The 113410-nt window shown below is 36.2% G+C and overlaps 14 protein-coding genes across 21 annotated transcripts; 8 read left to right on the top strand and 6 right to left on the bottom strand.

Annotated features, from left to right (window-relative positions):
• The first annotated feature begins 12046 nt into the window (after positions 1-12046).
• Positions 12047-12943, top strand: LOC132783397 (dynactin subunit 5). Its single transcript, XM_060788535.1, has 3 exons — positions 12047-12181; positions 12290-12589; positions 12647-12943. The coding sequence occupies exons 1-3, from the start codon at positions 12134-12136 to the stop codon at positions 12875-12877; spliced, it is 579 nt and encodes a 192-aa protein (XP_060644518.1). The 5' UTR covers positions 12047-12133; the 3' UTR covers positions 12878-12943.
• A 136-nt stretch (positions 12944-13079) lies between these two features.
• Positions 13080-13869, bottom strand: LOC132783396 (ankyrin repeat domain-containing protein 49). Its single transcript, XM_060788534.1, has 2 exons — positions 13655-13869; positions 13080-13591 (listed from the first exon to the last, which is right to left on the bottom strand). Exons 1-2 carry the CDS (start codon positions 13788-13790, stop codon positions 13080-13082), a joined length of 648 nt encoding a protein of 215 aa, XP_060644517.1. The 5' UTR covers positions 13791-13869.
• A 171-nt stretch (positions 13870-14040) lies between these two features.
• On the bottom strand, positions 14041-15844 carry LOC132799051 (probable tRNA(His) guanylyltransferase). The gene is made up of 2 exons (XM_060811187.1): positions 15465-15844; positions 14041-15405 (listed from the first exon to the last, which is right to left on the bottom strand). Exons 1-2 carry the CDS (start codon positions 15691-15693, stop codon positions 14696-14698), a joined length of 939 nt encoding a protein of 312 aa, XP_060667170.1. The 5' UTR covers positions 15694-15844; the 3' UTR covers positions 14041-14695.
• Positions 14042-14692, top strand: LOC132783398 (protein Dr1). Its single transcript, XM_060788537.1, is given in 2 exon segments — positions 14042-14248; positions 14251-14692. Coding segments are annotated over 2 exon segments (564 nt in total). The 3' UTR covers positions 14608-14692.
• A 46-nt stretch (positions 15845-15890) lies between the features above and the next one.
• On the top strand, positions 15891-17473 carry LOC132799050 (mRNA cap guanine-N7 methyltransferase). Its single transcript, XM_060811186.1, has 2 exons — positions 15891-17090; positions 17149-17473. The coding sequence occupies exons 1-2, from the start codon at positions 15962-15964 to the stop codon at positions 17229-17231; spliced, it is 1212 nt and encodes a 403-aa protein (XP_060667169.1). The 5' UTR covers positions 15891-15961; the 3' UTR covers positions 17232-17473.
• Positions 17474-23113: 5640 nt separating this feature from the next.
• LOC132783399 (gamma-aminobutyric acid type B receptor subunit 1) lies at positions 23114-37836 on the top strand. Its single transcript, XM_060788538.1, has 17 exons — positions 23114-23940; positions 25673-25927; positions 29398-29532; positions 29623-29793; positions 29851-30066; positions 30138-30304; positions 30380-30623; positions 30682-30831; positions 32410-32552; positions 32617-32740; positions 32804-32920; positions 32987-33194; positions 33265-33521; positions 33599-33736; positions 33799-34000; positions 35295-37482; positions 37748-37836. The coding sequence occupies exons 2-16, from the start codon at positions 25676-25678 to the stop codon at positions 35315-35317; spliced, it is 2547 nt and encodes an 848-aa protein (XP_060644521.1). The 5' UTR covers positions 23114-23940; positions 25673-25675; the 3' UTR covers positions 35318-37482; positions 37748-37836.
• A 50-nt stretch (positions 37837-37886) lies between these two features.
• LOC132799052 (protein yellow) lies at positions 37887-39912 on the top strand. The gene is made up of 3 exons (XM_060811188.1): positions 37887-38147; positions 38673-39078; positions 39153-39912. Exons 1-3 carry the CDS (start codon positions 37924-37926, stop codon positions 39825-39827), a joined length of 1305 nt encoding a protein of 434 aa, XP_060667171.1. The 5' UTR covers positions 37887-37923; the 3' UTR covers positions 39828-39912.
• Positions 39844-40891, bottom strand: LOC132783395 (anamorsin homolog). The gene is made up of 3 exons (XM_060788533.1): positions 40679-40891; positions 40114-40610; positions 39844-40051 (listed from the first exon to the last, which is right to left on the bottom strand). Exons 1-3 carry the CDS (start codon positions 40812-40814, stop codon positions 39938-39940), a joined length of 747 nt encoding a protein of 248 aa, XP_060644516.1. The 5' UTR covers positions 40815-40891; the 3' UTR covers positions 39844-39937.
• A 336-nt stretch (positions 40892-41227) lies between these two features.
• Positions 41228-44853, top strand: LOC132799049 (suppressor of hairless protein). The gene is made up of 4 exons (XM_060811185.1): positions 41228-42010; positions 42706-43586; positions 43655-43862; positions 43923-44853. The coding sequence occupies exons 1-4, from the start codon at positions 41624-41626 to the stop codon at positions 44241-44243; spliced, it is 1797 nt and encodes a 598-aa protein (XP_060667168.1). The 5' UTR covers positions 41228-41623; the 3' UTR covers positions 44244-44853.
• A 5048-nt stretch (positions 44854-49901) lies between these two features.
• Positions 49902-61509, bottom strand: LOC132786415 (myosin-VIIa). Its single transcript, XM_060792937.1, has 11 exons — positions 61417-61509; positions 57615-57690; positions 57084-57344; positions 56669-57018; positions 56404-56604; positions 53950-56344; positions 52437-53887; positions 51025-52377; positions 50812-50958; positions 50624-50744; positions 49902-50542 (listed from the first exon to the last, which is right to left on the bottom strand). Exons 2-11 carry the CDS (start codon positions 57630-57632, stop codon positions 50336-50338), a joined length of 6504 nt encoding a protein of 2167 aa, XP_060648920.1. The 5' UTR covers positions 57633-57690; positions 61417-61509; the 3' UTR covers positions 49902-50335.
• A 316-nt stretch (positions 61510-61825) lies between these two features.
• Positions 61826-63228, bottom strand: LOC132798483 (transcription elongation factor S-II). The gene is made up of 3 exons (XM_060810352.1): positions 63141-63228; positions 62942-63036; positions 61826-62887 (listed from the first exon to the last, which is right to left on the bottom strand). The coding sequence occupies exons 2-3, from the start codon at positions 63011-63013 to the stop codon at positions 62006-62008; spliced, it is 954 nt and encodes a 317-aa protein (XP_060666335.1). The 5' UTR covers positions 63014-63036; positions 63141-63228; the 3' UTR covers positions 61826-62005.
• Positions 63229-65996: 2768 nt separating this feature from the next.
• Positions 65997-77781, top strand: LOC132796602 (ATP-dependent RNA helicase vasa). The gene is made up of 8 exons (XM_060807874.1): positions 65997-66129; positions 72577-72615; positions 72670-72904; positions 75852-76039; positions 76093-76836; positions 76892-77105; positions 77171-77439; positions 77495-77781. The coding sequence occupies exons 2-8, from the start codon at positions 72595-72597 to the stop codon at positions 77540-77542; spliced, it is 1719 nt and encodes a 572-aa protein (XP_060663857.1). The 5' UTR covers positions 65997-66129; positions 72577-72594; the 3' UTR covers positions 77543-77781.
• Positions 67172-71044, bottom strand: LOC132796695 (SERPINE1 mRNA-binding protein 1). 2 transcript variants are annotated; one of them, XM_060808065.1, is made up of 4 exons: positions 70974-71044; positions 70072-70809; positions 69170-69439; positions 67172-69068 (listed from the first exon to the last, which is right to left on the bottom strand). In XM_060808065.1, exons 2-4 carry the CDS (start codon positions 70700-70702, stop codon positions 68587-68589), a joined length of 1383 nt encoding a protein of 460 aa, XP_060664048.1. In that variant the 5' UTR covers positions 70703-70809; positions 70974-71044; the 3' UTR covers positions 67172-68586. The 2 variants fall into 2 exon arrangements, with proteins under 2 accessions (XP_060664048.1, XP_060663970.1); XM_060807987.1 differs by having other exon boundaries at positions 70072-71041.
• Positions 77782-81143: 3362 nt separating the features above from the next.
• Positions 81144-95470, top strand: LOC132783740 (anoctamin-8). Of its 7 annotated transcripts, none has more exons than XM_060789091.1 (17): positions 81144-81472; positions 81932-82343; positions 84970-85222; positions 85907-86570; positions 86623-86778; positions 87629-87694; positions 88638-88773; positions 88837-88967; positions 89071-89370; positions 89429-89758; positions 89821-90168; positions 90221-90312; positions 91169-91424; positions 92100-92198; positions 93037-93442; positions 93499-93644; positions 93702-95470. In XM_060789091.1, the coding sequence occupies exons 2-17, from the start codon at positions 82091-82093 to the stop codon at positions 93885-93887; spliced, it is 3822 nt and encodes a 1273-aa protein (XP_060645074.1). In that variant the 5' UTR covers positions 81144-81472; positions 81932-82090; the 3' UTR covers positions 93888-95470. The 7 variants fall into 7 exon arrangements, with proteins under 7 accessions (XP_060645074.1, XP_060645075.1, XP_060645076.1 ...); XM_060789096.1 differs by lacking the exon at positions 81144-81472 and adding an exon at positions 84257-84347 and having other exon boundaries at positions 82253-82343; XM_060789092.1 differs by having other exon boundaries at positions 81144-82343.
• Positions 95471-113410: the final 17940 nt, after the last annotated feature.

The following is a 113410-nucleotide window of genomic DNA, read 5'->3' as shown; positions in this document are numbered from 1 at the left end:
GCTCTTAGGTCTAAGAATTTTGGTCTAATGAGTGATTTAAGAACAAGAGAAAAACACTTGATTTCAAAAACGTTTGATAAAGACCAAGTTCATATTAAAAAGAAGTAATAATCGTATAGTTTTAAGACCAAAAATATTTTTATAAGATTATTCAGAAGTACATATTTGGTGATCATTCCACTTATCGCCGTTCTTCAAATTTAGAATATCTTCTTAAAAATAAATGTACACTTTCAATTTTATTACCTTAATATTATATATAAAAAAGAAAATATTGGACCCTGGCGATAAGTCAGAGATATTATTATTCATTATTATTATTATCCAATTCATTAACTTTGTGTTGCTTTCCTTGCTCTTTGTGTAGAATTGCCTATCATTTGATTTACCAAATGTATAATTAAGTAAACAGTTACAATTTGAAAAGAAAAATACAAAAACAAAATATCACAGAGTATTAAATATACCGGATTGCCAACCGAACAAGATAATACCCCCCACTAGAAGCCGTTATGGTCATATAAATAAAAAATTGTGATTGAAATCAAAGTTTCAGGAATCACTATAGTTAACATATTATTATATGTTGCGTCAAAAGTACGCTCGCAGTCGGCCGTTGACGCTGAAAAAGGAATACAATTAAAATACCCTTCTACCCTACGGGTAGCGGGCATAAGAATGTCGTAGATGCCTGTTGAGGAGACACGAAACGAGATAGAGTTTCTAACCGATACTGAAGGATGGGATTAAAAACTTCATCTCAAAAAAATATCGTTTCGGGAACTAACATAATCCAAAAATGCAACACTGGTTTGCGTTAAAACAGTCTCCTGTGAAATATTTTCTTGCTATTTTATATTAATAATTATTTTTGGTAGTTTTTCTATTTACATGATTTGCAAATAAAAAAAAAATGTATTATTGATGCTGAATTAAATGCATTTTCCGCAAGTTATTAGATAAATAAAACAAGTAAGAAAGCTACAGTCGAGTGTACTCGACTGTGAGATACCCGCTACCCATTTTGAATAAATTGAATATATTTTGCGGTATTACTCTCAAAATATACCGAATATACTACAAAAATACTAAAAATATACCAAATGGTATATGTGGTGTATCGATATAGTACCGCATTCAAAATATACCATAGACGGCTCAATATACCAGATTGTCAGTCAAAGCAACTCAGACCCCTAGTAAGTAGGCGTTTTTGCCATACAAAAGTATCTCTTCAATAACTTCGACAATTTCTATCTGATCAACCAAATTTTCAGGAATATTAACTATTGTATATGCCAAAAGCTCTAACTTTAAAATACGCTTGTTATTCGATTTTTTGAGTTGCGGGCGGAAGTGGGCGTGGCAAAAATTTGAAGAAAAAAAACTTGATCTGCGTGCAAACATAACAAATGCTGTCGAAAAAAGATTATAGCTCTATCTCTTATAGTCTCTGAGATCTAGGTGTTCATACGGACAGACGGACAGACACACAGACGAACATGGCTATATCGTCTCGGCTGTTGACGCTGATCAAGAATATATATACTTTATAGGGTCGGAGATGCCTCCTTCTACCTGTTACATACATTTCCTGTCGGCACAAAGTTATAATACCCTTCTACCCTATGGGTAGCGGGTATAAAAAGCCGAATGGAGGAATAGCTTCCCAGTTTGTTGCATAAGTCTTTTGTTCTGACATTATTTAAATGCTTAATTATTACATTGAAGAGCATAAAACTTATTGGGCTCTTATACTAGTAGTGATGACGTCTAATATCAATAAATTTAGCTGGAAGAAATTGCGGTCTAGTTACCAAATGTTTTTTTAAACTGTACGCCAAAATAAGATAAATAAGCAAGAAATGTTTGAAGCTTTTGTGCTACATAACAATACATTAGTGCACTAATACATTAGTGCACTTCGCAATAAATTGCTTAAGACAAAACACAAAACTAAATAAAGTATAAAAATAAATACTAATACGGATGTGTCGCCACTGCTTTGTGAGTAGGAATGCGCACAAGAGATTTCGAGGACGGTCATTGGTCCGTGTGAACCCCATGAAACACCCCTCCCCCCCCTTTTAAATGACAACCAGCGAACAAAGAATATAAATAAAAAGTATAAACGTAATTAGTCAGTATATATGTATGTATGTCTGTATATGCATATCGAGATACTAAGTGAATATATAAGTGAATGCAAAACACGTTCTCAGCTTGTCGACACTCGACTTATTCTAGTTACTTAGATTTCTTTTATCCAGAAATCACGTTTACTGAAAACATTCAAGTAGGAAGGCTACTCCAAAATGCCTGCTATTATTTTCCAAAGTAAACTTTTCGTTCAAATAAATGGGATTGAAATTGCGATAAATCATTAAATGGGTTTTATTTTTACATGCTTCATATATAACATACATATATGTATTATTATAAGTTCCTAACTTAAAATAGAAATATTTCATTTTCAAGACCGCTAAATTGGCGACTCCATAAAATAACATTAGGAAACTCCAGCTCCTTTTGTGACTAATTACGGCTATTACATAAAAGAGACTCAAAATAGCTTCCTCAATAGCTTCAAATTTAGTGAAACCTGCACACGAACCCGGTTCACTCGGAATTAAGAACTATTAAATAACTGCTGTTGAAAAAGCTGTGACTAAGATTCTCATCATCATACAATGACAATACATTGCGGATAGTTGATATAAATTTGTGATGACACAAAGTTTATGTGGTACTTTTATAATTGTACAATACATACAATTTTTATGACAAATTTATACTTTATACTTTAAGCTCTATAATTTTTTAAACTTTCCCCTGAATGAATACATGAATGAAATCTATTTTTAAATTTATAATTTGTTTGCAAGGATTTTAAGAACTACAAAAGCATGTGACTCGTGAGCTCTGCTAAATCGAAACATTGAAATAAATTTGTGATGTCACGAGACCATCACCAACATCAACTGCCTGCTCACTGAAGCGAATCCGACTGCTTTTGGCGGTTACGAGTTAGTATTTTTCTTTGGTTTGGTTATTGTTAATATGCACGCTTAGCGTCGCATAACGACAAATTAATAATAAACAAAAAAAAAACTTGTATAAATAATTAACGCACATAGCAATTGTGTGAATTTTAAAGGAGTAAAAGGTACATCAATAGGACAGTTATTATAATTATACAAATTATTACAATGACAATAACAACGACGTAATAAATACTCTTATCATATTTAGAAAGGGCGTGGCCATTTAACACAAATGTGTACACGTGTACAGACATTGTAGAACTGACTCCAACTTGACCTCAGCTCTGTTCACACTGCTAATTAAAACATTATTACTGCTAACTATGCCTCGAGGCTAGGCCAAATTGCGAATCGATAGAAGCCAAAATCGACAGCCAAGTGCCGCAAAACTTTATAAAACGGTAGGTAACAACTGTCAGCTGTCATAAAAATAGGAAAAAATTTAAATAAATAAATCACTGGTGGAATACGTACAATGAAATACATTGAATAAGTGCAACAAAAACAATAAGCTACTCAATTGACTATGATTATATTATTTGTTATTTGTTTAACGTGCCGCAGATTGTTCCAATTTTGATCGCTTTATCGCCTTTGCATGCAGACGCTAATAGTTTTGAACATGAAATCGCTTTTTTTTATTTTTCTCTTCTCCCTTCGGTAGTTTTGGCATTGCAGGCCAGGGGCAAGGCTGCAAAGCCTCGAGACGGAGGCGATGACTGAACATGACTGAACATGGAGATGGAGATAAAGATTGAGCTACCGCCTTCTGAGTACGGTCACTTTATTGTATTGGCAGGTGTCAATTATACAATTTCCCTAATTAATGATTAAGTAGGTTAAAAATATTGACTACTTTGACTAGGCCATTTCAACGGTTTTGATTTTCAACCGATTGTTTTGTCATTTTTGATAGTAGATGTCACTAAGAAATGAAGTATCACATGAACTATTCATTTTAGTAGTTTTCAGTAATATAAGGTGCGATGTCTTGAGGCACTTTGATTGTTGATTTTTACTGGCGTCTCTCGTCTTTGGCTTGCCAAATATAACATAACCACAATCGTTATTGATCCCTCGATCGATTGAAAAATAGTTTATTCCAGGTTTGAGTGCAGCAGAGTGTTAGCAAATCATTTTATGCGTTAGAGTGCCTGATCCATTCCCAAACACATTTAATGTCAGTTTTTAATTATTATCGTACGTCTATAGGATCACTAACTAAGCTTGTTTTGAAACAAAAGTGTAAACAGAAGTTTTGTCATTTTCTTAGAAAATCTGTAATTTATAGATATAGTCTGTTAAATGAGTCGAGCATCCAGTTTGCCTTCGCATTTATATATTATTCTATATATAAAACCATATAAATAACACGCGTTGTGAAATGCCTTTTCCTTTTACGAGCGAACGTTTATTTTGACAAAATTATATATTCGGATGTACAGAGTCGAAACAGTGATGAGAGAATAATAAAAGAGAGCATAATTAACAACACAAGAGAGTTGTTAACATAGAAAATCCGAGAGAGCGTAAAGTGAATATGTGTCTGTGTAAGCACTCGTACTACTACAACAATGAATACAATTACATATTTTAGTTTTCAGCTTTGTTCGCAAGGAATTCGCTTGTGTTTTCTCTTCTTATTACATTTTTGAACTCGAATTCATTACATAAAAACGTTGTTCCCGATAACGAAAAACTCGTTTAATAAATAAATGCATTTATGTATAATATGAGAGACCAATTAAACTTCTTGAGTTAAATTGCCAAGTTGAGTGAACTTTAAAGGTTACTTTGCCACTCTCAGTGTCATTGTCAAAAGACAGCGATTGTCTGTCTCATTGACTGGGTCTGGGACCCAGACTCTGGGTGGCCGCCTCGCTAGCTAGATTGACAATGATTGACAATTAAGATCAAAAAATGTCAGGTGTGCTTGGCCGCATGCGCTTCAGCCGACGATTTAGCAGTTGTCTTATAAAATACGAGTAGCTACCATTTATGTAGTTCATTGGCAGAGCTTATTATGGCTAACAATCCGAAGGTTGAAATATAGTATGCACCGCATTTCGCAATGCGATAGGAAGTTGTTAGTCGACGGTTGGGGGTGCTTAATTGGAAAACAATTTAGCGATCGGGCGCGATATTTGATATTCGAATAAGCAATGAGTTGAACGATCATTAACATGTACGAAAGCTGCAATAGATTACTCATTTTTAAGTTTATTGTGATATGGGCATTTCCAAACTGGCGCCAAGTTAATTTTGTACTACAAAATATTATTGATACAAATGAAAAACTGACGCTCTAAGGTTTACCCAGAAAATCGGAAAACTCTGAGAAACGAGCTACAGTTTTAGAATTAAACTTTTCTTTAGCAATAATCCAACAATATTTACTACATTTTTTTTTTTTTTTGATTTAAAAAACAAGTAAGAAAGCTACAGTTGAGTGTACTCGACTGTAATATACCCGCTACCCATTTTAAATAAAAGCAATATATTTTGCGGTATTATTCTCAAAATATTCCAAATATACTGCAAAAATACTAAAAAAATATACCAAATGGTATATTTAGTATATCGGTATAGTACCGCAATCAAAATATACCATAGACGGCACAATATACCAAATTGTCGGCCAAAGCAACTCAGACCACTAGTAAGTAGGCGTTTTTGCCCATTTTCAGAAATCATAACTACTATAGTAGTTATTATAGTAGTTATTATATATCGGAACTCTAGCTTTAAAATTACGCTTGTTATTCGATTTTTTTGATTTGCGGCGGCGGAAGTGGGCGTGGCAAAAATTTGAAACAAACTTGATCTGCGTGCAAACATAACAAATGCTGTCAAAAAAAATTATAGCTCTATCTCTTATAGTCTCTGAGATCCAGTGTTTCATACGGACAGACGGACAGACACACAGACGGACAGACGGACATGGCTATATCGTCTCGGCTGTTGACACTGATCAAAAATATATATACTTTATAGGGTCGGAGATGCCTCCTTCTACCTGTTACATACATTACCTGCCGGCACAAAGTTATAATACCCTTCTACCCTATGGGTAGCGGGTATAAAAATAATTATAGAAAATCAGTGGATTATTTTTCTGAAAATACCAATATTTAGCTTATATAGTTGTTTTCTAAATTGTGTTTATTAACCAATCAGTTCTAAGCTTACCCGCACAAATTAGATTGTCAACAACAAACAGTTTAATAGTACTCTCTAAATTAATTTATTTTTGTAGAGACGGCTTAAATTCTTAAACCTACATAATCTATTTGTTATCTAAGTACTGGCAAAATTGTGAGTCTCTTAAACCGTAACCGCCAAAAAAGTACTTATAATACATATTATAATAATACTCTTTCAAATATTTAAAAACAATTACTTTTAACAATTTTTTGGTTAATTGAAGAATTTAGTAAAGTAATTATAACAAAATCTCCGTTTCAGAACTATTTATGTTTAGCATAACCACAAACAAAGAAAAAGAAACCAAAAGAAATAACTTACTTATTATGTGTGTACAATGTCGAATAATGATCAAGGTCGTGGGCTCCTGACACCTCTCAAGTCCCATCTCAGCAATAGCTGAAGCCAACCAATTAGCTGAGAACCGCCCAAGTTGCGTGCCGCTTGTCAGATCGTCAAAAAACAACACACCGTAAACAGTGGAGCCAGTGACTTGCGCGGCGAAAATATTAAAAATTAATTAAACAAAAAGTTGCTACTAATGTAAGAAACAATATAAAACACATTTAGCGTCGTGTACTTGACCTTCGTGTTTCGTTGAGGGGACTGACCAAAATAAGCGAAAAGCAAACCAAACCAAAACAATGAACACTAGAAGTCGCACCGAATGGATTATGCTCTTTCGCCTATTTAATGTGTATGTCACATAGATAATATTGCATATCCGTTAAAGTGTACCAAGACACAAACAAAAGGTCTTTGCGGAGATTTCCGTCTCACCGAAATGAGAGGGGGGCCTGTCCTCGTCGCATGCATGCCACGTAATTCGTTGGCTACACTTGAATTTGATTTGGATTTCGATTTCGATTGTGATGTTGACTCGATTTCAAGCTTCAATTACTTCACGAATTGTTAGTATTTTGTAGATCCATTACTTTTCAAATAAGTAGGGTCTATTAAGTTAATCCAAATCGCATTGGCATATTTTTGAAGAAACTTTTTTTTGGCACGATGGTAAAATATTAAAATTGAAAGTGTCTATTATTTCAGCTGTCTTATTTATTGTTTATACCCATAAGGTACTCTACGGTATATTCTAAACGTATTAGTATATCAGAATACCAATTAAAGTATATAATACCGCAATATTTTGCTTTTATTGAAAATCAGAAGCGGGTATCTTAAAGTCGTGCAGAATCGACTGAAGCTTTCCGACTTGTTTTTTTTTTTCATAAGTTGATACCAAGGCATTTTCTGACTTACATAATGTCTATATGTATGCGTAGTCTCTTTTATTAATGACGTTGTGCGTTACGTGTAATTGACATTCACTCTGATTACTTCCTTATTTGGCGGCTCCGTGAGATGGTGACGAATAGGTAAGCCAGTTATTCCAATTAAAAATTATTGCCGTATAAGACAACTTTAGATCACTAGCTGACTAAAACATAAGTAAGCAATATTTTGGTAATCTACCTTGTAATAATTCTACGCTCAATCTCATTCACTCTTTTCTACATTTCATTCATTATATTCATTATAAATAAAATGTTCGTTTCTGGATTTGTGACAAATAATTGAACCCCTACTGTAACATTCATTAAAATATTTTCAAGTCAAGTGCGTTCTCTTTGCATTTTCATGTGCGTTCAGCGTCAATGAAATCTATTGAAACCTACTGCAAACCTGTAACAAAGTGACCTTGACCATGCCGATGTACATATATAATGAATGTTGGCAATCCTAAGGTAGCATGCTTGAAAATGTTTACAAAGCTACATACCTCATTGATGGCCTTGAGGATATCATTATTTAATGTGGTTGTTGTTGCTGTTCGTATCGACATTATTTGTGTTGTTGTGAAAATTTAAAAAAAATTAAAATTATTTAATGACCAAGCTAATCGAGATCAAAAAGTGAAATACACGTTCTGAATATTCCCTTCAACAGACAGTAAACAAAAGACAACGGATAAATAAGAATCAGAGAAATTAAGAATCATACAATTTTTCCAAACTCACGATCTATTTACCATTTAAATTGATTGTTATTACTATCGATATTGTGCTGTAGCCGCAATGAGCTTGTGTTTAGCTTCAGTTTTTAAGTTGTTATTGTTTCAGTTTTTGATATTTTGAGCATTTTAATCGTTTTCGAGTTGCTTTTAAAATGCTGCAAGGCAAAAAGTGAAGTGCTCCCAGAGGCAAAATAAAAAATACAAAAATAACAACAAGCAATAACTTCATATATAAGTAATTAATATAGACTTAAATTACAAACAATACAAAAAAAGTGTTTGGAGAAACGAGTAAATAAATTAACTCGCAATTGCCATCAAAATTAAGAATACTGTTTCATTGAATTTTATTGCGCACAAGGTGAGAAGAGACAACTGCAGGCAATTGGCAACATGCAACAAAGGCAGACAACAATTGCTAAATAATTTCACCTTTTTGCATGCATAGAAACAAGTTTTTTGCTCAACTCTTTCGATTTAGGCTAAGACTATAATCAATAAATAGCAATTGCCATTGATAGAAACGTTCGTAAAACTTTATGCATGTAAATTTTAGTAAAAATATGAATTACACATAAATATGGATTGCCTTTTCCTTATCGACTTGACAATATTTACAAAGCAAAGATAGAGTTTTGAAAATTAAGACATATTTAAAATTTGGGAAATATTCTTTCGTTTTCGAATTCTAATAATCCGTAAAGACCCTCATGATGAAGTGCAGTAAACACACATTATGTTCCACACTGACACACTTCTTTAGACTATTTGTTTACTTTTTTTGCTTGATTGCTTGGTAACAAATGCTCATTAGTTTTTTGCATTTGCCAACTCGTATTTCAATTAATAACTGATCATGAGGAGCTCCTAACCTTTAACAACCTTTAAATTCAAGTTGAAGTTTATTAACCTTATAACAGAGGTGGAAACCTCAAAGCCTTCACATGGCGCTCTATTCACAGCCCAGCCAAAGATTCATTTTCAATTTAAGTTTACCAAGTGAGCTGACAATTGCTTTTTTGGAAATTAATTGGCCTAAAGTTCAAACAGTCAACTGACCGCTCTGTAAATGAATTATTGGTGAGGTCGTGTTAACGAATAAAGGTAACTACACAATATAAAGTTGAAAACAAAAATACTCATAGCTTAACAAAATCATTTATATGTATGTATGCCGACAGAACATACAACGAAATTACCAAGCAATAATAATAGAGTTGCTTGGCATGTTATAATGAATTGCCACTAGCATTACTTTGAATTCATGGATTCTTTGGAGTGCAGAACTTAGTTTCAAAAGCTGATTACTTATTAGCGAATGTGGTCAAGAGAGCCAACCTCCTGCTGAGGGCATTGGGCAGTCGAGCATACAGTCCAATTTGAAGGCCATTGGGGCCGGGCAGCTCCCAATTATAAAAGAGTATTTAACTGGAATATCACTGAAGCGCATTTGCTGCTCTCTTAAATCTCCATGGATACTTCCAACTACGCCCCATGCTACAATGTTATTAATGACTTGTTTTAATTCAAGCATTATATTCACACATTCTCGACAGAGAGTAAAATCACTACAACGATGCCCATCTGCCTCTTCCATTTTACCTTAATTAATCTCTTAAGTTTTAAAATTTTATTTTATGTATACATAACATATGTACGGCATATAAAATCATTTATGTATTTTAATAAATAAATTAAATGAAGTGCATATGTACTTAATAGCTTCGTATACATATGTATATATTATATATAATATTATAAATGCTAATTAGTAAACAAAAAAAGTGTACAGTGGATCATAGTTTATATCAACGTGAAATTGAATTTATTTAAACGCATAATTTTAGTTTTATGTTTTAGCATTAAACATATTACTTCATTTATATAATATATATATAAATATTTTATATACATATATAAAATAATTGAAAACCAAGAATAAAACAAAAACATACCACAGCGTAAACTTTAATTACTGTTGTTCAATAACTAGATTTTACCAATGTTTTTCCGATATCCGGACTAATTTTTTCCCATTCTTTCACTAAAACCTTTTTAAGATCAGATTTGTTATTTCGAATGTTTTGGTCCAAAATGGCTCACAAATTCTTAATAACATTCATGTCAGGGGACTGAGCTGGTGGTTGCAGGGTATGAAGACAACCAAGACTGCACAATTTCTGCTTTTTTCTGGGTTATTGTCTTGAAAGATGCGAAATTCATCCCTAATGCCTAATTTATCCGCACTATGGAGCAAATTGGTCTTCAGATATATGTATACCTCCAGATATTGAGACGTGCCCGATTCAGTCGCCATACAGTCCCAAACCATGACACTGTCACCGCCATGCATGACAGTAGGTTTTAAATTAATTTTTTAGAGGTCGATATTGAATGTGGACTCGGCTGAGTTCCAAAAGTGTTCATCCCTCCTCACATGCTCCTGGCGAATTTCAAACGGTCCTTTTGATTCTCGCGCAATTCTGCCATAAAAGTTGCCTTCCCGCATGATACAATTATACATTATTATATGTATAATTGTATCATGCCTTCCCGCAGTACTCGTCGAATTGTTTCTGGGTGTCATGCCTTACACAATTCCGCCTCTACCTCACTAGCCATTTTTGGTGCCGAAAGTTTAGAATTTTTCCAACTTTGTCCTTGTCATTCACTCTATTTTCGAGAAGAAACCAAACCATGAAATAAATCACTCAGATACACTATTTCTGCTATTTTTCGACAGAAATTCCCATTCTTAAAATGTGCTTCGAAAAAATTCAAAAATTCAACTTCTAAACATTGCGAATATTATACACAATATATCAATGAAGAGCCGTTATTTTCATAGGAACTGATCGTCGCACAGCTGCTGTGGTATTTTTTTATTTATATATGTATATGCATGTATATCTACATACATATTTATATACATAATATGTAAATGTGTGCACATATATATCGTGCATTGAGCACGATTCCCACCAAATGCAATTTAATTTGTCAACATCTACATTTCAGTGAGCCCGTTTTTAATAACCATTATATTGCTAAATATGACGAGACAGATATACCATATACCATATATACCAAAATAAGAAAACATACTTTCTCATAGCTACCTGCGCGTTGAGAAGAAAAGTAAATATTCTATTAAGAGGCTGTCTGAATTTAAAAGTGTTTTCTTTAATGCAAAAAATATAAATTAATCTATGAAAATGTAACCAATATACATATATACCAAACAATGCAGTTCTATGTATATAAAGAACGGAATATTTTTAAAAATACTTTGTCGTTCATATATGTATCTTATTTGAAAAAAAAAATAATTAACAGTAATTTAATATTTATCCCTAAAATAGCGACTATTGACATATGTTTGATGTTTTCTTTTTAATTTTTAATAAATATACTCTACACATAAAATATAAAAAGAACTAGACAGGATAGACAGGACCTCGCAAAGAATACATTCTCTAAATAATTTGTAGTTTTATTTTCTTTGACTGCTGATTATTAAGAAATACAATAAAATTTGTCGATGAAATAATTGAAATAAAAATGTGGCGCCAAACGCATACATGAAAAAAGGACAATACTTTGTTGAGTTACCTCTCGATGTTATACATATTTTTTGCACTTTACTGTGTCGTTTCTTAAATCACTGTAATAAGATTTTATGCTAATTTTTGCTGCTTGGATCCGCTTAAAAATTTGAAGCGACAAACGCAAAAATATATGTTAGTTTAAAATTATCGATATATTAATATACTATCAACAATCCAAGTTTTGCATTTCAGTTTACGGTCACACTGTTACAGTCTGTTAATTTACTAAAGTATTTATTTAATTTAGAAATAGTTTAATTATGGAAATCGCAGACTCTTATTATAGTAAAGATGAATACGTTGAAACGGTGTGTAACGTTAAGAATAATTCATTTGAGATGAAGAGATTCCTACTTCTACTTTCTCTTAATGGATGATCTCATCAACCGTTCCGTTGTACAAATTGTTATTAACAGGCCTCTGGAAATAAAGTTAGTCGTCATACAGTGCTCTGCGGCTCCCAGAACATTGTGCTCAACGGCAAAGTGATTGTTCAAAGCGGTGCCATCATACGAGGTGACTTGGCAAACGTTCGTACTGGGCGATACTGTGTAATAAGCAAAAACTCTGTGATACGACCACCATACAAGCAGTTTAGCAAGGGCATCGCATTCTTTCCAATGCACATTGGAGATCATGTTTTCATTGGCGAAGGTGCCGTGGTGTCTGCGGCAATTATTGGCTCCTTTGTGTATATTGGTAAAAATGCCATTATTGTGAGTACCACAAACTATAAACACTTAGCAATGCATTGCAGCATTTCTATCTTATAGGGACGCCGTTGTACGTTGAAGGACTGCTGTGTGATTGAAGATGGTGCAGTTTTGCCACCGGAGACGACAGTATCCAGTTACATGCGATATACATCCAAAGGTACCATTGAGGGAGGCCAGGGCAATCCATATTTTGTGCCCGCAGCCATGCAGGATGAAATGGCCAACTATACAAAGTCATTTTATGAGCACTTTGTGCGTACTCCGTTGCCTGCGAGTATAAAGACTTAAAAAGTGAACTATAATAATAAAGCTAACTCTAGGTACGACGTCATGGTAGTATTATTTGCGTTTATTTATAAAGAATACTGCAAGTCTTTGTATTATCCGTTATTTCTGAATATTTTATATACTAGCTCACAGTGATTGTAATTTCTTTAAGACGTTTAATTTTTAATCGTAGAACTATATATATTATTTATAAAACTATTATCTAGTCGAGTAGTCCCGTGTTGCAGTCGTAGGCTTCATGACCACTCTCAAAGATGACATAGCTCATGCCATTCCTGCGTGCTATGACAGCGGCCGTCTCCTCGCTGTTGTTTTCCTTGCGAGCCTCGATATTGCGATCAAGCAATAGCACGGTTGCTGTATTGCGACAGTTGGACACAGTTGAAGTGATGTGTAATGGCGTCTGCTGGCCATCCGACTCGGCGTTAACATCGGCACCAAATTGTAGCAGCAGTTGTGCACAATCAGCATTGTTCCATTTGCATGCCGAATGCAATGGCGTCCAGCCCAGCTCTGTGCGGGCGTTGGGATTTGCCTGATATTGCAACAGCAATTTGGCAATATCAACAAAGTTGTTGTAGCAAGCCCGATGCAACGGCGTGTAGCCGTCATCGTCCCGGGCATTAACGGTGTCACCATCTAGTTCCAGGATTTCGCGCACCTCACTTATGCGATTTTCATTGACAGCCCAAAGTATCATGCGATCAATGCTTGCTATGTCCATAAACTAAGATGTGATAATTTATTTTAAGGATGCGTTTGCTTACTTATGTTTACCTTGAGGATTTTTGTCTTCCTGGATCAGCTCGTCGGAGTCATCATCCCAACCGCTAACAAACATTCCTTTCGGTACCTTGACATTGCGCAGCTTTTCAATTTGTGATTTTTCATCATCTGAATCGTAATCACCCATAATTGAAAATAAACTTGCTTTTTTAATGCGGCTTTTCGATATGAAACAAACAAATCTTCTATGGTTGAGTGACCGTAAATTCCACATACAAATATACCATTAAAATATGTCTTGCTTTTGGTTAGACATACTAATGTTATCGATACAGTCTTTTATCCCGTTTTGCAACACTTTAAGCGATAACAGCAATAAGCATTAGCATCTTTGTTGTTTTTTCATTTGGAAGTTTTGTTTACGTTTTCATTCGCGCTATGTCAAATCCCCAGGAGGAGCTTCTGCCGCCCAGTGCTGAGGACGATGAGTTGACACTACCACGTGCCAGCATCAACAAAATAATAAAGGAGCTGGTGCCCACAGTGCGAGTAGCCAACGAAAGTCGCGAATTGATTTTAAATTGTTGTTCCGAGTTCATCCACCTGATCAGTTCGGAGGCGAACGAAGTTTGCAATCAGCGCAGCAAAAAAAAACCATTAATGCGGAACACGTGCTAGAAGCACTAGATCGTCTGGGCTTCCGCGATTACAAGCAGGAGGCCGAGGCTGTGCTCCACGATTGCAAGGAAGTAGCTGCAAAGCGACGTCGCCAGAGCACGCGACTCGAGAATCTTGGCATTCCCGAAGAGGAGCTACTGCGTCAACAGCAGGAGTTGTTTGCCAAAGCGCGCGAGGAGCAGGCACGCGAAGAGCAACAACAATGGATTAGCATGCAGGCAGCCGCTGTTCAGCAGAGCAACAATGCTTTAATACAGCGACAACAGCAGTCGGACGTCCGAAAACCCAGTGAAGATGACGATGATGACGACGACGATGACTACTAAACTGATTCGATTAGTTCAACGAGTTTATTTGCTTTTCGCCCTAATGTAATTGTAAACTGTAATTAAACTATTGCCATAAGTCAAACCCTCAGCTCATAGTCGCCTTGACCAATTGAGACTCCTCGGACAACTGCATCTTAAGCAGTCTGGGCACGACTGAGGGACTCACATACTTGCCTGGTACGTATTTGCTCAGGATTTCTGTATGCTCTCGCCAGAACTGTTCACGTATTAAATCATCGTGCATAGGCACAATAGCCTGACTACCTTTCTCCTGATCGTCACCCTCAGATTGCACAACTCGCTTGCGCAACAGAATTGTGCCCTTACGAAACATGGGCGGTAAACTGTTGTAGTTAATGCCGAACTCTTGGAACAACAGCTCATTCTTATCTGCTGAGAATGTGCCACGCAGGCGCTCCTCAGCCTGCTGATTAGTTAGACCCGATTGTAGCACAAGTTTCCAAAACGCTGTGTTATATAGATTGTTGACATGCACGTCCGCCTGACGCCAGCTTAGATAATCGCGTAGATTTTCATCTGTCGGATACAAAACGATGCGACCGTCAAAACAGGGGGCATACGATAATTGGCGATCCATCCATTGTGGCCAGCTCATGACGTAGCTGCTGGAAAAAAGACTGGTAACATAGGTAAGCAGCTTTGAGGCACGCCGTTTATAGGCTGTCGTATCCTTGCGGAATACAAAGGAGTATTCATCACTTTGGCCATAGGCGAGGACAATGTCACGAAATTCCTTCATCACAGCAATTCCCGCTGCATTCATCAAATTTAGCGCTATGTATATGGAGAACATTGATCAGAATAGTAAAATGATGCTCAAAATGCAGGCTTACCGTTGATATCATTAGGTTTTTCAAATTTATGCGCGTTCGAAAACTTGTGAAACTTCTTGCCATCGATACGTATCACGATCCACACGTTGGGCAATATTCTGTCGTCCAGCTCGTAGGATTTAACGTACTCATATCTGCTACACGCCATGTTGCGTTTACAAATTGGCGCTAGGTTAATTCTGCTGCACAACACCTTGAGAACTGTGCTTTTAAGAGCATAAAATTGCATTTAGTTGGGCTTAATGCAGTCAAACAAATGTTTTCTTCTGCATGCACATGAAATGTACACGGTTGGTTGTACACAAAAATCTACATATACGCAGCACTTTCACGTTAGAGTAGCTGTGTAGCTCAATGTGCTGGACACCCTTGATCTTTTTATTATTTGTCTAGTACGTTCCAGGGTTGCTTACTGTTATCGATAACCAGGTATTGTTTCGAAAACAGCTGTTCGGCTTTCACAGTAGCTGTGTTTAATTAATTTGTGTGTGTGCAAGATGAGTGTGAATTATGGACAAAATGCAGCGGATAACGAATTTTTGGAAGCACATCAAGCTGTACAGCTTTCCGACGACGGCGCAAGTGATGATGACAATGAGGCAACAGACACAAATCTGCCAGCGAGTACCTCTATCAACGACGAAGAGGAGGCAAGTGGTGCCGCCAACACACATGTGGTAGCCCATCACTACAACGAGCTGAAGGAGGCGGGACGCAAGGAAAGGCACAAATCGAAGATCTATTTCATGCGCAACTTCAACAACTGGATCAAAAGTCAGTTGATCAATGAGTACATGGCGCTAATCAAACAACAGAAGCGCATTGGTGACGCATTGCGGGTCCTGGACATGTGTTGTGGAAAGGGAGGCGATCTGCTTAAGTGGGATAAAGCGGCGATTTCACATTTAATTTGCACAGACATTGCCGAAGTATCTGTGGAGCAGTGCAAGCGTCGTTATCAGGATATAGCGCAACGTGCCGATAAATCCAAGTTTGGCAACAAATTCACAGCAGAGTTTTTCGCCTGTGACTCAACGATGGTCAGGCTGCGTGAGCGTTATAAGGATGCTTCTCTGCAGTTGAATTTGGTGTCGTGTCAGTTTGCTTTCCACTACTGCTTTGAGTCTCTGGTGCAGGCTGATTGCATGATGCGCAACGCTGCCGAATGTCTGCAACCTGGAGGTTACTTTATAGCAACCATGCCGGATGCTTATGAGATTATTAGAAGATTGAAGGCAGCAGGTCCTGATGCCCGAAGCTTTGGGAACGATGTCTATAGCATAGAATTTGAGGGTAATGCGAATGAGCTGCCCTTGTTTGGGGCCAAGTACCAATTCCATTTGGAGGGCGTTGTTGACTGTCCTGAATTTCTTGTACACTTTCCCACGTTGGTAAAGCTCGGCCGTAAGTACGGACTTCAACTTATCAGACGCAGCACGTTTGCTGAATACTATAAGGAGACATTACCTCAAGGGCGCCACCTTCTCCAGCGAATGTCCGGACTGGAGTCTGTGCAACCGCAACGTTGTGGCAACGATGAGCAATTCGCTCATGTGCGGAAAACTGTTGGCACACAACGTGGACGAGCTGTTGGCACATTGTCCAAATCCGAATGGGAAGCAACAAGTAAGTCAAGTGACCAAATGCGACTCTTAAACTCGCTTTAATTCCTCTTATGTTGTAGCTCTGTATTTGGTGTGTGCCTTCAAGAAATGCAAGAACAGCTGGGATGCCAATGGAAAGCCTTTATTTGAGTTTGACGACTGACGTACTCCTTAAATTAAGCGTATGCATTAGTATACTTATTAAAAATAACTCTTCGATGTTTTTATGACAATAACTTTACTCAATTTTATTAGTTTAAAGTTTCTTAAGTTTTTTTGATGAGGTATTTAATTGCAGACAAAGTTTAAGAATATATTTTAGTTCGGTATTTCAATGCTTTTAAACATAATTCATAATTTGTACTATTACAATAAAACTAAGTTTGCTGAATATAAACAAAGAAATATACCCAGCTGAGCCTGCGTTGATTTTGTACATATGTACATATTATGAACTGGAATTTAGCGGCATTTACCTTTATTTATTACTCCATTAATAATACATATGTATAAACAATTAAGATCAGTAACTAATTTTATTATGAACGTAATGCTCAGATAAGAATAATTTTATATTTATGCCAATTCGATTTTACTGGCATTGACAAATTATCACCTATTTGCAGTCTTCAAATAAAAAAACAAGTCAAAAAGCTACAGTCGAGGGTGCTTGACAGTGAGATACCCGCTACCCATTTTGAATAATTATACCAAAAATACTAAAAATATACCAAATATACTATTTGTACCGCGATATAGTACCACATTTAAAATATACCATAGTCAACCAAAGCAACTAGACCCCTAGTAAGTAGGCGTTTTTGCCCATACAAAAGTATTTCTTTAATAACTTCAATAATCTGATCGCAACCAAATTTTTGGGAATCATAACTTTTTTTATTTTATTATTGTATATACCAAAATTTGCAGCTCTAGCTTTAAAATTACGCTTGTTATTCGATTTTTGTTGATTTTCGAGGGCGGAAGTGGGTGTGGCAACATTTTAAAACAAACTTGATCTGCGTGCAAACATAACAAATGCTGTCGAAAAATTATAGCTCAATCTCTTATAGTCTCTGAGATCCAGTGTTTTATATGGACAGACAGACAAACGGACATGGCTAGATCGTCTCGGCTGTTGATGCTGATCAACAATATATATACTTTATAGGGTCGGAGATGCCTCATTCTGCCTATTACATATTTACATTTCCTCCATAAAGTAGAATTTGCTTTGGCTGACAAGCATGTTTTGTATTCTATGATATACGAAAAACAACTTATGATATATTTTAGTTTTATTGGTATATTTTGCTGATAAAACGGCTTTCATTGAAATATTCTTGTCTTTAACTGTATTTATACTAACAACAAGTACTTGAAAGATGTGACTGCGATCTCTGATCGCATCAGGAATCATAAATACTGTAAGTATTATTGTATGCGTCAAAAATCGATTTTATCTTCAAAATTTCTCTGGCTATTGGATTTTCTTTCTTTGCATGCAACAATTTGAAAAAAAAAAAATTGATCTGCGTGCAAAAATAACAATTGCTTATGCTTAATTGTTATACTATAATATTCTTTTGCCCTATGGGTAGCGGGTATAAAAAGTTTTAAATTACTATTTTAAACGTAAAGTATGTAGTGAAGTTTCCCTATTATACTATTAATGTTATCGTAAGCAAGTTTTAAGGGCTGAATGAATTTGATCTGCGTTCAAAAAAAGTACTCAGTGCTATCGGAGAAAAACTATTGATCTATCTCTTAGAGTTCCTGAGGTCCGATGTTATATACGAACTTACAAATGGTCATATATGGCTGTATCACCACGGCTATTGACGCTGATCAAGAATCTATAAACTTAATGGGGTCGGAAACAGTTCCTTCTACCTGTTACATACACTACCTGTAGGCACAAAGTTAGAGCAACCCTTCTTCGTAACACAGATCAAATGTTCTTTTTACTTAGTTTTTATGATAAATTACCGTTCTAAACTTTTTGTAAGTTTGAACTTTGTTCTGTTCGATTATTCGATGAGCGCAAATAAGTTATGGTTTTATTAACTTGTCGGTTAGATGAAACCATGAGGTATTATTTGATGACAAAAATGGAAAATATTGTTCATTTTTGTTTTGATGTAGGGCACGTTAGCTTTGCAAAAGTTGTGTTCATTGAAACGTTAATTAGATGCACTTGAACTTGTAGGTCTAACTATGATAAACGGTTTCTCCCAGCATTTGCCGTTTTTACTGGTCGTTAATATTTAATCAGTGAATACATATACATATGTACTATATATGCTTTTTCTTTAATTTCTATAGAACTACTGATGATTATTTATTAAACTCTTTATTCTGTTCAGTATCAGTCTACTGCCTTGCTCTCTCTCATTCCTTTACTTCTAGTTGAAAGGGACCCAAATTTTATTTAAAAGAATTATTGTAAATCAACCCTCGCCATACAAACAGTGACAATCTCTAATACGAAAGCTTTGATAACGAAGCTTTCTACCAACGAACTCGAAAATTGGAAGTTCACACCGCTTTCGAGAAGCTCATTGGAAGGACGTCGACATGGACACGGACCAAGACACGAGCATGAGCATACAAGGAGAGCGCGCACAGCTGTTGCTTTCACAGCGACGGCGCCTTTGAAGGACATCGGGCAAAGGTTAGTCCTGACGTTTACGTTGCCGGGTCGTGCCCGAGACCGAGACCGTTTACCAAGTGCGGGCCTGTGCCTGGCATTCAATGCATCAATGAATTATTATAGCTCAAGTGTAAATAAATATTTGATATCACAGCGAAGGTACGAAGGAGAGTGGGGAAAAAGGCATAAATTACTCCATTGATTGGATGGCGAACACGGCATGACAGCAAAACGGATAATCGTTTGGTTTTTTTTCTTGTGTCTGACTCACACGCATGCAGCTCTCTCGCTTTCCCTCACTTTTCCTCTCTGTCTCTCCCAGTCACTTTCGCTCTCTCTCTCTCTCTCTCTGTCTCTCTCTCTCTCTCTCTCTGTATTCTGGACTCTTTGCCTTTCTCTCTCCGTGTATATTGCTTTTTTGTAATGCTTTTCTCATCTGCAAGTTCTTGTCAGATAATTTCATTATTTAAAGTTTTGCTCATAAAAATAAACTTTGGGCGTAAAGTTTAAATTTGTTTTGCACACACGCACCCACACACGCTCACACACAAGTTCAGAGAAGAGGAGAGAAATTGTTTACAACAGTCCAGTCCATGTGTGTGTGTTTGTACACGTTGTGTGCATGTGTATAGTACGCTTTGTTTAAAGTAGAACGTGCGTATTTAGAAGGCAAACAACAAAACTGTTTACACACACACACGACTCGTACTGCCTCGTGAACCAGCTTTGTCCCTTGTCGCTTACGCTGAGCCCTGACGCCTCATCTCACTCTCTCCTCTCTCTGCCCGTCCTGTTTGGCAGTGCACGCTTTGCACTGATTGGCCCTAATGAATCTTTTTGTTACCTCATGCAGCCGCCTGCGCATTGTTCTGTGCGGTCTATGCAAATTAGTTCACTTTTAACCCATATGCAGCACACAGTATTTTCAGGCCCTAAATGTGCGAGCGCTATAGCTTTTAAGGACAGAAGGTTGCCTTCAATTGCATTACTAAATTTAATGATATAAACTTTGTTTATAACTGTTGGATGCATATAGTACTTTATTGTTGTTTACATTTCTAGGCTACTTATTCGTTGCACGTAATAAAAAAACGCCATAACAAATAAACTAAACTAAATTCAAAAAAGTTACATATATGTAACATATGAATATTTTACTTCCTTACTTTTTATTTGCTTTTATCAATAGAATAATAGCTTATAATTCAGAAACTTCATTACGTACTTTACTTAGATTTCGCTTACAAAAAGTATTTAACTACAATAGTCACTAGATACGGACTTATCTTGGTTACAAGTTTCACGTTTTTGGTCAATCCTGAAGTACGAAGAGGGTTAAATCATTTTTGCACAATGGCTTGTCGGGCAGCTGAGTTTCCAGCATACACAATCACATATTATGCAGTGAGTCTGAGCGTATGTGTATGTGTCAACGTGGGCCACTGACAGTCGGGAAAGGTAGGAAGATGAGTGGCCTTACGTTACGTATACGCAATGGGTACAAACAAAATACACACCGCAATGTTTATTCTGTAAGCCTGTCGAGGCAAGCGAGCGAATAAGTGTCTATGCGCCAGTCAGTATATGTGTCAGTGTGTTGTGTGCGTCTATGTGTGTGCACCTCGTGAAATGCATAACTGGATGTGAATGTGTATGGAGAGTGGTGTATGAGTGTGTTTTGTAACGACTTGTGTTTATTCAACCGCATAGAACAATGTGAAAAACGCATGCCAGGCATTTGCCTTTGTTGTGCTCCTCTTACGCTATTTGCCTCCCCCCTGTGGCTTTGGCGCCAGCTCCTTGTTCTCCTTGTGTATGCTAAACTTTTTATAAGGATTGGCCCCAGGGCGAGCTCAAGGGGTGATGGGCAAGCACGAAGCGTGCAACAATTTAAAAAGATCTGTGTGTGTGTGTGTGTGCATGTCAGCACGTCCCTCTGCAGAGGGATGTGTGTCAGGACTTGCAGGATGTGTCGAGCAGAGAGCAGAGCCCTGCTTGGAGTATGTTAATCTTTTTTTGGTTCTGTCCAATAGAAAAACTTGAACTTTGTCTTTAATGTTTGAGTGATTCATTTTATTCATGATTAATATGAATATCAACAAAGGTTTAAAACTTGAATAAAGTTTTAACTGTGGATCATCAGAACTGAAAACACAGTCGGGTCTTGGCCCTATTGTATCCTTTAACTCTGTCAGCAATGTAACCCGAACTCAAAAGTGAGTCAACTATAATTTGACTATCATTGATTTTGCATTCAAATGCGTGTACTTACTCTTTGGCTACATAATACGCAAATTGAATCCTTGCCGTTGAGTACACGTACTTTATTTTGCAGTTGTAATCCTGATTTATTCATTACAAATAGCAAACTAATTGGCTAAGCCGGAAATATATCGATTTAAAATTCAATAAGCTTGAGCCTTGATAAGCTCATCAAACATGCACGAGCCAGGACAGCATTAGGGTTACGGCTAGGACTATTATATGCTTCGGTATGTGTGCGTATGGGTGTGTGTGTGTGCTACAAGGGACATTAGCTTAAGGCGTGGCATTTGGGAAATGACTGGCTACCATGCAGTTGTTTTCTTGGTCTGTTGTTGTGTTTTGTGTTGTTATTTGGCTGCCTTGTTGTGAAGTGCACACACACGACAAAAGGTCAACTCGGCAAGTAAGTTAAATGACAAGGACCTCACCTTGCTCATGTCCGTGCTCCTGCTCGTGCCTGTGTTCGTGTTCGGGTTCGTGTCCGTGTCCGTGCCCATGGATATTACCGCGGGTCTTGCTGCCTAACTGTGCGTGTTTGCATGTTTGGATGTCTTACGACCTCAAAACTTTGGCATGCAATGCCACGCCAGGCTTGGATGGGGCCAGCTAAGCTAAGCTAGGCCAATAATAATGGCTTTCACTTTCAAAACAAACGCCAAGCACGGCGCTGACATTGGCCATAAGTTAAAGCCAATCGTCGTCCTTCGCTGCTGTTTGACAATTCAAAAACGAAAAGCCGGTCACATGCTCTTCTTTCCACAACTCCACAGCAAGCCCATATTTGTTTTTTTTTATTTTGTTTTTTGGAGCACGAAACACAAGCAAAGTCCTGACACCCTGAAGTCTGGTCTGGTGAGCGCCTGGCCAAGTGGCCTCTGGTCATAATTATGGTGCTCACAATTGACTGTTATCAACTTCGCGCCCACTAAAATCAAACTTTACCAACACTTAGACACATTTGCCTAACTGGAAGCTACGGAGCGACGTTGACTTCCAGTCGCTCAGCAATAAAGGCACGCCGAACGAAAAGCTTACTCAAAGCTTTAAGCGCTACCTTTCAGCCTGCTGCCAGCGATGCCTACGCGAAGTCTCTTTTCGCTTGCCAAGCTAAAGTTGGCGGTGTGAATGTCAGTCATGGAGTTCCAGTCGTCGGATACATGTGGAACGCAGCGAACACAAAACAGCGCGCCTCGCCCCGAAATACAATGCGAAGAAAATTTTTACAAAAGTTGTGTATAAAAGAAGTGAAGTAACTGCAACCTCTGTATATATATACATTTATTTGTGTATATATGAGTGTGAATTAATATATAAATTAATATGTTTGCCAAATATGTTACAAATTCTAAACTCGACAAGTGACGCAAAAAGTTTAATTTAAAATTTAATGAAATAATAAAAGTGTGAAAAATTGAACATAAATGTCGTACATTACAGCATTTGATTATCGTTAAAAAATCTAGATTGGGAAAAAATAGAAAGCAAGAGAAAAACCGTAGCTGATAAAAAATTTAAAATTCAATTTAAAGCTTTTGTAAAGCTCCACGCCCCGTCGGCTATTGTTGTTGTTGTTGTTGTTGTCGTGGGTGCCGTGTGTTGCAGAAGTAGCAACAAATGCAGCTGCAACTGCAGCGGGAAGCAAACTAATAATCATCATTTAAGGATGATCTGCTCGGCTTACGGCATTTCATTAAAATGGATTTGCGCCAATACCAACGCGCTAAGCTGCATTTGTGCAACGGATTATCGATTGTAGTGCGCAGTCATCAAACAATCCAACAGCAACATAGTGCAAAGAATAATACCAACAACAACCACTGAGCTTGAGTTTTAGTTTTTGGGCCTTCACAAAAAGTTTTGTATCTTATGAAACAATTGACGTGCCGGCCAAGGCAGCAGCAGCAGCAGCAGCAACCAACAAAATCGCAACACATTTTTAAACGGCATACGCAAAGTAAGTGAAATGAAATGAAGTTAAGTGTAACGTGAAGTGAATTGAAGTGAAATGAAGTGAGATGAGCTGCACTGAGCAAACCAGAGCAGTGTCAAAGCGTTAAGGCATGCCAAATTGAGGATTGAGGTAGTGAAGCGTGGTAAAGTGCCATTCGCACTTCTCGCGTAATTATTGAACCCGCGTAATACCTGAAACTAGGTCAGCGGAAGTTGGCCATCAACCAGCAGCCGCCACAAGGAGTAAATTGCAACGAAACCTGCGACAATATCAAAAACAAAACTAAGCACAGCCCTTAGGCCAGGTGACAACGTACCAAGTAGTACTTAGAAATCGTGGAACATCTGATTACCGATTACAGAGTCGATGTCGTTGTCGTCTGTCGAAAGGTGTCGATAATCGAGCGAGCGCGCGTATCAAAACAATTCCGAACAAGTAATGTTGCCTACCAATAGGGGCCAAAACATTATATATTTTTGCCTACCTTCGAGAGCACTGTCATTCAATAACCACAACGGTCATATTCTGTGCACGCGTGCGGCGTGTTTAGAGTGGCTGTGTGTATCTACTGTGTCTCACAGTCCAACACACACACACATAAATACATACACGGACTCACACTGTTAGAGACAAGCGCGCAATGAGAGTAGCGGGGAGAAAACAGCCGCGAAACAGATTTCGATAGCAGCAGCAGAAGCAGCAGCCTGCTCCACGATGGAGAAGGGCGAATATATGTATTTTGTTGTTTTTTTTTCTGCTTCTTTTTCTTCTTCGTCTTCGTCTTCGCCTTCGTTTTGGTCTTCACATATAAAACAGCAATTGCTTGCCGAAGTATAGAAGAAGACGTTTTGCGGTTCGACAAAAGCGTGTAGAGTGCGCGAGATGGAGAGAGGGGTTAAAAAACAAGAGAAAGACGAAGCGTGTATGGTTAGTCGTAAGGCTATAAAACGAATTGCCAAAGCACCCAAAAAATCAACAAAAAGTGACCTTGCAGCACTAAAAACAAAAAGAAAGAAACAACAAAATCAGCAGAAAATAGAATCTAATTATTTATTTATTGGTTTCCACAAATATCAGCCTAAAAGCCTTAAAAACCACATTAGCCAAAAAAGAAACACTACGAATATAGTCGACTTGCAACAACTGCTTTTAGTTCATGTTGACCTTTCACCGAATTAGACGTGTAAAAATATATACGAAATGCAATCGTGTAACATAATACTATAAATATGTTATATTTGGGAATTATATTACATTAAAAAAGTACCCTCAGGGTTATGAAATATAGGATACATAATGTACATATTGATAGGTAAGGATAAGATTTGATTTTCGTTAAGCACATATATATCAATTTTACTGAAGTAGTTTATCAAATTATAGCCACAGAGTCAACATTTCGTATACTATAAAGTATTTTTACATTCTGTACCAAAATCGCAAATGGATTTTTCAAAATATGGAAGAAATGGAATGTTAAAGGTCACGACAAGTAGGCTTTATAACAAATTGGATATCGCGTAAAAATTGGGTTGGTTCGATGTAAGCAAGACCAAAGCAAAGAGTCACACAAAGAGTCTTCGGTTTCTCATTTCACATTTGTGATTTCTCATTTCTGGTTGACCGTTGACCGTTCCCCGTTTTCCGTTTCCCGTTTCTTGATTGCCCTTATCCAATGTCGTTTTGTTTGATTTTGGTATTCGGATGCGGTAATCACATTTGAGCATTTCAACAGGATATGACAAGTGATGGTGCTGTTACGTTTTGGATATTTTTGCTTTGTTTGATCGGCTCGCCGCATTTGGAGGGCAGCGAGGCGGGTAGGCCGGATGAGCTGCATATCGGCGGCATCTTTCCCATTGCGGGCAAAGGAGGATGGCAGGGTGGGCAGGCATGCATGCCCGCCGCAAGACTGGCATTGGATGATGTCAACAAGGAGCCAAATCTGCTGCCAGGTTTCAAGCTCATCCTGCACAGCAACGACAGCGAGGTGAGTCTGCATGTAACATTACTTACTATATATTGAACCATCCCACTATGTACTACATAACACAACACTCTTGAAATAAGCTGCCACAGATCACCATTTATACTCACAATATTTACATCCGTAGATATGAGTATCTGAAAGTATATACATATGTATGTATGTGCGATTAGTTGGGATCCCTTGGGTGCGACCTAAGTATGTTGCTTAGTTTTTGTGTTTTGTTTTTGTGACCATTTCCGTTTTGTCACTTCCCGAATGGTTCCGCCGAGGAAGCACCGAGGGTGCGTAGTCAGAGGAGGGGCAACTTGGCATTCATTAGCATATTTCTCTAGGGGAAGACACAGCAGCGAGCGTTTTATTATGCTTTTGTTATATTGCGCATAAAGGGTATTCGACGAGGGTTTTCTCAAAATCAAATTCTCCTAATTTTGATCAAAGTCTTAATTGGACTGTGTAAAATGTATGTTCATATTTGTTATGTATAATAATTGTTTTATTAATATAAATTTTACATGAACACAAAGCATAATAGTAAAATAAAGTAAAGCGTCTTCGTTGTAATCTCAGTATTATTTGGAGCACAAACTTGCGATTCATTCATTCAACATTAGTCACACAGATTGTGGAAACTTTAGAGGACCTACTATGATTAATATGAGAGTTAGAGAAAGCTTAGGAGTAGAATTAAGTTTATTATAGTAAAAATGAGTTTTTTATAAAAGCTTGTTAAAGTGTAGGTTAAACCGATAAGCGAGCACATGTAAAATTGTGAGAATAGAGCTACCATAATAGTTATACACTTCACTTTATATTGAAAGTAGATGAAGTTTATTTTAGATTTTAACATCCTTCATTCTACAAATCGAAAAATATAATATAATTACCACAGAAATATTTATTTGGTTAACAAATTCATAACTCAATGATTCCAGAAATATTAGTTGCAATGGAATAAATAGCTACCAAGTTATTTGAGAAGCAGTTTAGTATCACAAAAGAACCGTATGCATCTGAAGGGTTTAAGTTACTATTTTAATCATTATGATTTCCATTTTTATATAACGAAGATATATACATATGTACATTATTATCAGGAGCGTACCTTCTTATTAGCAATATACTGTAATAAGGTTCCCTCTGCATGTTTTTCCGTTGATTTGGATTTTTCAAAGCATTCAAAATTTGAGCGGTTTTATGTAGTAGTTGATTTTAGGAACGCAACTCACTTATGTGGTCTTTTCAATGTGAAAGTTCTCCTTCTGTATATGCTTGCCTGTGTAAGTGTATTTACTGGTATAAATGTCATATGTCATAATTAATGGATAGTTTGTTAGTCGCAAGCTTGCACGATATTTTGTCGGTGCTCCGCTTTGTGGCCAGCACTCGTAAGCTCTTACGAATAGAGCGAAAGTAAATTTGGAACTGCTTTACAGTTATAGTTACAGTTACAGCTATCATACATTTACATTTACAGTTACAAGAACAGAGCCTTATGTATCTTTATTTATAGGCGGACCTCATTAGTTTTAAGTGAACGAAATCTGAACAACTTGTTTTGAGTTTTATATGAGGTCACTTCGTTGCGTTGAGCCCATCATTTGAGCTATTTTTATTCAAGGTTGTCAGTCAAACCTGACCAAACACACATAATCATATACATATACATAGCATGTATTATATACCGACACTGTTACTCACTCACAAACACATACAAAGTGTATGTACATAGTAAGTTGAGTTCAGTTCGGTTCACTTCGCTGCGCTTCACGCTCAACAGAGACTTTTCTGACTGTCGACTCAGGACTTACGACTGTCGACTGCCGACTGTCGACTGACTACTCTGCTAATATATAGCTTAGCAAACAGCTTCCGTTAAATGCTGCATAATTAGTTGGCATCTCCGAGCTGTGCCCTCTACGTGTCACAGCACCATCATCATTGCCAAACCCATCACATGCCATCATAATGCGACAAGCGGCAAAGGCCGCACGCTTTGACAGCGGCTTTAGCTTTAGCTTTGGCTGTGGCTTTTACTTTTACTTTTGCGTTCGCAGTCGCTATTTCCCTTTGCTTGACCTACTTTAATGTGTGAAATGTCCCAACGCAGAAAAACACACGTCTGTACTAAAATTATTAAACAAGAGCTCATAATGCGGCAAGCCTAGGATTTATTCATGTCCTGGAATATGTACACATTCTTCTCTATCCCCCTATCCCCCACTCTCCCTTCTCCTTCTCGATGTCGCCCTCATTCAGAACAACATGAAATGCGTACATAAAAAGTTGAGCCACTAAGCAGACACGAGTCCCAACAATTACAATGTTTTTTTACACGCAATCCGAAACTTAATATACTGAAAACAAAGCGAAAATGAGTATTTCATTTTTGTCGCAATTGAGTGAATAATACTTCCGCTATTGCGAATGCAAATGAGTGCATTTTCCATATCTAATTAATGGCAGACAACATCAAAAATCAATTAAGAATTGTGTAAACGAATCAGACAAAGATTTGTCATTCTGTATAGAGCAAGCTGATTGAATGAAAAGGAGGAAGGAAAAATAAGTTTACTCTGCGCTGCACAGAAAGAAAATAAAATTCTATAATAATTCAAGAAAATCCATTAATTAAACAAAATATATTAGCTTAAAAAGATACATTTTTGAATGGAATGTATTATTAGCAAAGCTTACAAATTATCCGCGATATTGAAGTTAGATTGTTTTTTTTTAAAGTATTCCTTATATTTTATATACATGTTTTAAAAACAAAAATGATAAATCTGAATCACGCATTTGCAAATTTTAGGTTAAAGTAGTGGATAATTATAACATTAAAATTCTTTATTTATGACAATAACTTTGTACTAAATGGAAATGTATGAGGCGGAATGCATCTTCGACCCCATAAATTACTTATGCACATACATATTGTATTAATCATCGCCAACAGACGATTCGATATAGCCATATCCCATTCGTATGAATTAAAGATATTAATTGATAGAGCTACATTTTGTACACCACTTCTTAGATTTTGTTTTAACACCCAACACCGCCCAAGTAATCGAAAACAAGAGAATAGCAGGCGTGTTTTAAAGCTAGGTACACAGAATGACAACTATAGCCTTTTGATTCCAGATTATTGAATTGCGGTGAAATGAAAACTTAGAAGTAAATCGAGTATCGTAATGACCGACATACATATGTATATAATATTCTATATGAAGTTAGCATAGGAAGTTTTGTTAGTCTACTAAGGGGTATCTCACAGTCGATAACATGAGACTGTAGCTTTATTTTATATAGATCAACGTTGAATCGTTCATTTTTACTTATTTATTATTAAACTTAATACATGAATAACTATTTCTATGGCTAGTAGAGTAAGCTAAGTACTTAGATCAATATAAAAATCATATTTTGACAATATAACGGAGCTTTAAATTCTAATTAAACTTTACCTCTAGTGTGAACCTGGTTTGGGTGCCAGTGTGATGTATAATCTACTTTACAACAAGCCGCAAAAGCTGATGTTGCTGGCAGGATGCAGCACCGTGTGCACCACTGTGGCAGAGGCAGCCAAAATGTGGAATCTAATTGTTGTGAGTACATTACCAACAATACGGTGTTCAAATCATTTAATACCTACATATGTACGTCAAATTACACATTTTATCGCGGTATTATTGCAGCTTTGTTATGGAGCCTCAAGTCCTGCCCTATCCGATCGCAAGCGTTTTCCAACACTGTTCCGAACGCATCCCTCGGCAACGGTACACAATCCTACGCGCATCAAGCTAATGAAAAAGTTCGGCTGGTCCCGTGTGGCCATCTTACAACAGGCCGAAGAAGTATTCATATCGGTAGGGAAGCTAACTATCCAATTTTGAATTTATTGACTTCTCTTCCTTCGTTGATAGACTGTAGAGGATCTCGAGAATCGTTGCATGGAAGCTGGCGTCGAAATCGTAACTAGACAATCATTTCTATCCGATCCAACAGACGCCGTGCGTAATCTTAGACGTCAAGATGCCCGCATCATTGTGGGTCTTTTTTATGTGGTGGCAGCGAGACGAGTTCTCTGCGAGATGTATAAACAACAGCTTTACGGACGTGCACACGTTTGGTTTTTTTATTGGTGAGACGCACAAGATTTTTGAAGGAACAAATTGCATATGATTGTATTTACTTTAAATCACCACTTTCAGGTTGGTACGAGGACAACTGGTACGAGGCAAACTTGGAGAACGAGGGCATTACCTGCACTGTGGAGCAAATGAGAATCGCAGCAGAGGGACATCTTACAACTGAGGCGCTCATGTGGAATCAGAACAATCAGACAACAATTTCCGGCATGACTGCCGAGGAATTTCGGTAGATTATTATCAACATTTTATGCAGATGATTATTATTGTGCAATTATGTTATATATATTTTTTTTTTTTGCAGACATCGACTGAATCAAGCCCTTATTGATGAGGGCTATGACATTAACCATGACCGCTATCCAGAAGGCTACCAGGAGGCGCCGCTGGCTTACGACGCTGTCTGGAGTGTGGCATTAGCTTTCAACAAAACAATGGAACGGTTAACTTCGAGAAAGAAATCGCTAAGAGATTTCACGTACACGGACAAGGAAATCGCCGATGACATCTATGCGGCCATGAACTCAACCCAGTTTTTAGGCGTATCGGTAAATGTTCTGAAATCCAACTGAATTTCTAAACATAAACATACGACCATAATTCCAGGGAGTGGTTGCATTCAGCTCACAGGGCGATCGTATAGCCCTCACTCAAATCGAACAGATGGTAAATGGGAAATATGAGAAGCTAGGATATTACGACACCCAGCTGGATAATCTTACTTGGCTAAATATGGAACAATGGATTGGTGGCAAGGTGAGCTTTAACTATATATTATATACAACTTTGCAAAAATTAATAATAAATAATAATGCAAAACTAACAAATCATCTTGTGAAGTTAAATACAAACACGAATACAAAAACTATTGGGAAACTGTAAACTCAGAAATACTCTTCAGATATGATTATGATAACGATTTGTAATTAAAACAGGACTCTTCTGCTTCCTCTGCAATTATTTTAAGCAAAGTTAAAATTGCAGTGCGTCGGTTCTAACGCAAGACACCTACTCCGAATGTAAATCAGCTTTTGCCACTAAACTATAAAAAGCGAGCAACAAAATTATAAAAAAAAATTGAAGCAATTATTGTATAAAAATCAGTAAAGCAATTTGCATTGCTGGGGCGTATGTAAAATCATAAACATCATTTTGTAGTAAACTTTATACCGTGGTGAGCTCCGTTTAGTAATAATTGATGCGGAAGAATGTTGTCCGATATTTTCACATTTCTCAAGTAACATATCTTGCGTTTTTTCTTATGCCCCGTTTCGACAGTCACTCCGTTTATTAAAATTACAGTTCTTCTTCCACAGCCACGAATGGAAACAAGTAAGAAAGCTACAGTCGAGTGTGCTGTGAGATATCGCTACCCATTTTGAATAGAAGCAAAATATTGCGGGATTATTCTCAAAATATACCAAAAATACTACAAGAATACTAAAATTATACCAAATGGTATATTTGGTATATCGATACAACAATCGAAACAACTAAGACCCCTTTTAAGTAGGTGCTTTTGCCCATACAGGGATCGCAATTACTATAGTCATTATTGTATATACCAACAAATCTCCCTCTATCTCTTATAGTCTCTGAGATTCAGTGCTTCATACGGACAGACAGACGGACATGGCTAGACCGGCTTTTTTTAATGTTTTTACATGGCAATGTAACATTAGAAATGAATGGAAACTTGACGAGAAAAACCAAGTTGCTGTGCTGAGAAAACGGGGCATTATGAGATTTATCTTGGAGAAAATGTAAAATACCATGCACTACTCATACCTATTCCATTTGCAAATGCTTCAATTCATTCGAATAGTTGCTTAAGGTTCTAAAAAAAAGCATATCAAAAGGAAAAAATATCGAAATATAAAGTTATTTGTTCTTGCTGGTGGCTTATGACTAGTTTTGATTTTGATTTGAAGAGATAATTTTTAAAAACATTTTAACAGCGAGGACCTAATAGTACATTTAAAGAGAATGCCCCGATCCAGAATAGATAGTTTTCTTACATGTTTTATTTTTTTCTGATCGCAACCAAATTTGCAGTACTCATAAGTACTAATAGCTTAGGATTCTAACTCATTATTTGCTCCAGCTGACTTGAGTGAGCGGAAGTGGATAAAATGTAAGACAAACGTATTCTGGAATTTTGTTGTTCAAGAATATATACTTTTAAGTGGATTGGACATGCCATCTTCTGTCTGTTTTACACATTTCCCGTATGCACAAAGGTTTTCTAGATAGTAGCTATACCCAAAATACTCTTCTTATTCCTTAAAGAATGGCAAATTATTACCTATTATTATTTTTTCTAATATTCTATAGGTTCCTCAAGATCGCACAATTGTTACCCATGTGCTGCGAACGGTTTCTTTGCCATTATTCGTCTGCATGGGGACAATCTCTAGTTGTGGCATCTTTGTAGCTTTTGCTCTGATCATCTTCAACATATGGAATAAGCATCGCAGGTAATTAATTCTAAGTGATATGTTTATTCATTAAATGTACTTCTTATACATATTCTGCATTCAGAGTTATACAATCTTCACATCCGGTCTGCAATACCATAATGCTCTTTGGCGTTATCATTTGTCTAATATCAGTCATATTACTGGGCATAGATGGCCGTTTTGTCAGCCCTCACGAATATCCAAAGGTGAACAAACATTCAAAGATATTAATAACATACACACACACTAAAATGCAAAATATTTCCCAGATTTGTCAAGCTCGAGCTTGGCTATTATCCACCGGTTTTACACTTGCGTATGGCGCAATGTTCAGCAAAGTATGGCGAGTGCATCGATTTACAACAAAAGCAAAAACTGACCCGAAGGTAACAAACGTCTTCAACTTTATAAATACAAATTGACTATTAATAAATATTTTCTCTTATGCACAGAAAAAAGTGGAACCTTGGAAGCTATACACCATGGTTTCGGGGCTCTTATCAATAGATTTAGTGATATTACTGTCTTGGCAGATCTTTGATCCGCTGCAGCGAATACTTGAAACATTCCCACTCGAAGATCCAGTATCTACAACTGATGATATTAAAATACGTCCAGAGCTGGAGCATTGTGAAAGTGAACGTAATTCCATGTGGTTAGGTATGATAAAAATATCGCGATTTATAAATCACTTGATTATACTAATTGTATGCGTCATTCCATCGATCAGGACTAGTCTATGGCTTTAAGGGTCTAATACTCGTATTTGGCTTATTCTTGGCCTACGAGACGCGATCCATTAAAGTGAAGCAGATCAACGACTCGCGCTATGTGGGTATGAGCATTTACAATGTGGTCGTGTTGTGCCTGATAACAGCTCCCGTGGGCATGGTCATTGCATCGCAACAGGACGCCTCATTCGCCTTTGTTGCACTAGCTGTGATATTCTGTTGTTTCCTAAGCATGCTGCTGATATTTGTGCCAAAAGTAAGTAAGACCTTGACTTTCTTCAAAAAAAAAAGATCACAACGCAAACCATATTTGAAAAAAAAAACCTTCGACAGGTTATTGAGGTCGTACGACATCCGAAAGATAAGGCAGAATCAAAGTACAATCCAGACTCGGCCATATCGAAAGAAGACGAGGAACGCTATCAAAAATTAGTAACCGAAAACGAGGAATTGCAACGATTAATAACCCAGGTGAAAGTCGATAGCAACGCTATTAAGTGCGGATCTTTTACAAATTGTTGTCCGTTTTGCAGAAAGAGGAAAAGATACGAGTATTACGGCAACGGCTAGTCGAACGTGACGTCAATACGAAGAGCACAGAACTGAATCCCACATCGGGTACCTGTGGTGGCACGGCAACAACATCGCTTGCAATGCAGCCTCAATCAGCTTCAATCATCAACACAACTGCATCCGCACATGCAACGCCCTCAGCTACGCTCGCGATCACACAAGGTAAGTGGCGTCTTTCAATACAAGACTTTAATTCAGCATTCAGAATGCATCGTGCAAGAATGCATCGTTCCACACTATATTCGAAGGTTTTTAAAAGATAATGATCGCTGCTGGACTATCCTCTTTGCAGTAAAAGCAAAACCGTGCGATATTGTTATTAAAATATATCACAAAATATACCAAATTGTCAGCCATGGCTTCTAAATAACTTCTAGCATCTTTATCTGCTCGAACCCAAATCATAAACACTATAATACTAATAGACTTAGTCTTAGTCTTCAACTAAGCACATCTCGAGAGTATATATTTCTATAGGGTCGGAAATGGCACATTCTACGTGTTACATACATTTGCTGGAAGCTGGAAGTTATAATACCCTTCTACCCTATGGGTAGCGGGTATAACTGTTTAGAGCAATAGACCACCTACCCATTTTTGATAAAAACAAGAAGAAAGTGGGATCATCATTTAAAAATGGTAACTTAGAGTACCTACAGTATACCTAAAGTGATATTTCGACATTCAAAATATTGAAGATTCTACTGAAAATTAGTTCTTTCATTTAGCAAGCTCATGTTATCTAAACTTTCATAAACCATTAAAGGTACTTAAAGTTTAAGGACAATTTTTAAAATTGTTTGATGCGAGAACGTATAATAATTATCTTATATTTAAAGGGAATATCCCTAATCAATAATAAAATAATATAAGAAATTGTATACATATATATGCCAATTATACATTTAATTCAATTTAAATTAGTATAATTTTCAGTTTTTGTTATTGTCTTTGATTTATTTTATTTATTATTATATTTATTTATTTTGCAATTTAAAACGCCTAAGCAGTAATTAATATCAGTAAAGATACATAGATGCGTGCAATACATAATATAAGCTACAACGATATACATACATATGTATGTATATATGTATCACTAATAGTCTCTGAGATCTAGGTAATAGGGACAGACATGGCTCTTTCGTCTCGGCTATTGATACTTATCAAGAAGATGCCTGTTACATAAATACCCCTGTGTAGCAGATATCAAACAAATACAAATGTATATTAGAATTTAATAATTGGAAATATATTTCTTTATTTTAAACAAAAAAAGAACTAGTTGTCATACAAATAATTCCTATTACTTATGGTTGAATAATAATAATATAATTGTTTGTTTAAATGCATTGTTAGCTCGCCTTCGAGTTTTGTTTTCCAAGCAAACTTACTTTAAATATGATATTTAAGTTTGATCAAATTTTTATACACAATCTTTACATGTTTCTTGCAGATACTCACGAGCACCGTACATGAAAAAACTTGTCAATTTCCTTTGCGTGATAGGTGAATTATACAAAGAAGCTTCTAAAGTACATTTAATAAATATGTATGTATGCATGTACACGTATGAACTTGAAAAACTTTGTATCAACTTTAAGCTGAGCTAAATAAGAAAATTGGTAGCAGCAATTTTTAGAAATAACTGAAATATTTATTGTACCTTAAATGTGTTTAGAAACTACTTATAAAAAAAATCTTATAAACTTACGGAACCTAATATTAACGATACGGAAAATTTACTAAAATCGTTAGTCTGTAAAGTTAAATCCTTCACAAAGACTAAGTCAAGTCATACCAAACTATTAATAAATTCAATCATGTTGAACTTTAGTCATTTTTAAATTGCGATAGCAAGCAAATTGTTGTGTTAGATACATACATATGGTCTTGCTTAGTGAGCATTTTCCCATAAACCTCTTTTGCTCAGTGCTATCTCCTAGAGCTATACACACATTCCCACACAACGTTTCCCAAGGCGGCCTTTTCCATTTCGTATTTAAATACAAACATATTTATGTTCAGCCGCACCAATACGAGCTCTTAGACTCTAGAACCAGACTTCTAGAAAGTTTGGTGTATTTACTTAGCTTAGGTTAGTGTTAGATTTTGTATAGATCATGTGTCCGAATATGTGTGTGTAAATTTAGGGCGTGTCCAAAAACTCTCGTACTTACATACTATATGTACTCGTTATGCACTCAAATACAATGTTTTAGTAGCTTACATTTTTGGGAGTCAAAGGTAGCACTACCAGGGAAGGAACACATAGCAAACCTTAGATAATGAAATACATAATGGCATAGTTTAGTGTAATCATAATGTAATAAATGCATATATTATATTTGGGGGAGGGGGTGTTATGTGCTAGTACAACATTATGATTTTTATCTACTGTTATATATATAGAAAATGGACGAAAGGAATTTGAAAGCAAAGGAAATTTTTGAACACACTGTAAGTTCTAAAATTGCATTTATAAAATTACGTATGTGAATTAAATGCAACATTATATATTATAATAGGAATTGACATTATTTTAAAAGGTAAAAAAACAAAAGCAAAACCTAAAACCTACTGAAAAGAATTCTCAAAAATGTAATAAATCCAATTGGATCCCTTTTTATTCAATCACTCTAATTCACCACGAAAAGAGCTGTAATAAAATAAACAAATTATCATGAAACACACATTAATAGACAACATCAAATTCCTACGAAATGAAAGACTTTAAACTATAAGCCGTTAAATAAAATACAATAGAACTATACACACCAAATAATGGATAATTATAGACACACACATTCTACGAGTACTTAAGCTAATAAAAATATACACATATACATTTATATGAAAATTAAAGAGCAAAAGGAAATTTATACAATGCAAAAACGACATTTCTAGTTGATATTGTTAAGAATCGTTGGAATTTGTAGATTAATTTGACCGTAATTCATATAGGGAACGCTGTTAGGGTAGCTGTATTTTTAAACATGTTCATGTATATTGTATATAGCATGTTAAGCTAATTTACAATCTCTTCCGACGAAATTGGAAGCGATCATAGCTACAATTGTAATTTTTACTCAAAGTTAAACACGAAACACATAAGTCAAACAATTTTTAATATTTTTGGTTATTTTTTCTTACGTCAAGCTCAGTCACAAAAAACTACCAGAAGTCAGAATTACAACTGCAACACAAAATCCGAATGTTTAAATGTAAACTAAGTAACACTTTAGCAAAGCTAACTGTCGTATATATGAGTAAAGAAAAGTGGATTAATATTTATTTATTTATTTAGTGACAACAAACAAAATAATGGCAGCAAACAATTGTAGCAATATGAAGCAAGAAAACTCGGTATGTTCTTATGAAAGTAACATTAACGAATTAATTTAAAGATTATAAATATATGAAAATTTTACTGAATAAACACAAAGCAAAACCAATAAAAAGTAAAACCAGATTGCAGATAATTGTCTTATATTAAAAGGAACGAAATAAAATGTCAAATGTTGCATGTTTTCGCCGACTACGACCTTAATAAGAAAAATGTTTTTGGCAGAAAGTCAGTTCTTTGACAAATTGATCAAACTTCATCTCAACGATATAAAATTATTGTTCTCAAGGGGTAACAGGTATCCATATATTTTTATGTAAATATCGCAAATTTTAAAATTAACATTAATCTTTATTGAATTAGAATACAGATCTAGTTTTTAATTTGATTTACAATTATTCTAACTGCTTGTAATATCAAAGTGCTAAAGTTAAATCATTACAAATACTCGAGTTTGAGAACAAATTATATTTACAGATTTACATTCGATTGTATTTATTTTTACTTTTTCTTTCCGGCTATGCTAATTTTACCGGCTCTCCCTGCATTTGTCGTTACACAAGCTACTGAGCACGGGATTTGCCATCGCTTACTTTACAAGAGCTTTGGGCAAAAGCTTTAAGCTTTCGATAGCATATTAAGCTGCGAACAGACCTCAAGTGATGCAGTAAGTGCTCTCGACTTGAACGTGATAGACTTTGATATCGGCTCCAGCGACGACGACGAGAAACGAAAAGCAATGTTTTCACCAAAACTGCTAACATTGTGCCTTATCAGCATTGGCTGTTCTTGGGCCGTCAATGCTAAGTTGGAGGAACGCTTCTCATGGAAACAATTGACCTTCGATTGGCCAAGCCCAGAAGCCGAGGCAGAGGCCAAACGAACTGGCCATTACATTGAGGAGAACAATTTGCCACTTGGCTTAGAGCGTTGGGAAAACAAAATCTTTGTCACCGTGCCAAGGTAAGAGAGGCAACAGCAAGCAATAAACATGCATTGCCAATTGCAACTTCTTGTTTTTGGCTTTAATCGTTATTGTAATTGGTCGCCTCAATCGGGGCTTTTGCGAAAGGTACTTGGTTTGGAAAACCGGTTACCATGTCGATGGTTACTCACTGGTTGAGCCCACAAATACAAACAACAGCATACTATGCATACATATATGTATGTGAAGATACATTCATATGTGTGTAGATCTGCAAATAAACAACACACTACTATACACTGAATTTTAAATTAATTATGTATATGGTTATGAAAATATGAAAACATATAAATAAATTACTATACACAATGGTTACATGGATAAATAACAGGTAACATGTGCATCATTTTCTACACTAACCATTAAGTTTCTTCTTATGACGTCAACGGGGATTTACCTACTTAATATTAACACGACTTTTGATCAAAATTCGAGTATATTTATTTCATCTGCTGATTCACCCTGTCTCAAAATATAGTACTATTTATCATTTTGTTTTTCAGATGGAAAGCCGGAGTTGCAGCCACATTAAACTACATTGATCTATCGACGAACGAAAAGTCGCCCAAACTGCGACCATATCCAAGCTGGGAAGCCAATAAGCTGCCAATTGAAGTGGCGCCCCAGATACAGAATACACCGTCTGGAGGTCGACTGGATGCCGACAAGGCGCAGAATGCTGAGATACAATTAGAGAACAATTCTACTATTATTTCCACCTTTCGCATTCAGGTGGACGTCTGTGATCGTTTGTGGATATTGGACACTGGTCTCGCTGACATCTTGGGTAATCCTAAGCAAATTACGCCCAACACAATTTTGGTGTTTGATCTGAAGACAGATAAATTGCTGCGTCGCTTTGCCTTACCATCCGACCAGACGAAGGAAGACACCTTCTTTGCCAATATTGTACGTATACATAAGTCAGATTTCTTAAAACTTTATAGTTAATTTTGTTCCTCTCTTCCTCGCATCTATCTTAGATTGTTGATGCTGAGCGCGATCAGTGCGAAGATGCGTTTGCTTATGTTCCGGACTTGGGCGCCTATGGCGTCATTGTATATTCCCTGCGCGACAACAAATCATACCGTGTTAAGCACAACTACTTCCATTTCGATCCACTGCACGGCGACTTTAATGTGGGAGGCGTGAACTTCCAGTGGACCGATGGTGTGTTCGGCATGGCAGTCGGTCCGTTGAAGGCTGACCATACCAAAGACGTATATTTCCATGCGCTTGCCAGCACGAAAGAGTTTAAGGTCTCGAATCGCGTCCTTCAAAACGAATCTCATGTCAATGGTGGTGACTCCTACTATGATTTCCAATTTGTCGGCGATCGCGGAATGAATGGACAATCCACATCGGAGGTTTATGACAAAAATACGGGCGTCATTTTTTACACACAAGTGAACAAGGATGCCATCGCTTGCTGGAATATTAATCGTCCTTATACATCCGATAACCAGGGTCTCATAGATTCCGATTCGCATACCTTAGTGTTTCCCAATGATCTTAAGGTCGACCAGGATGGTTCATTATGGGTGCTCTCAGACAGAATGCCCACTTATTTATACAAGGAACTGGATCATTCAGCAGTCAACTATCGCATACTCACTGGTAAGAATAAGGATCTAATTAAAGGCACTCCATGCGAATAAGCGAATGGTTAGGCACTCCATTTAAAACATTTTTTTTTATTTACAAGCAATTTATTTCGTTTTTCTTAATAAAACTAAAAATCCACATGCTGCATTCTGTTTTGTGTTATCTAAATATCCGATTTCAGTAAGTTGCCGGCCAGTTGCACTTTCTCTCCAGGCTTGAATGCCGGCATGCCCAGATAGGGGCAAGTGGAGCATCTGAATGCATCGCCCAAATAGCACTATATAGTCAAAGCAAAAGATTGTTAATGATTCTATGGATTGCAAATGGTTCTTTACTCACGTTGCCACAACTGGACTTAACATTCTCAGTTGCTGCTTTCGCGGACTTTTCGCTTTCCAACTCCTCGGCCAGTCCGCACGAACAATTCTTACATGCTTTGCGCTTGCCCGTGGTGCTGCACACTCGGAGACCAGCAGGATCTGGCTTCTGTTTATCCTCCTCATCTAGTAGACCTTCCTCATCGATTAATTCCTCGTCGTCGCCACTAATTTTCCAGACATTCACGCCGCTGCTCTTTTTGGCAAATGATAGTCGAGCAGAAGAGCCAGTCTCATATCCAGGCTTTTCAGCGGTCAGCGTATTGGCCTCGGAATCCTCGCTGCAATTGATAAATCCGGACAACTTAATTTCCTGCAACAAACTCGCTGCAGTGCCAATGTATGCAATCAAGTGAAGTTTTCCACTCGGCTTGAGCATATGCAGTAGCTTTACGTAATTGTCAGTCAGCTGTGCGCATTCTATAACAATTAAGTCGAAGCTTGAGTTGGCGTAAGAGGCTAAAAGAAGTAAGCGATTTACTAACTATTGGCAAGAAACAAGCTGAGTCACTGCAGTTAACACTTACAAAAAGAAAGACGATGCACATTTTCCAAAGCTACTTCGCCACCAGTTGAATTCTTCAAGATTTGCACACGCAGATCCAAATCAGCGCTGTCTGTCCATATATATAGTGATTTTTTAAGCCCTTTGAATATATCCATTGTTACTGTTTATTATAGAATTGTACAAATTCTTTACTGCACAAACTGGGATGCCAACTTGTTTTATTGCGATATCTCTTTTCATTGAACTAATGCTTAACTAATTATCGAAAATAATTAATTTAAAGCGCCAACTCAATTTTTGAATTTCTATGTATAGACAGTTTTTGGGTACGTTAAAAATAAATTAGTTAACATTCTGATTTGCTCATATGCAATTTCTATTAAATATTATTTATAATAATTAAATTTTAAGTTTCTTACACCATTTTTTAGCTAAAAGTTTTTATATTTTTATCATAACGATGATTTTATTCGGTGGACCGATAACGATAACTAGTGTAAGATTTTTCGGTATTAAAGCACCAGAATCTGAGAGTTTTTGGTATATTTTAAATTTTATGTTGCGGTCACGCTGACAACAACCCTAGTTTGTTTAGTAGTTGCTGCTGGTTGTTAGGTCGGTTCTTTTTATTTATTACAAATCAGTTTCCACTGTTTAGTTACAAGTTTAAACAGCAGGCAGCCACAACGCGCTTGAGTCGCAACTATAGTCGCCCTCTTTAATCTAAACATATTAATTGTGGCCATAGGCCAAGCAAACAGCATTCTATAAAGCATCAACATCGAAAGTGAAACCGTGAGAAACGACAGCTGCTGCTGCGTGTGTTGTGTTCTGTTCTGTTGTATGAAAGCAAATAAGGATACGAGTACACGAACAAAATACAACTAGAATAAGTGCCAAAGTGTAAAAGAAGTTGCCAAAAAAGAAAAGACGACATATACGCATTTAAACAGCATGTGCATAAATGAAGAGCTACAACCAATTTAATTTAAACGACGTTGTCGCCGCACCGCCCGCCATTGCCTACGAGCACGCAGCCGCAACCAGCAGCGATACAAATTCCTTGCAACAGAGTCAGCTGCACAGTCACAACCACCACAGTCAAGATATGCCGCACTTTGGATTGGGTAGTGCGCCGCCGCCACAACAGCAGCAACAGCAACTACAAGTGCATCATCAACAACAACAACAGCAGCAACAACAACAACAGCAAATGCAGCTTTCTATGCTGCCGGTGGCTGTTCCAGGTCCATATAGATCTCACATTGAGGAGAAGAAGCTGACACGCGACGCCATGGAGAAATACATGCGAGAACGGAATGACATGGTAATAGTCATACTTCACGCTAAGGTACGTTCAGGATTAACTTTGTTTGGTTTAAGAGAGAAAAATCAAATATTTTACGATATGTTTTAAAGGTCGGTCCCACAATTATAGTAGAGATAATATAAATAATTAATGATAGTAAATTGTAAAATAGGGTTTCTTTAAATGAAAGTGCTACAAAAGAAGCAGCTTATGTTGTCAAAGTTTATCCTTGAGTTTAAGTATCATCTGCTCTGTTGACGTTAGCCAAGAAAAAATTGGTAACTATAACGTGTTACATAGATTTTTAACTGAGATAAACTATTAAAAAAAAAAATAAGAAAGTTACAGCTAAATAGTATTTTCACCCTACGAAGTTAAAAATCCATACCTTACATGCTGAAAATAGCGACAAAGTGTGTGGGGGTTTGCGGTGTGAATTCTACTTCCAATTACTACTACAGTGGGCCATTTTTGCGGTTGTCGCGGCTATCTTCAAGCGCAGCGGCCGCCGTCCAGGCCTCGCATCCTTCACACTTGACTGCACGCAAATTTTTCAAACGGCGGCCACAATAAAATAATTGAAATTAATTATACGTAAATTTAACAACTGCATTGCTGTGGTTACAATTTCTGATTTGTTACGATTAGTCTCTGTTGATAATCGAAGTGCTGATTAAAATTTTGTTTTGTTGCCTCCATTAAGTTGTTCGACTAATTGATGGTTGTTACCTTTGCAGGTGGCTCAAAAATCCTATGGCAATGAGAAGCGATTCTTTTGCCCACCGCCTTGCATTTATTTATTTGGCAGTGGGTGGCGTCGACGATATGAAGAAATGCTCCAACAGGGCGAAGGAGAGCAGGGTGCACAACTTTGCGCGTTTATCGGCATTGGTAGCAGTGATCAAGATATGCAACAGTTGGATCTCAATGGCAAGCAGTACTGTGCCGCCAAGACACTATTTATATCGGACTCAGACAAGCGAAAGCATTTCATGCTTTCCGTTAAAATGTTCTATGGCAACGGCCACGACATTGGAGTCTTCAACTCGAAACGTATTAAGGTCATTTCAAAACCGTCCAAGAAGAAGCAATCACTGAAGAACGCCGACCTATGCATAGCAAGTGGCACAAATGTAGCCCTCTTCAATCGCCTTCGTTCGCAGACAGTATCAACCCGCTATCTCCATGTTGAGAATGGGCACTTTCATGCATCATCAACACAATGGGGCGCATTTACGATACATCTTCTGGATGACAATGAGTCAGAATCGGAGGAGTTTCAGGTGCGTGATGGCTACATTCACTACGGAGCTACTGTAAAGCTAGTGTGTTCTGTAACTGGCATGGCCCTGCCTCGCTTGATTATTCGCAAAGTGGACAAGCAAATGGCGCTGCTTGAGGCTGATGATCCCGTCTCGCAGCTGCATAAGTGCGCATTCTACATGAAGGATACGGATCGGATGTATTTGTGCCTTTCGCAAGAGAAGATCATTCAGTTTCAGGCAACGCCGTGTCCAAAGGAGCCCAACAAAGAAATGATCAACGACGGTGCCTGCTGGACAATTATATCTACCGATAAGGCGGAATATCAGTTCTACGAGGGCATGGGCCCCGTTGCGTGAGTATCAAAAATTTATTCATATTTACGAGAAAATATTAAATGCTTTTATTTTTATCAATAATCAGATCTCCAGTTACACCTGTCCCAATTGTTAACTCGCTGAATCTCAATGGAGGTGGCGATGTCGCCATGTTAGAACTAAGTGGGGACAATTTTACGCCACATTTGCAGGTTTGGTTTGGCGATGTCGAGGCAGAAACAATGTATCGATGTACGGAAACATTGCTTTGCGTAGTTCCAGAAATCTCACAGTTTCGTGGCGAATGGCTCTGGGTGAGTTTTATAGGAATCTAACAATGAAGAATTTGTTACAAAATCACACGTATATTACAGGTGCGACAGCCAACACAGGTGCCTATTTCGTTGGTTCGCAATGATGGCATAATATATGCCACTGGCCTCACATTCACCTATACCCCGGAGCCGGGTCCACGATCACACTGTAATCAGGCTGAGGATGTAATGCGAACGCGTCACAATAACAACAACATCACAGGTATCAGCAACAATAATAACAACACTAGCAGCTCACCAGCAAGCAGTTCTAGTCTGCAACAGGGAATGCAACATCAACAACAGCAGCAGCAGTCACATCAAACTTTACCCTCTATCTCGGAAGTGCAATGGAATAGTCATGGGAGTGGCTTGTCTTGAGTCCTGCATTATTGCTATCACCTTCAATTCAACATACATTTATTTATGTCTACTTATTTAATCATCTTGTAGCAGATATTTATTTTGTATAAGCTTTCCTAGTATAGTATAATGCGCATCGTTTCAATATTCTCCTTTAAATTTGACGAATTTTATTTACTATGGCCTGTTGGTACCAATAGATGTGTAAATGCGAAACATAATTGTAAATAATATGTAGTTCTAAAGACCTTACAAACATGCAAAATGAACTGTAACGTTAATTAAATTTTCATTTATATACTATAGTGAGGACATTCGATAATATAGTATATGATTAAGTTGGGTTTATTTTGCGCATTAATTAAGTACACTTTTAGTTTATTAAAACTAAACTGTAGCCGAAAATAATAAACAATTTAATATAAAATGACTCTTATATCACATTCCACACATTAAAGAAGATTTTCAATAATTAACTTCAGTTGAGAGCAATGTAAATCCGGCTTTATATATATATTTGCAAACGGCAAAGAATCTAATTTTGTAAAAAAAAAACTGAAAACAATAGCTTTAAGATCTGAAAGAAAGTCGTAAACTTAATAAATATATTAAACAAAAAATAGAAAAACTTCAAAGACTTTATGTTTTGCTGTAATGTTCGTTTTATCTTTTTTGTTAAATTGACCTAACTCCTGTGCCCCACACTGTCCCCACCGTGAACTGTCCTCCCACAGCAGCCCTCAAAGTCGTTGATTTAAATCGGCATGGGAAAATTTGCCTTGCCGTGTGAACATTTTAAGACAAACGAAACAAGTGCAGCACTTCCCACGGTGGGCTACCTCTTCAACTTTAATTACACCTGGTTGGTCGATTTGAATTTTTAACTGCTATTAAAAAAAACGCAATGTCAAGAAATAGTATACATATAACGCCGCATTGTTTCCGTTTGTAATACAAAAGGGAACAGAATTTTCTCACAGCCCCAAAAAGCAGCAACAACCACAACAGACCTGAGAATCTTTTCTACAATTTTTTCTCCATAATATTTATGCATTATTCGTTAGACTAGCTTGTTGCTACTACTGCTTTACACATTTACAAATTAACATTAGCAGTTTTGCATTAATTATCTTTCTTCCGTTCTTATTGCCAAACAAAATCATTGCTTTGAACTTGACAGTTTTTCTATTAGCTTAAATAGGAAGTAACTGTAAGATATTCTCCCTCTTGCTGCCTAACTGACTGTTACTACAATCGTCTTATCAGAAGCAGCATTTCTACGAGTACATAGTGGAACTTACCCCCGTAGTGTGTGAATTTCTTAATAATAAACGAAAGACTCAAACGACAAACTGCAAATACATCCACGGTGTGTTGTTGAGTGTGAGATAAAAATAATAAGCAGAGAGAGAGAGAGAGAGAGAGTGAACGAGAAAGAGTAGAGGGGGAGCATATAAGAAAATCCACCACCAACTTAGTAATACGAAATGCAACGTCTTAAGGTTTTTGTCGACTGGACTCTTATAAGAAGAGCTGAATATGAAATTAGTTGAACTTTTTAATGAACATTCACATTTCTAGTGCATAATTTTGCGCCCTGCGTTGAGGCGGTCGACAGCACTTATTCTGGTTGGAAATGTGAACGTTGAGCAACTTAATTTGTTAGCTTGTGGTCTATAAAATGTAGGGAAAACATTCTCTAAAAGTTCTCAGGAGCTTCCACTGCACTAATTATCTTGAAAATCTGAGTCTTGACTTTAAAACCGGCTGCCGTTTTTCACACGCTGTGAAAATTCAAGTCACACAATGCGTGGGAATTGGCAGCCGGTTGTGTGGGAGCTAAAAGGGGTTGCATGCAACCGAAGTATAATATACATATACATATATGTATAAAATACCTCTAACATACATATGCATATGTATGAAATTATTTAGTTAATCTTTTAATATTTTTATTCATAATTCAAGCGATTAGGAACACAAATGCGTAATAATTTAAATTAACTACTTAAATTTAAATTGACACTTCTAAAAAAATGGAGGAGTTAAAACAATTATTCCGACCTATAAAAATGCTAAAATATTGAAAGATTTATTACATTCAAAATAAACCATAGAGTTAAAAATATACCAAATTCTCAACTAAAACCCGACCAATTATTTCTTAAATAACTTTTAAACATTGCAATTAAAACAGCAATCAGAAAGACTTGTTATTATTATATGTACCAAAAATCATATTTTCAAATTACGATTGAAATTCATTCTTTGATTTTGGTTTACGAGGCGGAAGTGAGCGCAGACAAAAAAAAAAAATAATAATAAAATGATTTTGATATGCATGCAACAATAAGAAATGGTGTCAAAAATCATTTAGACAACAAAATAGTAGATCTATCTCTTATTGATACTGAGATCTAGATGTTCATGTCGGACGTCGGAGTGACAGCAAAAAAATTAAGTTAAAGTTCTGTTGGAAAATTAATAGCTTAATTTTTTAAAGGAGCAGACATGGCTATTTTGTGTGAAACTGGAAACAATATTAATATTAGTTTTAAAAGGATATTTACAATTGGATTGGAATTGTATAAATAACATGTAAGAAAGCTACAGTCGAGTGTGCTCAACTGTGAGCTGCACGCTACCCATTTTGAATAAATGCTAAATATTGTGGTAATATTCTCAAAGTATTAAGCAAAAACAAGTAAGAAAGCTATAGTCGAGTGTACTCGACTGTGAGATACCCGACACCCATTTTGAATAAAAGAAATATATTTTTCGGTATTTTTTCAAAATATACCGATAATACTGCAAAAATACTAAAAACATATCAAATGATATATTTGGTATATCGATAAAGTACCGCATTGAAAATATACCATAGACGGCACAATATACCAGATTGTCAGTCAAAGCAACTAAGACCCCTTTAATAACTTCGACAATTTTTATCTGATCGGAATCATAAATACTATAGTAATTATTGTATATGGGCATTTCCTGAGAATGGTAAACCACGACCGAAAAAAAAATCTTCACATTCATCATATTTTTTTGTATAATGTCATAAAGAAATATCCAAATTTTCATAGTACAATGTATCCGTAGCATATCTCCGCTGTTTTTATAACAAAATTTGCCTGCAAACTGAAAAAATGTATTTTTTCACTTTTAGCTACTTTTATATGCATTTTTTTGTTTAATTATTTCACAAGGAAAACATAAGATATGGTTGCTTTTTTTTCTACCAAATCTCTTAATAGCAATCCAATAATAAGATAAAAAATGCAAAGTGAGCGAAAAAATGTTCAATTAACTGTTAATTTCTTATGTATGTTCAAATCGTACGTTCGCGACCGAAAACATAACTTTATTGTAATTGCTTCGCATTAGGTGCAAGCAGGAGGATGAAACTTCGCGTGTTAAGTTATTTTGGTATATACATTTTGTATATTGTATATTTTGAATATAAAAAATTGTTGGGGTTACTCTAACCAATCTTTTTTTATTGATAACCTTACTTATAAGCATATGTCGATTTTTACTAGCGTCGCATGGATTTAAAAAATAAAAAACTTTTTTTTGTTTTTGAAAAAATTATGTCGTTTGCAGTTACTTATTACTTGTTAGTTATTAATTATTACTTATTACATATTTTTCTGGCTTTTAATAAATTTCAGTACATATTTCATAATTAATAAAAATTTATTTTTTTGCTTTAAATGTTATTAGACACATTAAATTGAGTTAAATCCGTTTGTTTTTATGAAATATGAAGTTATTAATAAAAAATTTGTGGTAAAAAAAAAAAAATTTAATAAATAATACAACATGGAAAAATCGAACGTTCGCGACCGGAACTTAATTAAATTAAAAATAAATAAATGGAGATATTTTCTTGAGAATAGACTTGATATATGAATCTATTTTCAAAGTAATGTTATTGCTTTAGAATATTCCGTCCAAATTCGCAGAGTTTTGCATTTTACTATATTAAGCCAAAGTTGACTTGCATTTTGCGTACGTTCGCGACCGCATGTTTTTTGACAATATTATGAATATTATATTGACAATATATTAAAAATCGATAAGCCCCATAATTTACACTATCCAAAGAGCTAAACAAATGCTATCGAAAAGTAAAAAAAAGTTTCAGGAAACGATTGTTTTCGATTTTAGTTTTTAATTTAACTCATACGAACGTACGTTCGCGACTCCAGGAAATGCCCATATACTAAAATTCGCAACTCTAGTTATTAAAGTACGCTTGTTATTCGATTTTTTTGATTTGCGGGGGCAGAAGTGGGAGTGGCAAAAATATGAAACAAACTTGATCTGCGTGTAAACATAACAAATTCTGTCGAAAAAAATTAAAGCTCTATCTCTTATAGTCTCTGAGATCCAGTGTTTCATATGGACGGACGGACAGACGGACATGGCTAGATCGTCTCGGCTGTTGACGCTGATCAAGAATATATATACTTTATAGGGTCGGAGATGCCTCATCCTACATGTTACATATATTTCCTGCCGGCACAAAGTTATAATACCCTTCTACTCTATGGGTAGCGGGTATAAAAATATGTCAGTCTAAAAATTACACTCCAAAAAAATTATATATACATACATATGTATTTTATTATATTTTGATTGTTTCAAATTGAAATTAAAATGCTAATTAATTAATGAATAAACAATTTAATAAATGCTATGAACGGCTAAACACTTATGATTTTTCGATGCTTTCCTAATCCTAGCATTCGACTGAAGTTTTACCTATAAGGTAGAGGGATATTATAACTTTGTGCTGGCAGGAAATGTACATATGAATGTAATAGGCAGAAGGAGCCTTCCCTAAGCCCATAAAATAAGTAAACAAAACAGTCGAGAATATATAGCCATGACTGTCCGAATATGAAATAGAGCCATTCATTTCTTTAATCCCAATTAATTTTCAACCTCTTTTGAGTGCATAGAATTTATTTGACTTCTCCTGGACAGCGGCGGCTGTGCCTTCTAGCCATAGACAGTAATATATATATTTTCTAATGGGCTTTCTAATAACTTTTTCGTTTAATGCATTTTTTTTTAATAGTGATGTGCTTGACTCCAAATACAAATACTCATTATATTAACTTTATTGTGTTATTCAAAATAATTGGAAGGTGAGAAACACTAGGTAACGGAACGTGATAAAATTTCGTAAACTATGTTGTGATCAAATTTCAATGTCCTAGTTTTTTTTTTTAAAAACCTTAAGTTATTGGCCTATTAAATGTTGTGGAATAATTTCAGCACCCTAGCTCTTATTAGGCAAATCCGACCATCAACTTTATATTTATAAATACTGATTTCGAAATCAGAGACTAAGTATTGTGTTTATAATTTTGTTATGCCTTATGCCCCCTTTAAATTTCGGCTCCATAAAATAAATATTACTCATGTTATAGTAAGAATACTATTTAAAATAAAACTTTAGTCTCTAGTCTCACATTCAGAAATTACATTGGTCACATCACTATTAATTAAATGCCTTCTTTCATTCTATGTTTGCACGCGATTATAAATTTTTGCAAATGTGGTGATTGAAGTTTTTACAAATTAAACAATAAATTAACAATAAATGGCATTCACACATACATATTTTTCCAAAAATAAGTATAGACATTGATAAATACAATTAGTTGCGTATAATTTATTAAATAGTTTCTGATTATTGCTATGTATTTGATACAAAATGTCATCATAAAGAGACATAAGTTAAAATATACAGATGGTTTTACAGAATGCAAAAATACATAGATACAAATCCTTATCGGATATTACTCGTACTTTTAAGAGAATAGTTATTTTTAAGCAATAATTTAAGGTAACGGAATAAGTAATAAAATACTACACAAACAGTTTGCGAATTTATACAACATAATTGATAATATAAGTACCAAACAGAATAAATGTATTTTATATATAGCTAACTAAAAGAGGTGAAATAAGTTTAGGGAGGATTCATGATAGCTTAGATCTTATAAGTTCTACTCGTGTAAATTATTGCATTTATAATTTGTAATTATTATAAATATGGTAATGGTTAGGTTAAAGTAATCAGTTTCCTAATTGGCTCGTATTGTTCGGTTTTTGTTCATGTTGGTCAGCATCAATGATATATATGAAGTCAGGAGATCGTCCATTTTATAACCAAGCGAAGTCTCGCAAAGCAACTTAGAACCCCGTACCAAATTACCAATAGTCATATGGAAATATGTATTGCCTGACGACCAGTTTGAGATGCGTGTGAACGGATGTGTAACGAGTATATCCTGCAATGATTCATTATCAATTAATTATAAAACAAAATATATATAAAATGTATACATATATATACAAAATATTTATCATACCTTTGTTACTGGATGTATAAGGCTTACACCGTGTTTATTGATGGCAATTAGCAACATTTCAGGATAGTTGGGCTCCGTTGTCTGCTTTACCTCGAAGAAAGCAGAGCCAAAAGTTGGCCATCTAAAATGAACGTAGAATGTGGAAGGTCAGATGGACTCATCGTCTTTAATTAAAAGATTTCACATACCTATAGACAATTTTTAGGAAGGCAACCTTGGCATCTTCAGAACTCATGCCGCCATCTTGATTGTAAGATGCAACAATGGATCGCTTCCATTCGCTCGTACTTTGCATTTTCATAATATCGGAAGGTATTAATTCCCTCAGCATTTGTCTGCAAGTACATAAATTATAAAAGTGAGGATTACTTAGATTCAAAGTTAATGATATTATGACGTACGGTATGGCCTGCAGCTCTTGTTTATTTTCCCCGAATCGTACACGGAACACAAGGGCAGCTAACTTGGCAGCTTCCTCCCGAGAGCATTTATGGTAGCCACGCAAGAGTTTGGGCAACTCCTGGTGGTAATGGAAGATAAGATCGGCATTACGATCCTTGCCTGGCACAGTGTTCGTCCACAGTTTTTTCATAAAGAAGACTTGGTATGTAAACTGTGGATTGGCTCCATCACGTATTGGTCGTGCTTTTTTTATCCAATCGGTCAGATGGCGCACAAAATCAAAGAAGAAATCGCCCTCCGGAACAGATATGACCTTGTCTGCGATTTTAACAAACAGTGAGAAACCCTCGCTAGTGCGCAATGATAGCCGCTGTGAGATGTTGTTGCAAAAGTCCTTGGCGCGTGTTGAGGAGTCCACTTCGAATGCCTCATCCGTGTCATCAGGAAAGTAGACCTTGTGGAAGATTTGTGTTGTTTTGTGCTGTATGGCCTCGACCTCCACCTGATGAGGAGGATATTTACGCTGACCATGGCGTATGGTCTTCTGAAGGCGATGCATTGAATCCTGCGAGATGGGATGTCGTCGTGAACGCAGAAATAGTAACAACTCCTTGAGCAGACCCTGCGAGCAGGCAAACAAACCCGTTGCCAGCCACATCAGCTCCCAACCTCGTTCTTCAGACATACGATTCCGATTGTCCGTAAGCTGTTTCATTAACTGGCAATATATCTCATCGCGCAATATCTCATGCTTTAGAGGACCATCGAAGATGTGATCGGTAATCTCGTTGCCCATACGTGGCCGTTTTGATGGGAGATCACCCATGTATTTAAGTATAGCAGCAAACGCAAAACATGCCTCCTCTACTAGTTCCTCCTTGCTCTGCAGCTTACGTAATAATGGCGCTTTGATGGGATCCCGGGCATACCGCCAAAGCTCTTCGCTGCGCTTTGAGCTCAACGTCAATGTCTTGGACATAGTGCGCTTTGGAGGCAAACGAAAATGATCTAATGCATATTCCATCAGTGTATGCGGTCGGTCGCGAGGCTCGACCACTCCACCATTGGAGACCATACTTAGACGTCGACCATGATGTGCCTCTTCAATGTTAAACAGTGCTAAAATATCCTGGGGAGGCTTGCTTAAAGTGGGTAACACATATACCGTCTCAGCAGGGAAATCTCCGCGTTCTTGCGTCCGATCACATCGACCTATGCACCATCCATTATTTAAAACCGACTCACCACACGACTCATCTTCTAGGATAATTAAATCGCCCTTGAAAAATGACAGAAAACTAGTTCCGTCGGAGGGAGCACGATAATCTTGTAAAGCAATTACATATTTTGAGCTGCAAGCAAATATAATTAAAAAATCGAAATGTTATAGTTACAGAATCTAAACTCTTACCGCTTTTTTAGACCATCCAAAAAATACACGACTAGATCGCGTATATCCTCGGCATTGGGAGATTGGAATGTGAACTCTTCGCCACGAACCGTGGACAGACTGAAGGTTTGCGTAAATACCTTATTTGTTTTCTGGCTGGAGACGGCCGTGATTTCTGGAAAGCTGAGCTCTAATAGTACTTGCTCCTGATCATCCACGACATAAACACCAGTCCAGTTGACCGCTATGATGACATCATTTTTAGGCAAATTGGGTCCGGAGTTTCGATACGCCTCGTAAAAACGTGAAAAGAGTAGCGGCCATTTGTATTTGGCATAGCTAACGATGTCTTCTTTGATCTTCAGTGGTGCAATCTTGTCCTTGACATAGTAAGACTTTTTATATGCCTGCAACACTAAGGCAGCCCAGCGTTCAATTGCCTTATCGACACCGCTTAGACAAAAATCAGGTATAAAGTTTGGCAGCAACGTGAACAAACGCTCCATAGACATATCAGTACCGTATTCGATGAAATATTGTTGGGCAGCTATCATGGCCAAGTCCTCCTCTTTATCGCAACGGTACTCACCGAATTTAACGCCTCGGACGACCTGTTGATAAATCAGATTCGTAGCTACCTGATCATGAGTTGGTTCATGCCATGGCGCAAATATCTCCTTGCGGAAAAAGAGACGCCACGGCGCGTTACGCTCCTGGGCACCCTGCTCCTTGGCATACTGTTCGCACTGTGATATAGCGTCCATTACATGATCGCCTCCGCTACCTAATGAGCTGACCTTGTCAAATAGTGCAATATATAAGGAGAATCCGAATTGATCCTTTAACGTTATTTTGTCAGACAATTGATTGCACAGCTCACGAGCCGTTGTAGCCGAATCTGCCAGAAGTGTCTTTGTGTTGCCATCCATAAAAGTTATGGGCAGCATGATAGGTTTCTTTGACTTGGTAGCCTGAAGTTCCAACCACGAAGGCGGCTGATTCCGAGTGCCATTGTTGAATGTGCGTTTCAGACGCTCTTCGCAGTATGGAGCATACCCGGGCGGACCCTCTCTTATGAATGCCCTTAAATAATTAACAAATTTCTCTGATGGCGCAAAACATCCCACACAAAGCGAAAGCAATATCCAGCCGCGGGCATGGGATGATTTGAGTGGGTTGTTGGTTAGCTGCTTGCAAATTTGGCAATAAATTTCATCACGAAGCTCGGCACGCAATATACCATGGCCAATGATGAAATGCAGCTTCTCCAGGTTTGATGTGGGACGTGATTGAAGCCAAGACTGATAGCTATCTGCAGTGTACTCGTCATCCTGCAGGCGACGGCGTACATCTTCTCCCAATTTGTTTTTTCTCTTGAGCGTCAAGGAGACGAGCTTGTGCCGTATTGAGCGAGGTTTTTGTTTAAGGAAGGCCTCAGGATCCAGGCCCATTAGTTGTGCCTCTTGGAATTCCTGCAATCATGACGTTTCTTTAATATTTCCATACCTATTTTGTTTCTCATTTTAAGACTTACCTTGCTTCTGATAAAATTGCGACCTAGAGTAGCTGTTACTTTGGACATAACCGATGTGGTATCCATGCGATCCATGGTATGATATTTGGGCTCTTGCATATCGCCCGTGAAACGAAGTATGGTAACCCACAGAGCTTGAGCCGCAAGTTGATCACCTTGAGTATGGAGTGGCAGGAGAGGATGCTTCAACGCCTTCTTTGCGTATTGATGATTCACATTGCCCTGAAAATACGTAGCCGCAAATTTCTGGAACTTATACTCAGACAAGTCCTCCTCATCCTCCGAAATATGAATTGGTGCAATTATATCCTCCTGATTAACCGTCTGCGCATGAGGCAAATCATTGAAGACCGAAGTCTCGCGACCTCCATGTGGTGTTGGAGCATCGCTACTTGAGTCGGGCAAAAAGTCAAACATGGCCTCCACTAGTTTGCTATCGTCAACGGGCTCCTCCTGTTTTCGGGCAGCATCATTGATAATATTCATTTTAACTTCAACACGTCGACGATCCTCCAACTGCTCTTGCAGCTCCCGTCTTTCCAGTTCGTGCAGTCGATCCCGATAATGCTGCTCAGCAATTTCACGGGCATGTTTATTACCGCGATGCAGCAACTCCTGTTCCTCCAACTTGCGCAACTGCAGCACTTCAGCGAACTGTTTATGCTCAAAGCGCATTTTTCGATATCTTCGAACAGCAATCATACGACGCACATGCGACTGAATTTTAATCACCGCCCACATTTTGTGACCATACTCGCGACGCACCAAGTAGCCCCTAGCGTGGGCTTGTAGTCCCACAATATGTCCACGCAAATGCCTGAAGCGATGAGACAGAACACGCGAACGAATCAAGGCCTGCAGTCGCATGTATCCCACTCGCATGTTCCTGTAACGTTTGCGCTGAGCGTAACCCTTCCAGAGGCGTTGCACACTAATAGCGGCAGCTCGTAATCTCAGGTAGCGTCGCCTGTAGACCCATCCCCGAATACTGCGTTGCAATATGAGAATTTTTCGGGTGAGGACACGGTCACGCTCTTGCTCGAGGAACAGATCGTGGGCGTCTTTTAAAAAGACCTTTGTGTGGCCCAGTTGATAGTCGGACTTGCCCAGAACCATGGAGCAAATGCGCGACGTAGCTGCCTGACAGTCTGTTCGGTGCGCTGGCGGCACGCCCGGTATGAGAAAACGATAGCGTTCCACAAATTCCCTGAATCCATGTCTTATAGGATAACCAGCTCTACGTATTCGAATCGTCTCCATCATGCCGGAGTATCGAAGTTGACGGCAGCAGAGACCTCGATCAAACATCATGGGTTTCTTCAGCTCGTTGGGCTTAATACAGCGAATAAAGAACGGCTGGCAGCTGCTAAGTGTCTTCATGAGGGCGTCAAGACTCTTCCGGAATTGTGTGGAAAGTGTTGGCGTGCGTTTTCGAGTTTCCGCACCCATTTCGATATCCTGCGCAAAGATTTGACGTAAGAACTTGTTTCCGCTCTGGCTAACTAAATGCAAGAGATCAGGACTGAAAGTGTCTCGATTCTTGTCCAGAAAACCGCGTGTGTCATAAAACACAACACCAGCAAAGTGATTGAGACCAAAGCTTGTATTGATATCCGACTTCGGTTTCAGATAGTTCTTATGGGCTCCATGCGTCTTGTGTAACTTTGCGAGCATCGTTTGATCAGTGCCTTTGGGGAACCTAGCCTCCTCATCGATCAGAGCCATAATGTTTAACTGTTTTATAGCAATTAAATCTAATGCGTCCTGATTGTCCACGAACTCAATATGTTGCCAGTTAATAGCTTCATGATTATATTCCTCTTGTTCTAACTTGAAAATATGCTGCACAAAGAACTGCTGTAAATTTTCGTTCGCATAATTGATGCAAAACTGTTCGAAACTGTTTTGATCGAAGTTTTCGAATCCAAATATGTCCAACACACCGATAGCATTGCGCGATGTGGCTCTCGGTTTAAATATGGCCGTATTGATCTTGCGCACAATATGCACAAATAGGCGCCCATAGATGCCTTTTACAAAGGCATCGCGCACATCAACCGACTGATCACGGGACAGAGTCGAGATGACAGTTTCGCCATGAGCGAACAAAGTGCGTCGAGTTAAAGCATCGATCAACGGTTGTATTGGAAGTCCAAGTAGTCCGGCAACACGTTCAACATTTATGTGTTCAGGTATTTCTGTTGCATCTAGATTATCGACAACTGTTGCCTTATATTTGATGTTTCCACAATGCAGTAACGCGGCCAGCAGCTTAATTATCTCCCAGATCTCCTGATCCGAAAAAAGTAGTACTTTCATTGCAGATCTTATATCTGAGAACTCAGCAGTATCATCACGTCCCTCACAGGTAATGCTGTTACCTCCAGTTAAATATCTGCAACAATAGAATACTTTAATCACGTAAATTACAATATGCGAATTATTTGAGCTCACTTATAGTCGGACGCCACGCCCAGATCCAAACGGCTCTTCTCATCACTGGACAGACCCGCCAATATACAGTAGAACACATGATAATTACGTTCGCTGTGATTCTGCGATACAATGCGCGATTTTTCCAACAAATATTGTTCAATCTTAGCCCCTTCAATCACTCCGTTTGCGCTAAAATGGATGTCAATATATTTTCCGAACCTAAATTGATGTAATAAATAAGGATCAGTTAAAAGAGCATTGATATGACCAACAAACCACTAACCTTGAAGAATTATCGTTGCGTATTGTTTTAGCATTTCCAAAAGCTTCAAGTATAGGATTTGCCTCTAGTATCTGCTGTTCAATCCACGAGTGCTTTCCGCTTATTGCAGCCAGGTATTGTAATATCAGTTTTGTGCTCTCTGTTTTGCCAGCACCGGATTCACCAGAGATTACTATACACTGGTCCTGGCGATAGCGTTTCATATGTGCATAGGCATTGTCTCCAATTGCGAAAATGTGAGGCGGCAATTCGCCAATTTTGCGTTCCTTATACAGCTTAATCTGATCCCCCGTGTAGATGGGTAGTATCTGATACGGATTGACAGCGACCAAAATGGAGCCGGTGTAAGTCTAAAAAAAGAAAATTAATTGATTAGTACTAATTTTATGTCAATTAATAGATACTATCGTCTTACGTATATTAGATTCTCTTTGTAACGTATAAGCAGATTTCGCAGTATTCCAGCTTCATGCAGATCGCCCAAGGATATCATATCCTCGACACCCTGTACAGATGAGGCGTGCATTGCTTTGATTCGACGCTCTGGCGCAAGCCAAACTTCGTCGCCATCATCGTCTCGCACTTGTATGCGACGGCCCTCTGCGGATATGACACGTGCTCCAATGGCCACATCGAATTCTCGCCCAGATGCGGGTTCTATCCAGATGTAGTCACCCTGTACAAATTATTGAAGTGCTTTAAATTTAACATTACACTTTACGAGCCATGGAGTTACCATGGACGTTTAACGATGGCCATCAACAAAATGTGAAGAATCACTTGAGCGTGACACAAAAACTTAAACACAACCAAAGCCCGGCAAGGCAATGTCTTTCTACACTATGTACGTGTATGTGCGTATTTCCGGTTCAGATGTGTTGTTTATTGATCTAGCATCGCTAACAAATAACACTGATTTCTTGAGGTATTTATTCTCTTAACTTACACGTGTTACTATGACCATATTCGTCGTCCTTCATTTACTGTTCCTGGTCCTGGCATCCAATACCACAGCCCGTTTTCTGTGAGAAAGAAGAGAAAAACATGTTACTCTTGGTAATTGGCAAACGCAAATAGAACAACAATATCGACATTGAATAACAACAAAGTCAAAGAATCACAGTGATTCTTTTTGTGGCTACAGGCGTTTAAAACCTGCTATAAGCAAGTAAGAAAGCGACATCTAAAAATAAATAATTGACTAAGAAATATCAGGTGTATATTATGAAAAATATATTAAATTTAACTATATTTCACTGATTTAGTATAAGATTCTATTAAGATGAAGTTAACCGTAAATTTAAAGAATTTATAAGTTTTTTTTATAAGTTTTCATTCTTCCTAATTTGTGTCTGTCGTCGCCAATATTTATTTAATTTTGTCAAGGTGTTAAAATTTACCTTTCTTCATCTATTTAACATTCGACTCAAAGCGTTTTCGTTAATTAAAACAACAATAAATTGTTTTAAAGTGCTTCAGTGTTTTGACGACAATCCAAATACAACTCAAAACCCGAATCAAAGAAAACCATACTTTTCGACATACAAAAAAGGCCAGGCCATCGCCCATTTTCACTTTTCATAATACCTTAGCCAAAACTTTGCATTGTGACATCGTTTCGTTCGATTTCAGAAGTAGCCATTTAATAAACGACGACAAGACAACAACTGTATTGCGTTTGTTATTCAAATTTTTTTTTTGTTGAGATTCAATTTAATGTCATATTAAAAATTTACTTTCATTACATTTTCGGTGAAAATAACGCTGAGTTTAGAGATAGAAACTTTCGGCCAAAAATGGTACTAGGTCTGTGCACCAATCCGATAATTTAAAAGTGACATGTGGCACTTTATGTATTGTAAATCAAACAAATTAGAAATTTGCAATATATATGTACATACATGAACTGATTATGCTACAAATGACACAATTAAGAGGAACTTTAAGAAATGTTTATTTATATTTAAATTCAACTAACTTGCAGGGTTGCCAATTTAGCTATTTATGTAAAATCTAACTATTTTTATTCTGTTCGAGAAAAGTAGGCGTTAGGGAAATTTCGCGTTGCGCTAAGAGGGCGCGTCTGGTGTATACACCAGACTCAATGCAAGAAGCATTCTACAAGACAAGTCATCTAACGATCTACAGAAAATTCTTGCAGTCTCGGTCTTGGCATGACACGAAACACAATTGGGTTACTGAGAATATTGAAATTTAAATTTACAATTTTAGAAGATTATTGTTTTTCTGGATTTTTTTAAACCCATCAATAATCAGCTAATTTGAAATATATATATATATATAGTTTTACGTGGGTGCGACAGCTCAGAATTATCAAGATGCAGCCTAATGTATAACATTATTTTTATCATATGTACATACATACATATGTAAATATACAGTTAACTTAGTGATTCAAAATATTCATTGTAGTAAAAACGCATCAATTGTTTTTGCTAGTCATTAGCAATATAGCTAGTTTTTAGCCATTTCTAACTGTCATTTGGCTACTAATAGAAGTTGGCAGCACTGATTGTATGGAATAGCAGACATACGAAAATCCAAAGCATTTTAGCAGCACACAAATGTTGGGCGGCTTTAAATGATTGTACTTAGTATGTACATATATATACAGAAACATATACATTTGTATGTTGTATATACCTGGTTCGGTTACGCTCTGGCGATCAAAATACACACAATTCATCTATCCTCACACACTCAGGGAGTGAGAGTGGGAGAGAGAAAGAGAATTTTACGCACACACACAAGTATGCACATACATATGTATGTATGTATGCATGTGACTCAGTAGCAGAATGTACAAATAGTTGTTGTTGCCTGTGCTATATTCAAAATGATTGTTGCTTAATAACGTTATCACTTAGCGTTGGTAATGATATCAGTTCTGTAGTTTTGGTGTAGGGGTCTCAGCTGATCATGACCAAAAATTAACAAATAGTAAATTACCAATATCAATGAGTGGAATGCTTTAAAATTCTCAACTTTAGACACGTCCCATTTTACTAATTTACATTTAAAACAAAAAGAGAACTGCATCATCAAGAATCTAAAAAGTTTAAAGCTAAAGACTGATGTCAAAGGTATTACAATCCCCTGACGCATTTTAGCACGTATGGAAAACGCACGTGCAGTGGTATGTGTACGTCGTCTGCATGTGTTCTGTGTGTGTGTGAGGGTTCACAAACAGTCATTAGTGAAAGTTCGTTCGAGGTTGCCACGTCCAATACGTTTTATGTAAATATACACATATTATGTATATAATGTGCACCTGTATGTGCATCTTCATACACATACTCATAGATAAAGAGCGACTGTTTGTCACTTTGACATTTTTGGCATTTCTTATGCAAGTTTAGAAATAGATAAGAGAAAGATCAGTTACAATAAACTCTTTTGAAATCTGAAGCAAACGCGTCAATTCCGCGTTATAAGTTTTAACTTTTAGTTTATTGTGCGAATGCCGACCTTAAAAAAAAGTTTCACCAAACAAACAGAAAGTCGCAGTCTTCGCTTGCTGCGCGCACAGCTCATAGTATAAAGTCGCGAAAGCTGCACAACAAAAATAATAAGCACATTTTGTGAAGATGTTTTCAAGTCAGACAGAAACATCAAAACTATACAGATCCGAGCTTTTAAGCACGTTAATCGAAAAAAGGTTCTTTATTCTCCCCCAGGCTGCGCAGCAACCTACAAAGTATCCCGTTGTGCAACAAACCGACCAAACAAGTGTTATTATTGTCACTGCTATGCATAGAAATTCTAACCCCGGTGTAAGCTCAAGCAGAGCATGAGAGCGAGATGCCTGCTTTTCTGTGAATTGAAATTAAGTGACTGCGCATATAGAAGAAAAGAGAAAGAGCGAAGCAGAGGGGCACCCATTGACCGTTCGTAGCTGCAAAGTGAGCTGACTCTTTGAAATCGGCTCTCTCTTTTAGGGGCTCTTTTACAGGTACGCACGGCTACATGCATGTGTGTAAATGTGAATGTACTCTTTCGTTCACTATCTGTGTATAGCTAGGTACGTATGTGAGTATGAGCAAGTTAGTACCGTTCTAGACAAACAAAACCTGAAGCGTAGCATAATTTGGTCAGAGGCTTAGGCGTAGTGCAGCCACGTCTCAGCCACACATACATATACTCACATTTGCAGTACATCTTTAGAAAAATCAAGTGCAGAAGCTTTCAACAAACAAACATAACTACGGCTTTTCTTAAATATGGTATTATTTTTTTGTGAATTCTTCGACGCACTTTTCTAGTTATACACACAGAAACACAGGGTGAATGCACTCTTTTCTTCTTCATTCTTGAGCTAGAGAGGTAAAGGAAGAGCTTTTACCTTTTAAACATCGCTCAATAATAAATAATTCTCAAAATGAAATGTCAGCAACAATAAACTAGTAAAACAATTAACACTTTGTCCACTTCTACTCATCATTACCAGTCCCAAGTCCCACTCTAAAGTCCAGTCCAACTTGTTGCTTGGGATGGGAGCTTAGTTAAAGTTAAAGCGGTATATTCTTTAAAACAGGTTACATAAATAGGTCACGCACCATCGAGTGCAACGCTCAACAGGTTAACAAGAAAACATTAAATTTACAATTAACTTTAATCACTTTCAGCCAGTTAAAAGTTAAATGTATATACGTTTAATACATATGTTTTTTACTTAGCTAATAGATAAATAGCTTAAGTAGTTTTTTCTTTTTTAAATCTGAAGTTACCTTTATAACAAAATAACCGAACGCAAACCGAACACAACAGATCGTTGCAAGCAAAAACTCTGCACTGCTGCCAGTGTGACCAAAACAGGCAGGTGTGATAAAGCCATATAAAATATTTTTAGTGTGGCCGTGGGTACAGAAACATAAGCACCTAAAACAACACCATACGGGACTTCATCTTGAATAACCTCATAAAACTATAGATTCTAATTCTATAGCAAATGCAACTTTTGTATAAATGGTTTTAGTCAAAACTTCTATCAGATTTCTCGTGATTTGCTGCTAATAAATGTATTTAATTTAATAATAATGTTTTCCAACTACTCGTTAGTTACATATTACAGTTAGATATGAGATTAAATGTGTTGGCAACACCGGACTTTCAACATATTAAAAACGTTACCAGAAATAAAGTGCAAAATCGCTTTCAATAATTTTTTATTGACATTTTTATTTTAGGTGGTCATTGAATGCGCCTCAATACAAAAGGTATTGGATCTGTATGTCTGTGTCAGTATATGGGTTTGCGTATATGTATGTAATAATTTGAATTAAGTTTAAAGGTTATTTTGGTTGGATTAAAGGACGTTTAGCAAAATTTCCATCGGTTGCCGCACTCGTTGCACATGACGAACGTGGTCATAGGTTCATCGGCGGAGCGCGTTTGCAGCTGGTTATAGGTGCAGTTGCGCTTTTTGCACTTGCCACACTTCAGCAAATCCGTCTTAGTGCCTTGGACAGTCGCGAGTTGGGCATCGTTGATGGCCTCTTTGACAAACTTCTCACGCAGCTTCTTCATTTCATCGCTGGCCATCTCTTCAGGTGTCATTTTGGCTAACTGTTTTGCCGATACAGCGCCGCACATAAAATTGCCACGAAGTCCCGGATTCTTCACATCTTTCAGATTTGCAACGCGCGATCGAATGCGGTTCTTGTACTTCATATCAGTGTTTTTGAACTCCATATAAATGGCGTCCTCCAACTCGGCGGCCATTTCCTCCGGCTCAGCGCAACCTTCAGGCACTTCGCCAATCCTTAGTGCATTCGTTAACATCTCGCGACACTTCAAGCGGACGGCATCAGTCATCCCGCCGCTCGATGGAAATGATGATGTTTGCGCTGATGATGACGATGGTTTCTTTTCTTCGCGTTTTTCCTTCGCAGAGTTGCTGGTGCTGCCAGATTTCTCCTTGCCTGACGATAAATTCGACTTGGAGGCACTCGATGATTTCGGTGCACTGCTCGAATTATCCTTGTTCGCAGAGCTCTCCTTGGGGGTGCCTGGCGCCGGACTTGCGAGGAACCGTTTCCAGTTCTTGATGAGTGTCTTGGCCAGTGCAATCACCTCGTCGTCCTTGCTGCTTTTGCGCAATTCATTCACAGTCATTCCAATGCGTGTCTTTGTCAATATTTCCAGATTAATATTTAAGGTTTGCAGCGCCTTTAATAGATCGAGTGCTTGTTCTTGTCCCTGCAATAAAAAACATTTCACACAATTTTCATGGTATAATCTTTTTGCTCTTACCGCGCCATCGCTTGCTGTCGATATTTTGCCAATTTTTTTTTGGATTCGGAACACTTCATCCTCGACGCTCATTTTAAAAGCCGCTGGCGTACAATCTGTATTAAAAGAAATGATTGAAGGTTATAGATCTGTTACAGTCAAACAGTTCACAAATATCGAATGTCTGACGATTTAAAACGTGATAAATACGACTTATTACATTATTTCCCTCCAATAAATGTTGTTTACTAAATTTTCTTTGATGTATTCTGAAGACAAGTGTGACCGCTATTTTAATTTCAATACATACCATCATGTGCTGAGTTTGTGCACTAAAATATACCATTTCCGCCTTGAAGTATCTTCAAAAGATATTCAACTAGTTCAATCTGTGAATCGTTCATTCCAAAATATTAATGCTTCTAATTTTACTAAACGTTATATTGCTTTTTAAAACTCATTAAAAAACACATACTAGTGTATTTACTTCAAATACTTCTGATTATATGATGAGCATTATGATGTAAAGCCTTACACCAAAGCGCATCAATGCGCGCCATTCGAATGTCGAGAATGCATCATCACATAATTTGTATTATTTCAATAACGCGAGTTTGACAGCTATAATAATTCAAATGACTTAAGAGATTGTCGTTTTTTAGATAACTCAAATTATATGATGAGTGCCTCAAGGAAGTCTTCTATTATGAAATTGCCTGTTTTTCAGCAAGTATTTAAACTTTAAATGTTCCGCCAAAACACAAAGTGCATTATTTAACACTAGTGGGCTCTGATTTGTGATGGTTCTGGTCTAACTGGTTCCGAACTAGTTCCAGCTACTCGATGCACCTACGAAATTAACTTGTTTTGTTTAATTTCGATGAAAATTGCCACAAAATCGCTTTAAACTTAAATAAAATTAGAAACATATGTTGCGAAGCGATGTAAATAACATTTAATTTCGATTAGTAGTTTTTAGTGTTTTGTGATCGAATAGTTCAATGAATGAAAAGTGGTATTTTAGTGACTATTGCAATGGTCAACCGTATAGTATTTAAGCAGAATTGAAAAGTGCGCGATCTTGTATAGAATTAGAGGAAGTCACTCCAGTAAGAAGTAAGTCATAGATTTAACATGTATTATAATTAATTATCACACAGAATAAAATTCTCACAAATTATGGATTTAATTCTGTTGGCGACACACATATATTTAAATTCGTATATTTAAGATTGCATTCTATTTATGAAGGCAAACAAAAAAATGCTTTCACATCCGATATTCTTGTATCAATAATTGACACTGAATTTGCGAAGCTATTTTGATACATCTTTTCTATAGCTATGAGTAGCAAATGTTCTATGTATAAATGTTCAAAACGTTACGATCTTGGAACTAGTGGCAATTAAAGCACTAATAATTACAGCAGCGGGAGCGATACGAACGAAATACAATAGGCAATTGATCGAAATTACAATGTTCAAACTGCAGCAAACTAGAGTGGCCAACGAAAGCAGCATGTCAAATTAAGCGATCGGTGCGCTTTACCATCTCTTTACATTTACGTTTCTAAAAGTTGTTTTTAGACTACTGCTGAACTAAATAATTTTATTCGCAAATAATTTAGTAATTTACAGTATTTTACTCCGATTTTTTTAAGTTTTACTACTTTTCTAATCCTTAAAAAGCTCATAAGCTCCACAAAGCTTTCGACTAAAGATTTTAATGCAAGTTTTATGTAAGCTAATATATAATTTTTTTTTGTTAACCTCTAAAGAAAATCGCCAATACGATCAATTCTACCACTTTTTATAGAAATATGATCGTTGCAGAACGAGTTGCTTATTTTAAAGTAAAACAGAAATAAAAATAAAAATTAAATTTATGTAAAAATATGATTTTTGTGAATTCTATTGTATTTGATAGTTTCTTCTTCCTGTCTGAGTTTGTTTACCATTTCACTCTTAAATGCGTGATGCAACTTTGGTGCGAACACTAGTATTAAGAACCGCATTTGACACAGATGCACTAATACAGAGTATTGCCCTGGATATTCAGTTTTGTATTTCCTTAGTCTAATATTTTTGCATCGCCAAATGACTGTTTCAATGATGCGCTTTTTGAGTAAACACATAGATTCGCATTATTCAAGAAGATGCTATTGGCTAACACCAAGATGCGATAACGGCCCATTTTTCAAAGTTCTGACATATACAAATATTTTCGTTTCTTTAATGGCTCAAAAGCATTATGTGAGATATAAGAGCTATAGGCGTCTTGTTGTGACATATAAACACTGTGTGTGACATTTACGCGCATAAATAAATGTGAAGACTTATGGTATTTCATAAAAAAAGACGAGTTCTTTTTAAAGGCGAGTGTATCTCAATGTTTGTTTAAGAACTGCATGATAACGAAATGATAAAAGATTTCGTATTTCTACGAATACACATTATTTCCAAAGAAGTAATACAAATATTGAAAGCCATTTAGGAACTGAGTCATATTATTTTTTCATTATCGAATTTTATTGCGATTTTATACCCGTGACAAATTTACAGATTCCCCTACTTATGCGTAGTATCGGTATGGAACCTTAAGGATGCTGCTCCCAGATATATAATCCATTATTATTATCCATTATTGTCATTAATTAGCAGTACACATTTTGTATGGGGCTGGAGCTGAGGTTATTGAACTTTCCCCCAAATATCTTGAAAACGACTCTAGAGAAATTGATGATTTTTCGGGGATTTTTTCTTAAAACTTTCTATAACTTCTCATAAGCCGATTATTCCGACAACTCCTCTGAAACGAGATATTGGCAATAATGTTGCTACCTTTTTTATATATCATTATTTCTAATGAAATATTATTTAATTTTCCATTGAATTTCATTAAATTTTTTTGACATATGGCGAAAAATGCAAAAATAGAAATGTTATCACATCCGATTTTTTTGTATGGATATGTGACCCCAAAGTTGCGAAGCTATGTTGCCCTAAAAAATTGCGACACTATCTTGAGCATATATCGATGTTTGCCAAAATAATATATCGATTCATCACCACATATATGTCACTTTTAAACTTTGGCGTACTTGGAAGGAAGTCGTAAAAGCATTAAGAATAAGCGGTAAAATTGTGTACCATTGAACAAATTTTCACGTGCTCCCTTAACAATAAAGTTTTAATATCAAAAATTCATTGGTGAGTAAGAAATAATGAAAATAAGAAATAAAAAAAAATAGAAATGTGTATAAATAAATTTAAAAAAGCATGTTACTCAACCATTACAGTAATTTTTGGAAATTTTTCTGAGTATAAAAGAAACTTTCAGAAAAAAAAAACTTAAAACTAAAAATTATTTAATTTAATTGAATGTTTAATACATAGAATTTGCTTTATTTATTAGGTATTCATTAAGTTGCTTATATTTTCGACCAATTTTATGGCTATATAATAACACATGTACGTACATACATATGTACTATTAAGGAATTTCACATCTTATTTACGAAGAAAATTCTTTTCGGTTGTCTTCGGAGCCTCTTGCTTTTTTGTTCACCGTTATGTTCACGTTAGTGTTGCCAGCATGCAATAGTTTTGCCGTTACTCATTGAAAAGTTATCCCATAGTGGCAACTCTAAATGCAAAGCAAGCGAAGAAAAAAGTTTATAGCTTCTGATCTGTATTTGTTTTTAGTTTTCTTTCGTTTTGTTTCGTTCAATTGTACCGTGCGGTGCTGTGGTTTCAACAGTAACTATTTTCGCTTGCTTGATAATTTACGTTCAAAATATGAATTCTCATATTGGCATACGTAGATACAAAGGTAAAATACGTTTTCCGAACAAAGCGCGAATTCTGGCGGGAGAAACTAAAGATTGTCTCATATATAAAAACTGAAATATCGCTCTTGAAAGTGGCCACAACAAGTTCATGTTATATATTGTGACCGATTACCATGCATCATTTTATCTCCAATTTTGCTAAGACATGAATCCTAGTGTTCACATTCCCTAGCAATAAATAATAGATCTTTGGTTGGCAAATAATTCAAAGTATGAAAACAATATAAATAAAAACATGTTCAATTAAGAAGAATATCAAAATTACTCTTCCATTCAACACGCAGTAGTCACTATTACTCAAGGATTGGTATTAACTGATCCAATTTTCATATATGAATTTCAGAAAAAAAAACAATTGAACATTTTTCTGTTTTTCTTTATTTTTATCAAATATGTTTTTTTTTTTATATATGTATATATTAAACGACTTCTCAACACTCAGTTGAAATTGATTTTCTTTGGGGTCAAAATACAATACAATATTAATCAAAAAATGAATTTATCGTTTTAATTTGATGTTTCCATCTCTACGTGGTTTACTTTTAAAATTTGGTTGCCATTTTGTGTATTTTTTGTTCGTTTCCAACATGTGCATGTATGTGTACTTATACACATGGACATACATAAACATTTATATAATTTATACAATTTCTATTTGTAAAAGCATACAATTGTACAGGGTATTTGATCTGGTTTTTTTTTCTTTACTTAGCTGAGTTTTCCGTTTTTATGTTGCTTCCAAACGATTTTTAATTGATTTATATCGTTAGTCGCGCGCGAGTGCTAAAGTGTAACTACTTATAAAGGGATTTTCTATGTTTGTTCCAATAGTTTGTTTTTATTGTTTAATCATGCTTAAATTCATATATATTTTTCAGCGTGTTGTGTTTACTTTCATTAAATGTAGTTTATATGATGCACATACTTTTATAGTTAATATTATAGTTGAGTGTAATATATATTTGTATTTGTATCGTTTTAAGAAACACTATTATAAGAGTTCAACACTTAATAATCTTTTTTTCCTCTTATTTTTTTTCCGCGTACTGAGTTTTTAGGTAAATATTTTTAAATTGTTTTTTTTCAGTTGTTCATTTATTCATTTTTAAAATATAATTGTAACACAGTAAAAATTAAAAAATGCATTTTTATATGAGGGCATATAAAAATGTTTAACAAAAATATATGTGTATGAATTGTATGTAAATGATGTATGTGATGTTTTTTTTTTTTTTTTTTTTGTTTTCTAAAATTTCTTGTATGTCTAATAGTTTGATTGGATAGCAGACTGTATTCTATAGATGTATGAATGTGAATATATGAAAGGTTTTTTTGTGGTATATTTTGATTGACGTGACAAAATCGTGGGAGGCAAAATCAAATTAATTTACAATAAGTATTAGAAATTTAATCTTTTTGCTCTTCAGTTTTCTCTAAATTGCTTTTTGCTTAAGTTGTACAGTTTAGGGTTTGTTTAAATTATTTATTATAAGTATAGATTTTGCGAATATCTCTTATTACTTGCATTTAGTGTGTTCATTGTTTTCAAATATTTTTTGTTTTTGTTACTTTTGGCTTTGACTGCGCTGCGGCCGCAATTAATTTTTTTTTTTAGCAATTTTAATGTGTTTGTGTGTTGTGGGTGTGGATGTGTGATTTTGTATTGGTGTGATATACTGACGTTCTGTCTTTCTTCAAACTAATACAAAGACACTCAAATATGAATGCACACCCGGCGCAAGTAACATCAGCAGCGGCAAGCGCCTCCCAATTTCCATCAATTCTTCCAATTCCAAATCGCAGTTTATTTAATCCCTTAGGCCAGGGTGGGGAACTGACGTTCATCGTTGACCTTGGGTGCGGCATTCTGTTGCCGCTCGTTGCCAAAGCGTTTGCCAGCATGGCCACCTCCAATACCACCGCCAAGACCACGACGCTCAATTGGTGGTCGATTGCCACCCTCTGGACGGGATTGCGCTGCGCCAATAGTGTTGCCGCCGCCCTCGGTATTGCTATGAGCACCTCCTGCGGCACCTTGCGGACCATTTTGAGGACCACGATTGCCCTCATTGCGCGGTCCACCGGGGCGTGGGCCACCACGTCCGCGACCACCGAAACCGCCACCTCCGCCGCGTCGTCCGTCATTGAAATTAAATTGAATATCAAGGACGCGTTGCTGTCGTCCAACTCGTTGCGGATACATGGCAGGATCATATTCGAGTTCTTCTTCGCTTTCGTTCTCCTTCTTTTTGTTATTAGTGAGCACAATCATCTTTTTCCATTGCGAGGTGTCCTCTCCTGCAAATCGAGCGAGAACAACAAAAATAATATTTGAATCAATTACACTTGCAGGAATTTGCATTTCATATAAAATCTTTTTCATAATGTTTCGCACCAACCTTCGCCTGCCTTGCGTATGTTGAACTTGGGCTTAATACGCTGTTGCTGCTGAGCCTTCCATTCATCCAAGGTCAGCTCTTTGGTTTCCTCTTCAGCTGGTAGCTGCTGCTCGTTCTGCTGTTCATTGCCAGATTCATCGGTCTTTCCTTCTGCATTGTTTGTCGCACTCGTTTCGCCTTCATTGTTTTTGTTAACATCATCGATGGCTTCCTTTACTGATCCCCAGTTGTGTGCGCCAGCTCCATCACGTTTATCAATTGCCTTTACCCCTAGTATTGAGAGAAATTTATGATTTAGATATTAATTATATTACTGGTAAACATAATAATAGTAATAAACTATCAATTCCTATAGTGGAATGACCATTTGTCCAAAAAAATATATTGCAATTATGATTGTGATTAATATATGTATGTATCGGGCAAGTTAGCAAATTGTCAAATAACTATTGTAGATAAGAGGATAGCTAGTCGTTAGCCAAAGTTCTCTTGCCGCTCGGGGCAATATACCTCCCCCCCATTAATTTGTATTAAAAAAATACTTATGACGCTGCCTGTCCTCATAATCTTCCATGGTGTGGAAAACTGTGTGGGTCTCTCCTACACTCACACTGTAATATGTGATCGATATGATGATGGGGGAATTTAGGGGGAAAAACGGACAGAAGAAGAACCAAACTATTTTTAAACACATTTTTTCATATACACAACAAAATGAAATCGAAATGTGCGTCGAGAGTCGTCCCCATATTCAATTTTGGTTAGTTTTTGGTTTTTTTTTTTTTAGTTAATCTTATTTTTGAACTCTCAGTTTGTTTATTAATGAAAATAATTCAGAAATATTTTAATATACTAAATCCCTTGAAATCCCTTAGATAACATATTTAATATTTAAAACTAACCTGTTTTGTCAGAGCCTGATTGGCGATCAAATTCGCGCTTACGATTGCCACCCTCAAAGTTGCGAGGGGGGCGATTTTGACGATCACCGCCGTTACCAAAGCCGCCTCCGGTGCCGCGATAAGGACGAGGATTGCCTTCAGCACTGCCGCCAGAGTTGCCACTGGGTGCACCATTTTCACGCACGTTTCTGCGATTATTGCGTTGCTCTCGAGTCACTTCACCACCGTTCTGACGAAAATTGACATTTCGCTGTTGTTGCTGCTGCCCTTGACCAGTTTCACGTGTTTTGGCCGCAGCAGCGCCACCAGCGCCAGCGTTACGAGCAGCGACAGCCCCACCTTGCTTGCCGTTGTTGCTGGTTTTGTCATTGTTGTTGCCAATCGTAGTTTTTTTGCCATCATTCTTATTAAGCGCACCTGGTTTGTTTTCCTTTTCGGCTTGATTTGGCTTCTTGGTTGCTGACGTTTTGGGTGCCTTAACAGATGGCGCCGTTTTCGCAGTCGGTGCTACTGCTGCAACCGTTGATGACTGCTGCTGCTTCTTCTTGGCCGCGACAAGATTATCTAATGGATCGCTAACATCGTCGTCCATGAACAAAAGTTCATAACGATTTTTCCCGGCGTTATCCATGATTGTTTTGTGGGCTGACTGCTGCTGCTGCTCTGCGACGATTTTTATCTCAACTGATTTTCCACTCACTACAGATTTTATTCAAAAATCACACGAGATTTCAGTTTCTGTCAGAAAAAAATGTTCGTATGTGTTTGGTTTAGTTGCTGTTTCTATATGTGTGTGTGTGTATATATGTATGTTTAAATAGATGAAATTCGTTTTTTGTAGTCTTTGCTTTTTGCTATTTTTTCGTTTCGTCGTGTGGTTGGTTGCCTGGCTGCGCTCTAACCTTAATTTTCTGCGTTTCTACTTTGGTTGATACTCGAACATACACATGTATATATTAGTCAAGCGCACATGTGTTCTAATATAGGAGGCAAAGGGAAAAAAGCATGCTGTGTATACATACACAGAACAGAGCAACTCACATTTTTCACATTAACAGAGTTGCGCCTCATTCTAACATTAATGCTCGCATTTTTCTGTCGTACGGTGAATGGCAAAATTGTGTCTTTTTTGTTGAGTTAACAGCTGTTGCGTTCGCTCTCTGTACGTTATGTTTCAAATGTGTTAAGTTATTAAACTAATAGATCTATATAACCAAAAATTAAATTAAATTATTGTGATATATCTAAATCGCACATTGAATAGGTTTTATTTCCAAAAAAAAAATTGTATTCATTTAAGATGTTAGTTTGCTATAGTCACTGAAAATTAAATCTAGTAAGTACTGTGGATTTTAATGCATTTGGAAGAAGGTTGCATACAATTTTTATTGTGGAACACGTATTAGATTTTGCGTATTTTCTTCTTAAAATCTCAAAACTTGACATATTTTCAGAGTAAAAGATTTTCTGTTTTGATCAAAGATTTTTCCCAGAAATCGATGTATATTTTAAAATAATGTTTTTTTAACTTAGCGAAAGTGAGTACAAACTACAGTAAAAAATGTTGTATTGGGCAAGTAATTCATTTTCTAGATTTTAACGGTGTTGTAATTCTTCTGTATCTCTTGAGAGACGAGTAATAAATATTTTTGTTTTTTTCTTTAATTTAAAAAGTATTTATTGAATGTAAATGAGTAAAACAAATAAATTAAATTTGTTGGTGGTTCCGTTTGCAGGCTTTTTATTCAATTTTCATCTCTTATATTTTCTTAAATTCAAATATTTTATTTTTTCACTGAAAAATTTGTTTATATTAACCTAAAACGAATTTTTTTTGACGAAATGCTAACGTCACCCCAAAAACAAAATAAGTTGGGACGAGAAATTGTTTTTGATTTTAATAAATGGGACACTAACTAAGATCGGATTATCTTTTTAGCGTAGCGCCAACAAAGTCGCACCAAAAACCACTAATATCAATACTATTTAGCGTCCCAGAAATAGAAAACACGGAATTGATTACGGTCGGACAAAAATAATATAAAAAACAGCATGTTTAAACTTAAACCGCGAACAATCAATTTTATAATACAATTAACTAATATAATAATAGAAGACAAGAAAATATAAATAGAAGACAAGAAAAATTAAATTTCCTAGTGGTCCAGACAGGTACACTAGAACTAATTTATGCCAGTGGCTCCAAAGAATCGATTTCACCATTAATGAGATTTGGTAAAAAGGTACCGTCTACATGCTACTACGGTCAGAAGCGAAGAAAGGTTTAGTATTAGCATTCTACGCTAAGGTGCTAATCTAATATTAGGATCCCAATTTAAATTAGAAAATACACCTCTGAATAACTTTGAAATGATTTGATCGTCTTAATTTGTGGTAGGAGCAGAACGCCATTTTAAAATATCTAAAATGCATATCTCTGATGTCGTTACTTTAGTTTTTTAATCTGTGTAATTAACAACATAAAATATATTTTCTTTTCATTAGGTATAAATCTAAAAAATCATGTCTGACTGGGAAGATGAGGTATATCGAATTTTATTTTTTAATTTGAAATTGATATAAACATTTGTAATTTAGCCTTCAAATGCCGTTGCATCTCAAGTGGATAAATTTAATGGTGCGCCACCAAAGTCCAATGATGTTGCCGAATGGAGCGATTGTGAAGAGAATAATGACAACGGCGGCGATGATAAAGGTGACAACAAAACCGGCTACCGTGCTCGACGTGATGATGGCGGAAACGGCTTTCGTGAACGTCGTAATAACGGAGAGGCAGGCTTCCGAGGACATCGTCATAAGGACAACGAAGGCGGTAAGAAATATTATCTAAACATTTTTATTGTCCTATGCACAAAACCATATTTGAAAAATACTTCTATATCGCTGTATTTCCAATATTTGTTTTAAAAACAGTGCCAGAATTGTTCTCCAGATTCAGCACAGGCTTGCAAGTGCCGTTAACATATGACAAAGAATCAGTCGAGGCGTTTATTAAGCTGCCTAATATAAACGATCTTAATATGGCATTGGCAAAATTGCGAAAGCAGCGCGACTTTTACAGGCTGCCTTTAAAAAGCTGGTTGACAACGAGTGGGAGATACGGGAGACCTCGCAACGAGCGAAACGAAAGCAGAAGGCAATTGATTTACGTGATGCAGCTTTAAAGTCTGATCGTATCATATCGGAAATAAACCAATTGATATTCGAAAGGGATGATGAGCAACAGCCAAATGTAAATTGGTTGATTTCTAGTTACTTTACTGATTCGTTTGTGGTACCAGGTACGCCTAATGGGCAACTGGCGCAAGAAGAATCGAACCCAACCGCAACGGCAGCAAGAGTAACAAGAACGCCAGCACAACCGCAAAGAGTTGCATCAATAAGAAATGCGCCTTCAGAACAGGATATAGATTTACAGTTCTTAAATTCACTTCAGGATCGATTGCATCGATTGAGACGTCGTTTAAGGAAAGTCGGACTAAATTACGAAGAAACGTATGATTCTTTTGAAGTAACCGAAATTATACACGAACTCGAGGAGTTAGAAGTGTCTTTAAATCAACAAGTTCCATTCGTATTTCACCGCTGCATTTCCGAAGAAGTTTTAGGTTTGCACTCAATGCGTAAAATGAGCTGTTTGCCACATCAAAAATTAAGGGAGATCAAGGTCTGGCCCATTTTTAAAGACAACTCAATTTGGTTATCTTCTTATGTGGTGTGTAAACCGCACTTGTTGATTAAATTAGTTGACGGTGTGAAACATTTGCAAATGGACCAGGTTGATGTCGGAACCAGCGGGCAAATTAATTTTCCGCGTCAGGAGCTGTCTGAAAATCTTGTTACGCCGGACTATGTCGGATTGGCCATGGACAACCAGCATTCTACCGAGCAGGAGAATGAGACAACTCCATGTGGTGCCACTGCGACCACTCCTAATCACAGTGTACCATCACAACAATTAATTACTTTAGCTTGTCAGGGAAATTTATCGCAAGAGGATGCTTATTTAATGCCCCCGCCGCATCTCCCACAGGACATGCCATTAGAAACAGACAGTGCCGTACATCCCTCATCGAATGAGCTAAGTTTGGATGACAATATCTCGGCGTCGACGATAGTTCGATCACGTATTGCGAAACCTCCCACGCCACTACAATCATATCGTCATCAACTGCCAGCAATAAATGAAGAACTTCAGATGCGTTCTTCTGCTGGCCGTGTTCTGGAAATGTCTGAACCACCTCTGTTACAAACACCGAACACGACCTTGCCAGATTTTGCTGTTCCGTACATTACTCCATCCCAACGCGATTGGTCCTCAGTATTTCGTCCACGAACTTTTGCTCCAAATTATCTGGAAGATAATGTCCCTGTGCCCAAAGTAAAACGCAGACGCCGCATATATGAAAGAAATACTCTTAACGTCAATGAGCCGGTAGAATCAAGAAGTAATCAAGAGATTACAACTGCTTTTGTAAGTGAATTGCTGCAGGCAGCAGTTAGGGATGGAGAAGATATGTCAACTGCAAATGTTACCCAGCAACATATTACAGATGAAACTCCATTTATAATACCACAAGTCATGGATAATACTCCACCAGAACTCATACAAATGAATCTTCCTACTTTCTGTTCAGACAATTTGCCAGATAGACCGATAGTGACATCAATTGAAATAATTCGACCACCAGAAAGTGTGAGCCTGTGTGGCGGACTAGGAAATCATACAATTGAAAGCAGCACTCCCAACGTAACGCAAGCAATGATCACCCCATCAACGCGACTCATAGATGATTCGATGTCGAATGCCAATGATACTCCGCAACAGCCACAGCAGAAACAGGAGTGCATCCAAGAACGTTTATATGGCAACAACCTAGAAGACTTAAAGTTTATTATCAAGCACGATAATTTACTTCGGTTGATGGTAGACAATTATAGACAAGTGGGTGCTGAACAAGTACAGGCCAATCTAATAATTGATGGCAATCCGAGAAATGGAACTGAACTTACGAAACCCAAAGAGGGAGGCAGACCACATTATATCTCAATACCTGCCTTGTACACATACGATCCGATTATTGTTAAAGATATGCCAGCATTGAAGAGGAGCGTTGCACACAGTTTGATCTGTGCGCTCGTCATGCAACCAAGGGTCGACATGCGTTCGGTGGCATTCATCAAAACGAGGATGGAGGCAGCTATTGCTTTTCGAATCTTATTGGAGCTTAAAGCTGCGAACCTCATTAATATCAGCAAAGACGGATACATTTCATCCTTATGTTAAATTCCTTATGCTTTTTTTTAAATAATAATTAAAGTGTAATTTCAATAACTTAATTATTCTTTGCACTTATTCATTTACATATTTTTATTTGAATATAATTAAGGTTCTCTAAACAAAAATAGTTTTTATTTTTTAAAATTTTTGAAAATGGTCTCTAAGGAATCTAAATGTATAATTTTGACTTCTTTTTTAGAATACAATTTATATGTATGAAAAATTCAATATTGCGCAATGAAACTTCCATTAAAACCATAAAAAATATCGGTTGCACAAATATTCTTTAAAACCAACAACTTGATTGAAAACATTTTTCATCAGCATCAACACGTCATTGGCCTATTTAAATTTGATACTTGAAAGGCTTAAACATATTCGTATTTTTTTGTTTTAAATATAGAATGTGCATAGGATCCAAGGTATAAATTTCTGCAAGCCTGTTTTTTAAAATCGTTTTGAAAATTTAACCCAATAGGTGAGCGTCGTCGTCGCGAAGGAGCTGGTGACATGAATAACAATCATGCTGATAATGGCGAGGAAGGTGAAAAGAAGGCTAGAGAATTTTATATCCCTCCTGAACCGACTAACGATGAAACGGAGATGTTTAGCACTGGAATAATGTCTGGGATTAACTTCTCTAAATATGACAATATTCCCGTTAAGGTGATCTAATAAGATATAAATTATTTTCTAAACTAAATCTAATGTTGTTAAAGGTGACTGGTGAGAATGTGCCAACATCGATTAAACGGTTTGACCAAGCCGGACTTCGCGAAATTTTGGTGGAAAATGTGACTAAAGCTGGTTACAAAGTTCCCACTCCCATACAAAAGGTTTCAATACCAGTGATTGCTGGAAAACGCGATCTGATGGCTTGCGCCCAGACTGGATCTGGAAAGACAGCTGCATTCTTGCTACCCATACTGACAAACATTCTTGATGAGCCTTCTGATCTAGAAATTGGCAAACCGCTTGCGGTAGTTGTGTCACCAACTCGAGAGCTCGCGATCCAAATTTTCAATGAAGCAAGAAAGTTTGCGTATACAACTTATCTCAAGATTAGTTTGGTTTATGGAGGGACATCGGTTAAGCATCAAAATGAGGCGATTAACAAGGGTTGTCATTTGCTGATTGCCACTCCAGGTCGTTTGCTTGATTTTGTTGAACGCACATTTATAATGTTTGACAACATTCGATACATCGTTCTTGACGAGGCTGATCGTATGTTGGACATGGGCTTTTCGGAGAGTATGCGCAAAATCATGCATCATCAAACTATGCACCCAGAACATCAGACTTTGATGTTCTCTGCTACATTTCCAGAGCAAATTCAGCGTTTGGCTGGCGAGTTTCTTAAGGATTATATTTTTGTTACTATTGGCGTAGTGGGAGGTGCCTGCTCAGATGTAAAACAAGACATTTTTGAGGTTAACAAGTTTAGCAAGCGCTCCAAATTGATGGTAAGTCAAATCATATTTCTGTTTGTTTTAAAATTAAACACAATTTTGTTTATAGGAAATCTTGCGTGAGGGTGCTGAAGGTACCATTGTTTTCGTAGAGACAAAACGTGGAGCAGACTTTCTAGCCTCATTTTTCTCTGAAACTGAGTTTCCAACTACATCTATTCATGGCGATCGCTTACAGAGTCAACGCGAACAGGCTTTGCGCGATTTCAAAAATGGCACCATGAAAGTTCTTATTGCTACCTCTGTTGCCTCCCGTGGGCTTGGTAAGTAGTCAGTGATAGCTACCAATTTATTCCTGATTGACCATATAATTATGGTATTTTTTCAGATATTAAAAATGTGAAGCATGTAATTAACTATGATATGCCTACAAACATTGATGATTACGTGCATCGTATTGGACGCACGGGTCGTGTGGGCAACAGTGGACGTGCCACTTCATTTTTTGATCCTGATCAGGATCGTCTTATCGCTGGCGATTTGATTAAAATTCTGAAGGGTTCCGATCAAGATGTTCCGGATTTTCTAAATGAAATCGGTGGCGGTAGCAGTTCCCATCGCTCAAACTTCAACACAGTTGATGTTCGTGGAGGAGGGGTAAGTTTAATGAAATTTGCTTTCGTTCAATGGATAAAACAAGTTAATGTTACAGGCTTTCAATACACCTGCTGACAATTTGGAGGATGAAGAAAATTGGTAATACCAAATTAAAAATTCAGACCTAGTTTTATGTTTGTTGACAGTAGTCTATGTATATGATAGCTTAGTTTATATACTATGTAACGACAACGAACCATTATTTTTACCATATTAATATCACAAGCCCTTATATATCACTAATGCAAATGAAAAATGTATTATTCGTCCATTTCGTTCAATAATATTATGAATTTTATTTCAAATCGTTAAAAAATAAATACAAGAATTATTTCCATAAAATCAGTTGCTTTTGCCTTAAAACATATCTGCCCATTCTTTCCAAATACTTAACTTTTTTAGCTGAGATATTGTATCTTCGAGTGGCCTTTCTCTATGGTCTCTTTAAGATTGATTGTATCACTGATTGATTCTATCACTTTTTCAATTAAATACTATTTGTTACTTAATCTTACTAATCTACATGTGCCCTCCATATGCATAAAATCTATATCCGTTCCTTTATTTTATTTGATTCTGTTCGTTCGCGTTCTCGTTTGTGTTATTTTGCTATTTTATTTGCAACTAAAATTCTTAAGTGGTGAATCTGTAATTGCAATTATTCAATTTTAACTCATAAATTTCTCTTGTAACTTATTTATAATAAAACACTCGTGTGCGTTCTCTCGCTCTAATGATATTTGCTTCGCCATTGCATAAATTAAAACAAGTAAGAAAGCTACAGCCGAATGTGCTCGACTGTGAGATACCCGCTACACATTTTGAGTAAAATCTAAATATTGTGTTAATATTCTTAAAATTTACCAAAACAATATGTCACAAAATATTAAAAAATAGTAAAAACATTCCCGACCGGGACTTGAACTCGCAGACCCATCGCAGTGTTTATGCAGTCGGTATTTATTTCTAAACATCTACGACACGAGCAATTGTTGTCGTGTTCATCCTTGTTGCCAATATAGGCGAACATGTAGATACAAAAGTATTTTTTTAATAACTTCTAGAATTTTTATCGCAACCAAATTAATTCAGGTATCACAATTACTATTGTTATTATTGTATACACAAATTCGCAGCTCTAGCTTTAAAATTAAGCTATGGATAGCTTTAAAATTGCGCTATGGGTCACGAGTTCATTTATATCCTAAGTTGTTGCAACTATTCGAAAGTTGATCCTGAGTTGCTCTATCTAAAAAAAGGACAAAAGTAATTTATTTATTAAAACCAATTAAACAATTTGGTTAATTCTAAATCTCACAATTGGGCAGCATTGATTTTTAGATTGATAGCTACATAGTAATAAGGGTTTTAAAATTGTTTCTTAATTATCTGAAGCTAGGTTCAGCTGTGAACTTTGAAATAGCAGTGCTAGTGACCAGTGCGTTTAAAATTGGAAAAAACTGTTATAAACACAACTTCCAGATAAAATTTAGTTATAACAGCATAAAGTATTTAAGTTTTAATAATTAAACACTTTTTTCCATTTGGCTAATTCAATATTTTAGCGAATATGGATAATAACAAATGAAATTGGGTCCTTTATGAATAACATTGAACTAGCAGTGCCAAAAGAAAAATTTAATAAATTTAAAAAAATCATATAAATAACTTAATCCTTCTAAATTTCGAGTTGAATACGACCTTATAATTTGTTGTGTAGCCTTTATTGGCTATTAGAGCCTCACAGCTACGTGGCATGGAGTCCACCACGTCCTCGCAACGCTTGCAGGGATTCTGGCCCTATACCTCCTGTACAACTTGTCAAAGGTGTGGCTTAGATGTCGGGGATTTCTTGGCAACATAATGCTTGAAGTCCTCCATCAGTTCCCAATCGGATTTAAATCCGGGAACTGTGCTGACCATGGCATTACATTAGTTTTTTCATGACCAAACCACTCCGTGACCAGTTGGCCGGTGTGTTTAGGTTTCGTTGCTCTGCTGAAAAGTCCATATTGAAGGGGCATTTCATCCTGAGAATACTTCAGCATGATGTTTCTTAATATATTTTCAAAAACTTCTTGGTCTATGATCTCATCGATCATATTTATAGGTCACACACCACTGTATGAGAAACATGCCCAGATCATGATTTGAAGACCACCATGGTTAGCGGTCTTAAGGGTATGGTTTAGGTCATTTTCGGTGATTGGTGGTCAACGGACATATTGTTTTGAACTTTTCTAACAATTAACACCAGTTTAGACTCATTTGTCCAAAGGATATTACGTCATTTGGAAAGTGGCCAGTTCAAGTGGCGCGTGGCAAACTCCCACCTCGCTTTGAGATGTCTGTTACCAAGTAATGGCACCTTTTCTGAATTTCGGGTATTCAAATTTGTATCCACCAGTCATCGGCCAATAGCCACTTCACTGATTCCCCAACTCAGTCCTGCTTTAATATCCCTAGAGGATGCAAAAGGATTAGTTTAGCTAAAGAGCACTATGCATCGGCCCTCTAAAATTGTGGTTTTTTGTATCCATTGTATCCATTTTACAAAAATAATGTGCCGGAGATCAACTAACAAAAAGGAATATGCTAAAAATCCGTTATTTTGTTTTTTTTTGTGTCGCACTGCTATTTCAAAGTTCACAGCTGTACAAACGATGCGAAAAAATTGGCAGAAACTTGACTGCTGCAATCAAATTTACACGCATAAACACTAGTGAAACCATTTTGCTGCTAAAAATGAACTTGCAAGTTGCAAAACTAAAAAAAATGCAAATTATTTTCAACTTGCTGAAAATTGTTTGTTTGTTTGAGGCTTAATAGACTCAATACTTTTTTTTTTAAGACAAAAAAAGTAACCATTTTTAAATTCATTATTATTGTAAATTATGAAGGCGGGCTTGAAAGTCTTTTTTTTTATTTTATAAGAATATCGCGAATGACTTTTATTACCTAAATCTGAGCACTCGGCCTCTTTTGACATTATTAAAAGTTCTAAGCTTAAAATTCTTGGTCCTGTATGTGCGGTGCTGCTTTTGCTTAAAAGTAAAATAAGAAGTATAGACAGCTTTGATTTCGTCTAAGTATTATTAAAATGAGTTAACAATGGAATAAGGACTACAGCAGGTGTAAACTTCAAACATTTGGAGTTACATTTATTTAGCGCTGAAAAAATTGCCATTCACAATATTCTCATCGGGTCAAAATTAGAAAGCCTAAAGTTTTTTGTTCTCACCGAATTTGGTCACACTACCCTACCCCAATGAATTTATAAATATTTTTTGCACGAGTGTTAACCGACATAACGAAGCTAAACAATAGAACGCGTCCTTTTTCATCTGTCAGCTTCAATTTTTCACCGCCAACCAAAAATGTTGTGTGCTCACACCTCTAAAATCGATTTAAAAAATATTTGTCTAAAATTATATTATAATTTAATTTCATAATTTTTGAAATTGTTGAATTATAATGTTGCGCGAATCCTTAAGATAAATGTAATTTTGTCTTTAAAAATTGTACTTTAATGATATATTAACATACTAATTGATTTTGAATTAACCTAAAGATAATAACATAGATTTAATATGTTCAAATGAGTTGATATTGCGAAATGAGTCATGAAGTCGGTATTCTTGTCTGGCTTCTTTCTAGTTTCTGCTAGCTTTCTGCAAGCGTCCTCTTTAGCTCTCGACAAAAGTTGTGTATGAAAACAAAAAAGGCAATGCGAATATGTGTTTCTCTGTTTTTATTTTATCTCGCACGCATGTAGCGACCTCACGAGAACTCACAGAACAAAATCGATAAGTTAGAAACTCACCACGAGCGCGCTCTTTCCTATGATGAGCTGGGCGCAGCAACTTTGCTACATTTCAGTCTGTAGTGGCATTTTCCAAAGTGAAAACGTGTACAATTTGTGTCCGTCAGATAATTGTTATAGAATTGTTGGTAATTTAATAATTAAATTCTACTGCAATTTGCACAAGCAGGCAGCGGTGCTCAAGCTTAATTTTTAATGACGCCCTTAGAGGTATGCAATACTTTTTTTAAAGTAAATGCCACCCTAAGTGGTTCGTTTTTATCTGAGTGAAACGGATTAACCTAAATGGGTCGTTGCGATTATGAAATAAGTAGACAATTTCTAGTGCTTCCGTTTTTGTTGTCGCTTTTTCTTTGAAATACTTTTAAAAAAACTAGTTAAGTGACTCCCACGCACATTGAACCCTTGACTATCGTTGAACAGTAACTGGACTCAATATTTCTGAGCAAAATTCACAAAAAGCCACCCTTTTTCTAGCCGGTAGAAGGAATACAAACCTAATAAACTCTCTTAATAAAATTTTCTGTTGCGTGTTTTTAGCTTTTTTCTTATTACACCATTTCTTTACATATAGTATTTTATGATTGCGTTCTCTTCCTATAAATTGTAATCGACATTTTATATTTGTACTACTGAAAAAAATAATAAATAATGAACAATATTCCGCAGGATTTAATATTTTTGTTGGTAATCACGTGATATCGTCCAATATAAAAATTATAACATTTTAAGCAATGAAACTAAAATTATAAGAAAAAATCACAGATACGGAAATCAAAGAAAAATTAAATAACAAAAGAAAGATTTGTTATTTTTATTTGGCCCAAAATGAGCCAACATTTTGAGAGTACGATGCGTGGCGGTGGTGGAGGCAAAGGTAATGTCTTTCATAGCTATGCAGTCCGTCAGTTCTCAGAGGAAGTGTCGGAGTCAACAACAACAGCTGGTGAGGATGGCACCTCTGGAGCTAGTGAGGTTATAACGCGAGATGATGATTTTACCGAAGACAACAATTTTGAATCGAATTTGAGACGTCGCAAAGGCAAATTAATATCCTGTGCCAAAGAGACAATTGAAAACGGTAAGAAAATCGAAAACTTTACATCTATGTATGTATCATACATATATAGGAATTAAGACAATGCCTTAATTATTTATATGGGCATTTCCAGTCATTTCTAAGATACCACAATGTTCTATTAGTAGCTTTAACAGGTTGGCTGATAAGTCCCCGGTCTGACACATAGATGGCGTCGTTAGTATTGAATTCATATTATTTTTATATAGTACTAACTTTCAAATGATTCGTGTCAAAATTTGACGTCTGTCAGTCAATTAGTTTGTGAGATAGAGCGTCTTTTGTGAAGCAACTTTTGTTATTGTGAAAAAAATGGAAAAAAAGGAATTTCGTGTTTTGATAAAATACTGTTTTCTGAAGGGAAAAAATACAGTGGAAGCGAAAACTTGGCTTGATAATAAGTTTCCGTAGTCTCCCTTAGGGAAATCAACAATAATTGATTGGTATGCAAAATTCAAGCGTGGTGAAATGAGCACGGAGGACGGTGAACGCAGTGGACGCGCGAAAGAGGTGGTTACCGTCGAAAACATCAAAAAAATCCACAAAATGATTTTGAATGACCGTAAAATAAAGTTGATCGAGATAGCAGAGACCTTAAAGATATCAAAGGAACGTGTTGGTCATATCATTCATCAACATTTGGATATGCGGAAGCTCTGTGCAAAATGGGTGCCGCGCGAGCTCACATTTGACCAAAAACCACCGTGCCACAAGTCATTGAGAACGATGGCAAAAATTCATGAATTGGACTTCGAATTGCTTCCCCACCCACCGTATTCTCCAGATCTGGCCCCCAGCGACTTTTTCTTGTTCTCAGACCTCAAAAGGATGCTCGCAGGGAAAAAATTTGGCTGCAATGAAGAGGTGATCGCCGAAACTGAGGCCTATTTTGAGGCAATTCGAAGGAGTACTACCAAAATGGTATCAAAAAATTAGAAGGTCGTTATAATCGTTGTATCGCTCTTGAAGGGAACTATGTTGAATAATAAAAACGAATTTTGACAAAAAAATGTGTTTTTCTTTGTTAGACCGGGGACTTATCAGCCGACCTGTTATTTTGTAGTATTGCTATCGCTTAATTAATTTTACAATTTTGTTAATTACATATAGTGTTACAGCGAATGTGAGCAAATTTCTACAAGTTTGAGAAATTTTTTTTTGCTGATTCTATTTTGTTCCTATTTTGTTTCTAGATTGCTATTGGTGCAAGCATCTTGATTGAAATTGATGAATAAAATCCGGGGAAAACAGCACTTTAGGGTGGGAAATCTGAAAAAGAATATATTTGTGACTTCCTTTTCAAAAATGTAGCAACAAAAAATAAAATGAATAACATTATTTACATACATAAATTTATTTACGTTTAATTTTATGGAAATGCTCATATGCATATTCTGTAAACTTTAGTTTAGCTGCAGTGTGTAGTCATATATTGGGTGTACAAAAAAAGTTCATGACATTTAAGAAAAGATTAAAGATTAAGAACGCTTTTGTATGATAAAACCGTCTACTACTACAATAGTAGAATAGTTGCTGATATATGCGCAACCAAATTGACAAGAATCATAAAGACTGGAGATGTGATTTTATGTACTAAATCGTGACTACGCATGCTATTCTATTAAACAAACTTGATCTGCGCGTATAAGTGAAAAGTGCTGTCGGAAAAAATATAGGTCTATCTCTTTTAGTGTCTGTGATACCCTAGGGGTGGCGGTAACAGCTTTTTTTTATATGTTTCTCAAGCCCTTCTTTTGGAAAATACATATATCATCATTAGCTAAATCAATTAGATTACTTTGGGTTGCGAACTCGACAGTTCGTTAAACTAGGTACTTCTGCTTGTATTTTTTACTAATACAAATAAAATGAGCGTGTGATACTTAAAACCTAAACTGTTCTCCCCGTCTTCCCAGTATACTATTTTAAAATGCCATCGTCTCTTGGACGCACGTAATTACACGTTCTTAAGTTTGTTGGGGAAAACAACTGATTCAATTTAATTAGGTATGTGGGCGGTTTACTAGTTTATAAAACACTTACAAATTACTTTGCTCGATAATCGCCAGCTACTTGAAGACCACAATATATGATGATAGCCAACTGAGGTTTTATTTTGTATAAGTAATTAAAAAATCCCTCCACTTCGTTAAGATGTCTCTTATCATTTACATTTTCTTTGTAGCCGGTATTCATTTAATAGTTTAAAGTATTAGCCAAAATATAAAGACGGCCAAAATCTTGAATCTGTTGGCGATAAACAAATAGAATATATTTTTTATTTATTTAATTTAATTAAATAGTAGATATGTTAGTGTTCTGTGTTTAGTGGCAGTCATTTGTGTGTTCCACTGAGTTTTCATTTGCATATACATATGTACATACATATACATATGTTACATATTCTTTGTGTCTATATTATCTTTATATTTATTGAAGTTTGGATAGTGTTATCATTCTTTGTATATTTTTAATAAACAATATATTGCTGATTTTCGCATTAATATGTCGTCTTTCATTAAATTAATAGAAGGAATTGTTCTGAATTAGAGGTGCTTGTCTGCTTTGTTTTTCTTTGCCAGTTTCCCTGAAACAATTAATTTGCGTTTCTCAATTCGCTTCGTCATAGCTTCCCGCCAATTACGCCGCAAAGTACCTTATGCAGGACACCTTATGACGCCACGTCGGCTTTGGCTTAACAAAATACCCACCCAGTGCGATGTTGTCATTGAATTTCCCGAGGATGCCCCAGACGAGGCCTTGCGTTGGTTACTCGCCCGCATACGTTCTCAGCCGCCTGCTGGATTAGGTCTTTTAGTCCAGGTTAAGGCCCACGAGAGCTCCAGCCGCAATGCCTTTTACGTGAGCGCTCCAGTTAATATGTAAGTGCATTTAGGTGATGTATAAATATATATAAATATATTTTTTTTTATTTGAAATAATAACGAAATGGTAACAAAGATAGGTGCTACCTAACTGAGCAATTTAAACAAATCAGAAATTCTAAGCAGAAAATAAATTATGTCAGCAGCACATAATAAATATAAACTATATACAAATTATATACTATAAATTGAACTTAAGGATATACGAGAAATTTATGTATAGTATTGCTGGTAAACATTAGGTCAAGACCCGAGCCAGCAGGTCTTGAGGATGATAGAGTTTTAGTCTTCTCCTGACAGTAGTGCGATGACTCGGCTGTTAGGGTGACCTCCAAGCCTTTCCGTTGATTTTTGGATGTATAAATATAACTTTAATTCTTAAGTAGACCCATAGACTATAGAATGAAATTTCGTTCAATCCACATAAAATCCACATTTAAAGATAAATAGGAACATTAACTTATTTCGTCAGCCCAGCCCAGGCCGAAACTTCTCGTCGTGTAAATGAGTGCATGAGCTCAAACCAACTGAAGTTATTTTATTGTGTATGTATTTTATAGTCTTTGGTATGAATTATAAGTGGCCAAGTTAGAAAACAAAAAAAAGAAACAATTTGAATTGACTATAAAGAATAATCGAATAACCGAGACAGAATCACTGTATTGTTTGTTCTCTACGTAGACTTTTCAGAGCAGCGGAGGAAGCTCGCCTGCCAAAGCGGTTGCGTCCAGATCTAGGAGGGGCATTGCGTGAATTTACAACCCGCGAAAGTCACTGCTTCCAACAATTGCGGGGCGATGTGGGCAGCACAGCTTTGTTTACATCTCAAGAGCGCCAGTGGTTAGTGTTACAGGTTCTACAAGGACTGCGCGCTGGATGCAGTGACATTGACGCTCTACAGGGTCGCGCTGCTGTTGCTGAAGGTCAAAGTATTGTTGCCGCTTGGCAGGAGTCTGGACTGATAACACAGGTCTTTCCCTTGCACGAGAGCGGTTCTCTGGCGCAGTTACAAACACATTGGGTCAAGCAGATCTGTGCCCCCCAACCATTAGACGATATTGCAGCATATTTTGGTGTAAAGGTTGCACTCTACTTTGCATGGTTGGGCCACTACACATGCGCATTGGGTGTGCCGGCCGTATTTGGCACTATACTCTACGGCATATTGTGGGGCAAGGGCCAAATAGCTCAGGATATGGGTCATGTGCTATTCTCGCTCTTCAATGTAGCCTGGGCATCACTCTATCTAGAGGCTTGGAAACGCTACTCCGTGGAATTGGCCTTTCGCTGGGGAACTTTATCAACTCCACCCGAACTTCTTGAACCGCCCAGGCCTCTCTACAAGGTGAGATGATTGAAATTTAATAATTTACTGGTTCTAAGGCGCAATTTAATAGGGTCCTTTGGAAGAAAACAATGTGACAGGAAGATTGGAACCTAAAGAAGCTCCTGCATGGCAGCGGCGAGCCTTTCGCTATTTGGTCAGCTTTCCTGTAATTGGTCTGTGCCTCTGCTTAGTGTTTGTTGTGATGTTTTTAATGTTGAGATTTCAGGTGAGTTTTTCCATTTTATACGTTTGCTAGAGTTTAGTTCGGTGCACCTACGAGTTATTTCCCATTAATTACCCCATGTATTGAAATACTCGTACCAGGTTCATTAATATTTCGTGTTGCAAAAGTAGGGTATAGGGTATAGGTCTGTGTGTGTGTGTTGCGGATTGACTATTAGTTAGGTGATCCAGCGGATGTGTTGTTTTAAACGCCTATGTTTGTGCTTGTAAGCATTCATGAGATTGTGAATATGGGGTACTTTTATTAATTCGTTGAATTTTATTTGTTTATTTAATTTGATTGATGCTCTCACGGGTACACGCAAAGGCTGAACACTCGCACTTGACATTCACAAACAATTCACAAGTTAAATTAATGGCAGTAAACAAGAATATCAATTTAACATACTCACAACAACAATCAACATTTATGTAGGGATGGGTTTCTATGTCGATTACATACACAGACTATCCCATCGAAAATAATTTTCAAATTTTAAATTTAATTTGTTTAGTACTTTGACTGCAGTTACCGCTGCAAGATTATAAAGCATTTATGTAGGGTCGTGTCGACAAATGCAGGGTAATAGCAGAAGTAGTGAAGCAGTTATGTATTTATCAATTATCACGTATCATTGAACAAAATATTAAGCATCTAGTCGACTTAGTATGTATCACGCATCATCGAAAAAATTATAAAGCATATTTATTAGACTTTGTGTGTAGAATCATGCCAATATCTGTATGCCACTTATAAAGGGTAATAACAGAAGTATTTATGTATTTATCATTTATCATGCATCATTGAACTATTATCTTCCGTTCTTTCGTTTGTTTGTTGTTCTTTTTCACAGGATTGGCTGGATCACCATAATATACCCGATAAAGGAATTCCGCAATGCATGTATAATTTGCACAAGGTTTTTATATTTATTTAACTTTGTTATTATTACTCATAATTCTATACATTTCATATTATTTTTACGAATCGCCAACGTTATTCGATGCAATCATAATAAATACACCCCTTTTAATTTTAAAAATTAAAAATTTGTTTATTTTTCATAATCCATAAATCAATTATATTTATTAGATTTGTCACTGATGTGTCGTACTAACATTGTTCGAAATACATTATGTAGAATTATTTGCTTAAACAACGGGGGGCTCAAGGTTTCTTTATTGCACACATAGAACACAGCAGTACAGTGCGGAATTATTATAATATACTAAATTAATATATTCAAAAATAGTAAAATATACCAAAAGCTGAATTTGGTATATCCATACTATTACATTTAAAATATACCATAGGGTACAAGATAGACCAGATTATGAACTAAAGCAATTAAGACCCGACTGGAGAAGCCGTTGTTGGTCATTTCGAATTATTTCTTAAATAACTTAAACAATTTTTACCGATTAAAACCAATGTTTTAGGAATCATAAAAATTACGCTTGCTTTTCGGTTTCCGGATTTTACAAAAATCTAAAACAAACTTGGTCTGCGTCTGCACAAGTTACTAGTGCTTTTGAAAAAATATAGCTCTATTTCTTATAGATAGAGGGGCAGACGGACATAGATATAAAAAAAAGCTCTCTGAATTCCACTAAATTACATATAAGAGTCGAACCACGGAAATATTTTGGTGTATAGCTAAATAAAGTTGAGGTATTGCTAAATGAGTATTGATTGAAGATTTATGAGGAGAACTAATACCGGACAAAGAAGCTAATTACCGGTCTTTTTAAGAGTTTTACTAACAACTGTTTGCTTGTCAATCTATTTATGGAAGTTTATAAAAAATACAACAAATTTGATTATATAAATCCGCCATTATCGGTTAATTGTTTATACGCTAGGATTGGTGGGACTCCAAACTTCCGGAGGAGAGCGTTCTATGCTGTTTAAGTGTGATTCCGAAAGTTTTACTGGCCGGTGCTATTACTTTGATGGATGAGGCCTATTTCAAGTTGGCCGTTTGGCTTAATGATCGAGGTAATGCTTAACTGAAGCTTACAAAAACACTTACTATTATTGGCTTTCTCTTATTATGTATAGAAAATTATCGACTGCAGTCCAAATACGAGAATCATTTAATAGCCAAGGTGGCTCTCTTTCAATTCGTCAACTCCTTCCTCTCACTCTTTTACATCGCTTTCTACCTACGCGATGAAGACAAGCTGAAGGAGGTAAGTTGTATCCGCTCAGTATCTATCATTTATACAGGCCTACATATGTAGAAATATCAGATCACTTTATATAATATTTTGATCTTACCATTCACCCTCACAGCAATTGGCTGGTTTGCTTATCTCTCGACAAATTATTGGCAATTTACGAGAGTCGGCCATTCCCTATTTTTTGGAGCAATGGAGGCTGGCTAAGCTGAGCTTTAACATGTGGGGGGCTTTAAGTCCCACTCAACATTTGAATCGAAGTCTTGCTGAAGAGTTAGCAACCGCCGAAGAGAAACTTAAAGCTGAGTCTGATGCCAGGCCGGTAGAGCAGCAGCAACCACAACAAAAGCACCAGCAGCCAGTTGCAAGTAAACGTAATATTGGACAGGCTGAGATTGAGAGTTCACTGTACAAGGTAAGTTGTCATTTAAGGGAAACTCTTAAAAAAAAGTATTACAATATTTTTGTTGTAGTATGATGGGACTTTCTCAGATCATTTGGAGATGCTTGTCCAAATGGGCTATGTGGTGCTCTTCTCAGCTGCCTTTCCACTGGCTGGCTTATGTGCGCTTATCAACAACCTGATGGAGATTCGTTCTGATGCCTTTAAGCTCGCACACGTACATCAACGGCCATTTGGTCAACGGGTAGCGAACATTGGCACCTGGCAAAATGCACTTAGCATATTGTCGCTGGCTGCGGTGATTGTCAACTGTGCACTGATTGGTCTCTCTGGTCAGGTCTCGCGACTATGGCCAGGACTTTCTACCGCACAAACTATAATACTGATTGTTACTCTGGAGGTAAGATTTGTCTATAGAAGAATCATTCAGATTTTAAATAATACCATCTGTATTACTTAAAGCATATCATGCTGGGTCTGCGCCAGGCTTTGACATGGCTATTGCCAGAATTGCCATCTTGGTTGGCAGCGGAGATTGCACGTGCCGAGCATTGCCGACGTGAGATGCAGTGCAAGGGCACTTCACCTCGCCCGACACCACCCACTCCACACTCTAGCACATCAACACAGCCAGAACAAGAATATAATGAAGGCAATACAACGCACGAGCAAGTCATGGAAAGTCAGGTGGCAGATGATTTGCTGCTTTACGATCACGAACTCACAGATCCGGGCTTCGGCCGTAGCATTGAGGCGGATGTGAATATATACGAGAATCGCGATTCCTCACCTGATTCACCGCCATCCCAAGTGAGTATAATGGATGAGTGTCAACAAAATTCAAACTAATAATAATTTATAGACTAGCACAATACTAATTCGGCCGCTGCACGAATCGACACCGCCACACGGATGTTCATCACTCAGCAGTTTGCATCAGGATGGCAATGGCGGGTAAGAGTTCAATATCGCTAGATAGTTAGAGCGCAAGCACTCTAGACTACAATAAAATTCTAGATGTCCATTTTTTAGGTTTAAATATATATATTTAAATCTCCGACCTAAAAATTCATATACCACTTACAGAAATCTTGGATTTCTCAATTTCTTCACCATCATATAAACTGAACGTTAATAAAAAAAAAACAATTTTTTAAATTTTTGCGTTAATCGGTCTATAAGTAAGTCTTTCTGTGTGCGAGCATCACTCATTGTGCAATGTCCAATAAGTAGAGTTTCACAAAAGCTCAACGTAAAGCGACCAAAAGAAAACCAAATTTTAAAGAAACGAAGTCTTCTGCTCAAAGAGAGATAGAGAACCATTTGTGTAGTAACCGTAGCTGTTCTACTATGGTTATTACACATATGGTTCTTGCTCATTTTAATTTTTAATAAATCTAGGCAATTTTTTAATCCATTTTGTTTTTTTGGTACTTGCAAAATTAGCGACATCAATCCGACATCTTTCTACCGTAAATATCGCTACTTTTTGTAGATTGGTCTAACAACTCAACAAATAACAGTATCGATAATATAAACCATGTATTTTTCTCGTGTATTTTCGAACTCCAAAGTATTAGTTTAGCTTTTCAAACACTTAAAAAATTTGTCATTTAAACTTTCTCAATTGATTAAACTATCTCGCTAATGAACAACTAAAATATAAATATTTTTATGAGATAAAATAATGGATTAAGTACTTATAATTGCTTTTATTCCGCTTTTGCTTAGCTTAATTTTATTTTATTATCTGTTTTAACATACTTTTCATTCCATTTTCTCTTATATTTTTCGTTCTCATATGGAACAGCGTTTCAACGAGCACAGTTGTTGACAACCCAGGTTCCCGCATGCAATCGATGCATATCCAGGAAATTCCACCATTCCGCAAGAAATCCAGCGATTCGGCAGGCAGCAGCACCAGCAGCAGTCCACAGCGTTGCTCAAAGCGGCAGCTGCAATTACAACAACTCCAGCAACAGCATCCGACGAAGATAGCGGAGATTCCGCCGTACAGCAAGACGCGCAAAATTTCCGCTGAAAGCGCAACTCATTTGCAGATGAGCGTAAGATCCAAATAATTAACTATTAATTATCCCTTTCCCCATAAACAAAATCGTATACACAATCTTTCGACTTGATTGCTGGTAAACCAATAAATAACACTATTCTTGTTTAAGTCAGTTCACTTATGAAAGTAGTTCTCTTTAAACGTTATATGTCGTCATTAGTGAATTAAGCTTAACTGCTATTGTAGTATTTGTTAGTTATGCAAGAAAATCGCCTTAACTGCCTTTATGACACTTCCCGTATGGTTTTCAATATAGAAAGCATTTATAAATTATCCACCGTTAACACAAGGACTCAAAACGCACCGAGTAAAATATAACATTATTGATTTATTAGTTATGGATACACAAAGTGAAAGAGTATTAGAAAACCAAACATTTCGTCTTATTATTCTGATACGTATCATACTCACACACTTTTATCATTATTAAACAATAGAAGCAACTATAAAAACTATTAATACTTTTATTATTTTAAATGATTAGTTGTACTCGATTAGATCAAATTTAGTATTGATGCACAAAATGTGTATTTTTGGTCTGTGTGTCTTCCATTAAAAATAATGGTATTCATGATATTTCCATCGGTCTGACATAAATTGTGTAACGCGTTCCCACAAAGCAAAAGGTAAACCAATTAGTCCGCTTCTAATAGAATTCTCATGCTTAAAGGAAAAACTGCACATAAAACTTCATGTACCCGAATGGATGTCCCGTTTAAAAGTGAACGACAATGCAAACCTGCATAGAAGCATAGATTGTATTTCTAAGGTATAGAGATGTGTATAACTAATTGTAATGTATTGTTTATTTTTGTTCAATGTGTGTTTTCTATGTTTGCTTTTCAGACACACAAAAAAAAAAACTTGTAAAAAGCCACAGTCAAGTATGCTCAACTGTGAGATACCTGCTACCCATTTTACTAAGAGCAAAACACTACACTAGTATAAAATACTGTAATAACAAATATATCGATGTACATTCGAAATATGTATAATAGAATACAAAACATAAGAAACTATCAATCAAGATCTGACAGCTGCTACCGGTTTTGCCATATAACATTATTTCATGAATAATTTCTAAGTTTTTTCTCTGATCGCAACAAAATCTTTAGGAATCATAAAGACTTTATTCATTACAGTGTGTGCTTCTGATTTAGAAATTCGCTTGATAATTTTTCATTTGAACTTGATCTGCGCGCAACAATACAATTAGTATTCATATGGACAGACGGACAGATATACAGATATGGCTGCTTCTTGTAACGTATGGGTAGCGGGTATATTTAATAAAGAACAATTGGAACACTTAGATTTTGTGAAAGAGTTTGATATTACATCAAACGTGCCTAATTATTTTAAAGACATTTGAAGTAAACTCCAAATTCAGTTAAGATTTTATTGAAAATTAGATATAGCTAAAATATGTGAGTAATGGTTTTCTTCACACACCTAACGCATTACACGCAGGCTAATTGTCCATAAGTTCATATCACTTGCAAATTATATTTTACTCGAATGCTTTTGGTGTTTGTAGTTAGATGCTATTAAGCATTAAGTATCGTGCACTCGATCTTCTGTTAATTATTTTTGAATTTTATATTAAGGAACTAATAAACAATACTGACAACACCGATATCCTGAAGCCTGCACCATCTTGGAGCAATGTGGCTCTGAAGTCCGGCGCATCTGGTAACAAGCTGGCCACGTCTCCAGCTACGCAACAACAACATAAAATTGTTGCTTCATCTTCTTCCTCATCGGGCGGTGGAAGCGTGTTTAGTCCGAATAGCGTTGGTCCTATTGCCTCTAGCGGTGTTATCAATTCTCAGTCGCGTCCAAGCGTAGGTGCTTTGTCAAATTCTTCATCAAGTTCTTCGCAAAAACTTCAACAGAAGCATGCTAAGGAAGATCGTGAGAAGGAAAAGGAAAGCGATAGAGAAAAGGAAAGAGAAGAGGAAGCTGCACCTACAGCATCCACATCTTCGGTCAATACAGATGACGAGATTAAGGGTTAGTTGGAAAATATCTGTAAGTCCCAGCGTTAATTATTTACTTTTTTCAAATAGCTGCTGAACTGGCGGCAAAAAAATCGCGCCTCAAACAGAAATTGGTGAAGAGTGCTCGCTCTGTTGCGATATTTTCGCTTAAGTTAAAGGAACGTCGACAGCGTGAGGCTGAAAAAGCAGCCACAATTGCGGTGGAGCATGCCAAGGTTAAAGTGGTATTATAAGATGTTGCTTCAGAATACATTTTGTTTTCTCTATTGTAGGCTCTAGCCAAGCTTCCTATGCCACAACCTGTTGGCGGCGAGTTGTCCTTAATACCCATCGAACAATTAATACAAATTGAGGATATCAAACCTGTGATCAAACCTACAACCACAATATCGACATCTTCCTCCACACAAGCGAGTTCTTCTATCCATTACCATAATCATCCCCAGCAACAACAGTAAAATTATCAGCCCCATTCGAATAACTAAAAAAAAACTTAAACCCGTAGAAAAGTAAAAACTATTTATTATTTATTAATGTGTAAATAATTTTCTAAGCACAAATCATCCATATTTTTTAAGTCTTAAACTATATTAGCAATTTGCTGAATGTGTGTCTTGTCCAGAACTAAGAGGATCTAAATAACTTATACATTCTAGAATATATGAAATCAAAAACTATTCACTTGATTGATTTTGCATCGACATTTCTATGAATCGTCTCAACTAATGAATCAAACTTTCAAAAAAAAGCAACCCTATTAAAAGTCTAACGGTATTTTTGGGTTGAGAAACACGATTATTTTTTGTTTTAACCCTCTAGTACAAACGGTCCCCTTAGTCATCACTCTGTTATACTTTCTGAATCATAATAGCTACAATTAAAATTGGACGTAATGTAAAGATATAATTTTATTTATGTATTTATTTACTCCAGTATACTCTTAGCTTGACAAAAACCGTATTATTAGTACTGTACATAAGGGAATTTAAAGGCAGTGTTGGACATTAGAAAGCTTAGAACAGTTTTCGAGATATTTTCAAAAAAATTATTTTTGTAGACATTTTTAATTTTTAAAATTTAATTATTTAAAATTTTTAATGATGAACATTTCTTATAGGCATAGTACTAATATATAGGAATATATTGCAATAGAATCTGCAAGCGAAATTAAGTAAAAATTTCATTTTAAATTAGTAAATGGTCGATTGTCACTTCCATAATTTGTATTTCATCTACATATATTTTTTTATTTTATCATAATCTATAAAATATTCTAGAATTTTACAAATATCTCGAGAATGGATTTAGAGAAACAAATACAGATGCCACTTTCGTGTTTCTCGATCCAATATTGCCACAAAGTCATGAATAAGATCACTCGGTGATCCCAAAATTTTTAAACTAGGGTTGATGATGAATTCGGTCTATTGAAACTTATTCCACGCTCATAAACTGTATAAATAAGTCAAATAATACGAATTTTAAGTAGTGTCCATAGCGTAATTGGTTATATCTAGTATTAAATAAACAATTTTGTTGAAAGTTGATGTTATGTTTTGCATTTATATTTTCAATATGCGATATTAATAATACAACGATGGAAAAGTAACATGTTCCTTCCATGTACATACATACATCTGTAGAATACATTATGTATGTTATTTAATATATGTACATACACACATAGAGGAAAAGACAACGATACAAAAAGAAAAGAATTGGAACAGTTATATACAAGGCCATTGAGCCGCACTTGCTTAAAATTTAATGAAACAAGCTACATATTTTATTTTTGTTATTGCTAAGGTACATACAGAATACAGCACACATACTTGCTATAGATATATATATGTAAATATATATGAATACTTATGTATTTGATTTCACAATCTACACACTAACACTAAACAAGTTTTAAATTGCGGATATTTGTACATAATGTTTAGAAATTTAAGTGTCAATCACAAGATTTACACAAAAACACAATTATGTATGTATGTATCATCATGGACTTTAATTAAAACAAATCCTAAAAATTCAATTCTGCGAAATTATTGGTCTAAAGGGTGTTGTTATGTTATTAGCGCATCTAAACTTCATTATGAAGTTAACATAAAAAACCGAGTTACAGTTCGAATACTCATATGGTACTCTATTTAGACCCTATGCATCTACTCCAATAATGTAGTTCTATTATCAAGTGTTTATACCAAAACTTCATAACGCAACAGATGTTTAGAGGCGAAAAGTAAACAAACTCAGGCAGGAACAAAAAATTGCAATTTAATAAATTATGCGCTACTTAGGGCATGCAGAAAGCATAAGTAGTTATACATATATTAATTTTAATTATATATCATCTAATGTCTCTAATGTCCGTTTTACATGTCGCCAAAGCAGCTTAGACCCTATGCAGTAGGCTTTTATTGCCATATAAAAGAATTTCTTAAATAAATTCTGCAATTTTTAACTTTCCTTTGAACGTTAATGTACGCGCGGAACCCAATCGAAAAAACACTCCTCCCGTCAAATCGACCTAGAGGCGTCATCGCAAAACAGTTTGGAGAAACACTAAGCAACTAAGACCCCTAGTAAATAGGCGTTTTTGCCCATACAAAAGTATTTTTTTAATTACTTCCATAATTTTTATCTGATCGCAATCAAATTTTCAGGAATCAATTCGCAGCTCTAGCTTTAAAATTGCGGGGCTGGAAGTGGTCGTGGCAAAAATTTGAAACAAACTTGATCTGCGTGCAAACATAACAAATGCTGTCGAATAAAAATATAGCTCTATCTCTTATAGTCTCTGAGATCCAGTGTTTCATACGGACAGACGGACATGGCTAGATCGTCTCGGCTATTGATGCTTATCATTTTGCCGTTTTCTAGGTTCTTCGCCATGTTTATTTTGAATATAAATACCTGTAGATTACCTAATTTGCATCAGATTATAATATTATATTATATAATATTACGAGGGCAGTCTGATAAGTACTTAGCCTCATCGCCCGATGGCGTCACTATCGCAAGAGAAATTTACGTACTATCGTACAGTCTCGTAGATGGCTACTGTTGATTTAACTGTTTGTGGAGAAATATCGGTCTGTGATTCGATTCTTGTTTATGGAAGGGAAATCGCGTAGCGAAATCAAGGAGTGCTTGGATGCTGTGTACGGTGACTCTTCTTCGAGGGCGACCGTCAAAAAATGGTTTAACAAGTTTCAACGTGGTCGCACGTAAGTTTTTAATGAGCCACGGTCAGGTGCGCGATATAGCTGAGACAGTAGGCATCTCAAAAGACCGCGTGGGTCATATCCTGCATGTAATATTGGGCAAGAAAAAGCTGTCGGCGCGATGGGTGCCGCGTTTGCTCACTCCGAACAACAAACGCAACCGTGAGACCACTTCAGAGCAGTGGCCAAATTGTTCGAATTGGGCTACCACCACCATATTCTCCAGATTTGGCCCCGTATGACTTCTTTTTGTTTCCAAACTTGAAAAAGTCACTCACTGGACAGAAATTTCCGTCGAATGAGGAGGTCGTCGCCGCCACAAATGCCTATTTTGCAGACCTCGAGAAAACGTATTTTTCAGATTGGTTAAAGAAATTGGAGCATCGCTGGGTCAAGTTTATCGAGCTAAAAGGAGATTATGTTGAGAAATAAAGGCTAAGTACTTATCGGACCATCCTCGTATAAAAACCTTACCTCTGATTGATTTATAAAAGATGTGCAGAAAAAAATAAACTTTTTCATACAACATTCACACAACAAATGTCGCATGATAAACAAAATTGCAAAATTTAGGACTAGAGTTCTAGCAGGAACTGGTCATGTTTACGTAAATTTGCAGAGTTTTTTGAGATAAGTACACCAGCCATGTCAGCGGACACTATCTGGCATGACGAGCCATCCAGCGTTCTACTTGACTGTCTGCTAGTCACAGTTAAGGCATGACATGAAACACAATTGGGATCTCCTCTGTGTATGTCCGCGGTTATCCCAACTTCGGCTAAAATACATTGAAAAAACCCCATCCTACTGACAATGCCATACACACGTTGTGGAAGTGGAGGTGGACGCAGATAAGTTGATAAGGAATTTAACAGATAAGAAGGCGGAGGAGGACTAGGAACTAACCATGCAGACAAATCTCCCGAAAGTTTGCAAATCTCTAATGAAAGTCAGAGCTTCTCCTTGCCTCTTGCTACATAGCCCACGATAAGTCTTCTCCCCCGGAAGAGCGGTGAATTAGTGGGTATGGTCTGCTTGTTAAAAAATGGCTGATCATCGACATGTATGCCAGCGCCTTCCATAGCGTACTGGACCCTAAGTTAATCATATCCAAGATAGGGGCGGTACCCACGTACATACATAGATCCCACCTCTTGAGATGTGCCAACGGTTGCAAATGAAAGTATTATGTAGGAGAATGGAAAATCCTAGACAGATCCTTTGACCACAAGTTCTTTCATTTTAAATATTAATTTCGGTCCATACCGACGAGTAAAGTAAGTAAGTAACGAGTAAGCCACCTTGGTGGATCCCAGATCTTTCATCACTGCGTGGTGACCTTAGTAGCATGTTTCAGCTTGATAAAGTTTTTGTCTCGGTTAAAAAAAAATGTCTCCCTAAATCCTATAAAAATAATTCGCTCCTTCAAAAGGTCTTCATTGAGAGCCTTCTGCTCAAATCTAATGTTAAAGATACTCTCTACAGGCTAATGCTTAACATTCTAAATGTTCATTGTCATTGTCTAACTAATCTTCTTCTTAAAATATTGTTGGGCTTTGCCAGAAATACTGGAGAATGGAGAAAACAGAACATGACATCATAAATGTAAGAAATCTTTCACTAACACGAATGATATAAAACTTATCTTATCTTTGATTATATTTTGAGCAAATGGGTTCAAACTTTAAAAATGTGTCGTTAGATTTTTCGATGTTTGCAAAAGTCTTCCAGAAGGAAACTAAGGGATGCGTAAATAAAATTATATGTCGGGATCCCCCACAAGTACGACTTAGATTGTAAAATAGAATCCGTAGAGTCAATAGAACCTACCGATAGCAAAAATAACAACTTCTGTATCTCCCAGAAGCGGTAAGATATCGTGGAAATAAAAAAACACAGTTAAGTTCAAATTACACTTCCGAGGCATACATCGGAAACAAAGAGGCTCAATCCGGAAAGTGTAATTAGATTGCACTAGAAAACCATATGAAATATTTCAATTATTGCGGCTGGAGAGAAAGATTTGCCGCGAATTGGTTTTGTTTTATTATACTTTTAATCATTTTTAAATAACATGCTACGTGGTTGCTAATTCAATGAAGAAGGGGAAAAATGAAACTTTTCAACGATGCCAGCTTTAATAGTAGTCAATATCGAAGATGTCGAAAGCGTTGTGTGATCATCCTTTATCTAGGGTGATTATCTGGCGAACATTGCAAGCCTTACAGAATATTGAGAGAGGAGTTTTAGGGAAGGCTTCCTAAAACAGCAACAACAAAAAAAAAATTTCCTCTGTTGCTAAAAAAAAGGAAACAACCTAAGCCTTCGTATAGAATTTCAAATTAATTTTGATTGTAAAGATTTCGTGAATTTTTTTTTACTTAGATCTTTTTTTTCTGATAAAAAATGTAATCGGCCCAGACGGGTTTCATTACTATTTGCGAAATTTGTATATATTTTTAATACTCAATTTCGAAGGTAGTTCCGCAAGGACTTAGGAGCCTTCCATGCGTCTGGAACGCTTTATCAATAATGTTACAATTATTTCAAGCTTAGAAAAGTCCCTAGAGATCGAAAATATTTAATTGGTATTTTATTGTGCAACCCTCGACTTGCACCAGCCGTTGAAAGTCAGCTGTTCTTGCTACGTGGTGCATGCAAGCTTGCTGACTAGTCAAGTTTCTTAACTTTGGCGTTCTCGTATTTTTAAACAGTTTGACCAATTAAAATACCTCAAATTGAAAAATGTTACGCATGGTATGTAGAAAATATTTGCATAAGTGTTTAATTATACATATGTTCTTTTGTGTTATCATGTTTTTAATGAAATATGTAAGCAGTAGTTTTGTTGGTTCTAACCTTAAAATATTTGTGTTTCGTGGAGCATATCTAGCAAGATACAACAGGATTCAAATATCAACTTATGTGGTAGTATGAGTTATTATGTGTATATTCAGATAGCATTTAAATAATTTGCGGGAATTTGCGGGGGGGGGTTAAATATTTCAATAGATACAAGCAAGGTCTCTATTCGTCGAGGTGACTTACTAAACATTTGGCTGGATACAAATCGCAATGTCTTTTGACTGGGTAATTCCAAATGATTTTCCGGAAAACGATTTAGAGGTGATTACAAACAAAAAAAATATAAAAAATAAAAACTAAAAAAATAAGAAAATGCGAAATTTACAAATAAAATTCTCCAAGTTTCAACTTTCTAGCTTTAAAATTACGGTTGTCGCCAAAATAAAGGCATTTCATCCCAATGTGTGTGCGTTACAAGCTCACAAATGAATAGTGAAGAATATCAAAAAGTATTAGAGGATAGTCTACTGCCATAGTTGGAACAAAACGAGGAAACAAATTTTATTTTTATGTGGGATAATGCATAGATAGATCCTATTCATACTATAAAAGCAAGGAAACGCAATGTTTTTTTTTAAGTAGCATTACGTAAATGTTTTGGGTTGGTCAGCTTGCTCTATTGACCTTAACCCAATAGAAAAAATGAAATATCTTAGCTAGGCGAGATTACGCCGCGAACAATAAATTTAAGACCTTCGATAGTTACAAACATGAAATGTTAACAATGTTCCTAGACCAAATTATTCTACAAAAAATTAATTCAATGTCTAAAAGATTTTTTGAAGTAGAAAAAACGCTATGAGCTGTTATTAACTAATAATATCATATCAAATCAAAAATTGATTTATCGGTACTTATTAATCGCCACGAAAAACTGAAATAAATACTTGCAATATAATAAATAATATAATACTTATAACCAAGGCTATATTTGGTATAGCGATATTTTTGGCGTTTTTGCAATACAAAAGTATTTCTTAAATAACTTTTATCTGATCAGGAATCATAAATACTATATTAATCATCATAAATACTATATTAAATCTCGGCTTTTATGTTACTATTTAATTTTTATACCTGCTACCCATAGGGTAGAAGGGTATTATAACTCTGTGCCGGAAATGTATTTAACCCTATAAAGTATATATATTTTTGATCAGCGTCGACAGTCGAGAGGATCTAGCCATGTTCGTCTGTCAGTATGAAACGCTGGATCTCAGAGACTATAAGAGATAGAGTAATAATTTTTTCGACAACATTTGTTACGTTTGCACGCAGATCAAGTTTGTTTCAAATTTTTGCCGCACCCACTTCCGCCCCCGGAAATTGACAAAAATCGAATTATAAGCTTAATTTTAAAGCGACAGTCTCGAATTTCGTTATTTACAATAATAACTATATTTATGATTCCTGAAAATTTAGTTGCAATCAGATAAATATTGTTAAAGTTATTACAGAAATACCTTTTTAAGAGCAAAAACGTCTCCTTACGAATGGTTTTAGTTGCTGTGGCTGACAATCTGGTATATTGTGCAGTCTATGGTATATTTTGAATGTGGTACTACATATATGATAAGACAAAATAAGTCATTTGGTATTTTTAGCATCAGTGGTATATTTTTGGTATATTTTGAGAAAAATATCGCAATATTTTGCTTTTGTTCAAAATGGGTAGCGGGTATCTCACAGTCGAGCACACTCGTCTGTTGGAATCAAAAATCATCAGCCAGACCCAATTTTGTTGCGCTTGGGTGCAGCTCAGAGAAGCTGGGTCCAGTGATTTGAGATATTCAAAAAAAAATTGGTGCCCATTGCTTTAAATCGTTTGCCCATGTTTGCCCAGGAAAAATTTTTTTTTGCCCACCCTTAGTTTCAAAATTATGAAAAAATTATTTTTTTCGAAAATTCAAAAAAAATTTTTTTCAAAATGTTTTTGCGGAAATCGCTTTAAAATCGTTTGCCCATGTTTGCCCATCTTTTAGTTTTTCGAAAAAAAATTTCGTTTTCGAAATTTTGAATTTTGAAAAATTTTGACATTTTTTCGGCATGAATGACTCAAACTCGATCGCCCACACCTCGAAATTATGAAAACTAAAGCTACAACGGTAGCCTCAAGTGTTTTCAAGTCTGCCCATATCTCAGAATTTCAAAATTTTGAAAAATTTGAAGGTTTTCAACTTTTTTGATTGCCCATACAAATTCATCGTTTGCCCAAGTTTCAAAGTCTCAAATTTTTGCCAAATTTCAAAATTTTTCAACTTTTTTTTACTTTTTCAGACTGCCCATTCGCTATTTTCGTTTGCCCACCCTTTAGAATTTCAAAATTTTGCCGAATTCCAAAAAGTCAAAAAAATTTGAAAAATTTTGAAATTTGGCAAAAATTTGAGACTTTGAAACTTGGGCAAACGATGAATTTGTATGGGCAATCAAAAAAGTTGAAAACCTTCAAATTTTTCAAAATTTTGAAATTCTGAGATATGGGCAGACTTGAAAACACTTGAGGCTACCGTTGTAGCTTTAGTTTTCATAATTTCGAGGTGTGGGCGATCGAGTTTGAGTCATTCATGCCGAAAAAATGTCAAAATTTTTCAAAATTCAAAATTTCGAAAACGAAAAATTTTTTCGAAAAACTAAAAGATGGGCAAACATGGGCAAACGATTTTAAAGCGATTTCCGCAAAAACATTTAAAAAAAAAATTTTTTTGAATTTTCGAAAAAAATTTTTTCATAATTTTGAAACTAAGGGTGGGCAAAAAAAAATTTTTCCTGGGCAAACATGGGCAAACGATTTAAAGCAATGGGCACCAATTTTTTTGAATATCTCAAATCACTGGACCCAGCTTCTCTGAGCTCTTTGGTGCACGTTGTCCATAAGGATATCCCAAATACTTGTAAATTTCAATTTTAATATAGTAAGTTGTTAAATTAAATAAAAGAATAATGGTTTTAATTTTTGAATATATGTAGATGTGTTAAAGAAAAAATTAAGGCAATTTCTTCATTACAACTCTTTTTATTTATTTCATTAAAACTTATTATGTATATGTATGTATATATTATAATACTTGTGTTTTTTTATAGCGCGTTTATATGTATATGAATATTCTATCTGGTGCCTTGTAAGGTGGAAACCGTTAAGCGCGCGTTAATTAGCGGTACGTGCGGAGTAAACTCGTCAGACGTGGAAGTGGAACATGATTGAGAAGAGGTATTCTTGGGCACTGAGCTGCAACTGTGATCATGTGTTATCAACAAATTAAAATCAACATACAAGCTTACCTGCATTCGTTGCTTTAACTGATTGTGTGAGAACAATTCGTGTTCATGCGAATGACTGACCTTATGTTTGTCTCCATTCCCCGACATATAATCCTCACACCCCATGCCCCCCGTAGCCTAGTGGCAAAATCGACATACTCATTGTTTATTGTTCCTGATGAGGAGCTATAAAACACAATCAGAATAATTGTTGTAAGAACATTAAGATTTGCAGTATGTATATATCCTACGATGTAAACATAATTATTAAATAACAGCTCTGTTACAATCATTTGTAATGCTGTCTAGAAACTTTTTTGCTTATTATATTTGACTCACAAGTGCTGTCGCATTAAATATATTATTTTAAGAAACTTTTGGGTAGACATATAATTAATTGTTGGCTTAATTAACCAATGCGTCATCAGTTAAATTTTGCACATATGTAAATTAAAAATCAATAAACATCATTTTATCTATTTATTATAATTATGTAGCTGGTCACTAACCTTTCATTTTTATTTTAAATATATGTATATGCTAATTAACTACAACAATATTATTTTAAATGCAATTATTTATTTATTAATGACAATTACAATTTTCAATCTCTATATAGATTGTTTGTTGACATGTTTTGGGCGTGTGTTAAATGAATGGATGCTATTTATATTTTTTTTATCATAAGGTAACTGATTACGAATGCGAACAGTATGAATACAGAAGTGTTCCTTCAGAAGCACGAGTTCTATCTCTAATACAATTAAAGATTTTCGTATAAGTAAGCTGGTTCTTTTGTCCTTACAATTATGCTTTAAGATAAGAGTATGTATGATAGATATTTTGATATACTATCAATTGAGCAATGCGTATAGAGGCAACAAGCAATATTATTGAAGTACACTTCTAGTTTCTGCTCACAATTTAAATTATAGTCCTGTGACAGTGAAAGTCTGCGTGTTTTTTTTATGTTTTTGCAGTGGCATGATGGTCAACTCTGTCAAACATATCATTGGAATCTTAGAAATACTTGTTGTACAGCTTTGGCTTTCACTCAGAAGTAAATTCTTAGTCACAAAAGTACTTATTTGTAAGTGGACATTTTGGAAGTTGTATAATTATTTTTTACAATAATATTTTAATGCATCACTTAGGTTTGGCATCACCGAACTTAATTGCCTTAGATTTGATCTTACATATGGACTCAAATACGAAACTTATAAGATCTTCATGGCCTCTACACGTTTCCCCCTTAATTTCGGCGAGCACATTCTTTACTAATTGATGTAATGATTGCATGCTGTGCAACGAACATGGCCAATGCAAGCCCTTTTTTTTTATTTTTATACCCGCTACCCATAGGGTAGAAGGGTATTATAACTTTGTGCCGGCAGGAAATTTATGTAACAGGTAGAACGAGGCATCTCCGACCCTATAAAGTATATATATTCTTGATCAGCGCCAACAGCCGAGACGATATAGCCATGTCCGTCTGTGTGTCTGTCCGTCTGTCCGTATGAACACCTAGATCTCAGAGACTAAAAGAGATAGAGCCATAATTTGACAGCATTTGTTATGTTTGCACGCAGATCAAGTTTGTTTCAAATTTTTGCCACGCCCACTTCCGCCTCCGCAAATCAAAAAAATCGAATAACAAGCGTAAATTTAAAGCTAGAGTTGCGAATTTTGGTATATACTATAATTACTATAGTAGTTATGATTCCTGAAAATTTGGTTGCGATCAGATAAAAATTGTGGAAGTTATTAAAGAAATACTTTTGTATGGGCAAAAACGCCCACTTACTAGGACTCTTAGTTGCTTTGGCCGACAATCTGGTACATTGTGCCGTCTATGGTATATTTTGAATGGTATGCTGTATCGGTATACCAAACATACCATTTGGTATATTTTTAGTATTTTCGGTATATTTTGAAAATAATAATAATAATAATAATAATATTTTGCCCTTATTAAAAATGGGTAGCGGGTATCTCACAGTCGAGCACACTCGACTGTAACTTTCTTACTTGTTTTTTTTTGCATTGGCAGAAAGTTTAATTTTTACCTTTGCAAACAGGAGCTCCAAAATAATTTATGGGCACACCACTCAAACCGTTGCCTATTAAATAAATCAGTCATACTTTGCCGATATGAGTGCGGAATAATAGGTTGTCTATTTTTTCGCATGTGGAACTGCTGATTTGATATCCACATACATTCCAGTTATGGAATACCGTTTTCAGTTAAATAACTATGTGTTATATGATACTCCTCTTGAGCGAATTGAAGGTGTGAATGACTTAGGGGTTCTGCTTGATGCAAAACTAAAATTCGATAAACATATTCTATCTGCTGTAAATAGGGCCATGGGTGTTTTGGGATTTATAAAACGCTGGTCGAAAGAGTTCAATGATCCCTACATCACTAAGACTTTATACGTCTCACTGGTTCGTCCTATCCTTGAGTACGGATCTCTTGTCTGGAATCCCCAGTATAGGGTTTATCAAGATAGGATTGAATCGGTGCAGAAACAATTCTTATTATTTGCTCTTCGTAGTTTAAATTGGAATCCTAATATTAGATTACCACCGTATCGCAGTAGACTCTTATTACTAAACCTTCCTTCTCTTTCTGACCGTAGAACTATGCAAGGTGCTGTTTTTATACAGAGACTAATTAATGGTGAAATAGACTCTTTGGAGCTGTTAAGTCAAATTAGTTTTGCAGTTCCTGTCAGGATCACTAGGAATTTTCTTCCACTTCTCATTTCACGTAGATCTGCTAACTTTGCTTGCCATAATCCCTTCCGTATTCTGTGTGTGAACTATAATAATCTCAATAACGTAGTTTGCTCTAGTAAATCTATTCCTTTGCTTAAAACCTTATTATTAGCTTATTTATCGAGTATTTAATTGTTATTTATTTTATTATACATTTATTCTAACATATTTTTAATCTAATTTAATTAGCTGTCCAGCGTCTCTTAATATTTATTCGCGGTTTTCGTTTAATGCATGCTGTTTACAAATTTATTTTGTTTTGACCGCGCGTCAACAAGCCCGTGCTTGGTATCGCTGGGCCACTTGATGGTACTGCCGTTAGTACGTCAACGTCCAAATAAATAAATAAATAAATATACCCGCCGGTATTATAACTTTGTGCCGGCAGGAAATGTATGTAACAGGTAAAAGAAGGTATCTCCGACCCTATAAAGAATATATATTCTTGATCAACATCAATAGCCGAGATGATCTAGCCATGTCCGTCTGTCTGTCTGTCCGAATGAAACACTGGATCTCAGAGACTATAAGAGATAAAGCTATAATTTTTTTCGACAGCATTTGTTATGTCTGCACGCAGATCAAGTTTGTTTCAAAATTTTGCCACGCCCACTTCCACCCCCGCAAATCAAAAAAATCGAATAACGACTCTTCTGGCTTCTTCCATAAAACTTGGGAATTGGACGACTGGAAAATAGTTATATGGTCTTATGAAATGAAATTCAATCGATTCCAGTTGGATTGTAAACAATATTGTGAAGAAGCCAGAAGAGTCGTTGCAGATAGACCACGTACAAGGAACTGCGAAACACTGAGGTGGAAATGTCATGGCCTGGAGCTGTTCCACTTGGTGGAGCGTTGGACCAATTATGAAAATAGATGATACTATGCGAAAGGAAGACTTTCTAGATATTTTGCAAACCCATATTTGCGAATTTGTTGACAAATGTGCATATAAGGAGAGAGACATCACATTTCAACAAGATGGAGATCCAAAACACACGTCCAAAATCTTCAAGGAATGGATCGCAAAACAACATTTTAAGTTAAAGGAGTGGCCAGCACAGAGCCCTGATCTCAATCCGATCGAAAAATTTTTTTGCTTGCTCTGCGAAGATTGAGTTTCTATAAAAACTCGCCGATAGTTTTTGCGATTTTCTTTAACCTTTTTGATGCATCTGTCTATTTTATTTGTTGAGTTTGGTGTTTTTTTAAAGAACTACAATTCAATTTAAAATACATAAAATTTTCAAGAATAATCACCTAATTTTAAGCCAGCCTTAACAGGGTAGAAATTAGGCTTCCATATACATAGTTTATACATATGTATATATTATTATTATGAATCTCAAAAGCCGAGAAAAAAAAGCTATGTCTGTCTGTCACCTATGTATGTAGATCTCAGAAACTATGACAGATAAAGCTATATATTTTGATAACAATAACAATAATAACAATAACAATAATAACAATAATAACAATTAATAACAATTGTTATTGTTGCAGATCAAGTTTGCTTTAGATTTTTTGTCCGCCGTCGAAAAATAAAAAAAAAGAACATAAAGACTAATTTTAGTGCATAGAGTAGTAATCATACTAGAAATGACTCTTAACTTAAGTTAGATCCCAAAATATAAACATTTCAAAGCGTTGTTCCAGATGAACGGAATAAATGACCTACGAAAAAACAAACATTTATGTCCACACCACCGAAACATTCGAGTATTAAATAAACTAAATTGTTGTAAAAAACAGATGAGCTTACATTATTTGCCTATTTCTATGGAAATAATATCCCAATCAAATTTTTTGGATGTTAAATTTCATATGAGTCCTGTGACTATTTCTGTGGAACAGCCAATTGGAATATCAGTACCGTACCCTTTATTTATTTTATGCTGGACTCTGCGAAACAAATTTTTGACTGGAGTTTGTTTTCATGTGGAGTTACTCGAAAAAAACAAGATTTCGCTCATATGGGAATGGGGTTTATTAAGAAATCGACAAATGTTTCAAAATGCAATGCTTATAAAAGTTGTGGCCCTGTGCTAAATCTTCACAATATTAAAAAATATCAATCAAAGGAACTTCACGACTACATTCAAACCAAAAAGACAACGCACTGAACCAGTCCACCGCTGAGTGCAACGGATGCTCTCGCGAATGTAATGTAATCTATGGAAATATTTTGTACGCATTATCGATTGATATCTGTTTTTTGATTTGCAAAACTGGAGTTTGGCCAGCAAATGTGGTTGGCTAGACCATAAGGTAGCCAAGAGAAGAATACGTAAGGTATGTCTATATGTACATATGTATGTATGTATGTACATAAGGAACACAACTGACGTCGTCAGATCATCTCATCATTAACGAAGGCTAACAATATAATCATGATAATGCTGATGATGATGAACCACCTCAATGACAGGCAGGTCTTTATGAGCGATATTACAGCAAGATAATGAAAACTGTGGGGCGTTGGCTGTATCTACATGCTAAAACTGACTTGTAGGTTGGTGAAATCTCGTTGAAGCACCTGACCCGAAAATGTTTCACATTGTCAGTTACAGTTAAACGCCATTTTTTCCGTTGAATTAGTGATCGTTAAGCATGCGAGCGAGTGACGCAGCTTATGTGTGTGCAAGAGAGAGAGAGAGAGAGAGTAAGAGCGAGAAATAGTCTCAAACTACAGCATCAACAGCAGAGACTGGGATTCAGCTTTTGACTTGGGTTTGAGCAATACCTTCCCATCCAGTAGCAACATCAACAGCAGCGGCACATTTATTGTTAAAACAGTTGGCCTCAAAAATGAAACAAGCAGTGTTTTCGGTGCCCAGTGGCCACGCCTCAAGGGCGTAACGGTAAATGACCTATTTGTTGACTTTTGAATTAGTTAGTCTGTCGCTTAGTCGTTGGATTCATATGTAGATGCCGCTCGATTGTGTTGAGTCTTGACCTGTGGTTTATTCACCTGTCGTCATAGTCGAGCTTAAATTATAATTAAATTTGCAATAACTTTTGTTGTTTTGCTGTTGTTGCTGTCGTTCGTTATTGCTCATGCATAAGTACATACATACATACTGACTACTTTTTGTTGCGGTTGTTTATCTTAATGAAACTTTTTAAATCGCTTTTAACAAACGGCGGGCTATAAAACCGTGCGCTATTTATAAAGCTCACACTTTCTGTATTTGTCTCCGATTTAAATGCATTTAATTTTGAGGCATGTGAAAATTAATTACATTTAATTAGTTGTCCCCCTCCTTCAACATCCTCTGTATCTCTCTACAAGTTCTCAGCCTAAGATCAAACATCAAGTTGCCGTTTCAACTGTTATTGTTGCCTCTTTTTTTTTTTAGGTTTTTTTTTTTTTTGCTTTGTCTTAAATGTGCTCTTTAATTGGTCTATAATTTAAATTTTCGTTCATCGCAGCAGATCACTAAACTCTAAGCTTGCCTGTTCATACAGTACCCAAGGGAAGCAGAGAAATCGCTTTATGTGCCACTTTGATAGTCTGTTGTTTGGGATTGGAACGTTTAAAGGTTAAATGAAACACATTTAAACAGAATTTCATACCAAATGTACTTTAGACATGTGGTTAATTCTGAACATTCTCGTCTATGTGTGGGGTTTCCCAAAAAACTTAAACGGAAGATGTACATTAAGAGTCTTACCACAAGTAGATTGAAATCGATTGACGTTTTGGGTGTGCACTGAATTAAGTGTAATTAGCAAATGAAACATTCAACTTAACACACGTATCTCTATGTATATAGTTATACGGAATTAAGGTTAGTTTTCGGAACCTTTAAAAATCGATCTAATAAAAAATAACAGTTTTTTTTAATAAAAACCCCCAATTTCAATCATAAATTATTTGAAATCTTTTTAGAAATTTTCAGTGCATGCTAGTGTTTGCTTTCTCAGATATAAACTTGGTGAAAACATTGTCTCGGGCAATTGAAAACACTCACGGGCACAATTTAAATCCCTAAAGGTTCAATTTATTGAATTTAATTAACTTAAGGATTATACACAGGTAGCATAAAAACGATACCCAATGAACTCGGAATGTAAGGCCTGTAAATTAAATAGACCATCAAAGTTTAGACTGTAGTCGGTCAGCCAGCAAGTCAAAACGACATATGTATCTACGAAGTCACAGATGTGGAAGGAAGAGAGGATAAGAAAGGAGGACGACTAATCGAGCGGCATTCAGCAATGGCAACGCATTGCTATGCAGTCAGCACGCCTTATGAAATAATGAGAAATCTCGTGGATGAAGACAACATACAAGAGAGTGAACGGGGAAGCAAAATGAAGGAGGAATCCACTCTGTGGCAACTGAGGTAGCTTGATTGCACCCGTAAGTGCCATATTGTCACCGTTTGATCAATCAAACTGCCGCCAATGTACCACTGTCCTTTGAGTTGAGCTCGTAAATGTAACTCAATGAATGAATTTTCGATCAGCGATCAGCGATCTGTGGCCTGGGGACGCCTTCGACATTACTTAGACTTCGATTGTTGCATAACTTGTTCCCGAAGTTGAAACCGTGGCACGCAATTAGCTCTGACTGTCATCGATGGATGAACTTGCCTTCCCGCTAATTGACAATATTTATGAACACGTACGCATTTTGTCGCGGCTTTAATTGGATCTTTGTCGCCCATTGGGGAACCCCGAACATAGTCCACAGGCCGTCTTCGCCCACGATCATTTGCCAATTATTTTGATCAAAATTGCTTGCAATTTTCAGAGTGCATCTTTCATATAAAGATTATAGCAGACTTATGACGTTTTGGTTATACGAATGCTTCACAAAATGGACACATACTCGTAATAAAAATATAGTAAGAAAGCTATAGACGAGTGTAGTCCACTTTGAAATAACTGTTTTTAATAAAATAAATGAAGTGCAGTATTTATTAAATACCTTTAAAGATTTAAATCTGATCGCAAGAATCATAAGCCCTGCAGTTATTATTGTATGTTCGAAAATTCGCCTTTATAGTTTGTAAAGGTTTGTATTCGATTTTGTGGAGATCTATTTTTGTGACCATACAGACACGCAGACAGAAAGACATTACTATATCGCCCCAGCTTTTGATGATGATAAAAACATATATACTTTATAGGGGACATTACAAATATTTCCACTTGGCAAAAATATATAATAATCTTGTACTCTATGGAAAACGAGTGTAAACACATACTAGTATCGTAAATTATCATTAGAAGTGTAATATAGTATTATGTTCATAGTGTGGTGGTATTTTAATTAATTTTTTTCAATTACCAAATATATTTGCTGTCATTTCACTGCAGTTCACGAAGATCAATTATAATTTTTGAAATTATAAGTTGCAAATTAGGTGCAGTACTCAATATTGATTTCAACAACTATTGTCTTGTTGTTATGTTAACTTAAGAACTTACTGTTCAGAACCGTATTACGTGTAAATTTTATTACACTAAATTTTATATCGCAACGATAATTTAATTGAACATAAATATATATATTTTAATGTGCATTACTTCTAGTTTACAGACATCTTACTTCGGTAATGAATGATCTTGTAGACTTAATTCCGAGGTTCGTTTTGTGATTTGACCCATTTAGACGATCTGAAATATTTCATAAAGACACCTAATCATTTTTAAAATGCAGCTCAGCTTATACCGTTATGCGTTAAAGGAAGTGTAATTCAGCTTTACCGCAGTATGCCTTCTGGTTGAAGTACATACGTATATGTTCACACAATTAGAAACGCACATATGAAGGCCAGACTAAACGCTTAGCTCATTAAAGTCTGTTCTGATTTGTCAAAAGGCGGCTGAAAGCAAAAATCGGCCAATTAACTACACAGTTAAACGTTAACATCCTCACAGCTTCACATCCGGAGTGGATCACCGTTGACTTACACACATCTGAGACCACACCAACAGGCTCATGTAACTAGTGACGATTGCATTTTCCCCATCAATCTCAACCGGTAGCAATTGGAGGCAACCCCAGGAGAGCAATCTGTGCAATGGGCGCCATCCCAAATATGTGAAACATACAAAAAACATGAAATGCAATGACAACGTTGATGATGATAATTGTACAACTGCTGCGGTCCTGGAGATGTCACGAGACCTGCGCTTGAAATCGGCTTGCACCATTAGCTGTCAATTATCACATAATTCGTCGTGGTAGCTCACAGTCAATGGTAGTCGTGAAATTAGGTTTATTGATTTGCTAAAACAATTTACAGATGTCACGAGTCTCAAATTTATTTATTTATGTTTTACAGCCACCTGAAGTGTCGCCGCAGTCATTGTTGTGGTGTTTTCTTGTGGCTCCAACAAAGCATGCTATTACCTGTCACCCAGCCATTTTCATTAACATGCTCATAAAACACACAATACGTAAAACGAATATGGTGTAGCAACATTTCCTTTGATCGGAGGAGCTACCGTTTGTGGTTGAATATCGAGAAACATAACCCATGGTGCATGCTAGGTTTGAGTACAAGGCAGGGGCTTTGTTGTATCTTAAAAACGCTGGTGCTTCAGTGAAATCTATAATTAGCACAATTTCCAAGTGGTGCTTTTTACGATTTAATTTATTTGACTTACTTGTTCACTATAACCAATATAAATTTTGAGCATCCGGTACCAAAGAAGTCAAACGACTTCAACTTATTGGCTAACTTAGAAACAATCCGACTAAAGCCGAGTTAAAGCATTATAATGACTCTTCGTTTAAGGGACTTTAGGTATCTAGTTCATCGGGTCGTATCTCTTCATATGCATGAACATAAATATGTATATGTAAAGTTACGATATTATAGAATTTTGTATATACATATTTTAGTCGTTTCCTAACGTAGAAATCGCTGTTTCTAAATTCTGAACTATAATATAATTTCATTTCAATTCATTCCAATTTATACTAACCAAAGTATATATTATATAAAAACATTAGTGATTAAATGTTAGTTATCCGTTCTTCAATTTCAATAATAACAAAATAGTGAGTCGTTATTCTTAAAATTTAGCAAAATAATCTAAGAAAAATATACATCGTGGTATATTGATATAGTTTTAAATTCAAAATATACCATGAACTACAAAATAAACCAGATTGTCAATCCAAGAAAATAAATAACTTTCGCAATTTGAATTTGATCTGAAATTTCAGGAATCATAGACTGTAGTAACCACTATACCACACTGTATACTACCACTAGCACTGTTGTTGCTGAAAATATACTCACCCACATTTTCTGTTGTCAAATAGTTATAATACCATTCTACTCCAAAGGTGCGGATATATAAATTTTCAATTATGTTATTGCTCACTAAAATAAATAAATCTTATAATTATTTTTGAAATTTCTCGATTACATAATTTGTAATATATACATATTATATTATAGCTGTTGTGGTTATCTATATTTATTTGAACTTTCATATTAATAGTGAAGGTTTTTTAAGATTTGTACGCTCATTCACCTTTTTTCCAGTAACTGTTGCACCAAACGCTGTCATTCAGCATCTGTGTCTCCGGTACGCAATTTGTTGGTTATGCTACAATGCTGCAATGCTGCAATGAGCACAAAAGGCGGCAACAGGTGCACAATTAACGAACAACAACTACGAACCATGCGTTAATTATGTCTCAACCTAGTGCCTGCATATTCACATACTCGTAACTTGGCTTTGGTTTTGTCTTAGGTTGGCTGCCTGTGCTGAGCCATCACACGGTAACAAAATTAAAATTAATTGTTTTATGACCACTGACTGGACCGCTATAAGAGACGTGGACCGGCAAAATGTGTGCCTCCGACTGC

This window comes from Drosophila nasuta, chromosome 2L (assembly GCF_023558535.2).
Source record: "Drosophila nasuta strain 15112-1781.00 chromosome 2L, ASM2355853v1, whole genome shotgun sequence".
Lineage (NCBI taxonomy): Eukaryota > Metazoa > Arthropoda > Insecta > Diptera > Drosophilidae > Drosophila > Drosophila nasuta.
The sequence above is the reverse complement of the archived record's forward strand: the minus strand, read 5'-3'. Positions and strand labels throughout refer to the sequence as shown.

What these genes read in the sequence shown, in the direction of transcription:
- LOC132798483 (XM_060810352.1), bottom strand. Translation starts at nt 63,013, where the DNA reads ATGAGCGTCGAGGATGAAGTGTTCCGAATCCAAAAAAAAATTGGCAAA. An exon ending in CGACAGCAAGCGATGGCGCG is followed by an intron (nt 62,888 to 62,941) that starts GTAAGAGCAAAA and finishes TTTTTATTGCAG; the next exon opens with GGACAAGAACAAGCACTCGA.
- LOC132796695 (XM_060808065.1), bottom strand. Translation starts at nt 70,702, where the DNA reads ATGGATAACGCCGGGAAAAATCGTTATGAACTTTTGTTCATGGACGAC. An exon ending in ATCAGGCTCTGACAAAACAG is followed by an intron (nt 69,440 to 70,071) that starts GTTAGTTTTAAA and finishes TCTCAATACTAG; the next exon opens with GGGTAAAGGCAATTGATAAA. An exon ending in CATACGCAAGGCAGGCGAAG is followed by an intron (nt 69,069 to 69,169) that starts GTTGGTGCGAAA and finishes CTCGATTTGCAG; the next exon opens with GAGAGGACACCTCGCAATGG.
- LOC132783397 (XM_060788535.1), top strand. Translation starts at nt 12,134, where the DNA reads ATGGAAATCGCAGACTCTTATTATAGTAAAGATGAATACGTTGAAACG. An exon ending in AAGATGAATACGTTGAAACG is followed by an intron (nt 12,182 to 12,289) that starts GTGTGTAACGTT and finishes TGTTATTAACAG; the next exon opens with GCCTCTGGAAATAAAGTTAG. An exon ending in TTGGTAAAAATGCCATTATT is followed by an intron (nt 12,590 to 12,646) that starts GTGAGTACCACA and finishes TCTATCTTATAG; the next exon opens with GGACGCCGTTGTACGTTGAA.
- LOC132786415 (XM_060792937.1), bottom strand. An exon ending in GGCGTGGCGTCCGACTATAA is followed by an intron (nt 56,345 to 56,403) that starts GTGAGCTCAAAT and finishes CTATTGTTGCAG; the next exon opens with ATATTTAACTGGAGGTAACA. An exon ending in TTCCTAAAAATTGTCTATAG is followed by an intron (nt 50,745 to 50,811) that starts GTATGTGAAATC and finishes CGTTCATTTTAG; the next exon opens with ATGGCCAACTTTTGGCTCTG.
- LOC132783740 (XM_060789091.1), top strand. Translation starts at nt 82,091, where the DNA reads ATGAGCCAACATTTTGAGAGTACGATGCGTGGCGGTGGTGGAGGCAAA. An exon ending in ATGAAGACAAGCTGAAGGAG is followed by an intron (nt 88,968 to 89,070) that starts GTAAGTTGTATC and finishes TCACCCTCACAG; the next exon opens with CAATTGGCTGGTTTGCTTAT. An exon ending in CAACTCATTTGCAGATGAGC is followed by an intron (nt 91,425 to 92,099) that starts GTAAGATCCAAA and finishes TCATGCTTAAAG; the next exon opens with GAAAAACTGCACATAAAACT.
- LOC132799049 (XM_060811185.1), top strand. Translation starts at nt 41,624, where the DNA reads ATGAAGAGCTACAACCAATTTAATTTAAACGACGTTGTCGCCGCACCG. An exon ending in GAGGGCATGGGCCCCGTTGC is followed by an intron (nt 43,587 to 43,654) that starts GTGAGTATCAAA and finishes ATCAATAATCAG; the next exon opens with ATCTCCAGTTACACCTGTCC. An exon ending in TTCGTGGCGAATGGCTCTGG is followed by an intron (nt 43,863 to 43,922) that starts GTGAGTTTTATA and finishes CGTATATTACAG; the next exon opens with GTGCGACAGCCAACACAGGT.
- LOC132799051 (XM_060811187.1), bottom strand. Translation starts at nt 15,693, where the DNA reads ATGCAATTTTATGCTCTTAAAAGCACAGTTCTCAAGGTGTTGTGCAGC. An exon ending in AAAACCTAATGATATCAACG is followed by an intron (nt 15,406 to 15,464) that starts GTAAGCCTGCAT and finishes CCATATACATAG; the next exon opens with CGCTAAATTTGATGAATGCA.
- LOC132783399 (XM_060788538.1), top strand. Translation starts at nt 25,676, where the DNA reads ATGACAAGTGATGGTGCTGTTACGTTTTGGATATTTTTGCTTTGTTTG. An exon ending in GCCCTCACGAATATCCAAAG is followed by an intron (nt 32,741 to 32,803) that starts GTGAACAAACAT and finishes AATATTTCCCAG; the next exon opens with ATTTGTCAAGCTCGAGCTTG. An exon ending in AAGCAAAAACTGACCCGAAG is followed by an intron (nt 32,921 to 32,986) that starts GTAACAAACGTC and finishes TCTTATGCACAG; the next exon opens with AAAAAAGTGGAACCTTGGAA.
- LOC132799050 (XM_060811186.1), top strand. Translation starts at nt 15,962, where the DNA reads ATGAGTGTGAATTATGGACAAAATGCAGCGGATAACGAATTTTTGGAA. An exon ending in ATCCGAATGGGAAGCAACAA is followed by an intron (nt 17,091 to 17,148) that starts GTAAGTCAAGTG and finishes CTTATGTTGTAG; the next exon opens with CTCTGTATTTGGTGTGTGCC.
- LOC132783395 (XM_060788533.1), bottom strand. Translation starts at nt 40,814, where the DNA reads ATGGATATATTCAAAGGGCTTAAAAAATCACTATATATATGGACAGAC. An exon ending in TGTGCATCGTCTTTCTTTTT is followed by an intron (nt 40,611 to 40,678) that starts GTAAGTGTTAAC and finishes TACTTCTTTTAG; the next exon opens with CCTCTTACGCCAACTCAAGC. An exon ending in TTAAGTCCAGTTGTGGCAAC is followed by an intron (nt 40,052 to 40,113) that starts GTGAGTAAAGAA and finishes TTGACTATATAG; the next exon opens with TGCTATTTGGGCGATGCATT.
- LOC132796602 (XM_060807874.1), top strand. Translation starts at nt 72,595, where the DNA reads ATGTCTGACTGGGAAGATGAG. An exon ending in TGTCTGACTGGGAAGATGAG is followed by an intron (nt 72,616 to 72,669) that starts GTATATCGAATT and finishes TTTGTAATTTAG; the next exon opens with CCTTCAAATGCCGTTGCATC. An exon ending in TTGATGTTCGTGGAGGAGGG is followed by an intron (nt 77,440 to 77,494) that starts GTAAGTTTAATG and finishes TTAATGTTACAG; the next exon opens with GCTTTCAATACACCTGCTGA.
- LOC132783396 (XM_060788534.1), bottom strand. Translation starts at nt 13,790, where the DNA reads ATGGGTGATTACGATTCAGATGATGAAAAATCACAAATTGAAAAGCTG. An exon ending in GGAAGACAAAAATCCTCAAG is followed by an intron (nt 13,592 to 13,654) that starts GTAAACATAAGT and finishes TTATGGACATAG; the next exon opens with CAAGCATTGATCGCATGATA.
- LOC132799052 (XM_060811188.1), top strand. Translation starts at nt 37,924, where the DNA reads ATGTTTTCACCAAAACTGCTAACATTGTGCCTTATCAGCATTGGCTGT. An exon ending in ATCTTTGTCACCGTGCCAAG is followed by an intron (nt 38,148 to 38,672) that starts GTAAGAGAGGCA and finishes TTTGTTTTTCAG; the next exon opens with ATGGAAAGCCGGAGTTGCAG. An exon ending in ACACCTTCTTTGCCAATATT is followed by an intron (nt 39,079 to 39,152) that starts GTACGTATACAT and finishes CATCTATCTTAG; the next exon opens with ATTGTTGATGCTGAGCGCGA.